General features: G+C 38.9%; 2 protein-coding genes across 2 annotated transcripts in view; one reads left to right on the top strand and one right to left on the bottom strand.

The window, feature by feature from the left end:
* Window positions 1–264, bottom strand: part of PRKACB (protein kinase cAMP-activated catalytic subunit beta) — a 73,870-nt gene extending 73,606 nt beyond the window's left edge. The window contains exon 1 of the mRNA XM_082311701.1: window positions 150–264. Coding sequence (XP_082167827.1) covers window positions 150–195 — 46 coding nt within the window. The 5' untranslated portion in view covers window positions 196–264. The remainder of the gene's footprint in view (window positions 1–149) is intronic.
* Window positions 265–41,248: 40,984 nt separating this feature from the next.
* Window positions 41,249–97,783, top strand: TTLL7 (tubulin tyrosine ligase like 7). The gene is made up of 21 exons (XM_082312112.1): window positions 41,249–41,314; window positions 41,469–41,597; window positions 42,545–42,666; window positions 43,369–43,436; window positions 52,101–52,259; window positions 53,898–54,114; window positions 56,703–56,867; window positions 57,689–57,847; window positions 68,884–68,978; window positions 69,518–69,665; window positions 69,747–69,820; window positions 72,412–72,547; window positions 73,358–73,444; window positions 77,419–77,614; window positions 78,673–78,947; window positions 80,278–80,334; window positions 81,886–82,020; window positions 83,764–83,844; window positions 89,278–89,438; window positions 93,813–93,986; window positions 97,461–97,783. Exons 1-21 carry the CDS (start codon window positions 41,290–41,292, stop codon window positions 97,579–97,581), a joined length of 2,784 nt encoding a protein of 927 aa, XP_082168238.1. The 5' UTR covers window positions 41,249–41,289; the 3' UTR covers window positions 97,582–97,783.
* The last annotated feature ends 46,396 nt before the right edge of the window (window positions 97,784–144,179 follow it).

The raw sequence follows: 144,179 nt of genomic DNA, 5'->3' as shown, positions 1-144,179 counted from the left end.
CGCGGGGCGGGGGGCTCGGCGCCTCAGCCGCTAGGCCGCGGGGCCTGCGGCGGCGGCGCGGGGCGGGCGCACCGGGCCCGGCCCGCCGGCCCCTCCTCGGGGAGCGGAGCCAGGCGGCGGGGCGGAGGCGGCGGATCCCCCTCACTCACCGCTCTCGATCTCGTTGCCCTTCTTGGCGGTGGCTGCGTTCCCCATGGCCGGGCCGGGGCGGCGCGGGGCGGGGGGGGGAGGGGGGCGGGAAGGATGCCGGGCGGCTGCGGCGGGCGGGGGCAGGGCAGGGCAGGGCAGGGCTCGGCGGGCCGGGCGGCGGCGGCGGCTGAGCTCCCCTCGCCCCGCGCTGGGTCTCTGTGTCTCCGGCCGCCGCGGAGGAGGAGGCGAGCGCTCTGCCCCCCTCCCCCACCCCGACACACGGCGGAAATGACGGCCGGGGCGGCGCCTCCTCCCTGCTACGCCGCCCGCCGGGGGCGCGCGGGGCGCGGGACGCCGCCGTCCGGGGCCCCGGCCGCCTCCGCCTGGGGCGGGGGGCGCCGCCCGGCCCGCGGGAGGGGGCTGCGGGAGCCCCGGGCGGCGCCCGCCCGCGCCAGCGGCGGCCGAGGGAGGGCAGGGGCGGGCGGGCCGCCTGCCCTCGGCCTCCGCGCCTCCGCTGTGGCCGCCTCCGCGCACCCCCGCCCCCCCGCCCGTCAGTGCCCGGCCCGGCCTGGCGGGGCGGCGGCGTGGGAGCGCCCCGGCTGCCCGCGGCGTGCCCGCTGTCCGCAGGGCCCTCCCGGCCCCTGAGGCGGGGGCGAGGCGCGCCGTGCCCAAGGTGACCCCGGGAGGCCGAGAGCGCCGCGGCCCTGCGGCTGCGCCCGCCCGGCGCCGGGGGCTCGGCCGCTTCCCCCGAGCATCCCCGGCAGCCCGGGGGCGCCCACCCCGCGGCTGCCCCCGCCGAGCCGCCGCCGCCCGCCGGGCCGGCCCGCCCGGGCCTGCGCCCCGGCAGCGTACACGGGGAAGCTCGCACTTGCCGCCTGCTCACAGACCGTATTTACATGGCTCAACAGACTATAGGAAAAAATATAGAAAGTAAGCGAGCTGCCAGGAAAGATTTTTTTTTTTCCTCCCCCCTTTTGCTGCCACTCATGTCATAAATAGCTACAGCTACGCGTTTTCAAACGGTATTGTGACTTTCAAGTTGATGATAGCTCTCTTTATATATTTACCACGTGAAATGCTTTGGGTGTTTTAGCTCTGGAAGGAAATGCTTATCAAAAAGAAGGCTCTGTTTTATGCGCCTTGAAGTGGTGAGAGTAGGGAGCAGAAGTGCTAATCTTACGGATCACAGACCGTATATATCCTGCCAGGACAATTTATCCGCTACCCAGCCTCTTGTGGCAGCATTCTTTCCCCAAGGCTGCAGGCTGCATGAGTTGTTCCAGCAGCAGCCGTCCTGGCTACCATCTTTCACAGGGGCTATCAAAATCCTCTCCTGACACCCTGGGCTGCCTGCCGGCGCAGAACACGCTGTCACAGCCTAATACTGAATTACCTTGCTCTCTGTAAGGCAGGAATTTATGCATACACGCTAATGCATGCTAAAGCAGATACCTCTGGGAAATTTCCACTCTCCTGAGACCGTGCGGTGGAGTACACTGCTTGTGAACGCTGGGCAGATGTAGCCAGCGTGTGGCTCTACCTTGACAGCGGTATAAGCTGCGTGGATTATCCAGCTGCAAAGTTTTGGGACACTTACCTGAATTACCTTGATGTTCTGTAGGTTGAAGTTCTACCAATGAACACTTCAGTTAAGGTACTTTCTCTTGATTTTCACCTTCTCACTTGCATTATCCTGATCTGTGTGATACTGCTTGCTTCAGAGGAGTACCTGTGTTTTTATGATTAAAGAAGCAGTCTCTGGGGAAGCCAGGTCTTTATTGCTTTGAAGATCAGAAACAAGACTTAGACAGTGAGGAAGTAACCTGCAAACCATTGTGGGCGGTGAAGCTGCTACTATTGAAGAAGGCTGTCTCATTTTGCCAAAGCTGGAGTCTGCATTTTTTATGCATTTACCCAGAGGTTCAGTGAGTTACCGGTAATTCACTCTGCCAGGGAAGGGCATGTAGATTGCAGTGGCCAGATCCACACCAGGAGGAGAAGTTAAGCTTGGGAAAAGAAGAGGGTACTTTCGCCATCGACCATCTTGATCACTCAGAAAATGACAAAACAATAGAAACCTGAGGTGCTGTAGTATTTAAATAAATGTCTGAAGATGCTATCACAGAGAGGTAAAGATGTTACCCCAGTTTAAAACATTTTCCCTGCTCCAGCCATCATCATTTTCATTTTGGCCAGATTGAATCTGAGTCAGCTGATTTTCATCCAGGTGCTGACAGACATTTTGATATCCTTGAGAAGACAGCAGCAGCATCACTAACAAATGAGATAGATACGCTGCAGCATCTTTAGCATATTCTTGGCATTACAGCTCATCCCTTCACTAGCAGATTATGCTGCATAGGCTCCATATGTGAGGATCCACCAAGGTCCAGTAGCCATTACTGCCCTTTGGGATTTGCTGGACAAGGATCGGCTGGGCGTTGCACGTACTCCAGCAAAATCCTATATATACACACACGGCACGGCATATGTATGTGCAGCAGTGCATGACACTGGTTCTCAAATAAGCACATGCTCTGAATAGACATGCAGCAGTGATGAATTTCCATAAATGCTTATACCCAAACACTCTCATAATCAAAAACATAACAAATATAAGTCAACAGTGCTGTGAAACATTAAATGAGCCGCTTCCACGATCCTAGTGTTACACGTCTAATTGAAGATAAGAGAAACAAGGACTTAGGGCTGGACGTTTGCATTCTTGTTCACACCACTTACACAACTTACGATATATTAACAAGCTAATAGTCACTAATTAATTGCAGAACATACCAATGTAGTACAGATTATATATATGTTATGTATACATATTTATTTAGCATTCAGAGCATCAACTCTTATTCTAGCTCTAATCTTCAGTTTGCCTTAATTTTCTTACATAAAATCCTTTGGTTTTCTTATGTAAAATCCTTTGATGCTGAAATGCCTCATATCACTGCTCATATAAAAGTAGTTTGTCTTCTTTCTTGCAACACAATTGGTTAAAAAATCAAATCATGCAAATATGAAAAACATTCTGTTTAGATATGTTAGAATATTTCAGTAATGGCGCAATCTAAAAAAATCAAATTTCATTTGTTTTGCTGATCTGTATAAGATTTCAAAAAATAGCTATACTCTAAGAAAGTCAGCTCAGCAGTTTTAGAACTATACACATTTAATGATGTAGTTTCAGTGACTCACAACGGGTTTTAATCCATTTTTCTACATATTTGTTGGGAACTATCGATTAGGAATATCCTAGCAAGACCAATCTTTTTCTCTGGTAAAGCCTAAAGCTTTGTAGCAGATGTATATTTCCCTGACGAAACTTGCGTATTCCACTCTACATAGACTCAGAACTGAAAATGAGAGGGTCATTTCAGGACGGAAAAGATAAATTTCTGTTAGATCAAAGGCTGTCACGTGCTTTTAATGGAAATCACTTTTTCATACGGTAATTACTTCTGGAGCCATATATCATTTCACTCCATAATCATTCCAATTCCTAGATGAGATAGCGGCATTTCCGTAGCAACTACAGCAGTTGTTTTCAATACACATTTGAAACAAGTCACTAAATTTAAATCATTAGGCATCTTCATTTTCTTCCCTCGCATTTGAGGTGTGCCTGCATTGCAAGGGATTGGCAAGGGTACTGACAATTCTTACCCTGAGGATGTAGGCTCTGCTCAGGTTATGCATATGTACCTGCCTTAGTTGTAGTTCTCTTTGTATGACCAGCCTGCCTTACCATTGCAGCAGTGTCTGTAAATTGCAGGGTTTGAATACCGGATTTGACTGCTGTTCCCCAAATCCCACATTCCTGCATATCTGAATACCCCTGGCAGCCTCCTTCTCTACTCCTAAACAGACTGATATATTTGGCATTTAACTCTTTGTTTTCCTTTCAGGTTGTTCCAGACTACTGGCACATTTCCTGCTCTCAGCTAACCCCTGCTCTGCCAGCGTGGGATGTTTTTCTAGCAGGTTGCTAATGTGCCAAGAAGCATATGTATCTCTTGGTGAATATGGAGGTTATTTTCCAAATTTTACAGCTTCTGACCTAGAAACAGGAATATTCATCACTGCAGCATAATTTCAGACCTGCCAAGAATATATCAATTATGTCATGTAGATGTGCTAAGGGAAAGGATGAAAGCTGGAGTACGGCAATTCCCCCTGCTCCCTGCACTAGCTATGCAGAGAGTGATGAAGTACATCCTTGTGCAGGTAAGACCAAATCCACTGATGTCCAATTCATTCCTGTTGAGGACCCATCCTCACAGAGAGGAGTGAAAGGTCTTACATCGTCTTTCCACAATATCTGAGATTGCCAGCCCCTGAATCCACAATGCAACTAGAGCAACTTGGCCAACAACTTGCTCTGCCAGATCTCCTGAAAAATGTTCTTTGATGCCCTCACTGTGAATCCAGAAGGAATCTGGAGCCCCAGGAAACTGGCACAGGCACGCTGTGACTGTTACAATTTTGAGGGACGTTTTGGTTCAAAGAAGGAGGGATTCTTAATTAAGGGTAACTCAGGCTTCCTTCAGTGTGACCAGGTACACTTAAAGCAAGAAGCTCCAAAAGAAGTTTACACCAGCAGCCAACACTTCACCACTGTCACCCTTCCCTTCTTGGCATTAGATGTTTCCCCACGATAGCCACTGGTCAAAAAACCCATGTAAACATAGAAGCAAAAGGTTTATATATTCCCTTATTGATTTTTAACTACACTTATTTCACCACAAACCCTCAAGAGCCATAAAGTTGCAAGGTGGGTTTTTTCCTGATGTTTAAACATAATTTAAAGAAACAGGTACGTTTGGGCTATGCTTTTGCTGTCGCTATTGCCCCTTGACAAGATAGCATTTGTCAAATTTTCTATGGATGGTGGCTATATATTCATTCATAGGAGGTGGCAGGTGTTGTCTTGTGATCAATGTCCTGCTGAGTAGACACGTTTTTTGTGGAGATAAACTACAGACTTCCTTAATGGCCAAGTCCAGCTGCTCAGCTCTTAGCCTTTATCTCCTATGATCATTCGGGAGAGGGGGTGTAGTCTCTTGCTATCAGCCAAGCAGCACTTTTTTCAGTTGCTTATAATGGTGCTGCAGATTATTCCATATTTGTAGAAGATACTGCCTGCAAATTTGTGATTCAGAAGAATTTGCTAATTACTGTTAAGGAAAATTCTTACTGACCTGCCTCTGTAACTGACTTTGTGATCCTTTTGTGGGTATCTGGCTGCCATCAGGCTCATTTTAAAAGTTTCCTTACGCACACCAAGAGAAGTCCTTTGCTTTTCTACAGAGGTGTTCCAAATGTTTTGAATCCATGATAGATTGCTCAGCCTAAGAAAAGCAAGATATTTTATATTATATTGATTTGCTGCACTTCTGAATGGTTGATTGTGTACAAAAATAGAGAAAAAAAACCAAAAAAAAATGAATTGCACATTTTGTTCTTGTATTTTTAGTAGTTCAGCACCGTATTTGGATTGCTGCACATGGACTATAGAGGGAATGAAACTTAAATCAAAATTGATGGTGTAGTTGTCTGACATTAGATTCTAGTCTAGTCACACAGATTTGAATATAAATACTACTTGTGTAGTCAAAGTTATTCAAATGCATAGCTGTTTAAAAAACTATATAGTAAAACACTTTCAGGGTAGTTGACTTCATTATCTGCGTCCTTACCATAATTGAGAGGTGAGCAATATTATACTGATGTTTGTTATTGCTGTATATTGAGACTCTGAATCACTTACCTTTTACAGAATAAAGAAGATGAAAAACAAAAATAGTGGTGTTTTTTAATTTCTCTTTTTAGGTCTTTTCTACAGAGATCTCCAAGTTAATTACAGCTGTTAATTTAAAGTAGACTAAGCTATATTAAATGCCTCAGTATGTATTTTTCTTCAGAATTAAAAATGACCTTAATTCAATTTAGCCTAACTCACTTTGGAAGTGAAATAGGCTATGTTAAATGAAGGTCACTTTAATTCTAACTAAGAGAGTTCACACAAAGAGTTCACCAGGCTTTTGCACATACTCTGCACCCAATAAATTAGGAATGATGAGGACTAGTAGTCACATACCTAAATCTAAGCTTCACTGTATTCTGCTTAAATGCATGTCCTGTAAATTGTGTCCCACTGTCACATATCACTGTATTGGGTAAAGAAGTCTAGCTAAAAATCTTTTTAATGCATAATCAGCTCTTCAGCTGTGGTATCTTTAGTAGTGCCATCTAAAAATAGAAAAACAGTCTAAGACGTTTTTCCTGGTTTATTATTTAGATCTAAAAGCATATTTTTTAAACAGAAACAAAATCACTTTCCTAAACCTGGAATTTTACCCACTTACCTTTCTACAACCTGTTGATTTTCTCTTAGGGTTACAGCACAGTTCCTAGAAATACTAGCAGTTGTGCAGATATGACTAATTGAAGGCAATACATGTCCCATTTGCTCTCATGGTTATTATTTCTTCTGCACACATCATCTTTTTCTGCAAGTATACTTTGTTCTTAAGAAAACAGTCATCCAAGGCAGAGGTGTCAGCAATATGCAGCATGTTGATGGTTCAGACCCCTGGCACTTGCAGTCAAATTAGTACAAGCTTATGCTTAACATTCAGCTTCTCCCATCTGCTTTATTTGTGTTGTTATTCCTTGCTTATGTTTTCAAGCTCTGCATGCTTTTCTGCCTCTAATATCTTTGTCTTATGCTATTTTGAGCGCTTGGTCATATCTAAGGTGTCAGAGCACTGTCCAGTCCAACACTTACTCAAGTACCAGTTTCTTGGCAGATTCTGAATTGCCTCATCTGGAGTCTGATTCTCCCGGGAGTCTATTTCTGTATTATTTGCTCCCCTTTCTGTTGAAAACCAGTGGCTTTTTAAAATTGGAAGGTGTTGTTTGGTTTTTTTTTAATCTACAAATCTTCATTAGATCTTACCCTAAGTCAGGCTAATTCCATGCTTCATCATAACACCTGTAACAGATAAAATTGTCTCACCAATCTTATAAACTACAAAACACTTTAAAACATTCAGGTTCAAAGCATATGACTTTCATATGCTTCATTTTTATTTAGAATGCAATATTCCTCAATATTTTGTAAGAGCTTCATGAATATCCTCCTTTGCTTGGATTGCTGAAAACTGTTAAATGCGCCAAATGCATCAGCACTTGCTATTTTCAGAAGGAAAATCTCCTTCTGGTTGACTTGCTTTTAAATAACACTTACTGCTTCCAGATGTACATTGAAGTGTTCTTGCCTTCTTTTCCAGTAGTTTCTGGTATTTCCAGAGTTTAAGCCTTTAAATGCTCCAATTTCTTCTCAGTGTCTTTCTTTTATTTCTTTTCATTGCTAGTGCCGTGAATGAGGAGTCGTTCCAGGCTCAGAGGATTACTGTAGATATTCTTTAATCATGCGTGTCTGCAGTGCCTTTTCCTCACACTTATAAGCCAGAAGCTAACCCTCTGAAGGAACATTTACACCAGTAACCTTTCATTATGAGAAATACTGAGCAAAGAAAATTATAGTATCATATTCATAGATGTGAATCTGTTGGAAAAAAAATCCATGCAAGAAACAAACAGTAAAAGGCACTTTGCATCTGAAAAGAAGAAGAGAAGAAGCCAAGAAACCAACTTAGAAAGTTTATTTAATATTTGTAGATCTATTTTTGATTTGCGTTTGACTGACAAAGCAAGAAGGAGAAATATCTATGGTGCTAGCCAAGAAGAACATATTAATCCTCAGCAACACAAAGAAGAAGTGGCTATTTCAAGTGGTTGTAATGCAAATGTCAATGTAAAAGCTTTTGCCTCTCAACTCCAGAATCTGAGAAGCCCTTGGCAGAATGTGCTTTGATATTAGTAGATGTTCTGTATATTTGATAGATGCATGACTGATCCACCAAGGGAGAGAAATTGAATGTTTTCAAGCGTTTGTTTTATCTCATGAAACAGAGATCTTTGACTTCTACTTGCATTTAGTCCAAGCCGGATTTTCTTTAAACTCAGTTTCACATCTGAAATGTTGAGCTCATTTTCTAATAATAGCTTAAATAAATATAGTGCTTCCAGTGAAACTTCTTTTTTTAATCTGTGTTAAAAGATGGTATCCATGTGAAATACATTTTTTTCCACAGGAATGTTGAAAACAGGGCTGTTTAATTGGTATTAGGTATTACTATTTTAATCATCACATTTATGTGAAAGAACTCCATTAAATTTTATGCAAAGGGCAGATCCATTCCCAAGTAATATATTAACCAATAAGCGTCCACATATAAAAATTACCCTTAAGCATTTCTAATTTCCAATGCTGTGATTCCTTTCAAATAATTTCTGGTAAAGACAATCAATCAAGGTCTCTAATAGAGGATGTATAGAAGTCTGACTGTGTTAGGGATAATGTCTGCACTTACTTATGTTATGTCCAGGTGCAACATTTTAAATCAGAGGTGATGGGATTTTATGTGTAGATTGCTTGAGACAGCTGCTTTTTTGTCCTTTGATATCTGTCCTCAGAAATATTCCCTTCTGTCTACTTTATTTTTATCACAATAAGGATTATTCTTTGATTTAAACATAATTTTCTTTTGTTCCCCCTAGTTTTACTTCTTTATATTGCTAAAATTAAAAAAAAAAAAGGAGTTCGCAAAGCTAATGAAATTCAGCAGCACACTTTGGTGGTGTTTAGCATCCCTTACTTCATCCAAATAATTGGGATGTTAGATCTGATTTTCATTAATAGGGTTGAACATAAAGACGCAGGCATGTCTAAATCAGCTGGGGCCCTACCTGGTGATTACTTGAAAAGACAAACCGCAGTTGAGGTTTCTAATTCCCTGAGCACACACACACACACAAAGGCAAAGGCCATAAAAGCCATTGCTGAGGAGAAAAGTATTTTTGTGAAGTTTTGAATGAAATCCTGCTTTCTTCGTACTCAATCGAAGTTTTGCCATCAGTGACATCAGGATGTTATCTGCAACCCTGGGCCTGGGTTGGTTTTCTGTTTTTGCAGCTGTTACTTCTCATAAACTATCTTAAAGAAAATACTTTGCTTACATGCTTTCTTTCATTTCTGCCATAACATTCCATCAATTTATTGCAGAGACAAGAGTATAATTAGCCATATCCATTCCCTCAAGGTTAGCATAGGACGGTATACCGAATGGGCACAAAAGACATGTTAGAAATGGTTCTCCTGGGTAAATAATTTATTCCTATAATTTCTTAGGAATGATAAATGCAGGTTACGTTGTTCTCCTTCAGTTAAAAGGACTTTCCCTATGGAAGACAGGGGAGGGATATTTCCTTGCTATCCTCTACCTCCTTGAAGGGGCAGCTAAGTGTTTTATATAATGATCCTTTAACGTGCAAATATTAATAATACAATCAATGCCAATACTTATCATTTATGCAGTGCTTTTTTATCCGTATGCCTCAGGGTGAGACAGACAGATGAAGTCAGAGGCTTCTGAAGGTTTCAGTGGTGTTGGAGAGTGGCAGTCCCATGGCAGCTGGGATTTCAAGGGAGGAGAGAGGAGAAAGGCTGGAGGAGGTATGGGGCGAGCAGCAGAACGCCTCAGGGAGGGCAGCTTCACCCGGCTGCGGAGAAGAGAGCATGGTAACTGGTAAAGGAATGGAATAGTGGAGAGGAGAGGAGAGGAGAGGAGAGGAGAGGAGAGGAGAGGAGAGGAGAGGAGAGGAGAGGAGAGGAGAGGAGAGGAGAGGAGAGGAGAGGAGAGGAGAGGAGAGGAGAGGAGGGTTTGAAAATGGTAGAGGGAGAGGAAAACAAAGCCAGAAGGATTGGAGCACGTATATGTGCAGAGAAAGGAAAACAGATAAAGTCATTATGGAAGAGAACTTGTAGAACTTGCCTCATTCAACAGGAAAATATGCAATATGGTCTTTTAAGACAGAAAATAGTAGGGGAGGTAACCTATTTCATCTGGAGAGAAAAAGTGCTGCTTATGACTAGGAGAATCTGTGATTTTGTTTCAATCTCGGCAATGCATGCGCGGTCCAGGTTCATCTGTGCCTGTGCGTCTGCTCCGTGTGTGGAGCTCTCTGCCCACTCCCTGATGGCTCTGAGTCGAATAATTTGCAGACCTCTGGTCTGGACACAGTCTTTTAAGAGATGTTTGGGCAGCTGCATCACAATGGGGTCCTAATTTTGAATGGGGTCTCTGTTTTCTACCATAATTGAAATAATAAATCATAGTCACTCAGTAACGTCGTCACTATTGCTTCTTGGACATAAAAATTCCATGAGATCATAAGGAAATGTAAATTATGTTAATATTATCTATTATATTCACAAAAATTACAATCCATAGTCTGAACCAAAACCAAAAATCATCACGTCTCTGTAAAGGATAATTGTAGCAGTCTTTTGTTTCTTTGCTACAAGAAGTAGTTGTGAAGAATTGGAAGGAATCCTCCTACCCCGGGCTGTGCATTTCTCCATAGGCAGGGCGCTCTGCAAAGTTCTTTTCCTTTTTGTGATTTTGGAGACTATAGCACAGTCAGGACAGGCCCCTTTAAATCTCTCCGGTTTATCTGGTTGCTTAGGACAACCCCTGTAAACATCAGTGGAACAACATGTGGTCTTCAAAAAGCTGGGGACCTTGAGGAAAAACTAGGTCATTTTGGAAGGGACAGATCCTGTGTATCCATACCTGTATGAGGAGACATGTGATTTTGCAGAGACTTGTTTTGCACATTTCTTTTGGAATGCTTCATGCTTTTATGGTCTGTTTTAATTTGTGATATATGGCAAAAATAAACGTTTTCTGGCAGCAGCTTTTTTTCTTGTTTTCTATATTGCTTTCTGTTGGGACATAAATATTTACTGATTAAATATTTATATATAATGAAAGAAGAATATGAGAAAGAAGACTTTGACTATAAAAAAGTGACATCTCTGCTTATCATTTTATTTTGATAGTGTGTTTTTATTGTGCCTTTTGAGGAGACAGCTTTAGAAAGGTGAAAAGCCTATTAGAAAGCTAATTAAAAAATACTGGGGAAATTCAAATGAGGGTGGAAATGTTACCCTTTGCAATATGAGTTGCCAATTAGACATGATAAATAGAGGGGTTAAATATTAGATAGCTGATAAATATTTCAAAGCTCGTTCTTACTGATATGAAACAGCAGGTTCTTTCTTATACACAATTCTGAAGAATTAAAAAAAACAACACTCTAGCAGATCTGTGTCCCTGATATTTCAGAACTCAAATTTTTTTCAGATAACGTGTTAGGAATAAGATTAAAAGTTTATCATCTAGTTTGTCTCCTTTCCTGGCAGTATTTCATTACAATGAGTTGCTTCAGAAAAATATTACTATTACTGCTATATATGTTATTACACTACTACTTTTCCAGCTTTAAAATGTGATATTCTTCCTATATATCCCTCCCTTTCATTGCTGTCTATAAAATAATTGCTATCTGTGGGAGATATATAGACAGGTGAACTTGGTCATACATGAACAACAAGTTAGCTTTGACCTGCATTTTATGTCTGTAATATTTAAGATTAAATTCTCCATTTACTTCTTATTATCATTGTAGCTCTATAACTTGCACTCGATACAAAAATACACCTCTTAAACTATAGCTATGAAAAACTCATGGCACAATGTCATATTATTTCATGTATGAAACCTGTAGTTTTGTGATTAAATGATGAAAAATGTCTGAAGGAATAACTTTACTAGACCAACTGAATCTCACAAATGAATACTATTTGGAACTTTTGTTTGAATACTGTGAATGTCACTCTTCTGTTCATTTTTCTGAGAGAGAAAAAGGAATTTAAAGCAACTCTTGTTTATGTAATCCAAATTCGTATCATCTTAAGTCTTATATAGTCTTTCAAATGAGAGCAAAGTAAGCAGAATATATAACTGAGTCAAAACAGGGAAAAATGCAGAACAATTAAATTGAATGTGAATTTAAATCTTATGTAACTGTGGATGGAACTTTGAATGGTAAAATCTCATCAAGTCTTCATGGGCCTGCTGATTCCTGTGCACTTTTTATAAAATGCAGAGTTGTACTGAGTCACCTCTCTTCTAGCAACTTAATTGCAATAGTTGGACTTTTGGTCCAACATAGGGATGGGATGGGACTTGGGAGAGTAGCAAACCCATGATCTGCCACTGTCTGCTCTGGATCATCAGCTGAAAAACTCTTATTTTTAAACAGAAGCACAGTGCTTTAAAGAAATGAGGGTTATTATCAGGCTATCCTTTCTACATTTGCATCCTACTCATTACCCTGAAGAGGTATAAAACAGCTTTCAAGACATGAGCTATTTTTTGCATTGGAAATCCACATAAACTCAGTGAGATCATTTCATAGTGTGCTATTCCACAAGTCCTCACTCCACACATTTCAGTTTATTTTATAATCTCTGTTAATAGTTCCTGTTGGTGAATGCTACACAATAAAGACAAATTTTTAATCTCTAAAAATAATAGGACAAAAGTGAATAGACATTATTCAGCCTGTAGAAAATATTACCTATGTTGAGGTATTCTTAGTTCTCCTGTGAGTTAACCCCTATATTGTTTATCTTTTCTAGAACCAGAAATTCCTGTTGTAAATAGCAAGCAAGATTTGATTGAAAGGGTTAAGTAAACAAGACGATTGCTGAACAGGGAAGTTCTTTCTACAGTCTGAATTAAATCTCGCATACCTATCCAGACAAATATTGATTAAGTTCATCTGAGATGCACAGTAAAAAAGTTCCTTGTGAAAGATAACACAAAATGAAAAATCCTACAATCTGTACTACAGAATTTCAAAGGAAAGATGCTCAAATTCCAAGCTCCTCTGCATCCTGACCAGCCTCACCTGCAGCCTCCCCCCACCCATGGGCTCAGGAGGTCTATTTAAGTTCAGCCTGGAGCCTTCAGTTCTTGATGGAGCTATGCTGGAGGAGTGCTGAGCTCCTACAGAGTCACAGCCTGGCCCTGACCCCTGTTGGTCCTCACCCCTGGCCCATGGGATGGCTTCCTGTCTTGGTGTCAGCCCTGCCTCATCACTATGGATCTGCCTGGCCATTGCTGGACCTTATCCTTACCTATGGACTGACTGCCTGGCCTGGCCTTGGACCTGCCTCATTACCACAATGCTGCCCTATGATAAGGGCTCTTGGTTGGGTCTGTCCACCATCTCCAGGTCTGTCTGGCTTACCTTGCTTGGGTACTGTGGGGCTGGGCCCTGTGGCTGAGGGAACTCTCTTGGCTCATGTTCTCTTAGTAAGCAGCCCTGCTCTTGTGGCCTCCTGACATGTTGCACCTCTGTAATAGAAATCTGAACTCTTAAAGGTTTATTTAACTTGCAGAAGACTCAGACTGCTGCCATAATCCAGATCCAGTGAGTACTTCTATTCAGTGCCTTCCTATGCTCTGTGTTTCTTGCATGCCGAGCTGTCGCATTAAAATAGATACTGATCCTGCATTGCTTCTTGCTGTATGGCACAAACTCAGATTTGGTTGGATTTACTACATGTTGCAAAAGAGGCTACTATAATTCTAGACTTAAGTACTCCTATAAATGCAAATGGCTAGTCCTTGTCCTTGTTACAATAACTTCCACTTTCTCTCTGCAGAAATATCTTGCCACTTTGACTACACTTAGTCCTCTGCTGCGACCTCCCAGTTTGAGTGGGTGAGAAGTGATGTGTGCTGACGTCGCGCTGCCCACCTTGCCAGGCTAACAGGCACTCCAGGAAACTGAATTGCAATGTAGAGGCACCTGAGCATCTGACTCTATGTACGAGCAAGTCTGCCCTGATGGATCAGAATTCAGTACCTGTAGTTAGATGTTTTTGCATTTTGCAGCCCAGTGCATCTTGCAGTACTGGTATTAGGAAGACTTTTTCACTGTTAATGAAATTTCTCTATCTCACTGCCCTGGAGAAGGCAGTATTGATTCTATTGTCATTTCACTATGTTGGTTTCTCTCAAGCACCTACCCAGTAATGAAATTACTATGAATATGGAAATATTTTATCAGTGTACCACATGGTACAGATACATCTAACATGCCTTCGTAAAGAGGCTATAAGTATTATTTCTATTTTATAGGTGAAAAAAATGAAGCATGTATACTAGAAAAAAAAAAATCTAAAAGGATTCTATAGTCCTGTCACTGTCATTAAAATGTGTTTGTCACTGTTGCAAAATTAATTTACAGTTGTAGGAAAAAAAAAAAGTTTTCCCCAACAACCCAAAACCTGTTATCCACGCAACTGGAAACTGCTTTGAGGTACAATGGTAGGCCCAAATAAAAAAGAGGTTCTTATATCACCTGGGATTTTTTGAGAAACTTGTGTGCAGGAACAGTGAGGAACTAATATATTTCAATGTTTTAATGGTGCATATTAATGAAATCCAAACTTCAGATTAATATTCTGCATAGTTTTAATCTATTTAAGTAAAGATCAACTTTCAGTAGTCCTTTTCATATGAAATACAATTTATTTCTGTAGTATGAAGTTCTCTGTAGTTTAGGTAATGTAAAGACTTCTATGTAAAACTAAGATTTCAGAAACAGATTTGCTAGTTAACTCTACTGTAGAAATACTCTGCAGAACACAAATTCTGATGATACTGTATGAAAAATAGTTTGATTTTAAACTGTATTTATTAAGAAACATCACAAGGCTATAAGTTAATACATCTTAAGTATGTTAAATTTTGTAAGACAGTCTATGACACCTAATCTATTGAGCACACGAATGGGATCTGGGAGGACTTGTGCACTTTGTTCTGCCAGGGACTCCAGAGGTCATGTTCCAAGCAGTGTACAAAGTGTGAAGTAAATTAGATGAGTGCTGAAAATAGATTTTCTCAACCTTGTACATATTTCAGATCATTATCTCCTGTGTGTCTTTCGACAGCGTACTTATCTGATAGGCACAAATTCATTGCTGACATGACATTGAACCAACAGCTTTGGAATAAATTTGAATCTGTATCCATTTCCTTAATGGAGACACATAATATTTACCTGGTAGGAATGTTGTAAAAGTAGTTATTGTACAGTATTGTGAACTGAATAAAAGTTTTGCTTATGACAAAGGTATACAATCCTATCAACACAAATTCTAATATTATATGCACAAGGATTTCATTCTTTTTCTCCCAGCCCAAATTTAAATTAACAAAGCATCAAGACACCCTAATAATGAAAATAAGTGCAGACTTTTCTCTGTCAATTGAATCAATACCCTCAAAAGATTTAGAGCTTTTTTTTTTTTTTTTTAGGTCATAAACCTTAGATACCAATTATCTCCCTTAAAAATTGTTATGGTGATAGTAATAAATATAACATGCAATAGCTGTCACATTGCAATACATCAAACTAATGAACTGATCATTTCAGACTTATTTCAATAAACCTGTATGAAAGAATTTTCAGTTATACCTGGTAAGGTGTGGATTGAACAGATGCTGAGAACTTTTATACTGTGAAAGAACACATTAACTACATGAGAAACAGCACAACTTTGCTGGGGCAGAAATCTCTCTTTTATTCCCATTTTTCTTCTCAGTGATTCCTGACCATGTTGCTTAAATAATGGCATAATTCCTATGTCTGAACTGCAAAGGAGGAGTTGCTCACACCCTGCTACTTGGGCCTGCAGGCCAGCAATAGCATAGGTAGCCTTTTGTAACACTGTATGATCTTACTCCAATTTGTGAATATTTATGAAAACTCTTTTTATTTCCTGGATGACCACATTAACTTAGTTGATCAGCAGATAAAAATTTCCACTTTCCTTCAACTTATGCCTCACTTGATCTTACAGCCTTGATACAGTGGCAATATTTTTTTTTTCTTTTTTTACTGGCTTGATGGCTGCTCAACAAAAAGAAATGCCTCTCCAAATTCTTAAAGTTCTAGGACTCCCTCTTTCTTAAACAGGGGCAGACAACAGATGGGAACTAGAAGAGATTATTTGAAAAATAACCTCCAAGCTTTGATTACCAAACAGATAAAGACACCCTGAAATGATATTTTTGTGTAGTTAAAAATAGAAGTGCTCATGTCTTAAAGCTGTTCAAAAACATGCCTGAACCAAAGGGGCCCCATTAAGCTTGAGTGTAATTGACTGTAGTCTATGGATACCCTTGGTGTTACGGTATCTGCTTACATCAGTACTGAATTTCACCCAGAGCGTGTTTGGAGTGATGAGGACTATAAAAAGTTATTGTATATGAAATGCTACCTTATGTCAATATCATACTGCTACAGCTTGTAAATTTGCATTGACCTGTATAATAAAAGATGTTTACAGCAGCAATGAACTCAATCAAGCACGTTTGCTGATATATAAAAAAAAAAATAACAAGCCATCTTGCTGGGCATTTGATTTCCAGGAGATAATCCCAGACGGTACTCTGAAGATTAGAGAGATAGGAGATAAGAAGCTGTGACAGGCTGGCAGGATCTGCCTGAAACACCATCCCCTATTAGCAGGTGTTGGTGCTGCTGGGAAGTTGTTGCATGGATTTTGCTAATGCACTGAGCAGATGGCTTATTATAAAAGAAATGGGTGTTGCTCTTTGAAGCAAAAAATATGGTTGAGCTGAGAAGTCTTGCAGCGAGAATCCTGAGGGAACATAAAGTATAGGGAGGGAACTTGAGCTGAACCTTCTTTCTTCATTGGTAATGTTTTCTAGTCAGCCGCTAGGAAATGGGTGATTTTTTGACTGCACAGACTATGTTTGGACATAGTTTTACAGCAAGTGGGAAAATACACCTGTTCAGAAAAGCACAATTAACTACTTTGTAAATATATTCCAAGATTAATGTCGTGCAAACAGAAGAAAACACACTTGGAATGTCTAAGTTTCATATTATACAGCTACATGCTGGTCCTGTTTCAAAGCTTTTGAACTTCATGATTGTTACTTTTAATGTTTTGAAACTCTGTCTTTTTGGCATTCCCCAGCACTAACAGTTGCATGAAGATACAGCCTGTTTCAAAAGCAGAGGCAAAATGCAACTTCAGGTTTTCTGGACCATATCGGACTGTGCATCCGCCTGTACGCTGTACTGTGCATCCTCTGTACGCTGATGGTTGAGTGGACAGGAGAAATAGGTTTGCATTTCAAAGCCTATTTTGTGACTTTGTTCAAAGACCAATATTCTTTAGAGAATTTAATTATCCTCTCTGTAATTTGAAGAAGTTATATTTACTGACTTTGAGATGGATTACATATATGCAGCATTACAGTGCTCATAATTATTCAGAGAGTATGTTACTAATAACAGGAAAGGTGAAATAGGAACTGTGCTCAAATAAATAATCAACCTTTCTCTGAAAGACAGGATTGATCTGATTGCCCCCACAGTTGTTCTACTATAACAATTAAAAGTCATAAAGGTACCCAGGGTCCCTGGATGGAAAAACAGGAAAAAAACTAAAAAAATTCATAGAAATATGTAGATTTCTGAGAAAGCATTCTTCCTGATCTCTGGTTTGCTGTTTTGCCTACATTTGTTTATTTGTGAAATTCATAAGGTGATCTTCATGCCATAAAAGGTATTTCTATTTCTATTTACAATAATCATCTAGGTACATCTGTTGTCTCAAGTGCATGAATGTTCAATATTTAAACTAGCTCAATATTAAAAATAAAACTCTCTTTAATGCTCCTAATCAAGCATCTGTGTATTTAATACCCTGTTTTGGTTTCTTACTAAATTTTGTTAGCTCTAACCTTTCAACATGGAGGTAGCGAGTACCATCTACTTTCAGAGTGATTCAGAATGCAGATCACATTTAAAAAAAGTAAATCTGATCTGCTTCTGGGAAACAACAACTAAAAGCACATTCTGGAAGAGATTAATGCCTCCCACCTCCCAGGAACGGAGATGAGAAAAAGCATTTGTGCTATCAGGCTCCGGTCTTTGCTGGGAGGCTGTGTCATAGGTTGTGATTCCCCAGCTGAGACCGGCATCCATTTGTACCAGCCCTCCTCTGGAAACGGGAATCGTTAGCTGCACGTTGGAAGTGAGGCTGTTAGAAAAAGCCTCCCAGGAGCAGAGCAGGGCACGGCACGGTCGTATTGCCAAGCTCCAGGTTTGCCTGCGAAGTGTAAAGCAACAGCTGGGTACAATCTCTCATCATAAACTCCAATTTGTGATTTGCTGCTCTTCCCACTATATAACATAACTCACTCAGCAGAGAGGCGCACCTCAGACTTTGGGGTGTAGAGACTTGATTTAGGGTAAAGAATGCGGACGTACAGCTAAAACAAAGCAGGCAGGATCTGCCGTAGGCCCAAAGCAAGCTTTGACCCAGAGATAACATGCAATGCATGTAAACCTTGTAAACGGTTTCATCTGCAGTCCGTGGCAGCATTCCAAATGACTAACGGGAAGAAAATCAAACCTTTCCCTACGAGCATCTTGTAACACAGCTTTCTCACAGCTGTGAGAAAAATAAAGAATGCTTACATGGGGACAAGCTTAGATCCCATTGCCTCTGCTTTAGCATGGGCTTTCTTTCACTAAAATTTAGGTCTGTTCCTATAGACACTTACCTACACAAACAAGCATGTGAATTGCAATGAGATTACATGTTTGTGGGCAGAACTTATACCTCTGCTTCTTTTTTTGACAAGCCTAACAAAGGTTTGAGTGGTAAATAAATGATAATTTCTGCGTATCAGTAAAAAACACAATGCAAGCTGTAATCAAACCCAGTGAAAAATAACACGTCTGTAAAAAGTAACAAATTCTTCAACTTTACAAGCTACAAATCCATACCACACATGAGAAAACAGTCTAACATCTCTCTAGGCTTCCCTAAAGGATTTTTCATGTGGCTTTCTGTCCTTAACAAACATTCTAGTATTTGCATGAAGCCCACAATCTGTTCTTATTAAAATATCAGCTTACCTTACAAGATGTTGAAGTAGAACAAAAACCATAATGCTGATCAGGTCACCATTAAATTTTCAACCAACTTGCTTCATATCATTTAACATTGTCAACTTTCTCCATTCCAGTTCTTTCTGACCAAGAAAAAGAAAACATTAAACTAAGCCTACTGAATATGTTTATTTCTAACTACCTCAGAAAGGTAGTTGTAGGTATTCTCACGGAAGACCTATTTTACCCAAGAGATTGTGCAGAAAAGGTTAGACTGAAATTGATTTTAAAGGTATGTAGTAATGAGGAATGCTTGATGTAATAATGTAATAGTATGAATAAAGTAAGTTAATTAATTGATAAAACAGAAGGAAACCCAAACATTACCAACGCAAATAAGTCAATAGAAGATTACAGCTAGTTCCACGGCAAACATAAATCAGCCTAAATCCAATGCCATGGTGATTTCCACTGCTTGTGAATCTGGCTCCTAACCTTGATAAACAGACAAGGAGGATACTACGTAATCTATTGAGATAATGGATTAAATTTCAGTTGGGCTTTTATTTATTCTTTTTAAAAAAGATGGGTTTTTTTGAATTTTTTTTATTCTTTTGATAACATTCTTTAAAACCTTTATTTGACAAATGTTTCTCCATTTTGTAAATCTTTAAAGCACCTATCTGATTAGGTCACGTGCCCTATGCTAGGATGCAAAGTATTTCAGCAAAAGACTGAAATGGCCCTGTCAGCGTGGCAAACAGCAGTGATGCACAGAGGAGGAAACACACTGGTCATGAGACCGAAGGGGAAGGGGGAAAAATGATTTGAAAACGCGTATAAATCAGCGCAGACCCACGGATTTCAGCCCGCGGCGGCAGGAGCCACCAAGGCGGCAGCCTGCCCGCCAACAACCGCTGGCGGCTGCGGGGCCGCGCTCCCGCAGTGCCGCAGGCCCTTCCACCGGCCCGGGCGCGACCCGCCGCCGCGGCCCGCCCAGGCAGGAGCTCCCCGCCGCCGCCACCGGGTCCTGCGGGCGGGCGGGGAGGCTGCCCGCACCTCACGGCGGTGCCCGCCCGCTGCCCCCGGGCCGGGGGGGGAGCGCCCGAGCCGCGCTGCCCCGGCCCGCGCCCCGCCCCGCCCGCGGCCGTCCTCCGCAGCGGTCCCGAGGTGCTTCCCCGACAGCCGGGAGCCAGGCCCCGGAGTCGCCTCGCCCCGCGGCGGCCGGGAGGCGCGGCTCTGAGGGGCCGAAGGGGAGCGTTCCCGCGGCTCAGGGCGGCCGCCGGCCGGCCCGGGCTGGGGAGGCGCTGCCCGGGCGGTTGCTAGGTCCTCTGCTCGCGTCCTCGGGCAGGGAGACAGCGCCGGCCGCTCCCACCCCGGGAGGGGGGAGACCGGCGGCTCGGCGGGGCTGGCCCCCGCCCCGGCGCCGCCCGCCCCGCTCCGCGGACACCGCCCGCCTCTCCTCAGGCGCGCTGCTCGCACGTACCTGTGTGGGAGGGCCCGTCCTCCTCGCCCCGCCTGGCCGGCCACCGGCCGTGCCCCCTCGCCGGGAATGGTTTCTCCCAGCTCCCCGCCGTAACCTCCCGCTCCTCCTCCCGCTAGTGCCCGGCTCGGCAGGCGCCGGCTCGGATGCTGCTGCCCGGGAGGCGCAGCGCGCTCCGCCCGGCCTGGCCCCGCGGCACCGCCGCGCCGCCCGGGAGGACCGGAGAGCTCGGGGGCCTCCCGCCCCTCGCCCCGACAGGTAACGGTGAGGGAGCGGCCGGTCGCTCGCCCTCTCCGCCCGCGCTTCGCCTCACCGGCCCGCTGCCTCCCGCGCCTGAGGGCGACGGGCTGCCGTCCGCGGGGAGAGGCGGCGGAGCGGCCGCCCGTGGTGATTCAGCATCGCCGCCCGCCAAGGAGGGGCGGCGGGGAAGGGCAGCCCTGCCCAGCCCTGCGGGCTGCGAGTGCCGGGGAGCGGGCAGGGGTGCTGGGGGTCGGGTCCCGCCTGGAGCCGTGCCGGAGCGGGGTCTGTCGCCGCCTCGGGGCGACGCTCCGGGGCGGGAGCGCGGGGAAGGGCCGCCAGCCCCCGCCGCTTCTCGGGTGCGCGGTCCGAGGGCGTGCGGGCTGCGGAGAAGTGCTGTCCGCAGAGCCAGCCCCGGCCCCGCAGCCCTCGCCGGGGGCGGCGGCGGCGGCGGGGCTGCGGCGCGGGTGCGGGCGGGACGGCGCGGTGCCGGCGGGCAGCGGCCCCGCGGGAAGTTTCCTGAAGGCAGCGGGCAGCCCGTGTGTTGGGAGGGGAGGATAACTGCCTGCGCGTCGCTGTGTGAGGAGTGAGGGACAAGGAGGCGTTTCAGGGTTAAAGATGCTCATTTTCTCTCCCCCTGCCCCCCGCAAATCTTGCATGCGAAGTCCATCGCGTGTGCGGGTCGCATCGCGTGTAGGGCCAGGTCTCTTCGGAGCCAGTTAAGGTTAAAATGGGATCGTCTGTTGGCACTGGTACCCAGTGGAGGCTAAAATGGAGAACAAGTTAAATCTCCAGAGATGCAAGTCAAATATCTTCCTGTGCTTTTTGTGCTTAGTTGAAAGTCCATAATCCGTGGGATCTTTTTGAATTTCTGCTATTGAAACCACACATAATGTAAGCAAAAGGGAAAAGCAATTGATGCTGGAATTTGAACATCTTGCTGAACTCTGTGAAACTGGCTTAAGGTCTCGATATTGATTGCTTTTGTGCCTTTCTTATGTATTTGCAGTTTGAGTACCAAAATTAGATATTATTCCTTCTCAAAAAAAACCCTAAGCCGACCAAGCAACTCCCCCCTGGTTCAGTATACTTTTCTGCCTAAATCCTTTGTTAATTTTATGTACCAGGGTGTTAGTACCTGTCTAAATAATACTCAGAGAAATCCTGCTGGTTGTTTTCACAATTGAAAGACTGGAAGCACTCTTCTGTATGGGAATTGGTTGTCCCCCAAATTCTACAGACTATCCCAAAATACACAGTAACTTGGCATCAGTAGAAGCTTTTGCCCCTGTTTTAAGTACTAGGCTGTAGTTTTTAAGAGAAACAGGATATGTGTCAATGCTACTTTGAACAAAAAATGACAGAAGCAGTTATTATGCCAGGGGTTTTCCTACATGGTGAGTAAGTATAATGTCTACACTGACATATGGAAGTATTATTTTTGAAGCCAGATTCTCTGAAGACAAATGTTACAAAGTTTCAGAAAATTACATGAGCTATTTCATGCGGAATACGGAATTTCTTTCATAAGGAAAGAATGTGTTTTTACCTGTAGGTATTGGCAGTATTATGCAAGAAAGACTAGAACAATGGTTGTCTTTTTTTTTTTTTTTTTTTTTTTTAGAGAAACACCCCCTTTCTATATTTCTGATGGTTTGGATACATTCCACATACTTCCGAAGGGATCTGCCCAGCAGTTTGGGAGTGTTAGAAGAGGCCAGGAGATCAAGCTTGTCAGCAGTTTTTAGGTAATTATTCCAGTAATCTAGCAATCATTTTAGTAATCTGAGGCTCAGGTTGGCAATCAAATAAGGGTTTGTTCCCACGCTCTTCCAAAGCTGACAGTGTTAAACTGGCAATGTAGATTGAGTTGTAGATGAGTCTGAAGAACTAGGAGATGAACTGGTCAACAAGCAGTTAGACACTGAACAATCTTGCAATCTTTTATATAGTTAGGATTTTTTCTAAGATCTTTGTAATACTGTGTGTTGATAATGAAAGCCATAAATATATTTTTGAAGGTGAAATGTGTCAGACTAATGCTGACTGCTGAATGTGCTTGCTCTGAATTGTCAGCATCAAGAAAGGCTGAAATATGATTTCTTGATTTGAATCTCCATCTGTGGATATTTATTATAAGTTTTAAAGATCTCTGTAGGATACATATGGCAAATGAGTCATTTCTTGAACTTTCACATTTTCTAATGTTTTGTTTTTTTTTTTTCTTTTTTTTCTTCCCTATGTTTTAATGATGTATTAAGGAGTATTTTTGCATTTAATAGATACTTGCAGATGTCTCATACAAATTGAGAACACACTGTTAATTTAAGGATGGAGATCCTTAGAAAACCAAGAAAATTGAAATAAAATCTTAACCTCTGAAACAGAGAAATTGATAATGTTTCCCAGGCTACCTTGCATCTACTTTTATAAAGCTTCTATCTTGTCTTAAAAAATGAGCATGACAACATGTTGCAAGATAATTTTTTGATATGTGAGTCACTAATGTTTTTTGAGTTTGTGCTATAATTTTATCAGTGTAAAAACACCTTATTGAAATCAACCATGCTTATTACTCGCATCTGTAAATTTCTGCAAGCCTTCAGAAAATTTTGAGTGTCACTGCTGGCTTGAAGTATTGTGACTTTTGGGCCAATCCTAAATCATAAAGACATTGAATTGTATCAGTAGGCTTTGTGTCAGTCCCTGAAGAAAAAGATGAATGCTTGTCAGTTTTCTACCTTTTTGATGAAGTATTTCCATCATCCAGAGTTGACACAGTGGCTCTATTATGATCTGGGGGAGGGGGGGGGGGGGGGGGGATAGTTGTATTTTCCTAAAAGAAGGCTAGAGTCTAAATGAAGATAGTGGGAGTTCATTTTATTTGGAAAGATGCGTGCAAACTGTCAAAGTTAAGAAAATTCATTGCGTGTACCACAGCATGTGTATTGGGGGATATTAGCTGGATTTTGGTTTTCCCTTGTGAACTTTAGAATATATAGCCTCAGATTCACTTTTATTTTCTGCACGCCTAGGAGGTTAATTGGGGCCCTTTGACTTCCGGCAGTAGGATTCAAATGGCCCTTATTAAGCATGAGGAAGCTCTTTAGAGCTCCATTAATGCTTGCCTAAAACCCTGCCAGAATGGTACTTTGCAACTACTCCTTTTGCAGACATTACGAACTTCCTTTAAAGTTTACTGGAACCAATAAGCCTTTTTAACATTAATATTTAAAATACTAATGTATTTTAAATTTAGAGTGGAATTTGCTGATGTCTACTACACTGATGGGTAAAAGAATAATCTGTAATTGAGAATAGATACAGGAGAAAAAACGTCATGACATACTGAAGCAGTCAACCTTTGATTCTGTTGGGTATTAGAGCAAATCTTCCTGTTCCACAGTAGCACCCCTCTTGGAGCCAGAAGCTTTTTCAGCCCCGGAGGTTCTGTAGTGCCTTGATCTACTGGATACTCTTCTTTGTGGTGGTGGATGCAGGAACTTACAGGTTCTGTAGGGGTTAAGGTCTTAGCTTTTTGCTTGTTCCCAGTGTTCTTCTTTGCCTTCTGTCTTAAATGTTAATACAGCTGTACGAAATGGTTTTAAAATACTGCCACATTAATTTATACTCATTTATGGACATTTTTTCTCTTGCCTTGCATTCCATGCACCAGGAAACAAGCTCTAACATAACAGAATAAATTTTTGGTTTTGTGTTTTAAAGGACTAAATAAAGCAGGCATAATGGTTCTTGCCTTCAGTATCAGTTTTAATCCAAATACGGGGTCTCCAAAATGAAGACTGATGTATATAGTTGTAATATTTCTTTTCCCAATGTTAAAAATATAAGTTCAAATGGTTTAAAATGTTAAAAATACAGGTATTCATTTAAAAAAAATCTTTGCTTCAAAGGCAATATTTAAGAATATAATCACATGGGTTTTGATGAGCATTTATCTTTGGGGACACAGAAACAGTACTGCTTTATGAAGAGCCCAAATTAACAATAATAATGAAAGAAATACAAAAGAAAACAACATTCTGATTTAGGACTCACTTTTCACTTTCTTTACGCTTGTATTTGGTTTTGGGAGGATATCAGTTTGAAGCCTAATATGCACCACTGCTCAGCTGCACCTTAGATGGCTGCGTTACTGTTAACTGATAGAAAAACCGACTGTCTAAAAGGATGGTAGTGTTTTACGCTGCATTTCAGAAGCCCTTTCTGGCCAGCAGTAGTAACAGACTACTAACAGTCACTCTTAAGAAGAAATAAAGGCTAAATCCACTTTTCATATATAATAAATGCTACAGAAAGAATTGAGTGGGGCGTGGGCTTCACAGTTAGACACAGCGATGTGTTGACAAGTTTATTTTCATCCTTGCTTAGTAGCAAAATGCTAAATATATTCTTCTTTGGTTACATTAAAGTATGTTTCCTTCCAACTTTGTCCTTGGGTTGACATGTGTTTGTTTTATTTTTAGCGCTTGAAAACCAGCACAGTAATATACCTATAGGGTCCAGTGGAAGCATTGGAGTATAGCATGAGAAAATGAAATCAGATGCTTGATACTGAATTCATGCAGGTGAAGAGGCAAAGATCTAGATGCTGTTTATGAACACAAAAAAGAGTGGACTGACAGGGCAGAAGACTGAGATTTGATGGGGAAATTGCTCTTATTTGCTTGCTCATAATAGACTTTTCCTGAAAAGTATAGAATAGAGCTATGTGATGAAAGTCTGCATTTTCTTTGCTTTTGTGGGTGGTTGTCGTGTTTAGTGTTCATTGAACATTAAATTTCTGTGAATTTGTTATATTGTTTTGCCCTTCCAAGCTTATCTTGGTGGGGTGAGGGGTGGGAGAAATGTGCTAAAAGACTTTATATGAATTATTGATGGAAGAGATCTGAAAGATGTGCAATTTATTCACCCAGGAAAAAACACTCTTTTTTATTGCATTTTATTTCATGCGGCTTTTTAGAGGGATATAATATTATCCTAACTTTTTATCATTATGTCAGCCTGAAGTCTGTGAAAGACTATAAATTACTAGTGAGCATTAACAATTAGGCATTAATTTGAATAAAAGATTTTTTGCTTAAAAATGAACAAGGGCGATGCGAGAACGTGACTTTGGTACATTTTGTACCATTTTAAAAATGGAAGCATTTTCTGAAAAGAATGCTTGTGAGGATGGAGAGGATATATTCAGTAAGTAAAATAAAGCGTTACTGCATGACGAGACAGGAATTGGTGCTGTTTTGGACTGTTGCAAGATCTTCAGTAGAGTTGGGAATCTTGTAGGATATTGACCCAGAGCAGTGTCCACAAGTGAAGAAATAGAAGAAAAGTGAGGGAATAATACAGAGTTAGATTTGAAATTCTGGACACCAGTTGAGAGATGATGCAGTTAATGACCCCAAGCAGTCGCTTAAAAAAGCCTATATATTACTTTCCTCTGTTGCCTCTAGGTATGAAGAGAAAATGAAAGGGCATTGTGGCCTTTCTGCCAAAAGCAACGCTCAGGAATACAAACACATATAGGAAGCAAGTAATTAATATTTTCTGAGAAAATTAAATAAAATTTATGAGAAATGAAAATAAAAAAGAAGATATATTCTTGTAAGTAGGTGTTTGGGAATGTCTGATGCAGATAGTCAGCACACCATCAGTTTCACTGATAAAGAAGAAATACCTCTCAGGCAGTTGTGGGACATGCATGCATAATGCTGTTTCAGCTGTTTAAGGATAACAGATTAATGGTCCAGTTGAGGCTGATTCTCTGCAACAGCTGGATGTAAGAGAACTGGAACCAAGACAGTATGAGGAGCCACGGGGAAAAGTCATCTGTGGGAGAAGACTTCAGGAGAGGTGTCCAGATTTCACTACCAATTCTGTGCTTCTGCAGGAAAAGGTGTCTCAATTGGTTGCACTGCATTTCCTCCTATAGTTTCCCACTGTTTCAAAGTCCTTGAATTCATCTCTTCTTCAGTATTGGAAGATGTACCTGTCCAATCATGGCCCAAGTAGAGGCCTTAATCCTTGGTGCATTGGGGTTTTTTTTGGTTGGTTGGTTGTTTTTTGTTTATTTTATGTAGAGTGAGATTTTCATGCTGAGCACCTTGGATGGGCTTCAGCTCACCAGTGTTTATACGTCTACAGTCCAGATGCCTGCAGCTGCCTACACTGACTATATGTAGGCTGTCTGTGAAGGCACCCCAGAGAAACCAGCTCAAAATCTACATTGTAGGAGTCTACATTTATACAGATGAAGCCACTGTTGTGTCTTTATATTTGAGGAGTAAATGTGCTTTCAATGTCATCTGTGGGATTTCGTGGTAGTGTTTTCTCCCTACTGATTTGTATGAAAGGAAGAACCATACTTCTTATGAACTGGGGAAAATGGCAACAAACTGTGGTAGAACTATTGAATTTTCAGAGCCTTATTTCTTTGTACTCATGGTGCAAATACGCACATTTGTTTGATTTTCTATTTCACTTGAATGGGCAAGCAAGAGAGACATTCTCTGTGGTTCAGAGAGAAAGTTTAATCTTACAATTAGTAAACTAAGGGGAGAGGAAATAAGAGGCAATGTCATTTACGTATATTGTAGCCTTTGCGCATTCTGTTCCCAGCTTTGTTCTACCTGTATGTGATCCTGGAAGGATGGCTTTACAGCTAGTAGGACAACAACCACTTCATGTGAATATATCCTTCTCCATCTCACTAGGATCTGGCTCTCCACAATACTTCATCTTTGTAGGACAGGTGTGACAGTAGAGGTGCAGTTGGTCTCCTCTGGTACGTGCAATGGGCCTGACTGCTGTAAAACTGACACAAAAGAATGGAGTGCAGTTGATTTCTCCAGAATTTTCTCCATTTTTTTTTTCCTGTGAGGAGAAATAACCCATTTGAACAAAAGAATTTTCCAAACCTTTTATTGTCAGATGGCCTCCGTGGCCCACAGTCCACCCTTATTAAAATGTACTGAGCTGTCAGATCAGACCAATCTTTTCTTGATGAAAAAGAAAAATAATATGACAAAGAAAAGTCATCTTGTGAAATGATGTCAGAAAACAATTGCTCATTGATATAAATTGACATTGTAAAAGAAAACAACCAAATTTAAGAAATATGAATGGTTTCAGAATACTACAGAAAGAGTTATCCCAGGAAAGGAAGTAACATTTCTCTATCCATGAATTCACTTAAGATTTCACTTGGTTTAAAAATTGCTCTATAAGGTTGCAATCGTGGCCTCACTGAAACCAAATAGGTTTGATTTCAAAACCTGAATCTCATTGGTCCAAGGCTGGAAGAGAATCATAACCATTTTTCTTATAGCAATTTATGAACTATTCATCATCTTTAGCTTACTTCTCTGCTACTATTTTATGTTATTGTGGTCTTGACCTCTTAATTCTACGTTTGGAGAAACCATTGTTCTGGTTACAGTACCTCATGTCTCTGGTATAACTCCTTCCCAGTCACTGAGTCATTTTCTGTTTTTAGATTTTACTTCTCTTTAGCTTATTGTTATGACTAAATCCTGCTGCCTTTCTTCCCACGGCTCTTGTCACTCCCACACTCTAAGTAAAGTGGGAAATAGTGCATTCTTTTCTTATAACATGTATCATGCCTTTCTCTTTTCACCCAAAACACAGGGAGAAAATACCTAGAAAGGGTTAAGAAAGAGATCTAAAAAGTGCTAGGGATAGGCTAAATGGGAAGGAGCTGCTGCTGCAGCATGTCTTTCCCTGGTGTACCAGCGCTGCTTGAAACTGTATCAGCTGTCAATTATTGATAGAAAAAACTGTTTCCAGAGGGCTGATTCTTCAGGTAGTTTCAGCAATGCAACACTAACGGTAAGTGATTTAATTTTGCTACTTCTACTGCAGAATTATTTTAAATCTGTTTCCGTATCAGTGGGAGGTCCTGGTATGACTGTTTATTCTGCAGTATGTAATCTTGTCAGTTAAATCCATGATAAATAAACAGTTTGCACTCTTATCAGTAATTTGTATGCAGAATAATTTGGTATATCATCCTGCCACATGCTGCTGCTAAGTTGTTTTTGGTTTGCTTTTTTTTTTTTCCCCCCCCACTATTGCTCTCTATTGCAAACTATGTTAATTGAAATACATTACCTTCAGTTTGAATGCTTATGCGTTCTGTCCACCACATATATTTTGGAGTGAGTTCTTTTTCCAGGATTCTTGCACCTTTTCTCTGTTTTTATCTTCTTTCTCATCCATCCTTGAGCTCACAGTTTATCTTTTCTTATAATAGAAAGAACTAGATTTGGGAGCATCTTCTGAAATCTTGATCCATTAGCTAGACAAAATATGCTTCTGGAGAACAGCATGAAGCTTTTTCTGTGGCGATATATCTATATCTATCCATCTATATCTATACAGTAATCTATATCTATCTATAGCTATACAGTAATCTCTGTTTCTGACCCTGTGCATCCTACTTTAGCTATGAAGTATGAAGCACTGCCTCTAGACAGCCAAGCAGTTCTGAAAGTGATACTTGAAGATTATAATCTTGTCAAGAAAGAGAGAAATTCAGAGGCAACTCAGTTATTTTTAGCTGTAATCTACTGTGCTGACGGTTTGGTTTAAATGGACTGTAGTTTTGATGTGGATGAGACATGGGTTGGTCTTGTTACCAAATGAGTCTGTGCCTTAATTATATTCCTGAATTGTGCCACCAGCAGGGCTGTTCTGGAACTGAAACACTATGATGTAAAAGTCAATAGAAATGTCTATATGTGCTTCACTGGGCTACAGAGAAGATCCTGTTACATATGGCTTGATCTCATTTACACTATAGACTTGAGACAAATTCTGTACTTTGTGTACATTTCTTCCAAATGATGCAACTGGGAAACTTCCTGGAGAAAAGCTCTTTCTTCCTTTGAGCAATCAAAGGAGCATAAAAAATTGGGAAGAAGCTTCATATTTGTGAAATAATATTCAGCGTCCTGGATCAATAACCAACCATGAATCCCAGTTTATTCTCCATTTCTTTCTGTTTGGATTAGCAATGGTCTTCTCCTTGATTCTCATTGGTACTAACACTTCGCATTAAACATTTATTGAAAGATTTATTCTTCTGGTTAATGGGTGTGTTGTAACTTTTCCATACCTTTGTATTTATAAGTGCATTTGGCTCAGTTGGTGCATTTCTTTTTTCCTTATATGTGGTCATCAGGTAAATATAATGTTCCCTGGCTACAAAAAATTATTCTATAATATGAAGGGTGTGATATGTCTGAGAGAGTCAGAAGCACAAAATGATAAACATTGTAATTTTCAGCCTAAGATGATATGATGATTAAAAAACAGAGTGTGTGGATCCGTTCTCAGTCATATTTTATTTTGGGTAGTGGTGGTGTGTGTTGCTATACCATAATGAGAAATTAATGTGTTTGGGTTTTTTTGAATATTTGGAAACTAATTAACTTTGCAGCCAGCATGTATTTGACTGTATAAGTTTATGCCTTTCTGCTTCATTAAGAATCCACCTTTAAAAAATATAAGGTTAAAGCAATGAAAAACCAAATTGAGCCCTGCTAAATGAATTGAATATCCCACTGCTCTAGGCTCTGTCTGAGGACTTTTATTTCAGTATATTTCTCAAGTGTAGCTCTTAACCAACACACAATGACTTTAAAAAAAAAAAAAAACCAAACCAACAAAACAAACACGCACTCCAGAGCCAATTACTTTTAAGTGTTGCTTTTTGGGAGCTGACCAAGATGGATGAGGACAGGGCTAACTGTGATATTGTACCAAATTTGGAACTGGGCTGCTGCTGTGATTAAAGTCATGAAGGCAAATAGGCGTGCTTAGGGCACTTATCTCCTCAGATTTTGGAGTTATTTTAAACTGCATTAAAAGCTATGATGCCATTGTCAGTGTGGTCTCTGTACCTCAGAGGCAATGTATGATTACTCAATAAATAAACTGTTCAATACTACAGGGTTGCATCAGTAATGCTGTACTTGTCATTCAGAAGGTACGTTATTCTGATCCCCTAAGTTCAAGCATATCCTGGAAAATTACTTTTTGGTAGTCTGTTCTCGGGTTTTGTTCTTTTAAGCAAAAATTAAAGCTAGTGTGTATAAATTCTGATGCACTTCATTTTTCTTTCTTGTTTTGGGTATTCAAAGTATTCAATTTAGGATCAATATTTAAGGCATGTTATTTTTCTAGGCTTTCTGACTACATGCTGTATTTCTCTACAGATGACCAGTATATACACAAAATATTCCTATAGTTGCATACTGGAGTCTTACCTCATTACTGATGAGGATAGTGACTCTATTTAGATCCCCTACAATGGATAAAAATAGCGTGACACAGAGGGTTTGGATCCAATCCAGCCTTTTAAAGGAATTTTTATAAATTGGGTCAATTCTAGTTAGAGAAGCTTCTGAGGACTAGCATCCTTTTGAAACTGCTGATTTTCTCCTGTTTTCATTTGCAGAAATATTTTCAAATCAGTGGTACCCCACTGAGCCCCAAATACTAAGCTGTGGGGAGGAAAGCATGTTTTTGCTGAAATGTTTTGTAGCTGCTGGAGATTCTGGCTGGCTTTATCAGCTGTTTGTAAAATATTACTAGCACTAAGTGTTGGTTGCAGTAGTCAGTGATACTGTAGGCCAACTGCGAGTATTTCTGACTGTCATTTATTCTTTACAGAGTAGAAGTATATGGCACAGTCATTAAAATATTAGAGGTCTACCAACCCTCATACAAACATATGAGTGTTCCCCGTGGAGCTGAGCAAATTGATTGGAAGTGTCCGTACAATATGATAAACAATTTGGTGATCATGTATGAGCAACTTTCTTGTACTTTCATGGTCAAGAAGACTTTGAATAGATGTTTCTTGTGAGTGCACTTGATAGCTTATTCAGGGCCTGATTTTTGTTTAATGTTTTCACATCAGGTGCTGAAACTGCAGGCTAATGTCTGCCAATTTATATTTCAGGCTGCTGTGGGAGTGTCATCCTTGTTGCTAAACTAGAAAACATTGTTATGTGGCAGCATGGGAATTAGGATGATGTAATCCTCAATCGGAGTCATCGTGGGCTGTGTGTAGTGAAAACAGATCTGAAATAGATCTATGAATGGTAGACCTGTAAAATATGTAATGGGGCATACTTCATGTGGGGCTAAGGTGTGGCTCTTGCAATACATGGACGTCTGTGGAAATGATTTTAACCATATTTGTGTTCTTGTGTCCCTGAACTTGAGGCTGTTTTCACACCAAGGCAATGCCACCAACTTGAAGCAAGGGAGGGAGAATTTGGTGTGTGAGGGGGAACCTTCTAAAGATTACCTTCTTTTTTTTTTTTCTTTTTTTTTTTTTTTTTCCTCCCGTTCCCCAAGATCCTTAGTAAATCTTCCCCCAAGGGCTATTTATAATATAAGGAATCATTGCAAATATATCAGCTTCATTAAACAATTAGTGCTTTTTCTAGTCTACTAAGACAACTACGCTGATATATGTAAAACGTAAATTGTCCTATCTTGTAGATCCCTAAGATCTCTAGCTCTTGCTAGAGAAATAAATCTTTTGAGAAGTGCATGATAGAAGAATAAAGGAATAGTTTAATTCCAGCAGTGATTAGTGTGGTGTACTCAAAACACCCTGTGATACATGTTGGTGTATGTTTACATGCTGTAATGAAGAGCATGGATGGCACACTGCAAAGTCAAAAGCACAGCAGAGATGTTCCCACAGGTGCCATGACTCAATTCCTCTCCTAACTCTCTCTTGTTTACCCTTTCCCCTACCAAAACGACACCGTTAATGTCAGACTTCGATATTACCGTTACACAAAATCATTATTGCACATTATCATCTCTGTTTCTCTCATTAGTGGCCATGGCTGTCTCACCACAAAGAGCATTGGCCCTTAGTGTGCGGCGATCTGGCAGTCAGCATGGCTTCCTGCACTTGTGGTCCCCAAGACAACTCAAACGAGGGTCCTTCAGCTGTTTGTTTTAAAGGGAATGCTTCATTTGAGGCGACAGGGGTGCAGCCCTCCTGTGGGTGGTAGGTGTCATGCCACTCAGCTGTCGCTTGCAGAGCTGATGTGGCCAATGCGCTCTAACATAGTCTATGTTTCTAGGCTGAAAATGCCTAGATCGCTCCAACACTATTTTAAATGAAGGTGGAATGATTGTTGGTGTGGCTGAGGTAGGTAGTTACAATAAATAGAGATGGGTTTCCATTCAGCTGTGTTCAGTGGAACCTACTGTGATCAAGGGCTAGGAATACTTTCTGTTCGAGAGTTAGTGAAATGCTGTCTTGCTGACAGATTTATGGTGTTATCAACATCTACCAAAGTGGTGAACAGTAGTACAAGACCTATGCAGTGTCTATGCTTTTTGCTGACAGAGAGTAGAACATTAAAGCTGATATTTTTTTAGCAGTGAGTGATGCAGATATACATTTTCTGAAATTAAGATTTTACTGTATAAAAACATGGTTGCACTTTGGGTTGTTTGGGCTATTCTGTCAATATTTTTCCTTGCTCTTAGGAATGCTAAATGATGCTTATTAAAAGTTCCCTGCATTTTATTTATGAATTATTGATTTATAAGTCATACAGGTTCTTTTCACTTGCCTTGTCAATTAATATATTTCCTATGCTTACTGAACAAGAAAAAGGTTCAAGCATTTTCCCTTTTATTGTAGTCTTCTAATTCTGTCTCGCTTTTTGATGGCCCTCTCTTTCAATATTCAGAACATAACTATGAAACTCTATATTACTCAATTTGCTAACAGCCTGAAATATGTTATCACATTAGAAAGGGCTTTTGAAGGGTGAGAATGAGCCAACAGATAGTCACATTGTGTGCTCTACTATGAAAGACACTTTGGAGGTCATTTTTTAAAGAGAAAATTGATCTTCAGCTTTGAAAGCTTTGACATTGATTTAAATTTGGCCAAGGATTTGAAGTTTCCTTTTGGAAAATGGATGAACTCAAAAAGAAGCAATATTGGTTCAAGACAACACTGAAAAGAAAAAAATTGCTTCTGTGCCCAATTCTGATCTCTGTATATTGTGAGTAGGAAGTGATTAATTCCTGGGAAACACTTCTGTTGTGACACTTCCACCAACTTAACAGCCTCTAATACGTTTCCTGTTTTCTGAATCAGGGATATATACTTATCATTTCATAGACCTTTTGTGATAATAAACAATGAAAAACCCCAACCCAAAGCTGTGAAGTGCAAAGTCAGGAAAGACCAAAAGAAAATCTCCCATGAGCTGAGACTGTAAAGTTCCTGAGGCTCTGTGCCAGCGCGCGTGCCTGAGCCTCGGAGCTGGCACTGAAAGGTTGTCTTCTGACCAGACTCCAACCATTTAAGATAACACACCTTTTACGTTCTCCAGCAAAATGTACAAGTTCACAACTGTGATGCAGACTCTGTTTTGCATTGTGTTTTGAAGGTAGACTGGAAGGGTCAGGATAGTTTATGCTTTCAGTAATAGGCATTGTAAAATTATGTTTATTATATAAACGGTGTTGCAGAAGGCTAAGGCTGGTTCTAGGGCCTTTACCGATTGGGGTCTCGAATGGGAAGTGGCAGTTGTAAGGTTAAACTCACACTAAAGTAACTGTAACTTATGGATTCAGAGGTAGAGTGCTGTTGCCATAGCCTGGTTTAGTTGTTTTGGTAGTTTGTGTGGTAGCTCAGAGAAATTTTGGAAGTTTTAGAAATGCTGTCCATTTGGATAAACTACTTCAGATAATTGTTTTACAGAACCGCATGATTCAAAAAAGTTTTAAATTTTGTAAATGATGCTGTTTGTATTCTTGTGCAGCTTGTAGCTGTCCATTTAGCAAATCAAACACCCGAGAACTCTGTACAGTCACTTTATCTGAAAGAACTGCTGACATCTCATCTCATTTGATGGTGAGAGCGAAGGCTGTTGAAATTAATGGATTTCCTTTGACTTCAGAATATTTTGAACCTAATGTGTATGCATTTTTAAGCCAGCTGACAGATAGCCTTTTAAAAACAAGCTTATCACTTTGATACATTGAGCCTCAAAATGAGGATTGCTTTTTGCATCTAGAATTTCTGTGTAGGAGTGAGAACTTGCCACCAAATTTTTTTTTTTTTTTTTTTTTTTTTAGCATGTTACAATAAAACTGCTCGGCTATGCTTGGTTGTAGCACGAACACTTCAACATACATTTTGTCAAGACACATATTAAAAAAAATTGTGAAAGGGTATGACGCTTTTAATTCTGCAGTTTTAATTACTGCAAATTATTACCTTGCTATTTGAGGGTGGTAGTGAAGAAGGCATTTTTCTTTATTATAATTTCTGTTAATGTCTTAATCTTGTTTTGAATCTGCATTTTATAGCTTAATTTCGGATCAACAGTAGATTATAGTTTTGTATAACTAATAAATAGCAGACGACTCACTACGGTGTGTCCAGACTTTCACACTCGTAAGATCTAAGGGAGCAAAAAGCTTAATTATTTAGGTCAGACTGAAAAAAAACAGAACTCAGATGTTTGCTAGGTCAATGCTCTGAAGGCTATTTTCACTTCTTTCTTTTATCATGTTTCTGTGAAATTTTTGTTATTTTAATTTTCCAGCTAATTGGGGAGTGGGGATTGCAGTGCTGTGATGTTGTCCTTCCATCCCTATGGTCATCTGCCAAGTTCTGTAACTATATCTTCAGTTTGTCTCCATTTCAGAGTGAAAGCTCCTTATGTCAGAAGCTTTGTGGATTTCTTCCCAGCTACTGTGCGTTTCCAGACGCTTTTGACAGCACTGAATAAATTGCACTAATAGGCTCAGAGGAAAGCAGTCTGCTAGTTTTAAAATCTATTCTAAAATATTCCACTGTTGGTGAGTGATTACCTGTCTGTACAGAAAGAATGCAGGCAATGAAAATAAAACTGACAATCTAGTTTTTGTAGCATTTCACCTAGGTAAATATGAAGACACTTAAGAAACGTTAGTTGTCTTTGAGAGGTCTTGTCGTATGTGCAATGGCTTAAGCTCTGAAGTCACGTTTTCAGTTTATACGTGTAAAGTTAAGCACATGTGTAGCCCATGGAGCTTTTCAACCTGGACACCAGTAGTGTCACAATAGCTAGAAGAAAGAGGTTCACATTGAAAACAGCACATTGAGTGATACAGTGTTGTCTCTGCTTTGGAACATGGAGTATTTTGGTAGTAAATGATTCTATCATTCTTAATGCTTAAATCTATTAGATTAAATCTATTTTAAATGTGTGTATGCAATCTAGTCTCCTTTTGTTAGGGTACACAGTAGTGGTTTCATAGTTACTGGTGTGATCCAAGTTAGTTTGAAGAATCTCATTGACTTGAGTGTTCTTTGGCATAGGTTCTCAAGTTGCACCACTTTATTTTAAGTTTGAATTTGACTCCCCCTTCTCTATTTTGATCTGATTAATTCAACCTTTTTCTGGGATGCTTACTCTTTGGGGAAAAAAAAGGGTCTGATGGCATGCAATTCCTATTTAGAGATTAAAAATAGCCTTTTCAGCTCCACGCTGCATCAGGATGGATCATGAAAGGCAGAGGTCACTTGCGAGCAGTATGGTGCAAATAGCTTAGGAAATGAGAAGAATTTGTTCAGAAATACTTCTATATGATCTAGGCCAGAAGAATATTTTTCAGGCAATTTACTGACTTCTTATGAAACACTTAATTTGTGTAACAGCAAAATATACTCTTAATTTTTTCTTTTCTACAACATACTACAACTTGTTATCAAGGAAACACGGATCATTCAATTAACTATGAAACCACTTCTTCCCACTGTTCCCTGCTCTTCACCTAGGCACCCTCGCACCTTCCTCAAGCTGTTCCCTTAGGTGGACTCAAGCACCTGCTTTGGTCCCTGTCTGTGTGCAACACTTCCCTCTCCAGCAAGAGTACCCTACCTCTGCTGCCCCTGGAGGAAAAAAAGCTCCTTTTTCTCTCCCCCCGCCCCCTTTTTTCTTCTGTCTCTTTCTAGGACAGTGTGCAGTGTATCTCTCTTGCCGGCTCTCTCACACCTTTGCCAGGCAACAGTAAAGATAACATCTCATCTCTTTTTTCCCCTGTAGAACACTTTTATTCAAAGTGCTTGTTTGTGTAAGAATGTGCTAACCTGATGAAGATGCATTCATTTCTTCTTCACAAGTCTTTCTCCATGTATAGGTTAACCACTTTTGTTCAGCCACCCTTGAATCAATATGGGTGAGCAACAAACCTTCACCAATTTGTGAGTATCAAAATTTCAGGAGGGAAATGGTATATACAGCAGGAACTGCAATCCTTTTCTGTCTGAGTGTGAATTCAGAGATTCCTGATAGCTGACTTGCCAAGGTTAAGCAAGCTCTGTCAGTCCAAGTTTGGAAACAGAAAACTTTCTCCCATGTTGTTAAAAGCAATCTCTTAGAAACAGGTCTTTCAGATAGGTTGCTAGAGCGATATGCCTTTACGTTGTAGCTGAACGCAGGTTATAGGTTATGCTTATAACTGACAAGTTTTTACTTATACAGTAAGAACTGACTCAGAATTTGATGTATTCATAACCCAACAATGCTGCTGCCATTACTGTTGCATGATCCGGTGGGCCCTGCAATAAGCTGTAATTGCCCTGTAACTGGCAATTCTGTCGGGGTGGCAGAGGCTGCTCGCAAAGTGGTCTGTGCTGCAAGTCTCTCCTTCAGCATGCCTGAGACAAGTGTGCTCTGACCGGGAGTATGGCTGGGCAATAATAACAAATCAAGGGATGTGAGCTAGAAAAAGGTGTCTGGGGAGGACCTGGGTCAGAGAATGAAGTAACTCTAGGGTGATTTCTGCTGTATAGAAGTCAAAAAGAGGAGAGACCCGTGGGAGCTCATGGCTGCCAGGGCCTGTGGCATTGCAGTGTTGCATCTCAGTGCTCTGTCAGTGTGTGTCCCTCTCCTTCCAGCTCCCTCCCCCCAGCAACAGACCTTCATTTATTGCTCTCGGAGATGTATTCCTGTCTCTCCCAGGTGACCCATTCCCCCAGTTAGAGAACTGCTCATCTGAAGTGTAGTCTGAGGAGCTGTTGCAGTTTACTTGGGAGGATTGCAGCTTCCTCAGTAGCCTGGTCGTAGGTTTTCTTGCTGCAGAATTGGAACTTCTCGTGGCACTGCACTGGGGACATACAAAGCATGGAAGTCTAAGCAGGAGCAAGTCTACTGCTCCCATGGCTTACCCTACAACTCACAGCTAGTGCTCTGGGTAATGTATTCCCCCAGATGAGATGCTGTACCTCTCATCTGTCACTTGACACGGTGGGAAGAAAAGCTGAGAATGTCCAAGTTCATTGGACCTGTATTTGCCCTTTGGAAAGGATATGGTTCCAGAAGGAACAAAGGGAAGGACTGCATCCTATGTAAAATATTTTGGAAAACTACTTCTAATTTAGAACTGCTGGTGTTTTGGTATTCAGTGAAATGGTTATTTGGAGATAGGTGACTTAAGAGAAGTGAAGCAATTGTAAAATGATTTTGAATTATATACAAGCTTAAGGCATACTACAGTTTAACTTCATTGACATAGGACAGTGCTTGTGAAAAGTCAAAATCCTAGAGTAAGTTTGAATACAGGGTACAGTAATGATCCCTTTTGTCTTTGAGGAATTCAGTTTAAATCAGGATTTGACAAATAGACTGCATGTGTCTTTGTAACAAGATTTGACATCATTAGAGGAGTGTATGCTTCAGCTGTGATGATGAAAATTGTGTCATCCGTAATCTTGTCAAGAAAAGAGTTACTTCAATGATCAGTTTGCAGAGATTTTTGTGAGAGTTAGTCAGTTCAATTACATTGTTTTCCATATGGCCAAACTACTGATTGTCCATAGAATACTCTAAAGCTGACCATGAATTTTTACCATCAGCTCATGTATGTGTGTTAAAAATTTGACTGGTTGAAAGTTACAGACCTTGAGTGTTGGTGCTTTCTATTTAAACCTGGAAGAGTATTCCTCTCAAAAGAGTAGAAGAGTTTATATATAAAGAAAAACAGTAATTCAACAACGTAGTGCAGTTTGGAGCTTTAAGGTCCACCTTCAGAAACAATGTGTTATAATAACTTTGGGCAGATATTTTTCTGTGGTTATAAGCTGAACGTAAGCTCTGTGAGCTGCTTGGTTTTTATTACTGTATCATAGCTTGTAAATCATGCTGTATTAGTAAGGGCTGGCATTTCTCACAGGGAAGTATTAGTCGTCTTGACATTCTTCCAAATTTGTTAAAAGCTTTTAGCCAGTACAGTGGAGGAACAACTGCTAGGCATTTGTGTATGTGCATAGAAGTCCTTAATTGGCGAACAGACATACTTCAGTATTATTCCCAGGAACTAAACATGTCTTGTGCTCTGGTGGTATTCTTAGCCTGAGAAACAGATAACAGGCAATATTCAGTGAGTCATTGTGCCCGGCACTGCTTTTCCTTCACAGTGGTTTTAAGGAGGATGATTGCTTTGCTTTCCCATCTCTGTGTCTAATTTTAGTAGGCTGTCGGGCAGGAGGACTTTCAGGCCATCTTCTCAGATGATGGCACCCAAAACATTAAAACTTCAAAATGACCTGCCAGTTTTAGTTCAATTTGGGGGGATTTTCTTAGCAAGTTCTGGTTCAGCAAAGTATGTTGCAAGTAGGCGTGGCTGGGAGTTAGTACTATGCTGTCAAACATTGTATCTGTGCATAAAACATCTCCTGTTCTTATTTTCTGGATAAATACACAGGGTCACCTCACGTTTTAGTGTTAATTTGTGGCACTCCATTAAATGGACATGAGGGAGATTTGGTTGTCTTATTACAAAGCAGAATTTGGCCCCTAGTACATTGGCAACAGTCATAAAAGAACCATAATCTGTTCTTTTTATCCTTTTGTGTTAATGGACTGTTAAGATTAAATTTCTGTCTTGAAAGGAGATAAGATCTTGCAGCTCAAGGTATCTGCTTTTATATTTTCTTATCAAGAGGGTAATTTGTCCAGAATATAATTGTATCTCTCTCTCTCTGACATGTGTATGTGCGCGCGCACACACACACATACAAATAAAAAATTGAGGATTTATATACTGGTAATATTCTGGTTTTTTATATATATATGTGTGTGTGTGATATATACCACAATAGTATATAATGGTGATATAAAGTAATATTCTGGTAGTTTTGCTAATGCACATCTTGTCCAGTCTCATGACCAAAGATGTTTCACGTCATAAGTCATGGCTGAATTTGACTTTACTGTAATTTTCTGCTATTTGAAATAAGTTTTGCAATCACCACTAGTGGCAATATAGTCTAATGTAAAGCTAGTGTAAGGAAGTTTAGCCACACATATAATTGCAGAAAAGAAATTGAAACATTTAAAAATCAGTAACTTATATTGTATATGATTCAAAAACTCATAGATTTGTTTGAGGCAGCCTGCCAAAGACAGCATTTGTTTCCTTGCAGACTTTGTTAAAACAGTGCTGCACGCCTGAAGTCATGTAGCAGTGTATTTAGAAGCATTTTATTCCTGAGCTTTTTTTCCTAATATTTTAGCCCATTGTTCTTATGTGCTTAAGCTGGACCTAAAAACTTCTTAATATGTTGGATTTTCACGTGTGGTGGTGTATTCATAGAGGAAAAAAAATTGAAATTTTGCATCAGTGTAGACATGAAAAATAGCATTTTATGCAAATCATTACTCATTTTAGAAACTGACAATTTAGATACTTGCCAACCCAAAGTGTCTTTGAAATTATGTCCATTGTGTCATGAAGTGGTCAGGAAACTGCAGCCATGTGTTATCAAGTGATTATTGGACAACTGCTTTAAAAAATGTTGAAAAATGAAAACGTGGAAAAAGATTATTAAGGTGATTTCAGTTAGTTCCCATTTGGTACCAGAAAACACATAATACGATGTGTCTGATTTTAAATTCTTAATTAAAATATGGTTTAAAATTGCTATAAATTCAGAGAGCTTTGTGAAGATAAAAGTTTGCAGTATTGATTGAATTTATTGTTACATATTTTCATGCCCCAAATCCCCCATACACAAATGAAAATAAGAAAATGAGGTAATATAATCTCATTTTGAAAATCAATATTGCAAAATTATTTTTCCCAGAAACAAAACAATTGAATTGTAATGAACAAAGTTTTGTATTTACAATAACTCGATCAATCTTTTAAAATAAGCATTACTTTTGACTTGTTATTAAAAGCATTTCCGTATTTAGTTTTCTGCTGTTTATATTTCTTCAGGATTTCTCTATAACAAAGTTTCTCTTGTATTTTTTTAACACAGATATCTATCCATTCCAGAACTAATATTTGCTACAGCCAGACACTGAAATGGTATGACTGGAGCTTTAAATAACTTGGCTTTGACAGCTCCATCGTTTTCTGAGAACTTGGAACGGAATTTGGGCTCTGCTTCTCCACTATCCTAGGTTATAATGCCATCCTTGCCTAATGAGGGAGGTATGCTAGTCTTGGATTTTTAATACAGCCTATTAATTATTCAGTATGCTTGTACCACTAAGTTGCAACGAAGTAAATGTTTGTATTTTTAGTTCATTTGTATACGTTATTTGAGATATAAAGATGTTGATAGTTACAACATTATTTTTTAAAGATAACCACGGAACTGCTCCTCTGACTTTGAGTTCGGAACTACCCTATCAAAGCACAATTAAAAGAAAAGTCAGAAAGAAGAAGAATGGAGTCATCACTGCAAATGTCGCTGGCACAAAATATGAAATTGGTAGGAAGCTACATATTTTGTTTTCATCTTAATAGCCATTGACGTGAGTGAATTACTAACTTAAAGGGTGAATTAATGGACTTTGCATCAAGCTGACAGTGAGACATTTCCAAAGGATTTTCTTTTGTAAGAAACCTTTGGTTTTGTTTTTTTTTGTTTTTTTTTGTTTTTTTTTTGTGTAACATTGAGTTGATAGCTTTGAACACTGCATCTGTTACTGCCCATTTGTTACGCAGGGAATGGCCTTGAAATTCAAAAACTTAAGTGATCAAGAAGGCTGTGGAGAAACCTTCTAATTATGAATTACGTATGCGTTTGAAGTTTACTTAAAGCCTTGAAAGATGAACAGTGTAAATTTAATGTTAAATACTCTAATTATTATACAGAGGTTTCTCAATACAATCTCCTAATGTTTTGTATTTTGATGCTTGGGACTACTTCGGAAAAATCTTTTATCCTAGAACCTGAGTTATGCCTGGCAGATAATCAGTCTTTTCTCTTTTTTTGTCTTAAAATAATGTAGGCATTTGCTTTAGTAACTACTGTACCTTGACTAAGGAGGCATTTTTGTCCCCTGTCTGCAGTGACACTTGCAGTCATCACTGTTTTAAAATTAACATATGTGATAGCCAACATTAAGTCTAAAAGCCGTGCAAGTGGACTTTTACTAGATGATTGTCAAATGCCCTGAAGCTCTTTACAGTTCCTGTCAGTGGTTGTGCTCTGATTCCAGCCTCAGTACAAGGTGCTGTAATGTTGTAATGGCAGGTTTGCAATAGACTCATGGAAATATTGCAAGATAAATAATAGCTTGCATGCTAACATTGTTCTCAGACAAAAGGTTGAATATTGGAAGTGCTTAAAATCTTAATTGTTTTTTTTTAATTTTGAAAATGAATCTATTTTAGAGATTCAAAATATTCCTTAAGTATGTGATTTTTCTGTAGTACGTGTAGTAATACGAGAGATGGGATTTGTGAAAACACGTGATGAAGATGAAACAGCTAATCTTATATGGAGTGATTCTGCTGTGCAACAAGAAAAGATTGCTGAACTTCGGAACTATCAGGTAGAGTGGTAGTTAGGATTTCTGGCATGTTTCAGTAAGCTGCTTCACTCTGAAGCATTCAATAACGTGTCACTTTTGGTCAGTTACATTTGTACGGAGAGAAAAAAACCAAACAACCCACAAAACACCACCAACCAGACTGCAATAAGGCTATATCACTGCATACTTTAAAATCCTATTCTCTTTTCCAGAGTTATTTGTTCATACCACTTGGAATCTGGTGTTTAATTATTTGGGGCTGTTCTTTCATGCTTTTGTCTGCCAGTTGGGTGTTGTGAATGATCAGAGTTTGAAAGAAGATGCAAAACATCATTTATAAGTTGCTCATAAGCTTTTAAGCAGTAAGTTAACAAGCAGAGCTCTCTCCAGTTTCTGTGAATAAGTAATTCCTTTTTTTTAACCATTACTTTGTGATAGCATTCTTTGTTCCTAGATAGCTTTGTGAATAAGAGTATGATAGTCTCCTTTCATGTCTGAAATGAAATCAATGGGCATACTCATGTTGGTGGAGGAGAATATAACTTACAGTATCTTTAGTATTGCTAAGGATACATAGTATAATGTAAGATATTATCTTAAATAATTTATATGCAACACTATGTTTGCCTGAGCATGCAGTTGAACATTTGAAATGATTGTATTAGGTATGCCAGGAAAGCTAAAAAGTACCAACTCACTTTCTTTTTTTTTCTCCTTCCTCAGAGAATCAACCATTTTCCAGGAATGGGAGAGATCTGCAGAAAGGATTTTCTGGCAAGAAACATGACTAAGTAATCTTTCTTTTAATATTAAGAGGTTTTTCAGCCATAGTATTTAATGCAGTACAATACTGAATTATTGCTTGTAAGGTTTTTTATTTTTACTAAGAGGCTATGAGAGGACCGAGAATAATGTCCGAAGTTCCTTAATAAGTTTGGCCTTGGTTGTGGATCTGTAGCACTGAAGTGGGCTACTGTTTCTCTCTGATTGACTTCAGTGGAAAAAGATGTGGGTTCAGTTTTCTGTCTACACATTGAAAAATGTAGGAGAGCCTTAAAATATTGTATAATACACAAAATACATAATAAACCCGGGCATATATCCTGCAACGGTAGAACAGAAAAAATAACTAGTATGTGGATGGATATTATTTCTTTAAAATAATTAATGACTACATTTTTGTATATATCAAATTTAAAAAATGTGAAGTATCTTACTATTTATATAAGAAATAAGTCAGAGATGCTCATTCATCTAATTATAAATTCTCCTCACTCTAGTGGAATAACTGGGTTCTGAGGAATTATCCTAGCTGAGAATCTGTGAGTAAGACCTGTAAGAAAACAATGCTGAATCAATAATGATTCAACAGCCTGGTAATAAGGAAAAGTTTAGGGATAAATCATAGAATCATAGAATACCAGGTTGGAAGGGACCTCAAGGATCACCTGGTCCAACCTTTCTAGCACAATCTAGACGAGATGGCCCAGCACCATGTCCAGCTGGGTCTTAAACGTGTTCAGCGTAGCGGAGTCAACCACTTCCCTGGGGAGATTATTCCAATGATTGACTGTTCTCATTGTGAAAAATTTACCTCTCGTGTCCAATTGGAATCTCCGTGGGAGTAACTTGTACCCGTTACCCCTTGTCCTCACCATGGGACTCCTTGTAAAATGGGAGTCTCCATCTTCTTTGTAGCTCTCCTTTAAGTACTGGTACATGGTGATGAGATCACCTCTAAGCCTCCTTTTCTCAAGGCTGAACAAACCCAGCTCTCTCAGCCTGTCGCCATACGGCAGGCTTCCCAGACCCTTGCTCGTCTTGGTGGCCCTTCTCTGGACCCCCTCCAGCCTGTCCACATCTTTTTTGTATAACGGGGACCAGAACTGTATGCAGTATTCCAGGTGTGGCCTGACAAGCGCTGAGTAGAGTGGGATAATGACTTCTTTATCTCTGCTGGTGATGCCCTTTTTGATGCAACCCGGCATCTTACTGGCCTTCTTGGCCACAGCAGCAGACTGTTCACTCATGTTGAGCTTCCTGTCCACCAGGACCCCCAGGTCCCTTTCCACAAAGCTGCTCTCTAGCCAGGTGGATCCCAGTCTGAGCTGCACTCCTGGATTATGTTTTCCCAGGTGCAAGACCTTACACTTGTCTTTGTTAAACTTCATAAGGTCCTTGTTAGCCCACTCTTCCAGCCTATCCAGATCTTCCTGCAGGGTGGCTCTCCCTTCAGAGTGTCTACTTCCCCACTCAATTTGGTGTCATTTGCGAACTTTATCAGGCTACACTTGATCCCGTTATGCAGATCACTTACGAAGATATTGAATAGTGTTGGGCCCAATATTGATCTCTGGGGGACCCCACTTGTGACAGGTTGCCAGTTTGTAAAAGAGCCATTTACCACCAGCCTTTGGGTGCGGCCTGCCAGCCAGTTCCTCACCCACTGCACAGACCACTTGTCCAGGCCATAATGTATCAGTTTCTCCAGGAGGAGGCCGTGGGGAACCATATTGAAGGCCTTGGAGAAGTCTAAGCAGACAATGTCGACTGCTCGCCCCATGTCAACCAAGCAGGTCACTTTATCATAGAAGGCCACCAGATTTGTCAGGCACAACCTGCCTTTTGTGAAGCCGTGTTGGCTTTTCCCAATCACGTGCTTCATTTGACTCGTGATGGCCCCCAGGAGGGTCTGTTCCATGACTTTCCCGGAGATTGAAGTAAGACTGATGGGCCTATAATTACCCGGATCCTCCCTTAAGCCCTTCTTGTAGATAGGGGTAACATTTGCCTTCCTCCAGTCCTCTGGGACATCCCCCGATCTCCATGACTTCTCGAAGATTATAGAGAGTGGCCCCACAATGACATCAGCCAGCTCTCTCAACACCCTTGGGTGGATGGCGTCAGGGCCCATTGATTTGCAGGGGTCAAGCTCCTGTAATAATTCACATACTAACTCCTTCATCACTGATGGTGGGTCTATGGTTGGATCCTCCTGGATTTTTGTCCCCAACGCCTGGGATCCAACAGTGTTGGTAAAGACAGAGGTGAAGAAGTTGTTGAGAACCTCTGCCTTTTCAGCATTGTTGGTGACTGATTCACCTCTGCTCTTTAACAGTGGGCCTATGTTTTCCTTCTGTTTCTGCTTGCAACTTACATACCGGAAGAACCCTTTCTTGTTATTTTTGATGTCTCTGGCCAGTTCCAATTCAAGTTGAGCTTTTGCCTTTCTAACTGCATCTCTGCACTCTGGCAATGCCCTTGTAGTTCTCAGTGGACAATCTTCCACTTCTCCATCTCTGGTACGCATCTCTTTTGGTTTTAAGCAGACCCAGGAGCTCGTGGTTGAGCCAAGGAGGCCCCTTGCTCTGCTTACTTCCTTTTCTTTTATAGGGGATAAACTGGTTTTTTGCTTCCAAGAGAGCATTCTTGAAGATTTCCCAGAACTCACTGGCTCCTTTATCCTCCATGGAAGCTTCCCATGGAATCCCTTCCAACTGAGCTCTGAGCGAGCTGAAGTTTGCTCTTCTAAAATCTAGAACCCTTGTCTTGGTGCTAACCTTCAGCATGCTCAGCTGGATCCTGAACTCCACAATATTGTGATCACTGCAGCCAAGGTTGTTACTGACCGAGATATTGCAAAGCAGGTTTTCTTGGTTTGTGAACAGCAGGTCCAGTAGCGCCTCCTTCCTGGTTGGCACATCTAACATTTGTAAGAGGAAACAGTCCTCTGTGCATTCCAGGAACTTGATGGATGACATGCGAGCTGCTGTATTGTTCTTCCAGCAAATGTCTGGGTAGTTGAAGTCACCCCTGAGAACCAGATTCTGTTGACCAGAAGCTTGCCTTAGTGTCCCAAATATTGCTTCATCAGCTTTATCGTTGTGGTTTGGGGGTCAGTAGCAGATGCCCACTGTAAAGTCCTGCTTGGAGACGACCCCTCTGATTTTAACCCAGAGGCATTCAATAGAGCACTCACAATCACCGTAGTTGACTTCGATACATTTGAGGTTTTCCTTAATATAGAGTGCGACTCCTCCACCTCTTTTTCCCTGCCTGTCTTTGCGAAACAGCCTGTAACCATCCATCGCGATTCCCCAGTCATGTGAGTTGTCCCACTATGTCTCAGTTACTCCTATGATATCATAACCGTCTGTTAATAAATGTGTGTGAATATTTTGATTCTTCTAATCTAAATTAGTTTAAAGAGCAATAATAATAGAGCTAATCTTTTGGCGCCCAATGTTACCTACACCGCATTTCCTGTTACCAGAACAGAATTTGTTTTGATATATTAATGTAATTAATGTGATATCGCCTCTCTCTCTCTCTCTTTCTCCGTTTCCTTTTCTGTTTTGTAACTACAACACATAGCATATAGAATGTATGCAACTATTATGATGCAAATATTACATGCATTGCTATGGTGTCTACATGTCCTACGTGTGGGCTGGAACTCCCTTGTGTCAATACATGCTACACAAGCACTTTTCACTGCCCCTTCCAGACTTAAACCCTAAGTAAAAACATAGACGTAGCACATGGAGGCAAACAGCTATTTGGAGAGGTCCTGAAAACAGTGGAACAACATTGGTCAGCTTGGTAGGCAGTGGTCTCCCTGTGTGTTGCTACAGTTCTGTGATTAAAAAAAAATGTGCACAATGAACAAAAGGCTCTTGTTATCATGCACACATTGTTTTCAAACACAGTCTGGTTATACCTCTCTCAACCTACTGAATTCTGAGTCTGAGATACAGTTGAAAGGTACTCAATGTGCAGATTGCACATATTATAGATAAGATGGGAATAATTTCTCTGATATGATAACTCTGGGTCAAACATATCTATGTTGTGACTTCACTTAATATCAGTAGATAGAGCAGGGTTTTAATCAGTCTGTTTTTTGCAACACTAACCTCACAATTCAATACTTAGTATTCATAATTTATAAAAATTAAAATGATATGCTTTGAGACTGCTTGTGAAACAGACATATGTATGTGAAATCACGTCAGTTGCGATACATGGTTGGGCATGGATTTTGTTCCATACAGCTGCTATTCTGTCTTAAAATTTATTTGAACAGGATAGTGCAGAAACACTAATTCTGTTCTCTTGCTTTTCTGCTGCATGCAGTCTTTTCTGTTCCTGATACTGACTCGTGCAGAATAGCTGTGGATTTTGTACCGTTGAGAGTTCCTGAAACAACTGCTGAGAATTGGTAGAGAGTAGACTCTTCTTTTTCTTTTACTTCTACCTTTTGTTGTTATACTGATCTCACCCTTCCATTTTATGCAAGCAGTTGGGAATGGAGCAAAAGAACAAATCCACCAGATTCTGAGAGGCAAATGGTCTTCAGGAGGAATTGCACTTCAGGAATTCCTCTTACAGCAAATATCCAGGCACTCTGGATCACAGGACAATGGGGTTTTCACATGCAGAAGGGTGGAAGGGACCAGTGTAATATGTAGCAGGTGTAATATGAAAGACAACAACCCAGCACAGAAAGTGTAGGGACATAGAGTAAGGGACAGATAGAAGCAGGCGTGTAATTGAGAACAAAAGGAAGTGCGAGCATTGTTTTCAGGGGGAATAATCAGAACACAGAAAAGAAAAAAAAAAATAGGGGTGCCATTGTAGGGCCAACTGGATCTTAATTTCTGAAAATGGTCTCTTAGATGAGATCTCCTCATGTGAAGGATAAGTGTTGCTACAGAACTAATACAATAAGTGGGGGACAAGGTGTACAGGATGAATGGGAAGGGGAACAGACCCATGTATGAGATGGTCTTTTTTGCAACACCTTTGTTGTTTACATTTAAAAGGTTTGTGAACTGGTCATAGAATCATAGAATCATTTAGGTTGGAAAAGACCTTTAAGGTCATCAAGTCCAACCATTACCCTAGCACTGCCAAGTCTGCCACTAAACTGTGTCCTTAAGCACTACATCTACCTGTCTTTTAAATACCTCCAGGGATGGGGACTCAACCACTTCCCTGGGCAGCCTGTTCCAGGGCCTGACTACCCTTTTGGTGAAGAAGTTTTTCCTAATATCCAACCTAAACATGCCCTGGCTCAACTTGAGGCTGTTTCCTCTTGTTCTATCACTTGTTACTTGGGAGAAAAGACTGACCCCCACCTCACTACAACCTCCTTTCAGGTAGTTGTAGAGAGCGATAAGGTCTCCCCTCAGCCTCCTCTTCTCCAGGCTAAACAGCCGCAGTTCCCTCAGCTGCTCCTCATAAGACTTGTGCTCTAGACCCTTCACCAACTTCGTTGCCCTTCTTTGGACATGCTCCAGCACCTCAATGTCCTTCTTGGAGTGAGGGGCCCAAAACTGAACACAGTACTCGAGGTGCGGCCTCACCAGTGCCGAGTACAGGGGCACGATCACCTCCCTGGTCCTGCTGGCCACACTATTCCTGATACAAGCCAGGATGCCGTTGGCCCTCTTGGCCACCTGAGCACGCTGCTGGCTCATGTTCAGGCGGCTGTCAACCAGCACCCCCAGGTCCTTTTCTGCTGGGCAGCTCTCCAGCCACTCTTCCCCCAGCCTGTAGCGTTGCATGGGGTTGTTGTGACCCAAGTGCAGGACCCGACACTGAGCCTTGTTGAACCTCATACATTCTTGGTCATGGGCCAAGAATCATTCTCATCCATACCTACCCGCTAACCTTCTTTCATACTTGAAAAGTCAGAGGATCTTGAAACCCAGGCAGTGGAACCTGTGTTATTAGACTGACAAGTCCCGTCTTTAGTAACCTACATTTTGTTCAACACCTTTGATTCTTTTGCACAGAAAGTACTCTGAGAAACAAGAGCACAGTCTGACCACATCCGTAAGCTAAAATAGCACTCAGAAGAACAATAACTAGCTGTTTAATTCTCAGACCTCTTGGTAAGGACTCCAAAGGCTAAAGTATTGAGCAGCACAGTGAAGAAGTGGTTACCCACAGTAGCGGATAGCAGATGTGCTGGAAAATAGGGCTATTGTAATGGATTAGGTCTCGATTCCGCAAGCTACTTGATGATGTTCCTAAGCTGTTTCTGAATAGGGCCAAGCAGGGAAAGAACAGAGCTGAATTCTTTTGTTGAAAGTTTTAGTGAGCACTGGAACTTGTAAACAATGGTTAAGTATTCCGCTTCATATTATTAAGTGTTTGTAGTCTACCCAGTTATGCATAAGATAGAAAAAGGCATATAGAACTGATGTACTTGCAGTCACAAAATAATATATCTAGAATACCATGAAGCTATATTCACTGAGTAGGGAGTAAGGGTATTGAAACCTGTAAGTTAAATGGCAAGTCTCTATCATGTAGCGCTTCAGGATGCATATGATAAATAATTTGGAGAGGGATGGAAACTAACACAGAAGTTGTTTCTTGCCTAAAAATAGGATAATTTCTGCCTAGATAAGCTATTCAGTTAGCAAGGTAATAACATTTGTAAATGTCTAGCAGATGGAGAGTGGTTTAAAAATATGCATGAATCATGAATTATAACATCTATTTATGTTTTTTTAAAAACTTTTTTGGTGAATATTTGGAGGCTTTCATCAACCCAGATTTGTAAAAATAATAGTTACAATGAAGCTGCAGAAGCACGGAACCTCAGGCAGTACTTCAAGACTACTATAGCTATTGTGGTTTCTGCAGAGTGTTTGTTGGGTAGTTGGCTAAACAGTTTGGTGACAGTGTATCTATTATACCAGTAGGACTTGGCTACAGTCCTAGCCTTACAGATGTGGTTGGCAGCTCTGTTTTTTCCATTAGTATTTAAGCCACTTAAAGAAAAAGTGTCTTATGCTGTATCAGGATTATTATGTAGGCTCATAGTAGAAATGAAAAATTGAAATGATATTCTAAGTCTCTTTTACATTTGAGTTATCCTGATACTATTAGTTTCCGTTATAAAAGTAGAAGTATATGTAAATCTGTAATTAATTAAAAAGTATTAAAATTCATCATAGTGCCATTTTTTTTTTAAATCTAAATTGGGTAACTTCCTATATCAGTTAATTTCTTTTTAAACAACCAGTCACTTTCTGTGGTCTGTGGATATTTGTATTTTAGATGTGTCCACCCTATGTTACAGAGTAGTTTTGAGTTATCCAAACTAATTTCATATGAAGTTATGTGTGAAGTTTCAAGTATTCTGAGTACCTGAAACAAGCTAGCTGCACCAGTATTTAACTCAGCAAAGACTAAATTTCTTCTGCTGGGAACTATGGTATACTAGTTTGCATAGTACTACCAAGTCCACATTGCTCTTAAAACTTGGCTGTTAACCAGTATTAAAACTACTTTGTTTAAAGCTAACCCATATGTGTAGCCCGTACTGCCAGTCTGGTGTGGGTATATGCTTCCTGTCTGCCAGATACACAGCTTTGGGTGACAGAAACTTCTACTAACTGAATTCTCTACCATTTTTCCTCTTCTATTTGTCTTTTCTGCATTCAGACAACAGAGCTATAAAATGAGATACGCTCCCTATCCCAGCTGCCACAGCTATTAAAGCAGGGAGATCAGGACCTTGCTGCGTCCTTTAAGCGGGTTCAGTTTCAGAGATTGTTTGCTATGATGTCTTAACCTTATTTTTGTTTTAGTTCTTCTATTTTTTTCCCCTTGTCTTGCTTTGCATTTCTTTGCTTTATTTTGACTATATAAGGTGCTCAGGGAATCTCAATCACAATATGCTGGTACCAAACACAAATCCAAGCTTCTGTGTTTTGCCCTATATTGGAGGTTCATGAGCAGTTCCTTGGCCTGTGTCAAAGTATATTTACTACAATTCCTTACTTTTAAAATTCCATCAAAAGACTAGAAAGAAACAAAAAATTCTTCTTAAATTGCTTCCATTTTAATTTTAAATTCAATCCTTGTTATTAGTATTTTTTGCACCCATGAAGAAACTCCAAATATCGTTTTTTTGTGTGTGTTGATCCTCATACATCCCCAAATACATAACAATATGAAACTTGCCAAATATCCCCACTCCTCCCAAGGAAAAAAAAAAATCGTAAAAGAGGAATACAGGAATCCAGGAGGCTATTAGGTAGGAAAAGATCTATAATCACATGATCTATTGTAAGTTTAATATGTCTAAGAATAGGAATAGCATTAAATCAACTGAGTAACTGAACAAAAACTCTAACAGGAGCGAGATGGATGCCAAGAAATGAGATGGATGCCAGTAACATAATAAGCAAATATGATATGATAATAAGCAAAAATGCACCAGATAATCTGCTTTTGTTGTTCTGAAAGTATGCATATGAATATGCTATAGAGCTCTAACTATTCTTAAACAACTGCAGAAGTTTGCTTTCATATTACAGCATTTTGCTAAAAAAGCTTCCCTGTCAAATTATTGTAAATGCTTTTTAATCCTGAGGATTGATACGTCAAAGTAGTTAAAAGATTTCAACTCAGTTAGTTACACTTTTTTGCAGAATGATCAAGAGTCAGCCTCAGGAGTATAGTTTTATTCCTCGAACATGGATCTTCCCTGCAGAATACACACAGTTTCAGAACTATGTAAAAGAACTGAAGAAGAAACGCAGACAGAAAACTTTCATAGTCAAACCAGCTAACGGTGCAATGGGACATGGGTAAGTTGCATGTTTAACTTCAGTCTTCTTACCCATTGGAGGTGAAATCCAGTGCTATTTACAACATTAACAGAAGCTGTATATTAGTAAGTAGTTAAAGTTATACAATCAGTATAAGAAAGTTTGTGTATTGGACGAAGGCTTAACAAGCAGAAACAGCTAAAATATAAAGCTAAATGGAAGTGGTATTTTAATGTTGTTCTGAATGTGGCATAATTAAAGAATGCATTTTCTGATGAGGCTCAAATAATTCTTAAGATCAAGATTATTTTTATTGTGAATTTATCTAAAGAATATATTTATCAATCTGTTGTGCTTAGACTTACGGGGTGAGATTGTATTGGGCATAAATGGCAGGGTTTTGGTGGCTGGGGGCTGTGGGGGTGTCATGTGTGGGAGAAGGTCAGGATCTTCCACAGATCTGAAACCTGCCCAGCCACCCCATTTTGTGCCAAAACTGCAGCCAGTCAGAGAAGCACAAACCTATTTAAGAGTAGGAGCCATGAGGTGTAGGAGAAACAGAGGAGACACTGTTGGGGATGTGGCTGGAGGTGCGCTCTTGGAAGGAGGTGACACCCATGCCCAGAGGAGGGACAGCCCTGCAGATTGTGCAACCTGCAGTTGACTTGGAACAGCTTTGCCTGTGACAGGGCTGGACAGTAAAAAACAATGAGATAAATATTGCAATTTCATTCTCAACTCTGTTCTTGTTTTTAGATATTTCAGTTTTAGCTTTTATTGCTTTTAATATCAATTTGGATTATACAGTATAGTAAAGTGCTTAGTTATTAAAAATATATCAGAATTACTGTAAAAATAAAGCCCCCAAACTTTTCAATCTCCTTATTTTTCAGTCCTTTTGATAAGGACAAAGATAAACTGAAGGGAAAGGTAGCAGCATATTTCAGAGAAATGCCTGGAAAGTACTTCAGTATATGAGGAGTATTCAGCACCAGAACACTGAAATGCATCATAAATAATAGAGGGTAAGATTAAGGCAACAAAGCTATGGCAATTCAGGGTTAATAACGATACACTGAAAAATATTAGCTATTACAGTCTGTATAGTTAGGGACTGCCAGTTTAGGGTCTGTATATAAACCATTTTTCATTCAGATGTGGGGAAATCGGAATACAGAAATACTGAGCTTAGTCTATGCCATCCTTAGTTGTACCGATCAGTGTCCTGCTTTGCAAACATCATCACTGAGACAGGTTAGCACTGAAAGTTCTTTGCAATCTGTACCTCGGGCAGAAGTTGTGACAAAGAAAGACTGGAAGCCTATTTTTAGAGCTGCTTGGGGAAGAATAATCACAAAAGCTGGAGACTGGTAGTTCTGCCAAACAATTTCTAAGTGTAGAGGGAACCCATTATTACAAATTGTTGAATCAAAGGAAGCAGAAAGTTGTTTTGAAATGGCTCATTGCCTTTTTTCATCCAGTAAAGCACCATAAAGGGCAGGAAACCACAAGCCATGTAAGCGAATGACACTTTTTCTCTACTCAACAAATCAGATATGTAAGTCTCTTCCTCCAGATAGACTTTAGCCTGACTACCTGCCTGGGTGACCATGCAAATCTGTTTTGAAGAGTAAGGTCAAAGTTCCATGTTTTTAAAATAACTTTTGTTTTTACCAGGATCTCTTTAATAAGAAATGGAGAAAAGTTACAAGCTCAGGATCACTTGATTGTTCAGGAATATCTTGACAAACCATTTCTTATGGAAGGCTACAAGTTTGATTTACGTGTGTATATACTTGTAACCTCTTGTGATCCATTAAAAGTATTTTTATATCATGACGGACTGGTGAGAATGGGCACGGAAAAGTATCATCCCCCCAGTGACTCAAATTTGGTAAGTTGGAGTTCATTCCAATTTATCTTATTCATGTAGAATTTTACCTGTGTAGTGTTTGGAGGAGGTAAAATAAAATAAATTGTGACATGAGATTTCATTTGGTATTTATCTGGCTGAATTTTTGTATTGTCATTGAAGAGAAAAAATTTAAATGAAAGATATTTAACTCATACTTTTCTATCAAAATCACAACTATAGCCGTATTATTGCTTATGTATAAAAATTTTATATGACTTTGCATGTATGTATGCTAAAGAGTTTAAATATTTCCTAAAAGAAAGCAGATGATGTCAATTATTGACATTCAACCCAGAAAAAATGAAGTAAAGAAAATCACTTCAAGAACAGTTACATGCTTTTATATTTATCTGAGACTCAGTTTGGGGTGGGGCAGGGGCGAGGATAAGGTTTATGTCCTGCTAGATCATTGTTTAATATCCCTGAAGTTTTGAGCTTCTGCTGAGGATCCTGCAACGTTTCAGCCATTGTGTTGGGAACCTATGCAGAAAACAGAAAAACAGCGGTATAAAAACCTGTACACGAGAGCGGTCACTGCAGTCCCTGAACGTGAGGGAATCTGCTGCTGGTGCTCTTTGTCAGTGACTGCTTCAGCAGGGAAAGGAGTATGTACCTGACAACTTTAGGATGATGCAGCAGGGCTGCCTATAAACTTGCAGAGAACCAAGAAATGGTAAGGGACATGCTAAAGTTTTTGGACACTTTAATCCTCCTGTTCACTGTATAGCATCTTCTCCTGTTGAGAGGTGTAACGCCTCTCTTCTGGCACAGACCAAAATGCAGATGTCTGTTAAGAAAGAAGTAGATTTGAAGCATTGGGAGGCATCAGTAAATCCGAGTTTCTTACACCTCACTCTGTACCCTGTTGCCACTGTATCTTTCCTTTTCCATACCATGTACTTTTAGAGCTGCTTCAGTGTAATTATCCAATAGACAACACATGGAGAGCCTTTTTCCCTACTTGTCACTTAAAATTGTGGCTGTCTCTTAGTGCTCCTTTGAAGAATGCAGGTATAATTTGGAGCCCAGTACAAATGCTATATTTGGAAGAATTCCAGTATTATATTTGGAATAGTTTGCTTTTAATATTTTTTTATTGTTACTAATCTCAGCATTAGCAGCACTGAAATATGCTCTGAGCGGATAAACAGAACAGGCAGTTGTTTCTGTGTTCTCACAACTGTTCATGTTGTGGTTTGTCTATAGTATGAAATGACCTGGCTTATCACTAACGACATTGTTCTTTGGATGACATTGTTCCACAGTGACATTGTTCCAGATAACTTCAGACTAAAGATTAGTTCAGATGTTTAACAAATGTTCTAAAAACACTTCAATTTTTTTTGTAGTCTGAAAAGTAATTGCTTTTGTTTGAAATAATTTGAATTTCATGGAAAGATGATATTTATAATGACTCAAAAACAATAGGTTTCAGAATGATTCTCAAAGCAGTAATTGGAAGCCATGGGAGAAATTCATTACTTGTAGTGTAACAATATATTGTTAACTAGCCTGCAGTTAATTTGATTTTTTTAAATTTAATTAAGTTTTTTTAAACATAAGTAAGTGCAGTGAGATAAATGACAGCAGAAGGCTTATGTTACCTGTTGGCTATCTTATCAAAAAGGAATTGGAACAGAAGGCTTATGGTCAGCTTAGAACATCAACTACACTCAAGTAAGGAATCAAACATGACAGAGAACTGTCACTGTGATGAAGATGGTCATCATGGTAGTGTAGGTGGAAAGCTGAATTGACATCTGTACTGGGAGATAATGTAAACATGTAAAAGGTGATTTATAAATTGGCCTTGGAAAGGTAATTTTTTTTTTTTTTTAATGCAACTGATAACATGAATCTATTGCTGGTGACATTTTGCTCCCTAAAGGAACTATGGCAGTCACTCATTTATGTCATGCATATCTTGAAATTTACCTCCCTCTGATGTATGGCTACCAGCCAGTCAAAAATGAGCAATTTTGGCAGATATCAACATGGCAGATGAGTTTATATGTAAAAGATATTTTAAAGTATCACTATCATGAGAACATTTCTCATAAATAAACTACAGTGAAAACTGAAATGTGGGATTGTCTATGAAACAGATGCCAGAGTGTTTTTTAGCACTTTTAAAGTAGCACTTCAAAATACCATCTTTATTGTTTGCTTCTTGTGGAATGTAATCATTCTGTAAGTTATGATAATTGCTTTTCACTTTTTTAGGTAGTTGTTTACATACAGACCTGTAAAAATGGCAGATATATTGCCTAACCAGATGTTGAGTGGTAGATCGGTTGACTGCAACTGGCTTAAATACGAGCACAGGTTTTGTTACAAGAAGGCTAGAACATGCAGCAGATGAAATCTCCAAGAATCAGAAACATAGTGCTGATTTCTATGCTGATGCATAGAAACAAAATCTGCACATAGCATTATTTGCAAATATGAACTGTTTCACTGTGTCATTATTGATTTAACCTATTTTTTTTTCTTTTACTTATTTTGAATTGACCATTCTAGAATTGTATTTAAGGTTTTTTGATGTCTTTTCTCCCTTTTTTTTTTAGAGTCAATTGTATATGCATCTGACGAACTACTCTGTCAATAAACATAATGAACACTTTGAACGGGATGAAACAGAAGACAAAGGAAGCAAACGCTCCATAAAATGGTTTACTGAGTTTCTAGAAACAAATAATCTTGATGTCTCCAAATTCTGGAGTGATATTTCAGTAAGATAAAACTAATACACTTTTCTTTATTTTGTGTATGTATATTCTTAGAAATTTAATTGCTTCTGCAATCCGCTTTACTGGAATCCAGAATGATTTTTGAAAGTTTATTAATCCAAATTCTCAGCAGTGCATGCCACAAAGGACATACTACAAATGATGATTATGGTTTTTAAAAGGCTAAATTCAGAGTTTGATTATAAATTTAATGTTAAACTTTTTCTGAGGGACAAAAGCCCTTTCAAACAGTTACATAAGTAATACGATACAAAGGAACCATCCTATTTAAATTCTTGGAGACTTTTCTTGAGTGTAAAGTGAATTTTATGTGTGAATATTTACAAAATTGTAGTCAGCATCGCATATGTCTGTGGACTGGAACCTACGCCATTGAAGTCAATGGTTATGCTACAAGCATCTTTAGGTGAGGAATAGGCCTAAGATTGTTAGAGCTTAGGCATCATCTGTATGTATGATTCTGAGAATATTTATTGAAGATTATATTGCAAAATGAAATGGGTGAAGATTTGCTGTACTATACTTTGTTCCCAATATACCTTTAATATTTAAGATACTACATATCTAAAAATACGTATGTACTATGGCAAGTATAACAATATACTCTAGAGCTATATAAAAAAAATATATCTGTTACTCCACAGGAATAGTTTATTTATTATAGACCATGTATTTGGTATTTTAAATCTTTTTTTTTAGTAGATACTTTAATGAAATTTAAATTATTACAGTATGAACACATTAGTTCAATACTTACTGGTGTCTTCTCTCCTGATGAATTTTTCTGAAAAAAATCCCTACAGGAGTTAGTAGTGAAGACTCTCATAGTTGCAGAACCACATGTTCTTCATGCTTATCGCATGTGCAGGCCAGGCCAAGCACCAGGAAGTGACAGTGTCTGCTTTGAAGTCCTGGGATTTGATATTCTGCTGGACAGAAAGCTAAAACCATGGCTCCTAGAGGTAAACCTCTTTAAACAAATGTAAAGTAAATTTTTAAGAGTAAAGTTAACTAAGCCCCAGCTGAATTCATATCTATGTAAGAAAACTTCCCAAAAAAATCTGTGCATTGCAGGAGGTACTGTTGTTGAGTACATAGATGGTGCTTTTTCTGCAGCATCCATATGGAAACACTGCCTTGCAGTGATTTTTGGGACTCAGATAAAGGTAATTGTCTTCCTAGAGGAATGTTGCTTTTCAGATGTTTTTGAAAGTTTTGATGAGAAATGTGACATTAATCCAGTTGTTATTGTAGCTGAAGGACCTTGTTTATAGCAATTGGGTGCTATGTAATTTCCTTCATGAGTATGGCTCTGGCAACTTTTGTGAATGAATGGTCTTAATTTTCTTTTTTTGGGGAATATGTGTTCTTTTCCTCTCCTGTGGCTTTAAAAAGCACCCACATAAACAGAGAAAACTAATTCAATATAGCTGAAATGCTGTCAAACAATTGGCGTGAATGGACTGGAAGAAACATTTCTCCTCTGACATGCTACCGGTACAGTTAAGCTTAAGTGGTGCTTGAATACATTTTCAACCAGGAATGTTTAAGGTTTGCCTGTTGTGTCTCTTTAATTACACTATTAATAACATATACATGGAGTTCACTTGTCTTTTTTCAGATTGTCTTATATCATTATGTTAACTGGTTGGGAGGCTGTACAGCTGGAAGAAAAAAGCAAAATGTATTAAAAATCTGTCTATTGACAATAAATCATGAATATGATTTGGCTACTGATGAGCAAAATGTACACAATTAATTTACTGAATTATAACCTTGTTCTCAGGCAATTAATGCTGTCAACAGTTGTTTTGTTGTGCTTATTTCTCTCAGAGGTTCGGTATAATTTTAATTAGAAAAATACAAATTCCTTCACTGTTGCCATGCAGACATAGGTATATTTGCTGGCTTTGAAGTGCTAGCCAAAAGCAGCACATGCCATGAACTTAGTCTGTACTGCATTGACATCTTCTCTTTTTGTTGAGCAAAGCCTACTGTCCCTTTAATTTAGCTCTACACTTCCAGATTATCATCTATAGGTTGCCTGTAGCTTGCATATAAGTGTATGTAGTTGTTTAAGTACAGACTGAAGTTGGCCCGTGTATGCATTTCATCCAGCCTTGTAGCAAATGGTGACAGACCTCTTCTATGAGAGATGGTGAATCAACCTGTGTAGTGAATCCGTTCTGAAGGACACCCCTCTTATCTCCATGGATGTTTACATGCAGTGTAAAGATTTTAGGGGCGTTGATTCACCGTTTATGATAACGGGTCTCAGAGGAGAATCAAACTATCCCAGATGCCTTGTTTGTGAGGGGGGGATCTCATAAAGTAGTAAATGCTGCTCTGGTATTTTGGGTTGCTGGAGAATACTTCAGGACTTAGAGTTGTGTACCTGGTTGTTATTTTTTTAAATACAGAAGTCTAATTATTTCCTTTTCTGCTTTTGATGATACAGGTATCCTTCAACTTATTTTGCCAGACATTAAACTAACCTAACAGAAATTTCAAACTTTAAAACTTAGTAATTCAGTTTCTATACTCATCCACTAATTTTTACTGTGCTTGTTCATGTTTTTTGCAGCACTCTTAGAACAAACACACAATATGTACATGTATGTACGCTGTATGTATACTATATGTAGTGTAGTAAAGATCAAATATGCAGTGTGTATATATATACACACTATACATAATGTATATACAGTGTGTGTATGTATTTATGTATATCTATATATAATTTTTTTTTTCCTAAACCAGTTCTGGCTTCTTCCCCAGCTTTCCACTCTTATCTTTTTCCACTATTTCCCTCTTGCCAAACCTCCCTTAGGGGAGTGAATCATTCTCTCTAACAATGGTAACAAGTACTAATCACAAGGCTCCGAATGTTCCCAATGTTATGGGAAAATTGCCAAAATAAGATTAGCATGGTAAATCTAGGTTCATGTTTCCATAGCTCATGTAGCCTTTCTGTTGTAAAGATAGCTTAATAAACTATTATAAGAAATAAATTGTGCGACATGATAATGACTCTGCTTTCCTGAGATGACTTTTGTTTATATTGCCCTAATGTGATGTAGCTCTCCTGCTCCTTGATGCTACTGAACTTCCGGAACCTTCTACCGAAGTGAGGGCTGTGGGAAATGCGTGATTGCCATCTTGTGGCACAAAATGTTTCTGGCAAGCATCTGTGCAGTCCCAGCAGCCTCCATCCTTTCTGAGTAGCAACAACTACCTAGAGCTCCCTTTGGTTCCCAGAAAATCCAGTTTTACTCGTTTTGACCCAAATTTCCAAGCTAGGTTATTTTATGTACATAGGAAAATCATACAGTTGAAGTTCTTGGATGGACTCCAGCCTTGTTCAACCTCATTATATCCAGTTGGGATCACAAAGTTGTGATCCTCGGAGAAAAAGATCACATTTTAATAACTGCCTCAAGTGCAGGGTACCCAGCTTCCCTTGTGATTTATGTGGGTGAGAGAAACTCACCTTATATACAGATCCACAAATTTATTATTTAATGTAACTGAACTAGCAAAATCTATTCAAAACTTTGTTATCCGTCCAGTTAAAAGGACTTTGGACATCTTAGGTCAAGGTATCCAATTATTGCTAATTCCTATTAATAAAGTAGTTAAAGCTCATATACACAAGCTTTCTGGTATCTAGTCCTATCTCTTGTATTATGCTTACCCTGCCTGTGCCCTGGGAGATCCAAAGGCCAACAAGGGGCAGGAGAGGTCTACTTCTCCAAAAAAAGATGGGTAGGTGCTTATAGAAAGTTGTCAGTGTCTTGTGTTCTTCACCAGGAAGAACACACTGTTGATGGTGACAGTTTCTTCCTCTTTGCTCTTAGCTTCACTTAGGGTTGTTTTTATTCATTTGCTGCCACCGTCTACTTACTGACTGTTCATTCACTGGGCAGCAATTTTGCACTGTCTCCAAGTTTTACCATAAGCGGTTTGTTTTACATTTCCTGGATTCTGCTCTGTGTTCTCTTTGTTATCCCTAAAGCCACTGCTACCTAGTTCACAAGGCTGCATTCCTGTAGTGAACACTCCGTGGCTGCTGTGATTGGTGTATATCTCAGTCTCTGGATTTTCAAGGCCTTCGCTGTCATCATTTGCTTGTACTTTTGGGGCCCCTCATACAATCCTCTTTCTGCCAACAATCTTCAAGATGTGCCTTCCTGATAAAATTACTGATGTTATATTAACACAACCCAGTCATGTGTATGTCCCAGTTTTCAGGTCACTGAACTCTAAATAATCATCTCTCAGCAGACAGATATATATCTTTTTTGTTTGAGATCAAGTTCGGCATCTCAGTCAGCAACATGGCTTGCAGAAAACGACCAACCTTCAGCAAAATTAACCAGATTCAGTCACACCTTATCTCTCTCAAAGTGTTGAGCATGAGTCAACAATGTGTACTTACAGTGATGTTGGCTAACTGGACCCGCAGGTTGATGGCAATGATCTATTTGGCACCTGCGAGGCCACATCTGGAATATTCTGTCCAATTTTATCCTCCAGAGTAAGGGAGAGACATTGGCAAACTGGGGTGAGTTTAGCAGAAAGGTGCTACGGTGCTTCGGGGCTGGAGCACATGCTGTATGAGGAGGAGCTGGGTGAACTGGGTTTGCTTCACCTGGAAAGGGAGGGCTTTGTGGGATCTAACTGCGGACCTGAAGTGGGCTTTGAGAGAAGACAAAGTCAGTCTCTCCTCAGAGGTGCACAGTGAAATGGCTGGAAAAATTCAGGAATAGTGCATAGGGGCATGATGTGGAAAGGTTCCCTGAATGAAGAGAAACAGAATAAGAGAAACAAATACCTAGAAAAACTTTCTGCATGATCTTTTGGGATTTCTGTCATTGTTTCGAAATAGTGAAATCTGTCTCTTGCTGATGCTCTGATAAATGCACATAGATGACTATACAAAGCAAATGTGCTGCAAATTACTTGTTAAGGGGGAAAAAGCTTAAACTTTTCTTCATCCAAAGAACTTAAGGTGAGATTCTTATCGGAAAAGTAACTGAGCTGGCATTGTGGGCACCCAAATTTGTTATGCCCTTGTGGTTTCAGATATAAACCCATTTGGGTTTTACTGTGAGGCTGGCAGTTGTTCCTTTATAACTTAGAACTGTAAAAAAACCCACTCTGCCAGCTGCATATTGTGTCAGCTTTCCAGAGAGCACATGAATTATATTCAAATGGTGGATGGAGAACATTTTGAGTAGTTTTGTCAGGTACAGAAAATCCCCTGCAATATTCAGATTGATCTTAACAGTCACAAAAGTTAAGAGGATTTAAAGGCATTCTGTTTGAAGGAAGTGCTCACCTTACATGTTCAGGAACAGCTCTTGGACTTCAGTTTCAAGAGTATGTGTATTTATTATATGAATATCTACTGGAGAGACCATGATGCTTTCTTTGCTCTGAACAGAACAGAAACTCAAAGTATTCTATTTTCTGGCATGTTTCAAAATACGTAAAAATGTTGTAAATCGAATTTCAGGTTATTTAATATACATAGAGAACCTGAGAGTTCACATTGTTTCTTACTGAATCACAGTCCAGCAACATCTGATGTCAGGGTGAGCAGCCTGCACTGTTACTCTGTTGAGAAGAAAGGCTCACTTCTCACTTCAGTGTCTTAAGTTATATGAAGTCCAAATAAGAATAGTATGAAAAGTAATATTACAGTAGTTACATTATTGTGTAAAGTAGAATTGTTAACATTATGCCCAGAAATGAGCAGTTAATAACTTTAACAAAGGAATTCTGAGCTTTGTAAATACAAATTTTACGTGTGGGAAATGCCCATTCTTCTACTCCCAGGAGTCTGTAAAAACATAATGAAACCTGAAAATGCATCTCTATAAAAGCATCAGATTTTTCAAATATTCATTGATGTAACTAACATTTTCTTAAAACTTCTATTGCAGCTTATTGTAAATTTGAAAAGGAACAATTTATTTTCTTTGTAGGTTTGCAACAGAGAGCACCTGTTTTAGTCATATTCTTCAGTAAAAACTGTATGTGTTTCACAAAGCACTTCTATATCAGTCAATGAGGCAGTGTTAACAAAGGAGCGGTGCACGGGCATTAATGATCAGTTAGGTGAGCACAGAGCGCCATTAATGCTGCCCTCCCATGGTCTTCAGCAAGGTCAGCATTTCAATTGTGTGATGAGCATATATATACATATGTATAAAAGAAAAGCTGTATAAGCTCAGTTGCCCCTTGACCCAAGAGTTTAGCAATATTTAGAACCTTTCCAGTTACCGTTAGGAAGAGCAACTGATGAGACTACTCATCTAGCTCTTTGGTTCAATCCTTTCCTTCTTTTTAATTGTATTTATTTATAACAAAGATGACTTCCTTTCAGTGACTTTCGTGCCCAGGCAGCCTCTCCCTCTGTTGCCTTGGAGAGCCATTTTTGGGGCTCTTTCTCCTGCTGTCAGCTGGCTTTTTACTCTCTCTGATGCTTGTACATGGGTTTTCTCTGCTCTCAAACAGTAGCAGTGAATCCACTAAGCACACACGGCTTTAATTGGCTTAATATTTGCCTTCTGTAGTGCCTCCTACTCTTCCCACTTTTCCAGGTAATAAAGAGTGAAAAAGACTGCAGTTTGATATAACATATAATATGGTGTTACTGTGGGCAGTTGCCCAAAGAGCTGGTCTAGCAACTTGCCTCTATCTGGTGGTCATGTCTGTTGGATGAGATGTTTCTGGTTGCTGTTTAGATGAACATCTCATTTATCCTTCCAAGCAAGCTGTAATTTTACACTAAATCAGCCTGAAGGACTTCCTCACACAGGGACTTCACAGCACTTGGTCTGGTGCAGGGCAGAGGGAAGTGACATGAAGGCAGGACTAAGAGAGGGGCAGCACCAGGCCTTTGGGCAGCCTGCAGTTGCACTGGACTGGGTTAAATGTGAAACTGCACAGAACTGAGGCAGTTCGGTGGTGCTTAAACTGAACAATGTACTGGCTGCAAGATCTCTGCCTTCCTCCTGTCCTTTGCTGAAGGCATGCTCCCTGCTCCCTTCCCTGTGATGGCACTGGTGCTTGTAGGATTCCTTCCTGAGATGATCAAGGACCAATGAAAAATAATTTTTGGTGAGGTTAATCGTCATGTGGATCATTGGGGTCAGCTTCCTCGCCCTCTGTGAACCCCAGTGCCAAGACAATGAAGTAGGCAGAGTATGACAGCTTAGATTTCTATTAGTTTAAACTGCCACGCAAAAACAGCCTTCTGCTTAAGCTAAGAAAAAGGGGGTTAGCACTCTCATAATTTGTGAGGTTTATAAATGAGGGATTAGAATGAACTTCATAATTGTCTCTAATCAAAGATCTGCTCAATGATAGCCACTAACAGCATTCGGTGTAATAGGATTTTTATGGCTTATAAATTTCTTTTGCTTTTTGAATTTTATTGTTAGCGATCTCAATCACTTTATTAAAGAATGAGATCCCTTCCAAAACATTCATGCTGTCCTACAGATTGAACAGAGACTAAATCACTGTTATTGAAAGGATGTAATATTTTATTCAATTATTTTAGGTTTATAAAGTCATTCATGTAATCTCTCTTTATATTTGAAAGGTCTTTTCAATAGGTATGTGTGACAGATAGTGGAAAATGTCTTTCCTACTCCATACTAATAGGCTGCAGCAGTGGGAGGTGAGAATATGCTCTTTAACTGTTTTGGTAAAGAGGTGAAATGCCAGGCTGAAATTTGTGCCATGTCTTGGTGAAGAAGTAAGTTTAATTTTGTAAAATCAGAATCCTTTGCAAATGTAACTGTGGATGGGAGCCTTCACAGGAGGTACTTCAACTTATGCTGCTTAATTTAAGCATTACAGATATAAGGTTCTCTACTGACAAGTATGTAATTATGAAATACACTGAGCTACACAACTGCTGTGCTTACAAGCAGTTTGATTAATTGTTTGTGTGCTATAGTCAGTGAAATTTTAATTATGAAACCAACATTGAAGATTTCAATTGGAGGAATTAAAAACTTCTAAAAAAGTTCTTTAGCTATTGAAAAGTTATAGAAAGTGAAGAAGCTAACGTATCATCACTAGCAAAGCAGATATTTGGGAGATAAAACTATGATATTGTAAAAATAATACATGTGAGAAACATTATGTTCAGGAGTCTATATAGAAAAATACTGTATTTTTTTATTAAGCCGTTTTACTTTTCTGTGCATTGCTGTCTACAACAGATTAGAAAATTTGAAGTTTTGAAGATAGTTTGTCCAAAGAAACCTAATGCACGACACTGCCATATCTCCAGAATGAGTGTTATAAAATCCATCACGAGTAGATTCAACCAGATAGCTGCTAGTTTAAGAGTAGTGCTGATCATGGAAGGTATTCAGCTAGATCAAGCACGCAGGTATTTTGTTCCTTCAAGTGAGGTCCCAGGTAATCTATAATATGAAGACACTGTTAAGGAAAAAGGCATTAGTTACCTCTGAGAACAAGTGAGTGGAGCCTTGAAAAGGTATTGTGTGGTGAGACTGTAAAATGTTGTGGTAGCCAGTTTAGTTAGTTATGCTCTTTGCAGGGAGCATATTATCTGTATGCTCTGGAGATTAGATTATCTGCTGCTTGTTTTTGTGTTTTTTTTTTGTTTTGTTTTGGTTTGTTTGTTTGTTTGTTTTTTTTCTTTGTTTTTTTTTTTTCTTCTTCTTCCTGGCATTGAAGAGGGTTTTTCTGCTCTAAAAATGTTATTTGTGGATTAAACCCTTTGTTTTGTGTCTTAATTATGATTTCTTGCAGATTTATGTCAAGAGTGTGGGTGGTTGTGCACATCAGAGGTTTATGCAGTGGGTTCAGATTATGAAGTTTTGGATAGCAATGCTGGATGAAGATATTCCCCATTTTTATACCTCCCACAACTCCAGCTACACTTAGTAATAAGTAAACTTTTTAGCTGACATTTAAGGTCCACTGTTAGGACTGCCTGTTGAAATTTCCGTTTGAGAAGGGAGATGCATGGAATGGATGAAGAGGGTTCAAGAGAAAAGTTTATTAGTGAAGCATCCTTGCACATAGTTGTACTTAATCAAGAGGCAATTGAAGTATACACATAGACAGTATGGAATAGCTAATGAACTTTAAATTCACACGTGCTTTCTATGTATTAACTTTCTGATGTACCCAGTTGCTTGGATTTTATTTGTACTGGACCTGCATCTACTGCTACCTGAGACATATTGCACCAAGCCACGTTTGCAATAGCTATCCAGAACTGGATTGGTGTTTTTACTGCCCCTCTGGTTACTCTTCACGATTGAGGTCACAGTAGGCTTGGGATCTCAAACGCTAGTCATGAATGGTATGTCAAAAAAATTGAGGATGCAGGTGATACAGCAGTGCTCCACTTTTAACTCTGAATGCTGTAGCTTTTCAGCCTCTTAAATGACTGCATTACAGTGACAGAAACCTCATTGTGGAGTGATTGTCTGATGTCTCATAATAGCATTTTGCTTCATAATAGCATTTCAAATGCCTTCTTACAGCTTTCCTACCCCCACTTTAATTTTCTGCTTAATAAACACAGTCACTATGGTTTTGTTTCTTCAGAAGTGCCAGATGTAGATTTTTGGCAAAATTCACTCTGTAGGAGAGAAACTGTTATTTAAATTATTTTACACTTTTCATAGTGTTAATTCTCACTGGTGCTTACATAAGTAACACATTTATAGCATCTTTATTAATGCAGAATTTATGCCCAATATTATACTTCAAATTGTTGTAAATCTAGGAAGTACCTAAACCAAATATAAATACAACAGTGTGCACTTTTGTATGCTCTCAAGTTGGATGCTTCAATGCTGTGTAAGCACATGTCTGTGCATCGCTAGGAATTCAGTACTGGACCACCACAGCATTTTACATGTTCCAAATAAGTCCTCGTATCTAACTGCAGCCGCACTGGATTTAAGGACCTGGTGCACATAAAAAATTAGAAATTAATTTGTTGGAAGTTTTAATAAATATATTTCTGTCTCTTCACCTGGTTTTAATGCATGCAAAAACATTATTTCAAAGTAGAATATTGTTAGTTGCTACACGTTCATATGGAGTAAAAAAATTTAATACATGGTACAGAATATAGTTTTCTTCAATACCTAACATTTCTCCTGAATAAGGAGTTGGGGCTTGATTTTATGTCTCTGTTTTCAGTTCAGTGAGCTTCTTGTGTACTTAGGTATTTGCTGGACTGAAGCATAAGGCTGTGTATTGGATCTTCATGAGTATGTGTTTAAACATACATAAATCCTTCCTGGATTAGACAATATGATATCTCAGAATCAGAATATTTCCAACTTATTTCAGTTATCAGCTGTATTTAACCAATGCAGCTCTAGTTAAAGTGTTTTGTTTAAACTTCATGTTGAAAATGAGATGCAATGTGTCTGTGGTCTTGTCAATTGCCAGTATTCTCTAATGAAATGTTGGAGAACTGTGTTTTAATCCTTGTGTTTGTTTCTCTGAATGTTTACATGTTTGCTTAGCTGAAAGTGGAACATTTTTAAAAAAATTAATGTCAATAAATGTACTATCACAGTAGAGAAAAAAAATCAGCCTTTGTGATGTGATAGGAGATGAACAGGTCAGTCTAAGGAGGTTGGTCAATTAAATATTTGGATGAAAGTCTTGCAAAAAAGAATATGTGTACACTTTTTCATCATTTTTGCTGAATTTTCATGCTTTTTCTTTCAACATCAGATCTTATTGCTCACTTTGCCAGGCTGTCTGCAAAACCAGCAAACAAGCTGATTCTCAAAGCCAAGATACCCTTCAGCTATAAGCATAAGTGGTGGGGCAGCTGGGATTCAGCAACAGGACAGTTGGTGGCTCACCAGCCAGAATAGTTCTTTGTCCCACAACTGTAGAGGCTCTATGATGCTCTAATGTATCAAAAGTGTTAAAAGACAATTTTAATGAACTGGTTTTGCCCTCTGCTTTGAACATACTGTCTCTGTATCCCACTTCTTATTTGCATGGGGCACAAGGTAATAGTTTTCACTTCTGAAGCTCTTTAGTGTCTGTCCCTTCTGTAACCAGCACTGCTCATTCACTATCAAGGTGAGATTCCTGCCTCTCATTAGCACCCATTGCTCCTGTATAAGCTTTTCTACCAGCCTGGAAGGTGTTCCTAGAAATGTTGATGCAGCTACTTCATTATCCCTCCTCAAAGCTTTCCAAAAGCTGATGTTCTTCTGCAGGGGCTCCAAAGCTTGGCAGGGGTTATATGGATGTTGATAAAAACTCCTGGTTTTTAAGTGTGTGATTTAGTCTCAGTGATTCCCAGTTGTATTTCCCTTGTTCCTCTATATTTATGGTAACATTTTTAATCTCTTATCTTGTACTTAGCTTATAAGCTTTTTGTTACTGAGACTGTTAATTACTTCATGTTTTCACACATGTACTGATTTAATAACTTAGATCTCTAGGTGTTGCTGTAAAGTGTATCTGAATAGTTATTTAAATATACTTGAGAAGACCTTGAATTAGAGCCTCTTTCTGTCCTTATATAGTTGTTACTTTTTAGAGAAGTAGTCAAAGTTGCTTTCAGATTGGGAATGAGTTTAACTCTTCCTGTGCTGGACTACTACAGCATGGCACATAGTCTGTTCTAATGTGTTTAACAGCACTTTGGATGGTAAATTTTCTGGTTGCAGCAACCGAGAATAGATTAGACTGGATTTACTGTGCCAGTACTTGAATGGCGTTCATTGTAAGTGTCTGGATAACTTGGTGGCTGAACGGTACATCTCCTGGCTCCCAGTATCTGTGATACTGAGAGCTCTATTTATTTAAAAATACAAATAGAAATGAGCTTCTCAACATGTATTCTCTTAATCTCTGCTATATTTGAAAGAATGGTTTCTCTGAAGCCTGCTACAATAGATGTGTTCCCAGTGAAGATGAACATTCCTGAGTCTTCTGTATCTCATTTTTTCAGATTAATCGTGCCCCAAGCTTTGGAACTGATCAAAAAATAGACTATGATGTAAAAAAAGGTGTTCTGCTAAATGCATTAAAGCTTCTCAACATACGGTAAACTTGTCCTCTTTTCTTCAGCCTGGCTCTCTTTCTGTTGCTTTGATTTTTCTTTTTTTTTAATTTAATGTGCTTGCAAAAAATGAGTGGTAATAGTAACTTTTGTACTTTTTTTTTTTTTTAATGATTTTTCAAACAGGTCTCACAGTGGAGATGTGAGTGCAGTCATGGGCATGTGGGCACACAGGAAATTTGCTTTGGTGATAGTTTAACATACAGTCAAAAGCCATACCCTCTACAGAAAATGTTGTAGTTGGGATATGTTGGAGAAAATCGACACTTCAGGAAAATAGATACAACCATGTTTGTACATTAAATTATAGTACACAGTCATTACAGTACACCTTAAAGTGTGAAAATTTTGTAACCATAAAAGTTAATATTTAAAAAAAATTCTCAATGAGTGTTTCAATTCTAATTTTATATCCTAAGCTGCACATCACTGACTGAAAAATACAGATGATATACTTGAGATGAAAGTGCATCTCATCTCAGCTGTATTGGATTGACATATCTTAATATCATCTGTGTTTCAGGACAAGTGATAAAAGGAGAAATTTAGCTCAACAGAAGGCTGAGGCTCAAAAAAGACTGTATGGTCAAGGTTCAATGAAAAAACTGTTGCCAGGTTCCTCAGACTGGGAGAAGCAGCGCCACACACTGGAAAGGAGAAAAGAAGAACTGGTAGGAAGGAAAAAATTTGCTGTTTCTTGCCCATGCCTTATGCTCTCTTTGTTTTAATTGTCTTATTTTCTTGATTTGTAGAAGGAAAGACTTGCACAAGTACGTAAACAGATTTCCAAAGAGGAGCATGAAAATAGACACATGGGGAACTACAGGTAACTATTTTTGACTGCATTAGTAGGAAGTATTCAATGCATTCTTTAGGAATAATAGAAACAAGTATTTATGGTAGATTATAATTTTATGCCAAAAATGTGTAGGCATTTATAGAAAATACATACATGTACACCAGGTAGTGAATTTTTTTTCAGATCGTTCTTTTTTTGATTCCAAATTTTTGCTTGCACTTAGGAATTTATATGACATCAATCACTCTAGTGTTTGTGCAAGACATTTGCTTGAAAGACATGATTGTTCACATTCAGTGTACAAAGAACCATGACTGTCATTATGGACCTGTTCTGTAATCACATATGATGATTCTTATCTCTAGGGGGGGCGATATAGGGGTGCGAGTATTCCCCTATAAAAAAATAAAATCTGAGTATTCCCCTATAAAAAATCAAATCTGAATGTTATCTACGATGAGGCTTGCCAAAAGTTCGGAAACTTTGTTGGTGCTTCCATCATTTTTGGTAGAATGGCATTTGAAATACTATATGCATATTTCTGTACTTTGGTTTTGGATCTTAGTAGGCTTAAACGTAAGTATCTTCAGATTTCTTGGTAAAATAAGTTCAAAGGAAGTTTTAACTTGTTGGTTATAATAGGCATTGGCCAGAAAACAAGAATTTTGTTTTATGATATTTTTAGTATTATTATTCTTTCCTGATATTTCCTTCAATGAGAAGTGAAAGCAAGGCCTATGAATATTTGGTGAAAGGGAGCAGAGTACGGCTAGGAAGAGATGATGGGAGCATTTGGCTATTCTTTATAACATTCATCCAGGATGTGGGAGGTCTGGGTTCACATTTTTTATTCTGAATTAGTCAGAATGCCTTTATTGCTGTTCTTCATCTCTGCTTTTTTGAGCAGATGTTCTATAATTCCCAATAAAGTTCTCATTTAAACAGATAGATGTTTCTGTGAAATTTTCATTTTTGATGAATTAACATTTTGCTTACAAAAAGCCTTTCTTTATAACATTCCTAGTTTTAATTATATCCTTTCTTGACATATGTGGAGCTGAACTAGTACATCAGAAAAAAACTAACCACCCCACAATGAAGCAGTTATTTTCAAGCTACTTAGACTATAAGAAAGAGAAACATCATGATGCTGTAACATGTTTTGCTTTTTCCATAACTTTCAAGTCTAACTTTTTAACTGATCACATTTTAGGTTGCTTATTCACTTCTTGACTGAAAATGAGCCAAATGTTCTCTTTATTTAGCTTTTTGGTTAATGTAAATCAATAAAAATACAAAAATATTTTTTTCTCAGGAAAAAGTGAAGAGTCATTTCATGAGGAATGTGCACATGCAAAAGGGCAGAACAGTTTTGTGTTTTCTTATTACCATGTGTTTGCAAAAAGGCTGAAGAATCAGCAGAGCCTGAGAAGTAAAGGAATCTTGGCTAGAGATGCAGAGAAATTTTGTCTGAGCATTATGCAGTATTTCTCTTTGTGATGTTCTCCTGCAGAGCAGGACTAGCTTCTGTCAGGCATTGCCATAGAATTATGGAAATTTTGGGTGCTAGTATTGCTGCATGGATTAATATTGCTTTCTGAATGAAAATCCAGAGAAACCTCCATCAACCTCAGCAGGCTTTCATTTAATCTATGGATGTCAAGTTCAGCAGTTGGCTTAGTCAAGTGTCTGTCTGCAAGCACAACTAGCCCACTGATTCCAGTAGGAGTCCTGGGGTGGTAAGCATTTGTGAATTCATGAGGAACTGAAAAGGATGTATATGACTTTGAAATGGCCTTTAGCTGCCGTGTAGTTCTACATATATTAAAATGAATATCCTTTCTTTAAAGTGGTGTTCTATGGCACTTTTTCAGCAGTAGAATCAACACCATTAAGAAGTGTTGAATGCAACTAGATTAGAGCTCCTACAGGTATTTTATGCAAACTGGAACCATCTTCAGTTTGCTGTAGAACTGCCTGGAGTCTAATGGGATCATAACCATCCTTTTCTCATTGCAACAAAATCATCATGAAAGATACCTTTGCAAGGAGTCACCCTGTACAGCTGTGTACCAGAAATTTTTTTTTCTTATAGTATTTATTTCTTCCTGTTCATTATTTTGGAGGATTTAGCATTCAAGTGCAGTACATATTAAGTCTTTAATTTACATCGTGCCCATTAACTCAAAGCAATTGTTCAGATTTTCAGGTTTGTGTCCTTTTATTGCTAATACAAATTATTTTGTGGCTCTGAATTTTACATGCAATATTTTGTTAATATTTCATGAATCATTCACACCTGCATGCATCATTCACACCCACTGAAATTGCAGAGTACTGGAAAACTGAGTTTTGGTATATCTCTGGAATGACCTGCATAGTATTTCTTTTGACTGGCTAATTGCTGGTTTAAACACAAACGTGTTCACTGAGTTAAAATTAGATTTAGAGACCAATGTTCAGAGTATATGTTTTATGATATGATATTATACAATTATTATAGATGGGATGCATATGCATTATAGAAGAGACTGTGAATTATCTGCGTTATTTTTGTTCCTAGTGTGGTAAGTAGCTCAGCTTCTATCTTAAACTCAATTTTTTTTCCCCTATTTTAGGCGAATTTACCCTCCTGATGATAAGACGTTACTTGAAAAGTATGAGAGTTTGCTAGCCACTGCTTTCCAAACGTTTCTCGCTGGGAGAGCAGCTTCACTACAGCGGGAAATGAATAACCCTTTAAAAAGAATGAAGGTACTGAAGCACAAGATGTATTGGCTGTAGAAGTTTTTAATCTTGGAATTCATGACCTTGTGGATTAGTTTCACGATAATCATGTGTGATGGCTAATAAATAGCATTTGATAATGTTTCCATCATTTTATTATTATTCTTTGTGCAGCTTGTGGGCCAGATCCTTGAATCTGGATGAACTGCAGTGGACCCAGGGTGGAGACAGGCTAGATGGCTTTAAGCTACTTTACCATTTCCCTGATCCTCAGCCTTACCCCTGGCCAAACCAGAGGTTGGCAGAAACTGCTTTTGAGCTGGTAATTGCCTCCTTCTTCCTCCAGTAATGTCCCCGGCCTATTCATCCACTTGTATGGACTGGAATGAGAGATATCATAAAACCAGCTCCACTACTTTAAGACATCCAAAAACTCTGCCTGATTGCTTACTTATCTAGTCAGATATAAACAGTAGGAAAATGGCTACATTTAAAATAACCAACAAATGTGACTTAATTTGAAATCTGAGAAATAATTTTCCATCTTTCTAGTTGGCATCATTCAGCAGTTTTACAGGAATCTTTGTTCAACCCTTTCTTCAGACTTTTATGTTTAATAAATGTTAATGATTTTAACTTTCAATTTCATGTTGATTGCAAGCAGAGATGCATGCATCAGAAGAAATACTTTTATATCCTCCTATGGAGAGGTTCATAGTCTTATTTCAGGAATTAGTAATCAAAGTAATTTCAAATTCCTAGCAGTTGGTGCTTGAACTTTGGAAGGATAGGATCTGTCCTGCTTTGAATTAATTGTAGCGAAATTCCCATTTCTAGGAGGAGGACATTTTGGATCTTCTGGAGCAGTGTGAAATAGATGATGAAAAACTAATGGGAAAATGCACCAGGCAGCGAGGACCTAAGGTATTTGACTTTTAGATAACAATTTTTTATTTCACTCTGTAGAGAAGTATTCTGAGAATTTTAAGTGGGGAATTTAGTTAGCTGATCCTGGTGGAAGTTTTCTTCCTCAGACTGGCATTAGCTTTTTTTTTATTTTTTTAAGTATGAAGAGAAGCATAACTACCATTTGTCCAACTAAATACCATTAAAATTTTACTGGATATGAGACCCTTCTTTTCTTCTCTAAGCTATTTTGAGCAATTGTCGTGCATGGCAACAACTGTTGTACAAGAGATTGCTTGATTTCAGTGTGTGAAATGATTTTTATATCCGTAGCCTATCTCGAAAGAATGCTTTCATCTTTAATCGATTAGTGCCACTAAGGAATTTTGAGATCATGGGATAAGAGGCACTACGGAAGCTCAAAGGATTAATTATGATCATGATGTATCTGTAGCTTGCTTACTTGCTAAAAGGGTTGTACAGTAAATCTTGGAGCCTGTTTCGTATCCAAAATCTGCTTTTGAAGTCAATGTATATTATTTTTAGCTTAATGCTTTCTGGTTGTGTGCATAGTTCATGCAAGTCTTTGCCTTAAATACACTGCATGTCTCCGTAAGCCAGTAAAGATAAATAGTTTGGGCGTGGCTAAGATAAGTATGTTTCTTATATCCTGCAAACATTTTAGGTCAAGTCTGCTTAGAATAGCCTACATTTATGTTCCTGAGCTCTGATGGATTTGTTTATGGATGCATGTAAATTTTTTTACAGCATTTTATGTTTCTGAGAGCATGGTGTACAAATCTGGGAATTTCTGTACAAAATGAATGCTCACAATTGTCCTGAGCTTGCAGGGGTACTTTATATATGTGCAAGAATCCAAAGAGCTACATCTTATTACAGGCGTGCATACTGGAAAGAGGATCTGCATACCCAATCTGGTATTAAGCTAGCTTTGCAGGAACCTCATTACAAATATGGGGATTTTGTGAGCCAGTGCTTTAACAGTGGTGGATTCCTTTAAAGAAGAGGAAAAAAAAAAAATCCAGTCTGCCCCAGCAACACACTCAGCCCACATTCTTCGGGGACTCTTTTCCCTGAGGTTTTGTTTTCAGTTCTTTAACATAGGGTCACTTAATTCAAGTTCAACATCTCAGTCACATTTTTCCTTTTTCCAGAAGCCTGTCTTTTCCCAGCAGCCCTCAGAGAGCATCTATCTGGTTGACTGTATGAACACAGACTTGATCTATACTATCTCTACACTGGTTGCACACAAGCCATTCTGAAGCTGGAGGCCATAAACATTTACTAGGGTACTGAGACCAAATTGAGAAACCTCTCTTAATTAGTTTTAGTATGAAGTTTGATCAATTTATGAGTCAGACTATATAACATGGTCTTCTTTTATAGCAGGCAAATGGATTCCATAGCTTACAAGCTGCTCTACCAGTACCAGTTGTTTGCACTTACAGGAGAAAGAAAAAACTGTGTATATGACTAAATTCCTACTTTTTTTTTTTTTTTGGTCATAAAATTGATGAAATAAAAAGGAAAAGTGGTAAAAGTCATCTTCCTGTAATCATAAAATCCTACAAATAAAGATCCATTAGTGTATCAAAAAAGTAACATATGCAAGATCTGATAACAAAATAAACCTGAAGGAACAGTACTTTTCACGTCATGTTACCCAACATGAAAGGTTCAGAAGGTCATAAAGTCCTGGCCTCCCTTAAAAGGCAGTGGCTGGCCTGCTGACAGAAGCTACTGTTAGGAAGTCAGGTGCTCTGGCTTGGGCGCACTCTCTTCCTTGGAAAAAGGAACAATCAGGACTCAGAAAACTATACAGAACAGCTGGAATAGTTAGGAGAGAGAGGTGTTTTCCTCCTCATCCTCCTCCATACATAGAAACATATATATACATACATAAATATATGTGAAGGGTAGAGGGGGGTGTGTGAGTATAAATGAGCTTTTCATGCAGCAACTATTCCATACTTGCTAGGAATTTCAGCCTTATTTTTATTTGAATGTGATTAGGAGCTCAGAGTATAAAACAAGGGAAGAATTTCCCAGAATGAAGGCATTTTTGCCTGCAATTAAAATATTAATGAATTCTACTTAGATTGAAAAATACATTCTGGAAATGTCTGGTTTATTTGTAGCCTCTAGAGGGCACCTTATCCTTACACACTGTAAGGTTTACTCACATTTATTGCATTGCACCTGTTCGTGCAGGAAAAAGAAAAAGCTAAAGAAATAAAACAACAGATATTTTAGAGGAAATGAGCAATTACTTTTATTTTTATTCTTCTGATATAAAATCAGGTGAATTTAATCAAAGAAAGATGAGGTTAGCATAAGGGGAAATCGAGGTGATTAGAATTGCTAAGCAATCAGATATGTCTTAAGAGGTCAGTTTAAACCCAGATCTAGCTATTATTTCTCATTATTGCTTTTTGTAATTTCTTTGACCTTTCTTTTTATTCTTCTTTGTTAATTGATGTGAAGTCTTGGTCAGGATGTTCTTACTGTTTAGTGTAGAATGTGTGAGGAACATGCATATGATAAGTGGGAATGAGATTTACCTTAAAGCCCCTGTGAGTTTTGATTGAAAAATGTTTATTATACCTTGTATAACTCATCAGGAATGTCTGGTCAATATATCTCCATGATACACAGCATTTCATGATTAGGACAGCTATTTTTGAGAAAGCAGTGAGTGTTGAGACACCTTAATTTGTCCTTTTGTCAGGTAGATGATAGATATCAAAATATTCTTTGTGTAATCTGAACAATTGTCAGGGCTGTCCTCAATGGAATATACTTCTTCAGCTCTTCCTTATCTGGTCTAACAGCTTAGGCTTGCATAAACATATTGTCGCTTTTAAGTCAGTGGCAGAAATCTCTTTCTTTAGTTTAGGTAGAATATGTTTAGTTATAAAGTGTATCTTGCAGGAACAGTATATTTGGGGCTTTGGTCTATTGCCCTTCACAATAAAACTTGGTGCTTGCATTATGCTAAGATAATAGGGCAATTTAAATTCATCGTGAGAGTTCTGTTTCACTCTGACCCAAACTATGTTCAGAAATTATGACATTAATTTTTTAAAATCTGAGTTTTAATTGCAGTCTGTTAGATGACTAGGAAGATGAGGCCATCACCATAGCTTCTTATAGCTGAGAGTTACTGGAAAGAAAGAAAATGTGTAGGAAAAAAAAGTGACCACATGAGCCTCCTTAGGATAGTAGGTATAATGGAGGATATTGCATTTTTCTTGTCTGCCTGATGGTAGGTGGAAGAAGAAGAATTTTCATTTGTAGTTTATGTTCTTGCATCAGTTTCTCCGTCTCCTGCTTTTTGCTTTTTGTCTTGCAGTATCCTTGGTAATAGCACAAGATTAATTACCTAATGACACTGAATCCCATGTGCATATGGGACACCAAATACACCTAGCATAGCTTGCTATATTCTGCCAGTTTCTGCTTTCTGCAGGATGTGGATTAATCACTTTCTCTTTCAGAAGAGTACCAGCCAAAGTTCCCTGATGTATTTCTTTACTTCACATTGATCATTGTTAAACTATAGCTTCAGTTATTGCAAATATCAGTGAGGGACTGAAACTGATTGTAAATGGTATTCTGTATCACTTGATTTATGATTTCAAACTGTAATTCAATCAATGTGTCTGGTAGTGTAAGTCATACTTGAAATAAAATTATTTTTTCCCCCTTACTATGTTATGCTCCTCTTCATGTGAGAAAGATTAGGATTACTGTGTAGTGAATTTAATGAAACATTTAAGCATTTATTTCAAAATTAAGGACAAACTTCCAGTCTAATTTGGGAGGGTTTAAATATCTACAAATGAACCTGCCTGAATCAGGGACCTAGTGTCATAGTAAAGTGTTCTTTTGGGATGAAGGAATTTAATTTCTTGGGTGTTCTCTCTCTCTCCCCACCTCTTTTTTTTTTTTTTTTTTTTTTTTTACTTTAGCCCTTGTGTTCAATGCCAGAAAGTGCACAGCCCTTAAGAAAACTTAAGAACTACAATAGTGATAGTAGCTGTGATAGCGGTAGCAGTATGTCAGAATCGGGAGAAGAAACTGAAAAGGAAGATCATAATGAAAAAAAAGAGAAAAAAGTTTCATATGATCTTGAAGAAAATAAATACAAATCTTTGGAACGATCAGGTAAGTTAAATGATCACTTTTCCAAGTAAGTCTGGCATTCACAATGAATTCTATAAAATGCTTCAGTATTTCAGAATGTATCAACATTGGTAACTCAGGGTTAAACACTGGTTTGCTTGTTTTGTCATCCTTAAAATCTTTTCTAAATTAATGAAAATGAATTTAAAAAAAAAAGGAAAACATGAATGTTCTTTTGCAAGAGTGCTACACAGAAAAATACAACTGGGCTACACTTGGAAATGGTGTGAAAGTTCCTCTTTGCTCTTAGAGTTTTTTTTTTGAGCAGATTGTTATTTTTTTTCCCTGTAAAAGGTAGTCTTATTGAGCTTGACTTTGCTGGAATATAGAAAGGATAAAGAAATGTATCTGGAGACATATAGAAGGTAATATATTCCAGATGAGATCCCTGCACAGATTTGTTTTGTGATTGTTTTCTTGCTTGCTGCAGAGCATTAGTGTGAGCGTGTTCTGTTGAACATGGTAGATAGAGCATGTTATTTTTTGTTTTAGTGGTGTATTATCTCAAAGAATTTAATCATGTAATTGCACACATATAATGCTGCTTCTAAAATTTTATTTTTCATAGCAGCATTCTTTATTTAGCAGGAGACTGAATTAAAAAACTGTATAGCTATGCAGGAGCAGATGAGGGAGACTTGATCTGCAAATACGGGATCCATCAACCAAATTTTCTCTCCTGCTTCCATATTCCTACAGTCAGGAAGCCACTCATAGAGCCACATATTTTTGGACCTATAGGGCATATGCACTCTGTCATAAATCTGATGCATGTTATAGAGGACTGAAGTCTACCTGCTTAAAGCTGACTATGAGGAAGAAATAAATGTTCTTATAGAGTATGTAAGGAGGATCTGACATGACTGACTGCTACATATATAGTTGTTAGTCAACATACATTATAGTACAATGTATGTGCTCACATGTTGGTCATATATGTTGTTAGTTACAAAGACTGAAAAATTGGTGTTAAATGAATGATGCAATTACTTATTGTTCTTTTGTACTTATTACTTATTGTTCTTTTAATTTGTCTACAGGTAGAATGAACTGGAAACCTTCAAATAAAAATATAAAATCTCCATCATATTCATCCCCCACATCATCCACAGGTCCAATAAGGCGTTCTGTAAGCTGCCCTCGTTCAATATCGACTATGCAGTCACAAGCAGCTGAGCAACGTCCCTTTTCAGCCAAAGCATCTCTGCAAATACAGCGTGCATCCTCAGTGAATAGGTCTCATTCTTTAAATCGCAGCCCATCTTCAGCCAGAGTCTCTCAGACAGCCAGCTTGGGACCTATGAACTCTTCGGGGGTGAGTTAACACAGCAGTTGCATTCAAAACGTGTTCCATTTCTCTAAAACTCAATAAATACATTGCTAATTTTTACAATGTCAGAAAACCTGAGGTACTATAGTCAATGCTGTTTTGACACAAACTCAGGAATACAAGATATCTAGACCTGCATATGACTTAGAGTGAGCGCTAGCTGTGCTGTTTCAGTGTTTCTGGTGCAGCAATACAGATGTCACATTTTGTGAGAATGGAAATTTTAGAGTTTTTGTGACTGGGAAACCTGCTCTCCTAAACAGTGTTTTGGAGATGATAGAAAGAATTTTTCTTTCTCCGAAAAACTTTCTGTGATTTGTTTGGAGACTGCTGGTTCTGAAATAAGCATGTACCTACCTTCAAAGTCTTTACAGTAACAAAAGTACATCAATATTTCAAAACCAGTGTATACTCCAAGGGTAAATACATTGTACCAGAATAAAACATTAGTAAGACTTTGTATGGGTGTCTATTGTAGAAGAAGGTGTAATTAATTTCTAATCTACTGTACTTAATTCACATATACTATATCACTGCAGTAGAGCTCTACTTCCAAAGTGAACAATTTAAAATTTATAGATAGGTCTTGTCATCTTTAGGATTTGCCACTGCAATAACTGCCTCAGAAGCCATCTATTTTTTTTGAAGTGAAGATAAAACTTATTTCATTTTGAAGCCTATCTCTGAGGCAGACAAGCATTTAGACTCAGGTGGTCTAACTAAATAATTAATAGAATAAATAGATCAGCTTAAACACTTTCAGCTGTTTAGAGTTTGTGTGGTTAGTTGTAATTTCACAATGTACTTCTGAACCATACACTTTTTCCTTTTGTCACCAGATTGCCATCCTCTTTGGTATCTCCTTCACAACCCAGGCATTTCTACTTTTGTGTTTGCATGGTGGACCACATATCCACTTATCCCTAGGCAGCGTTTGCAGCGATCGGTCGCCAACCTCATTCAGTATTGTACTGGGTGTTGGTGCCAGTGCATTTCCATTCATGCTTTGGTGCCTGACATATACGTTTCATCACCCAAATAATTCATCTGGAGATGGGGCAAAACAAACTGGCACTTTGCACCCATATTTGCAGCCTTTCTCTATTGTGGTGAGCTTTGATTGTGAGAAATCCTTTGTAACGCTAATTACTTGTTTCATAGGATTTACTATCTCTAATCATCATTTTTATCTGGTAGAATGCTCATTGTCTGTTTTGCCTGTGAGGCTTTGTCTAAATGATGAAAAAGGATCCTTTTAAAATTGTGTGCTGACATCTTGTGAAATACTTCTTAACATGGTTTTCTATCTTTAAAGTCAGCTAATAGAATTGGAAAGACATTAAGATTGTGTCTTCACCACAACGTGTTAAAGGTATTTTTTATCACATTAGCTATCTCAAGTTTAAAAAGTACCCTTTTATCATCAAGATGTACTCTGAGAGTTTAATGAGACAGGGCTAATATAGATTTTTCTATTCACATTAACTCTATATCAAATACAAATTACTGAAAGATTAAAAACAGTCTCTTACCATCTGACATTAAAAATGGGCTACTCACTTAAATTAACATTAGCAAGAAACCATACTCTCTTTTTCACTGAGAAGGCTCTACCACAGAAATGATCTTGATATGCAGAACAATTATGTTGGGTGATAGAGATTAGGTCACACTTCTTAAAATAATGCGAATAAAATTACTTACAGAATGGATAAGAACTACTCATAATTTAGCACTGCATTGTGAATGGAACTCTGTTCATAATTATTTTTGCAACTAAGAATAATATACTATATATTACTGCTAGAATAAAATTGAAATTGATAAGCTGTAACTTACTAAGAAGAAACCATTTATATGTGATAAAGTATTAGTTTATCTATCCTTTGGGCAAGAAAAGAGCAATATATTGCCATTATTGGAGGCTGCTGAGATCCAAACGTACTAAAGGTATGGAAACTAAGTTTAGAATAAGCCATTTACAGTTGGGATTTACAGACACATTATTATAGCTGTTATAAACAAAAGTGGATTTGGAAATATTTTCTATCTTATTTCAGCCACATTATGTATCATGTAGCAGAATATTTTGTTATGCTTGAAAATATTTATCACTTACTTAAGCAAAAATATTCTTAAGTAAGTATTATAGTTCTTACAAAATACAAAGATTTAGAAATGCCTACAAATTTTGCATTTCAGTCTTGAAAAAACATAAAATTAAGCCCACTTAATCTTGCAAATGCAAAAGTATGCAAAAGTAAAGAAAAAGGATCAGAAATACTTCTAACTAGTGTCTAAGATTTAAAGAAAACCCCAAACCCCTCCAGAGATGGTCTTATGCAGACACTGTAGGGGTTCAAGGTGGTGTTGGTATAAAAAGCACTGATATTTTAAGCAAAATCCTGGACAATCGAAGATGCTCTCAGAACCCCCACTGACCAGAGTGGGACCAAAGTGTCCTTACTTTTTAATGCTTCCTGAATTCTTGCCACAATGACATATAATTGGCAGTTTCTGTTAAATTGTTGCAGTAAAGAACTGAAAGGAAGTTTTTTATGACTAACAATTTCTTTACATTATGTTGAATTCAAATTCAAAGTTTGTTATCTAGATTTCAAATTTATATTTTAAATGGTGGGCATCATAAATATCGAATATGTATTTGTTTATTCTATTTCAAACAAACTTACATTTGAACTGTTTTTCTTCAATTACTTGACAACTGTAAGTAATGGTGATGCATTAGTGTACATGAGGCATATGTGTGCGTATTAGTTACGTATTAGATATTACGTCTATCCACTTTAATAATATATTTTATGTCAGCCTATGTAGAATTTATTTTTGTCAAGGAAACATCTTTGTAATGTGATCTAATGACATGCCTGAAATTTTTCATCTGCTTCATATTGGTTTTTAGAGTGAATCTTTGCTGCAACAGAAAACAAAAGAGCAAGAAGTTGCTTTGACAAAAGAGACTCTTCTCATTATTAATGACATGAGAATGAAGTTCCCAGGTAAAACAGATGAAGAATCAGAACTAATTATAGAAGATGTAAGTATCTATAAATAAGAAAGAGTTACAGGCTAGACACTATTTAGGCCACTAAAATGAAGGAAAGTAGAAAGCTCACTTTACGATTCATGAGCTCCTGTGGCCTTAAAACTTCCATAGCTCAGGGTAATTCAAAAGATTTCAAAGCTTGGAGCTTTGCATACTTTCTGACCTTAAAAGAGCAGCACTGAAAACATTCCTATGTCTCTATAAAATATATGAGAAGCAATCAGGAAGGTTAGGAAAATTCAGTTTTTCATTGTGGCGAAAGTTCAAACTTTTAAGTAAGCTAAGAAGAATGTTACAATTCATTAACAGTTTATATTTCATCTGGTATTGTTAGTACAGATCCTGACATGTTTAACTTGCTCTTGAATAGGCATACCGGAGAACTCAGAATGGTATGCTGCAAGGCAAACTGGAAGTTTGCTAGTCATAAAGACCACCGGTCACACTCTGTGGCTCTTCTAGTTTGCCAGCTTACCCGTTCTTACATCCAACATTGTCCTCATCGTTTGGTATCAAAAACTTATGAAACAATGCCCAATCTAAAGGGCAATTAAAAAGCAACACCTAATATTCAGAAATATGAGCAGAAAATACATGGTATCTAAATCCCTTTTAAATATCTGGCACAAAGAAACTAGCATCAGCTTGCAAAAGAAAAAAAGTGAAGATAGAAGTTCTTTTCTCAGTCTAGTAGAGATATCGAGGGATGTAGTAATTTAAATTAACACCTGTATTCTGATGTAGTAAGCGCCATCCACAGTGTGTTAAAATTCATCTAATTCATTATCCGGTTGGAAATGTCCTTTGTTCTATGAGCTTTCAAAATGTTGATTATGTCTCGAGTAATCTGTGCAGCTACATCACAGTGGGAAGGAATTCTCCTGTAATGATGGTTGATTTGGGTGATTCTGGAAGATAGCATTCAGAACTAGCATACTTAATTTCTCATCTTAGAATTGAAAATAAAATGCTTCATTAAATTTTTTTTTTCAGACGTGAGAGTGTGTGTGCATTTAGGTACATATGGGAATGTGTGTGTGTGTATGCACTCCATCTAGTGGTGCTTTCTCATACAACGTTAGCATGGTTTTAAATGCAGTTTCTTATTGCAGAATTCTCTCATAAATTTGTCTGGCCTTAAGCAGTTTCTGATGGGAAACAATATTCGATCACGGAACGAAACAAGTAATGGTATATTAGTTGTCAGTGAGACAGAACTTGTTGTAGGTTTAGAATAGAAGAGAAAGATAAAATAACAAAATGAAAATAAAAATCGTATGTTCACAGCTTGAACTATTTTGGTAGCACTTACACATCATAAAAGGAGAGTTCATATATGATCATTTATAGGAAGGATGTTTTCAAGGTATGTCTTATGTCCTTTATGCAGCAAAAACCCCTCACTATTTAAATAGATTATTGAACTTATTGCTGCGTTCAAGGAATCTGATCTGGGTCAGTCAAGACAAGTTTCTACCTGCTTTGTAGTGTACGACTGTCAGAATCAGGTGGAAAAGAGGGTGGGATTAAACTGAAAGATTGCACATGTCTTTGCAAACGTTCCCCCATGTAAATTTGCAAATATTTTTCTACTTCTTTTAGGGAAAACTTCTTTTCACAGACGTCTTTTAGATGCTCACACTTTTTAACATTAGGAATACTTATGAATGAAATGCCAGATTTCAGTTGGTTTTATGTGTATTTGCTTTATCTTGTGTTTTGCAATGACTACAGATTATGGATAATTGGAAGTACCATAAAACAAAAGTGGCATCCTATTGGTTGGTAAAACTGGATTCTGTAAAGCAACGAAAAGTAAGTGACATATATTTCATTTTCTGAAGATCATCTGAAGTAGACACATAGCAGTGTTTCTACTGGTGTTTAGCAGTAGCTGAGAGTGACCTGAGATGCTAAAATACTGGCTATTAATACTAACATATATATGAATTAACAAGCATAGTTATCCTGGACAATAATTTCAAAAACAATTTCTAAAAAATTAGTCTGCTGAAAGAAAAGCAAGCAAATAAATGATTAATACTTACATACCTAATTTTTAGCAAACATTCTTAAAGTGTATTGAGTCAGCAGATTTGATTGATAAGGGATAAACCAGTCAGCAGTTTCAGACCAGGCATATTAAAACTGCATTAGAGTTAGTGATATTGCACTTGGTTATTTGAGTCTTTGACCCACAGTATTACAACAGATCATGTTGATAAAAAATAGACCTGCCAAGCAAAGATTATTGACTTTGTTATAGTGTTCAACTAACTGGTTTAGTCTTGCAAAGGACTAATTATATTTCTTCATCATTCTGTCTTCACTCATCTGCTGTCTAGGAGCTACTGTTGTGCATAGCATCTAAAGACTTTTTCATCTGTTTAAAACCTGACATACAATAGTATGTCAGTCATATCTATATGTCATATGTCAGTCAAAATCATCTTCCCAGTGTAATATTTTCCTCAATGTAGCAGAAATTATATCTATTATTAATACTTTGGTGCCCCTAAAGCAATATTTTGGGTCTTTCTCCGCCTCAGTCACTGACACATTATGTGGATTAGCATATCAGTTCCAGGCATTTAATCTCTTGTTTGTCTTAGTTTCACAATCTTTTTTTATAGACCATAAAAGAAAGTAACTTAATCAAAATGCTGCATACATGATAAATATTATAATTGGAAAAGGTTGGTAGATTGTTATAGAAGAATGGAAGAACAATTTCAGATCCTCATCTCAAATTACTTTTTATAAAATCAGCAGTATGATCCTCAGTCTTTCAAATTGTATTTTATTGAATATTGCATTAAATGCTTGTATTTTCATACTGGACAGAGAAAACATGTCCATTTAATGTGATCTCATATAATAGAAATGTATTTGACTATTCAAGTTAAGTTCAGATTTTAAATGGAATATGTGTCCACACAGCTTTCTAAAACTAAATTAGTCATGAGAAACTGAAGAAGAACTTGGAAATGTAGGAGGCTATAATTTAATCAAAATTCTTCTCAAACCATGTGAAATGGCAGCACAGATCTATAATTTAGCAGAATTATTTCTTGTGCCATTGACAGGAATCAGTAGAGCAACCAACTTCATTGGCTGAAATTGTGTCATTTTTTGTTTGATATCTACAGCTGTTCTGCTGAATAGTCCTTTGCTTAAAATCATCTCTCATTTCTTTTTAATTACAGGAGAGGGTGCTGTAATCCCGATATACATGCACACAGGTCTTTTCTATTGTGTGCATATGGCAGTTGTAGCTTTTTGCCCAAAACCAGAGAGAGTCTTAGTGGGGCCTTGTAGAGAATGGTGATATGGAGGAAGAGCTGCCAGGAGGGCAGGAGGGAGGGCTAGGTACATACATGCATACATAACAGGGCCCAAAATTCACACTGCTACTGCAATGGAGATGTCATCTTTGGGACAGCTGGAACTGGTGGGGGATGTGTTGCGAGAATGTGTTGCGAGAATTACTTTCTTTGGTCTATGATGCCACAAGTGTGGAAAGAAGTCACCAGACTGGGCCCCTTGTTCCAACTGAGATACAGGGCTTTCACACAAGACTGGTTAAGGCATCTCTTTCAACTCTTCCCCACAGGTCATTCCCCAAAACTATGGGAAGGAATTGCCAAGGGAGAGTGATACATCTACTCTTTGAGGGGCTGAGGCTGTTCACTATGCATTCTTCAATTGCCCTTCCTAAGCTCCTTTTGGCCATCTGGCTTAATTTACTTGTGCCTGTCTGTTTGTTTTGTTTTGTTTTGTTTTATTTTTTTTTCTTTCTTTTCAATCTAGTCAGAAATTTCTCCTTAAAGCGCTATTTCAGAAAGCCTACAATAAAGGGTGGTTCTGTCCTTTATTTGACTGACAGTCATGTAAAACCAAGGGCACGTGTACAAAGTCAGGATGATACGGGTTGATATGCCAGGTCGTTATTAGCAAAAACTGCACAATCAGAAATGTGGATTTCCTTGGTCTTCTTGTGAGGACATCTTTTACAACTTAGGAGACTTATAATTCCTGAAGCACTCGTGGGCCCTTCATCTTTGCTTGCACTGGAAATGATTTGCCTTTTTTTTTTTTAAACTGCTTTTAACCTCAATCCCTTCAAGCAATCAGATAGTTATTCTTAGAAGGGTAGTTTATAAAAACGGATTAACTTTGACAATGACATTGCAGCTGAGGACTGCCAAATGTATAAGCTTTTGTTGATTTGAAAGAAGTATGTTTTATATTCCAATGAGGTGGGTAAAGGAGAAGCGAGCTCAAGGTGGAGAATATTTATGCAAGTAAGGAATCTGTCTCAAAGGTACCTTCTGCAACTTTGTGAAATACAAACCAGAAACTCAGTCCCCTTCACTATACTTACTGGGAAGTTCTGAAACACGAGAAGAAAATACCTGGGCAATGTACTAGATTTCACAATGTTAATCTCTGACAGGTATATTTTCTTAGGAATTATTCAATACGATGTAGAAAAATTAAACTCCTGCTCATATTCTTAGTGTCTAATATTCCGGCATTACAGCAGAGGTACAGGGGGCATTTAGAAGCAAGTTGAGAGTAAACTGATGAAATCGATACATGCTAAAATGAAATTTAGTCTCCCAAGACTTTTAGGAAAAACAGACTTTTCTATGGGAGGAGTTGTGACTGCTTTGTGTTACATCACTTTATGTAATTTCTTTAAAAGTGTTTTGATGGTTACCAGAGGGTCTGTACATCTTCTTTTGAATATGCTCTTTCATAACATCTTGTTCTGTTACACCTAGATAATTGGTTATGTTAAAGTAAATGATGTAAATTAAAGTAAACAGAAAGATGAAGGCAAACTAGGGAAATTAACTTAGAAAAATGGGGATGTAGGTTTCATGAAGTTCCAGCTCTTGTGCAATGCCTTGTCTCTTTTCTTAAATGGATGATTGAGGCCATGTTTGCAAATTAAGAACAATTAACTGGGACGTTTTCCCCTCTGGCTTATTGGCAATATCAACACAGTAAAAACAGCAAGAAAGTTTTTTTCCAGAGTACCTGGCAGTCTGCAGCTTGCTCTAAGATGCCAGGTTCAGTCCTTAGTTTTCTTCAGCTCCAGGTGCTAAAGTAAAAGAAAATGCTGCACATTGGCATCATAGTTCTTAGTACACGTCTTTTGGACTAGTGAGAGAATCTATACGGAGTGGAATTGTTCTGTTTTACACAGGGAGATAAATTGCTATTAGTTAGTGTAACATTGCAAAGAAATGTATGGTCGATCCTTTATGCAATTTAGGGACTTAATTGGTTCAAACGGAGGTATACAATCACAGCTAATGGCCATTTGTGTGGGAAAGCCTTAATCAGGTGAGACACAAGGCAAAGGCTGCTTGAGAAGCATTAAGACAGTAGGCTAATGCTGCTAAGGGAATGTCTGAAAATCTGGACCCATTCCACAAGTGTGGGGCAGTCCAAAACCTGGATTTAGCTCCTGTAGTCGGTAAACAAGATCACCATCCTTGGGTTATAATTTACTATTCTTTTTATCTCTCTCTTTGGGTGGAAGAGACCACAGGTGTGGTTTTCGTGGGTTAGACACCTGCATTCATAAAGATTCCCAGCAGAGAGGACAGCATTGTATTCACATTGGGTGCATATGTGCATGGAATTAGCGCAAGACCTATGCATGCAGACTAATCCTAGGTCTTCAAAAAAGAGCTTAAATAACACATAAATGACATATTTCATCGAGGTTTTCGTTATTAGGCGTCTATAGATTTTCTGCCCCTGAAGCATTTCTCTTTACTGCACAGCTCCATTGTGTTATTGCAAACATTTTGTTTGTTTATGCTTTGTTTCCTTCATCATGTCTATTCAGACTATTTACAAACAACAGTTTGTTATGCGGGACCAAAAAATCGAAGTTCTACACCATGCTTCCATACTTTACTGTTTTACTAAATCCCCTTCACCTTTTGAAAGTCAGATGTTTAACCATATGAAATCAGTTTGTTATGCACACCTGAAAGTTTCCTGGGCAAGTATTATACCTTCTAAATCTTAGAATTCGCAACATCTTATACCAAATAAATGAATACCTCCATCGGTTCACCACCTGCTTGAGTCTGACTGTTTTTTTGGAAGATGTTTTGCGAAAAGAGACGGTACGTGTGTCTCCTTTACAGAAATCATGCTGCCTTTTTTGTTAATAGGCTACATGCACCGTAGACTTTTTTTTTAGGACAGATTTTACACTGTTCAGCATGCCAGTGTGGGGCCTAAATACTACTTCAGTCACAAAACTATTCCCTGTTGTACTGATAGTATCTAAATAGACAGAAGCCAAGACACTAGAGCCTGTTTCAGTCCAGTGATTATGGAGGGAACCTAGAGGCCTGACTTAAGAGAACGTACAGATGTTTAAAAGAATGCAAGATGAATCCCACCTTCCACGCCCCAATTCAGTGGGATGTGCAAAGGCACATCAAAGAGGACTCTGATGAGTTGGATGAGCGACTGCCTGTAAGTGTGTGTGTGTGTGCACTGAGTAGCTAAGATTTACTGGGTAAAACTCTCAGTGCTATACTGAATGCAGCTTAGTGTTTTGTTCTTTACACATCTTTACACACTTGCATTTAAATGTAGTCTGCATATAATAAATCCGTTGTATTTCTATAAACATTGCTATTTTAAATATCTTGCTGGTTATTTTGTTACTTATTGATTTCACTACACTGTTTCCCATGTGAAAGGTAAACTAAAATGGTTTGATCTAGGGTAACACTGAGATTCAACAGACATTAACCCAAAAGCAGCTTATAGCTTTTTGCGATTCTTTATAAAATAGATGGTATTTTAAATGGGAAGGGGAAAAGAAGAGATAATCTTCAAGTATATAATATTTAGGTTGTTAATTATGTTGCTTCTAGTCTGTAATTGTGTCCATTTTGTTTCTTTTCAAAGTCTTTTTGTCATTTAAATGAGCTAGTATTGAACAGACTGACAAAAGTAGAAATGAACTTTTCTGTAATAAAAATAAAATATTTTTATTTGGTTTTGCAAAATGTTATTGACAGAAAAAGCGTACCATAAAAGTTTGCTGATGAATGCACAGAAATGAAACATAGACATCTGTGGGAATTTATAGCTATGCAGTCATCTGTGTGTGTGTTTGTGTGTGTATGTGTGCAGTGAATCAGCAAACAGTTGGTTTTAGGCAATATGCCTTTGCTTTGATTTGCTTGGAATACTCTTTCCTAGGTTTTGGACATAGTCAAGACAAGTGTTCGTGCAGTTCTACAGCGTGTCTGGAAGGCTCCAGACATTGAAAATTTACATCTGTACCGCCTCTTTAACCGTGTATTTAATCGCTTGCTTTGGAGCCATGGTCAAGGTCTATGGAACTGTTTCTGTAATTCAGGGTAAGCCTATTTTTCTTATCTTAGTCTTCTTCATAACTTGACAATTATGATCAATGCTGGCATACTTTGTTTCTCATTTTCATTCAAGAGAATTCTGTAATACATCGAACTTGTTTGAAAACCATCTAAAGACAGAGTGTAATTAGAAATCTAATATAATCTAGGCCAACTATTTCAGTAATGGAATCAGACATTTAGTAATCTATTTACAAATATAATAACCTAAGGAAAAAAATCTAATTTTCAAAATATCTGAGCTTTAGGTCAAGTCTTTTGTTGGATGGTGCACAATTTTGAGGCCAGACCGCTGTAAGTGTCAACTGTGGACTTACCATCAACATAAATCACTGTCATGTCTATTTGAGCTCAAGACTTAGAAGCGAAGAATTCAGTCACAAGTGCAACTGACATCTCATGCCAAATGCAATGTCAGTTCTGTGATTTACAAATAAAGAGTTTGAATTTTTGTGCTTGATTACATTCACTGTTTCCTACACTGGTGGGAATTTAAGTATATGCAGAATGGCAAATGTCCACACTGAGGTAAGCAGATGTTTTCGTTTTGGGTAGCAAATACAAGTTTTCTATGCGGGGAGCAAAGATCAGGCCATATATTAAAAGTTCAATATCCCACACTTCAAAATCTACATTCCTGAAATCAAAGGCATTCATGTAAGGATAGGTTTGGAGAATCAGATCATAGGTATAAAATAATCTTCCCCACCCGCAAAATTTGTTCATAAAATAAGAATACAAGTGTGTAAATATGAAATATATTGCATACAAAAAGACATTTTCTCTGTAAGTATATGCAATGTATAAAGAATAGGAGGAGTTTTGATTAGCTTGCATAAGGTGGTCTAAGAGATTTATTGAAAAGGAACTGCAACACACACACATAGTATGCTGATGGATATTGTATGTACAAAGGAATCAGGTCAATATGTTCTTCACATATAGTCATTTGTCATATGTAGAGAACGCACGTAACGCACTTGTTAATTGTTTCCCAACAAAATGGGTAACAAGAAGAAGAGGGATCTGAGAGTATCCAAAAGGTCATAATTTTTTGGGGCTTTTTCACCATTATGTTCTCACTGATGAAAGCTTGTTGTTGTTGTGCAAGCTGTTAGGAGTCTCCACATTTCTTTCACTGAGGCAGGCCGTGGGAACATGCAGATGTCAGCCTTAAGATTTGCTAGATACAGGTATTGGGAGTGCAGCACACTCCAAAAGTTAAAGTAGGGTGAGATAAGGTTTCTGTGTCTCCAATCTGAAACATTTTCTTTGTATAATCCTCAGCAGCTGCAGGGTCTCTTCTTCATGCCAGCAGAGGTGTGTGAAGTCTTGAGTCCATGGTCAATTTTTATTGTCATAAAATATAATAATTACCTTCCTTTTTAATAATCCTGTTATTATTTTGAATTTTACTTTTAGTGTGCAAATCTTCTAATATACATGAAAATTTTCATTTTGGATTTTTTTTCTCTACGAAGAATAGTTTTTGTTCAAAACCTTTGAACAACTCTGCTGCTCTCTTGGCCTGGGAGAAGAGTGTCTGAGCCAGCAGAAGAGTTCAATGAAGAGTAGGATTTCTTATCTAGCAATAATTTTATTCATGCAGAACAAGACTCCGCTGACTCCAAAGCGGAGCTCAGTTCTTTGACAAAGAACCAATTCCTTGTAAGAGGAGTTGCTATGTAAAAGATTCTAAAAATACTGTAAAAGTAATATACAAGTATCCAGTATGTGCAGAGGTCACTCTGCACGTAATATACTTAATACAGAATTCACAGAAGAAAACAGAAAGGCTGTTTGTACCTTCCCAGTATGTTGTTTATTCAGTTACAAGCATCCTTCTTGCCATGTAATACACAACAGACAACTCATGACAGCACCTCTGTAACAGAGAGGCCAACTTCTCATCACTCTTCCTTAGAGTTCATTGTGGCATTTTAAAGAACAGATTGGAATAAACATAGGGCATGTGTAGAATTTGGGAAGGGCTATTAATGTGGTAATTCAGAAACAACATGCGTATACGAAAATAGACTGAGTATAGTGCTTTGATTATTCGTAAGATTATGTCTTGGGAAAAGAACAGAGCTAATAGCCTTACGGTTTCCTCTTGCTGGTTAGATCTCTGCCAGACATATGCTATTTTAGCAAAAAGAATGACCAAAGAAACAAAGAAAACCTCAGTGAAATTACCGTGATGTAGATGGTTTCATAAAGCTACATTTGTTTTACAGTATAATAAACAGAATTAATAAGAGAAAACTGGTAGAACCAGTTGACTTCAGATGGTTATAAAAAGAATAACACATAATTGACAATATTGCACAATCAAGCATAATACTCTTTTTTGGATCTGGTGAGGAGTCCATGATTTCTTACTAATGTATGGAAACTAAAGCTACAGCATAACAAATTAAGCTTCCTTAGGTACCAGTACTCTGATCCCTGTTGACTGCAGTATAATGGAGTATGAACTGAAGCTGTGTAGCACATGGAGGAGGGTGCACAGGCATATTTATAGGAAAGCTCATTAACATTCACATATATATTTCCAAATCTCAATCTTTGTTATTAGGGTAACTGTATACCACTGTGTTCATAGTCGGCTATAGTTACAGCAGGCCACATATTATTCTTCACTGATAAAATCCCTCATAAGTGGAAAGTGATCACAGACCTCAAAGCCCAGAACTTAAGGAATTTCTCAGGAGAGTTTCTTCTACAAGATTTTGGAGATTTATGGATTGAATTAGAATATAATTATGTGTAGCACTGTGAATCTGTTGAACGAATGTATTACTTAGAACTTCATCTTTCTGCTTTCTACCGACCATCACATGACTTCATGGGGAAAGAATGAAGACAATAGATTAATTTCCATCTAAAAGTACATGTTGAAAGTTCCCAGACAGGAAACAATATTGAGAAAAAGATATTAAAGAAAATAGTAGCTCTTCAAGTAGTAGAATTATTCTGTTTATGAAATGAAACAGTTTTGATGTCTTATAAACAATATTTCTTAAACAATTCATTATATGGATAATAATTAACGAGAAATGCTTGCATCACTTGAAAATTACGTGTGCAGTGGAAACTGTGTAGGACTGAACAGTTTCAGCTGGAACATATTATCTAGACTAAGGAACCAGGCTGAAAAATCCATTAGCTGTACATAGAGCTTATCTTTTAGTCATTAATGTTCATAATTCCATCCTAATACAGCATAATTTTGAAAATCTCACTAGGCAGAAGTAAGCTTGCTGGTTCTTTGATGTTGTTTTAAGGACAAACTTCCTACACTAGGGATGTGAAATCTACTGCTGATCTCAGCGGACAAGGCTAAATCATCCTGGATGTTATGTTGAAGCCAGATGCAGCAAATTTTCCTCACTCTGTGAAGTGCTTCTTTCATAAACAAACAAAAAACCTCAAGCTCACAAACCATCTGTGCTACTGGATAATGTTTTGACCAAAAAAAAGTCTTCACAGGGGCCATGTTGCCTTTAAAACAGATGTAATGATCTGTAATCTGGTCAGAATTTTGCACAAACAGAAGTGTTGAAGTATATGCAAAGGACTATTGTCATCTTCTGTGGTAAAAACATACCTGGTTTAAATTGGTATGGTAGGGTTTGGGTTTTTTTTGAAACAGAAATGGCTTTTTAAGAAAACAAAAGCATGATGGTCTGCATTTCAAAAAGGAATGCTTCTATAGATACATTTTGCAAGTTGTACTTAATTGTAGACCACCAACCCCATATGACCAGATGGAGTAATAAGTAGTATTTGAATGACTAAACTGAGAAAGTCTGCTCATATGAGCATTTGGATAAGGAAGCAGAACACATACTAATCTCCTGTAAATTAATTTCATATTTGTTTCTTAGTATCATGTACTTAAATTAGAAGAAGAGTATTATTATGCTTTGTAGACATTTAGAAATAATTTATTATTTTTATTAATTCCTTTAATATCACATCACCTTCACATTCAGGTGGTAGCCTGTTAAAAATAATAAGTATTTTTTGTTATTGCTGTTGTAAGACACATAATCAATTATGTGACAGTAAATCTTTATGTGCTAAACCTAAGTAATGGCCCTCTAAATGCTGCAGGGAACAAACCAAGTGAAAAATGGCTGTGGACATTTCACATATGAAGATTAACTTCTTAATTTGTGTTTTGGACTCAGCATCTGCCAGCATTTGTGTTAAATAGTATAGACCTTTCCTGTAAACAGGCAAGGTCGTGCTTTTTTTCTCGTTCCTCTATTGTTAATTCTGATATAAAGCAGTAAAGCTCTCACATTGCAATTTGTGACAGAAAACATGAAGTCATGTCTTTTTCCATAACAGGAGCTCTTGGGAAACCATATTCAGTAAAAGCACAGAGGTGGTGACTCCTGAGCAACTCCAGTGTTGCCAACGAATAGTACAGCTTTGTAAACACTGCCTGCTGGTGGTTTACAAATATTCATCAGATTCAAGAGGATCCCCAACTGGAATTAGCCCCCACTGGGATGATACAAGGTATACATTTCAAAATTCTCTTCCTAAATTATAAGTACAAAGGATAATATTGGAACAGGTTTCAGTCTATGTTGCTACTACTACAGTTCTCTTTAGGCCTAGTTCACTATATATTTAAAAAAAAAAAGGCAAAGCTCCCAACATTTCCCTTGATCCTGAGTTTCCATTGTTCTAATCTCTCTAGCCCACTCATGAAGTGCTGCTAAAAGACAACTAGATATACACATTTTGTGTGAAACTACACTTATTAAAGTCTTGGTTGCCTACTGCCCGAGTAGCTGCAGCAAAGGCTTTCCATAAAGTGAACTGAAAATTTCCTTTCTTCCCCTTCTCAGATCCCTCAAAGTCACTGATTCCAGATTTGCATTCCTAGAGGTATCCTAACATGTATGATACTTCTGGCTTCACATTCGCAGTGGGATGCTATAGGGGCACAGCTCCAGCCAAGAGTCAGGTAAGTGCCATCTGATTTACTGTATTGCACAGTTTTGCAAAGTTGATTTCCAAAACCTACAGATTGAAAGTTTCATTATTTCATCTTGCAGAGCATAAATATGTTTTCAAACCTTGCAAAACAGCATCATATAGTAAAAAAATTATTTGGCACTTACCCGATTCTCCATGGGCTGGTTTATTTCTCCAACTGGATACAATAGGGACTATAATATTGTCAGTATAGGGATTACTGAAAATGCTCCAACTGTGGGAGTCAACGATCTGCAATTTAACAGTCGTAGGTGGAGAATTAAATGTAAGTTTCAAATTACTTGGGTTCCAAATTCTATCCATAATGGCAATTTGAATTATTACGTATATAAACTTACAAATGCTTTGTTTATATAAAATATCTTACAGACATTATTTCATAGAGGGGCTTTATGAGTTAAACATTACGTGAAAAGTAAACCTTTGATATATTATCTGTTAAGCTTATTTTATGACTTAATTGCTTACTTGCTATATCTCAGACTAGTTATTTGATACACTGAACCCATTTGTTATTGTCATATGGATCTTAAGGCACTCTGACATAATTTAAAACCAACCAGAAACTGAATTTGTTTGGTCATAGCAAAAGTAGGTTAGCCACAAAACAAATCATATTCAATATTAACATCTACTGAGCTATAGCAGGACTATGGTAAAGTCATCTGGATTAGCTAAGACAAGAAAATCTTCAACCTTGAAGTTTTTATTGCTTTTACTGTTAATACTGCAGAAAATTTTTCACTGTGTCCAACCACAAACTATTGAAACTGATTGGATTACTCTAGTGTACTGCAGCTAACAGGCTTGCATTTGGAAAGCAGTGAAAGGGATGGTCCAATAGAACTTTCTCATCTCCAGTTTCTGTGTTTCTTTGGATGCTGAATGGAAGTTTATTCATAAATTTCACAGGCTAGAGGAATCTAAGCCCTCTATATCCTGAATATCAGTATGTCTTCAGCAATGGAGAGTCATGACAACTCTGATGGATTAAAGTTACAGTTTTTATATTAATCTCCACAAATGTTACCTCTATACTGTGGAGACAGCAATATGCTAGTTAACCACGATATTCTGAATTTGTGAAATGAAAGATACATATGGAAATAAATGCTCTTGCCCATTATGCCCCACAATTTTAAGGTAACAAACTATTTTTCTAGAAATGGGAGAACCACAATACTTTTACTTTTCATCTACATTTCTGTTTTTAAATGATACAAGACTCTGCACTACTAATAATAGTTTTCTTGAGTCTCTGTAAAATTGTGTGAAGTGCAAGAAGAGATCAGAGTATAATTTAATAAATGTAAAAGACGTAAATTTTTTCAAGACTTTATAAAACTAATTTGAAGAACTTTGTTTTTTCTGAGCACAAACCAATTTTTTGTTTTATTTGTGTTTATGAAACAAATGTTTGTGAAACTAAAGCTTTCAAAGATTACAAATAGGTACCTCTTTAGCTGGGAAAATTTATTTGTACAGGGAGAGAGAAAAAGATAATGAAAGCAGCCACAGAGTTCTTTTTTCACTTTTCACATTTTTTCTCAATCCCATCTCCTAGCTGTAAATTCACTGTATGTCATGAAGAGAATGAATAGGAGTATTAATGTAAATGTGTATTATTGTCATTTTTTTCCCCTCACAAAATTAAAAGTGTAAAGTGTAAAGAAAACAATAGGAGAGCTCAAAAACTATACCAAAATCTCTTTAAAATAATAGCTAAAATCAAACTGTGTAAAAAGTCAGACTTTTCATATTTTGATAAATTCACCTGTGTTACAGAATTAAAAAAAACAAAAACATCTGCTGCTAGATCCTTACAGCTTGCTAAGTGATCTTATCTATTACATGGCATGTTCTCTGGGAAGCATTAGAGTTTTTTACTGTATTGTCAAGCACAGGTAGGACTCAGTCTGGTGATGTAGTGAACTGTCAAGCTCACCACCAACCCGTACCAATCTGACTTTATTTTTTTTTGTAAATTGTTTAAAAAATATTTTGGTGATAATATTTTTATAACAGCTTTTCTCAAAGCTTAAACAAACCAAATGTGTACACTTTCTTAAATAGATTGTCTCCCATTGACAGTTTGATGCTGTTTCTATCCATGTGATTAGTAGGATCAGTCTTTTAACTTATTAATCATTAATCAATATGATTCACTAGAATAGTGCAACAATTTTTAAGCAATAATTTGTACAAAGTGTTGTGTTAATCCATCCTAACATTGACATAATTCATGATGAAATTCTGATTTAGTCTGGATGTTATTTTTGCACACTTACTGTGCTCATCTAATGACTTCTGCAATTAACTATTAGGAAATGATAACATGAAAAGATTTAAGAGTGAATATTAGGCATTTGACAAATTATTGTTTGTAGTATTACATAAAATACAGGCTATATAGTTGCCTGAATTTAGAAGGTAAATAGTCACTGATGTGACTTACTAGGTTGTAGCATCATTTTTTCTTGCTTTACTAGAGTAGTGATGATAGCATGTCTATTTTTAGAGAATTAGAGCTGGAAACCAAAGCTGAAAATTTCTGTTTTTTCCCTAATCAACTTTTTTTACAACTTAACTTTTTATAAGCTGGTTAACATCAATTAAAGTTTTAACCCAGTTTAAATTGAATAAATAGTACTATAATAACAGAGAACAATGGGTGAAGTATTAATTTTTGGTAGCAGTGTTACACAGGATGCCGTTGTTTTATTTACCCACTCGCTTTAAACATAAAGGACTGGAAAGACGTTGATTCTCGTGCAACATCTTGAAATTTTGCTAAGAGTTTCTCTGAGTTTAGGTCTGTTTCCTGAGTTAGCTAGTGCCTAATGCCCTGTATGTTTTGCAAAGAGAATTTATTGTACACAATTTCTTGCATAAAATGATTTTAAGGTATGGCGTATGAACAACTAGTTCTTTTGCTCTTGAATGTCACTTTGCCTGTAAACTCTGTTACGTTTTTCATATCCTTTCTAGGTATTTATTGCCAGGACCTTCACTGTTCATCATGAAATCATCCTCGTCTAACCTTAGCTGCAGTTCGTCTGGAATGCCTCGCCCTAACATTTTGTTCACACACAGATACAGTCACTTGTGAAGCAAAAGGAAAGTTACTGTTCTTTGTAAATAATGGCACTCCATTTTTTTTCAAATTAAAATTTGTGATGGAGCTGAATATAAGCACTGTTATACATTTACTACCATATTATGACAACATTTAGCTGAAAACCTACTGTAAAAGCATAGCTTTTCTGGAAATGTAATAAACCTTGTTAAGTTGTTTACACACACATGTGAATGTGTAGATCTTGCTAGGTTTATAAGTAATTCCTTCCTACTAGAAATGTTATTTTTGCTGCAGAATATATAAAATGGAATTGATCTTGAAGATCCTATTACAGTGTTACATTATTTTGTAAGTACAATAGTTTGACTTGAATATTATTTATTGTAAAGTATACTATTTATTGTCTCAAATGTAATTGATCCTTTAACAAGGAAGATGATTAAAAAACTGTAGAACAGTAAAACCGCAACAGTCATCAAAAATAATCTGATCATTTCTTGGAAATGTTTAAAATAATACCCAAAACTCTGTAAGCCAAACCTAAAGCAGACATCTTTTATTTCTCCTCTGAAATTACAAGATCTATTTAATGCTGCTATTTTTCTTAAAGGAACATGTTATAGTATCTTTTAGTCAAAGTGAAGGCATATAGCACACAAACAGTAAAAATATCAGTTTAGGCATTCCGTTTCTAATTGGATCCTTGTAATAAGACAGAAGCCAATGTTTATTACCAGATTTTCATTCACATTACCTATGTCCTGTGCCTTTAGGTTTCCTTTGGGAGCAAGCAGTCATCTCCAACTCGCACAAGCATGCATAGTGCATAGATTTTCTGTTTTACTGCCCAAGTGGTAAAGCAGACATTTTTAGGAAATACTGCAGCTATAATGTATTATTTCAACCTTAAACTAATTGGTTTGTTGTAGTATTTAGCATACAATCCAGCACCTACTGTAGAATGTATCCTTGCAATGGACAGTATTTTCTAGATCGCTGACACCTTTAAATGTTGGAAATCTAATTCATTAGAAAGCTCTCATTCAGATTCAACTTCCTGGGCCTGGCTGAAGGGCACAAAAAGAAAATGAGCCAGAGCAGGAGCCTACTATTAACAGGACTTGTAACCTGAAAACATCATTCAGGTTTTGCTACATACACACATTCACCCCACTCAGCATTGCGCCATATGAGCCTTATTCATTATAGAAATAATTATTAAAAAAATCAGTTAATCTAGATTTTAAAATGAATTAAGTTTTTTAACTGAGTAAAGAACAGAGTAGTTATTATTTACCAAAGACTTGTTTACTTACCAATCATGTAACCCTGAAACGTGTTTGTAAAGTATCAATATATTTCAGGTATACTTACTTAAAAAAATAATTTGGGGGCTAATTATCCTCAGGAGCAAGTATGTTAGAGGTTTTTGATATCCAGGTATTTAAGACAGATTTAAGAGACTTTAAGAGATTTGAGACTGAAGTTGTCTGGAAATGATTTTTTAAAATTTTAGTCATAGCATGTATAAAACTAGGAATTTGGATGAGATTTTTGATGCCTGTGCTGTAGTGCCTCAGCTCTAGAACCGCAGGATATATGATAATGAGACTATTTGTAAACAATTTAAAACACCTCTTGAGAACAACCAGATATAAGCAGTCTTCTGGTCTGGAAAAGTCCTTTTCATTTTTGTGGTAATACTAGTTTAGTAATAGAATATGTTCACATTAATTGTATATCTCTTTTGGCCCACACCGTGACTACTGATAAAGCATACTATGGTTATCTGTAAGACCTAATAAAAGCTGTAAATTCTCTCTTCTTGGGGGAGGCTTCCATTGTATTCTGCTTTTGGCCATAAGGATAAAACCAGCTTCCAGCTTAGCTTGCCAGACTCTAACAGAGCCTTAGGATAGTAGGTTCACATGCCCTTTTTTCCCCCTTTTTTTCTTCATTTAAACTACATTATGATCTCTGTTCTCAGAAGCCAGTGCTGGGACAGGTCAAGCTGTATAGAATACTATGCCGGCAGAACGAGGGCTACTAACCATACCTGTGTGGTATGGACAGATCTAGAAAAAAAAATGAATTTAGCATGTACAAAAGTGGACCAGGTGGTTGGTTTACGTCTGACGTTACTTAATATATTCCTATTTCTGAGAACCTTTCCTGAAGTGGTACTGTGCTCCTAATAGTGTGTGAATCAATACTTTCAATAAATGTAATGCTGCACTTTCCTGCCAGCTCCTCAGAACAAGTGTTATGGTCTATGGGGGAATTATGGGCTGCACCTACAGTCCGACTCCAGACAGTGCCATACGTGGAAGCATTTACCCCTTTTCTTCTGCAAAACAGCAGCATTTCCTTCGTGATCAGGTAAGTAAGTGGTCCTAGTAAATGAGCCTCTAAATAGTAATTAGTTCTGGCCTTGGGCTCTTACAAGCACCACTGCGGCTGAACCTTCAGCCTGACGACCAGCGCATCTGCTCACCCCTCATCTTAGCCCCACCATCAAACCTTTAGGGACAGGGTTTAGTGGCGGGCTTGGCAGCGCTAGGGTAACGGTTGGACTTGATGATCTTAAAGGTCTTTTCCAACCTAAACGATTCTATGAAGCAGCTAATTAATCAAACATGCAGGTGAGACCAAACTCCTAAATGCCTTTCATGGTGCAACAGGATCTCAAGTGTCTTTCCAAGCTGTATGAGAGTTGTAATTAGAAGGAAAAGAACACAGATGATTTCTTTTCTATAGGCTGATTTTTACCCATTTAAGACATGAATAAAATAAGGCAATGCGTTTCGTAATGGTGTACGGTAATCTTAGTAACTTAAAGGGAATCGCTCTAATACAGAAACAAGGCGCTCAGCAGCTTTAGCGTGGGAGCCGTGGGGTCCCGGGCTGACAGCAGCCCCCGCGTGCCCCCGCGGCCGCCCCGCCGAAACGGGGCGCGAGCAGCCCGCGCGCCCCTGAGGCGGAGGCCCCGCCCCCGGCGCCCGGCGGGAAGCGCGGCGGCGCGTGCCGCCGAGGTGTGAGGACAGCCCGGGGCGGCTGGGTTCCCCCGCCAAGTTGCGTCAGTAACGGGCTCTCCAGAAACCCACTGACGTTTAGGCAAAAATGTCGTCCTTTGCTGGAGACTTTTATTTTCAGTTACATTCGTAGAGCAGCCCGGAAGCGCGGGCGGTGGGGTCGCGCCGGCCTGGCGCCGCCCGGCCTTCCTGCCGCCCGGCGGCGGGAGCGGGGCTCGGCAGCCGCGCTCGGGCGCTCCCCTCCGTGAGGAGACGGCAGCAGGTAAGGCTCCGGGGTGCCTCGGTCCCGGCGCTTCCTCGGCGCGGGGGCAACTTCGTACCGCAGCTCCTCGGGTAGCACGAAGGCGCCAGGCTGCGGGTAACCATAGCGGCCACCGAAGATGCCTGTTCCCCGTGTCCGCTGTCTTGAAATAAGCGCGCGTCGATAACGGTGCAGTTGTGGCAAGCTCGCGTGTTGAGTAGGGGTTTGGAAGGAGCCTGCTCGGGAGCGACCGTCGCAACGTGGATGCTGGTTTGCTGCTTTGCGCCCTGGTTCTCGCACGATGCTAGTGCGAGGGCAGGGTGAGCAGCTGTAGGGATGGGCCCAGAAATGCCGGTTATGAAACCCTGCAAAGACTTATTTGTGGTGTGAAACAGCTCTTATCCTGTGAGAGCATGGCCTGATGGCATCTGCTCTTCTAGGCTTTACTGGAGAAAAATACCTGCTGAAGTCTGCAGGCGTTGCATTCATTAGGGCCGTGAAACAGGCTCCCAGGGCTGACCAGAAAGGTCCAGGGCTTTCTGCAGCAGGATGCTGCAGGTCCAAATCTGTACCTTGCCTGGGTAAATCTGTACCTTGCTGTGTTATCAATGTGGCCAGACCTGTTCAGTGCCTGAGGATGTGGAGTTTTCTGCTAAAAAAAAAAAAAAAAAGTGCTTCTCTGGGTCTTGGTAACAAGCTTGGGAGTCCAAATACAAAGGCCAAAGAGCAAGGAAAATACTTTTTCAAAAGTATGGCTTGCTGAAGTAATGTTAAAGGAAACGTTACTTAAAATACCTTGTAAGAATACCGGTTTGGTATATCTCAGCCTTGGGTTAATGTCTTGTCTAGAAAGCAATGTCTTGTCCTTGTTATGGGAAAATTAGTCTCTAATTGTTGATTGTCTGTACAGGAAAGTAAACAAATTAATCAGGTTTTAAAACTACATCTGCATCGTTCCTTAGCTGGGCTAGGATTTCTAGAACAAATTCAGTTTTTTAAATATAAGCCTATACGTTTACAGGTTTTGACTTTTCCTGTATATTCAAGTGAAAAGACTGAATTGCATTGCCAGTTATAACATCTAATTTAGGTGTTAGCAAATGTGAATATTTGCAAGTTAGGTTTGCATGCAGTGTTAAAACAGTTAATTCGAAGCTGTTGCATTTGTTCCCATTTTCAGGAGAAAATAATTTGCTGTTAAATGGAAAATCTTATTGGAAAATCTTTCATTCCAGCATTTGCTAAAAACATTTGTAATTTTTTCTGTATGTGGTAAAATTCCCACGCATTAGTTGTTATTCTGCATCTGTATTCTTTGTTCTCTGCCAGCCCCCTCTGTGCAGTTCCCTACGTTGTTGAAATTGCTTGTTATTGTAGGAGAGTCTTTGTTGGTATGTAAATACCTGTAGCACTTTAGGACTCTTAAGGAAATCAGGGATAATTTTACCATTTACGTATATGGAACAGGAGAAGATTTTGCTTGTTGGGGAGCAAGACAGATACATTCTTGGTGGTTTTTTTTTTTTTTTTTAATATATCCTCATTTCTTCTTTTAAAACAAAAGGCAACATTTACTTAGTAAGGAGAACTGAACTTAGAACTGCCTTCCTTTCACTACAGATGTTACTACTCATACGATAATATAATACAGTTAAAACTGCTGTATATGGCCTGTAAATGCCCCTTGAACAGGCCTGCCTGCTCTTAGTGCCACAGAGCCGAGGGGAGCCTGGACCCGGCTGAAATGGTGGCTGACATGGATGCCCGGAATCTGCTTGGTATGCCATGCTGGCTCTGGTGGCTGCAGAGCGGTCGGTCACCCTCTGCGCCTGCCCCTGTCAGGAGTTATTAGCAGCAGTACGAAGGGTTGGAGAGCGTAGGGAAGTGACCCATACCTGCCCTTCCTGCTGCGCCCTCATCAAACCACTGCTCACGGCTACTGTCACACAGTTTTGCTCAGCATCGTCACACAGCGCGCTGGTGCAGTGGGGTTTGGCAGCATAGGCAGTTCACTTGCTGCAAAGCACTGGCTTTGAAGGCTGAGGGTGGCAGTCATGAAGTAGAGCAGAGCCCAAAAAGGCTATGAGAAGTCGAGACATCTGGTGAGAAAATGCGTTATCCTGGAGTAGGTTTCACATTAAAGGTTTTCCTTGTGCCCATCTTTGTGCAAATTATTTGCTCTGTCACAGCAGAACAAAAGACCGTTTCATTTAATGCTATGTATGATTTTTAACTGAGTGGCATAGTGTCATCTGATCGTCTATAGCATTATCCCTACTCAGTTATTCCTGCCACAATTCCCCACAATCCACTATCTCTCTTAGAAGCTTCTCAGAAGGACATAGAGGACCCTATTTTCTAAATAGAAGCTTTCCATTTCAAGATTAAAAAAAAAGTCAGGCAGTACCTGTATTGCAAAATTCTACGTAGTGCACAGGTTTCTTGATCTGACTCGGGTATCAGAAGCACTCTGGTTGTCATTGCACAAGAGAGATGGGACTAATTTACTTTTTGCAAAGAGAAATGTAGCTCTGAGTGACGCACAAGTGGACACGGCAATACTCAGCAATGGTGCATCTGGCACAAGAAGAGGCAGAGGTGAGAACTCAGTATGTGTTTCCAGGAGCGTGTACCTGCGCCCCAAGCAGCCCTTGCGCGTAGGCATCTCTCTGCTGAGTGCCGAGTGCTCTCAGCTCTCGCTGAAGTTCCCTCCTTGCAGCTCTGACCTCGCTTGCTCTGCCAGAGGCTTGGGGGCCACATAAAGCTGCAGGTTTCATTAGTACAGGTGTTTGTTTGGTAAAATAGCCGATATGCAATGTCTCTTACAAAGGCAGTAAATTAGTCAGACAACTAAACGTTGCTAAGGAGAAGTAAATTGTCCTGTGCAGAGATCTGTACTTTCTCTGGTACCTAATGAGTTAGGGGGCATTGTGCAGTGTAGAAGTATTTCTTGTAACTGACCATGTGGATAAATAGTCGGCAATCTCAGGGATACCTCAGGCTTGGAAGAGTTGGACTTTCTTCCAGCCCAGCTACCCTTTTCCATTCAGCCCTCTTAGATGATTGCAGGCGTTCTGCTGAGTAAGGTCACTGGGCACACAGCCTCTTCTCTCCCCGTGCAGCGTTTGTGCTGTTCATGGGAGGGAGCTTTCTTTTTCACAATTGTGTAGGATTCAAGCCATCTGATTTCTTTTATTCTGATTCAGAGAATGAATAAAGTAGCTGCATCAAAATGACACAGTACTAGACAAATATGCTATAGGGCGGTTTAAGTTTAGTCACATTGTTCTTGGTTGCTTGGATGTTTAATACATTATGCAACCAGAAGCAATTGAGAAAGCTTACTGGCGTAGTGAAAAATAAGTTCCTCTGGCACTTAAAATAATTTCTTCCAGCATTGGTAAGCTGGACCTGACATCATCTTTCCAATCTTTAATTTACTTAATATGTGGGATGATTTGCCAGATTAATCAGCATGATTGCCTACAGCTGTGTGGTTGGGTTATACTCAGGGTGCACTAAACCTCACTATGCCACATGCCAAGTATAGAGTTTGTGCATACCTTTATTTCTGTCTGTAGTTGTTTCAGACTGTGCGTTCCTCTCCTGTCACCCCATCCTCTGGTTTTGTTTTGAAACAGGGGATGTGAACCAGACCCAGCTCCTTAAATTCCTTCAGCCATGACATGCCTTTCGACATACTGAGAAGCTAAACGCTTTGCTCAACAGGTGTGGCACTGTGTATGACAGTACTGGTCACAACTGGTGAATAATGGGAACATAGGTAGCAAGAGAATTTTTTTTTGAAAAGCAGTGTACAGTGCAGTAGTTTTATACTTACCGGCTTACAAGCCACTGGTACCTGGCTTGCACACATCGTTAGAGCTGCCAGAGTAGTGTGGCTGTTCGCTCGGTAGAGAAAGGTGCCGCTAGCGCAGACCGTTCTTTCTGAACTGTGAAAGTCTGCAGTTTTTCTTCCCTTCCTTTCCCCTGCCCCCCCCCCCTCCCCCCCCCGCCTGCTCAGGTGAAGGAAACAGTAAGCACTGTATGTCTTAGAACTTCCAAATGTTAACAAATCTGGGTTTGAGGAAAAAGCTTTAATAGCGATATGAATGATCATCTAATGTGAATCAGTGTTCAAACTATCCCAGTATATGTTCTTAACTGTGTTCGAATACAAATATTTTTATAGAAAATATGTTTGATTTGCCCAAACACTATCAATTAATATATAGCAGGCAGAGATGTTACGAAGTATATCTTCTTTCAAGTACATAAACACATGTATTATTAGTGGTAATAGAAAACCTACTTAGGATTAGAAAGCTGAAGTAATTGGACGGCTACTCTTATTTGAGAAACACCCACGTTTGGAAGAAGCTTGGCTCTCAGATGAGCTTTTGGAATGATGGGATCTATTTCACAGTAATTTTTTTTCTCCTGTACAGACTGCAACAACACGGTGGGGATAGCTTTACTGGCTATTACAGTCAAGTCAAGTAAGTGAAATTGGTATACACTTTTGTTTTAGTTGGCTGCCGTATAGCATGTTCTACAATTCTAGGAGGACAATTGTATATCTTTTTTTGTATCAACAATGATAACAACATCCAGTAATGCTAATATGCATATTGTCGTGTCAGCATTTTTGTTATTTAGGAATTTGTATCTCACCTGAGTTGCAGTTTAGCTTGCAGAGCCTCAGCAGGAAGTATAGCACTGTACTGTAATCACTTAATCAACAATAAATTGTACTTTACTGTGTTATGCCCTTGTGCTTTACTCTTTTTAAAGAAAACATTCTATCTTTCAGAAGCAACTTTGCTTTCATTGCATATCTACTGATGAACCATCACTCTTCAATATAGTGTAGTAATTGGAGTCTAGTAATGCTCCCTTCTTGTGTCCGTACCGTATAAAATTTAATATCAAGTTTTGCTGTTCTGTGGGGCGGAATGGTTTCACAGGTTGGTTTTGTTGGTCTTAAACTACTGAGTGTCAAGATTATTTCTAGTTCTGGGAACTGTATGTGGAAATCTGAAAGCAACTGAGCCATACAACAAAGCACCAATGCAGACTGCAGACTGCGCGCTGTCGTGCTGCCTGTGCAGCGTTCTGTCTCGCCTCCGGTCCTCCACAGATGTCAGTAAGGTCACCAGTTACGCTGCACGCGGTAGCCCGCGTTTCCGATAGCAAAGACGCTGATAGCAGGGCCTGTGTCAGGGAGAGTTTGTGATCTGCAGGAAGTCCCCTTCCTCCAGTCCCTCTAATGCTGGGTTTTGTTTGTATTTTGGTTCTGTAAGTCTGTGTGGGCAAGCTTATAAAAAATAATTCTCCTTTCTGAGAAAGGAGGGCTGTCTCAGGCTGCAGGGTATGCTTGTTCAAAACACCAGTGAAATAATCCATTTCCAACCTCAAGCCCTTCAGCACAGAGGACTAAGGTTTTGTGGTGCCATGGCAATAAAGGAATTACTTCAGCGCTACTGATGATGATTTTTCTTAACTATTATTATTATTATTACTGTTTTCTGCAAAATCGCTGGGGAAGGGAGGGAGATTTTTCCCAACTTAACTTTTTCTTGTTGCCAAGGTCAAGTGAGAAAGCAATCTAGAAATAATTACACCAGCCTTTTTGTACTGGTATTTATTGGTTACTAGGAAAAATTTCTTCTGGAAGCTTTAATTCCTGTGGACACTCTTTCTTTTTAATCAAATGGTGCAAACAACCCTACCCCTACTTAACTGAGGAGCAATTCTTAGGATAACAATATTTTTCTACAAATTAATATCAAGTAAGTACCTAGATATATTTTTTTTTTTAAAACCTTGTGTTATTTTAGCAGGTGGAATATAAGGGCCAGCAGCATTTGTGCAGTCAGATATTGTCAGACAGTAGTTTGAGAAGCGTTCATCTACAGGAACTACGAGACAGCTAGGCATGCACCAAGCCCTTCAGGGTTGGTGTCTCTGCCCTCACAGGTAACCAAAGGCAAACCCAGCCCTGCTCTGCAGCTGCCCGGCTGTCCCTTCCCGGGAGCAACGGGAGGCTGTGAGAGCTGTGGTCAGCCAAGCTGCTGAGGAGACAGGCCTGGGCAGCAGGAGCGAATGGGTATAAGCTATCAGTAGTAGGCTGGCAGGTTGCAAGGAAATCTGTTGTGATGGTTTCTGGAAAACACTATGCTTTGAATCAAGTTCAGTCAGGCTCCACTGGGTTCTAATGTTTCTCAGGCTGAGTAGTTGCTAATATGAGGGCTTCTTTTTGAAGCATGGTGAGTGGCACTTAGTAAAAAATACTTTCAGGATCAAGCCTGTAATTGTCACATACAAAAATACAAATCAAAGGTGGCATCCTTAAGTTTATCCATTTTTAAAAGCAGTTTGCTTTTCCTACATATTTTGAGTTGTGTAGTATCACATGAAAATTACATTTTTAGCATCTTTTTATAATGCAACATAAAATAGGAGTGTTACTGAAGAGTCCAAAGCATCGTATAACTTGTATGAACTAAGTATGTCACAGATAATTTGGGGATTAACTTGCAAACCTAATTCATGTAATCTTAGTGATATGGGGAACTTGCAATTGTTTGGAATAGAAAAAGGCAGATTATCAGAGGAATAGAAAAGCCAAGTTTTTTCTAATTACTGCTCTAGCTAAGGAAGAAAAACCCAAACTCTTCTCAGGCTCCCCCCAAAGGAGTTCTCTAGTTTAAACTAGTAATTGCAATTAAGAACATCAAGAAAAAGAATTATATAATGCTGCTCCATTTTGCTATTAAAAGCTTAAACTTTTTCTCCGTTAAAATTGAAAGAGGAAAAAAAGAAATCCAAAAAGGATTTAATTAACTAGTAAACTTGAGTGTTTATCAACTGTAAAAACGATTTGATTTCCATAGCAATAAGGTATAAGTCAACTTGCAGATTTTAAAGATCAAAGTTAAAATAATTACAAAAACAGTGATTGGCTATTTATTTATTTATATTTTTAATTGAATTTTTAAAGCTCGGTATTTCAGGATATTTTTTCCCCACTTACTATGGGTTACTGGGATTTGGTATTTAACCTTGCATTTATTCTGTAAGCTGTAAATTAAAAAGCTAAATAATCTGTGTGACCCTTAATAAAACCTCAGTGGTAGAAAGTTGCTCTCAGATATATCAGTTGTGTCGAGGGACTGTAACCAGCAAATTTCTGCCTTCTGTTCACATTTGGGCTCAACTGTAACTGAAATTGTTTCAGTTAAGGTGTAGTTCAGATCAGAAACAGTGTATTAACCGGTCTGAACTGTGAAGGGTCATGGAGGTAACAGGCTGCATCCTGCCAGCTGCAGAGAGCTCCAACCTGGAAGAGTGAACGGAGCCTTAATTTTCCCTTCCTCTTGGTTTCCAGGCTGCGGCAGCTTCTTTCCCGCTCTCTGGAGCTGTCTTGCAGGGTAGCAGAAATGGAAGAGGAGTGGGATGCTGAGCTGTAGGGGCTGGTCCTTCCAGGGGATCAGGAGACAATTTATAGTGTCAAGTAGAAAATTGAAAATTGCCTTGCAGTTTGTCGGGGTTGGTTTCCAGAGAGATGCAGAAGTATTCCGTGGAACAAGTGATTTTCCAAAGTTGGGGCGGGATGCATAGACATCACTGTGACTCTTCCCATGTTGGCAAGCATTAGACCTAAACTTGTGTCAAGTATTTGAAAGACTGAGCCCTTACACGTTGCAGTGCAGTTTTAAAATGTCCTTGCCTGTGTTGTAGTTGATCTCACAAGTGACAAGTCTGTATCTGAGGGTAGCAGAAAGCTAAAAATGTTTGTTCTGCGATTAGTTTGTGGGAATTCATATACTTTTCCTTTAGAGCAGCACTGTCTTCTGCCTGACACAAAGAGATTGCACAACCCTCGTTAAGGCGCTGGCAGGCAGTATTCAAGTGAGGAACAAAGAATTACGGCTGTATAGCAAATTGCAAGAGTACCCAGTGAAAGCATTTGAGCAGTGAGCGTAGATACCAAACACTTCAGCTGTGATCCACAAGGTTTGTTCTTGCACTAAGCCCACGTATCTCCTCCTTGGTTTTTGTCCTGAGGTACTGTGAAGTAGTATTGATCTGATACTAGGGTTGAGTCGAATGTTTCCTAGGTTCATTTTGCTATCCAAGGCGTGGTCCTACAGCTGCATCCTTGCGGCCAGAGTTCTGAAGCTGCTTGCAGGAGGAGGGGGCCGAGAAGTGCTGCAGCAGACTGTTTCTCGAGGTCCTCCCATAACTCTTCACATCTGTTGATTTGGGGCCAGTTTTAAGTTTCATGTTAGATGTGCTTGTTTGACATCTGATTCAAATTTGAATTATCAGTAATTGATTTTGTTATTTTTATTTAATGCAGATAATATTTTAAATAGGCAATAGTTAGATCTTATTTTAAAATTGTTCTTTCCACTGTGATAATTTGTCTTTGTGTTACTAATGACCATCTTTTGTCTTCTATAATGTTATAACCTTAGTTTTTCATACCCTCAGATTTTCATAGTGGTGCTCTTGATATCAAACAGTTTCCATTATTGCAGCTTATCTGATATACTTTCCCTGAAATACACTATTGTTTTGATTTTGTTGCATGTTGCAAAGGTAGACATAGTGCAGTTAGTTAAAACAGTTAAATTTCTGCTCCAGAGGTGTGGGGCTGCTTATGAATTACTCAGTTTGTTTTCACCATTCATGACTTCGGCAGAATTGTTTGAAGTATGGCTCCATTAATCTCTCGTCACTATTTATATGTAACAATTAGTTTAAAATTTCACTCATCAGGATAGCTGCATTAACTATAACATCTTCTAGTTACTCCTGGGGCAGCAGCTGTACTGGGAATACTAATCAAATGGCATGGTCACAACAATTCTCCTGCTATTACTCTGTTCTGTGTATGAACGCAGAATTTAGCTACACAATTTCCCTCACGGATTTTTAGGGAAGTTTTAAAGATGCTAAGAAACTCTCATCTGATTTAACTCTCTCATCTCCTGGTGTGATATCCATTGATTTAGAGATTAGGTGGTTACATCTGGATCATGCAGGATAAAGAGCTTTTTGAAAGACAGTAGAAGATGAGATTTTTCTAAATATCCGTAATTTTTTTCAGTAGCTACTTTTTTGTATGATTATGCAAAATCTATGTTTTTCTTTATTTGTTGTTCACAGAAAAAGGAGGACAAAGCTTTCAAACTGTAGTGGCTAAAATTATATGCCAAAAACATATTAATATGTCTCAGTAAAAGAGAAAGGATTTAAAGGTGTTAAGCATTTCATTTTGCACCACTGAAATCCGAGAGAGCTGTAAGTGTTCTCCTATGTTAATAATGAATAACTCTCATCTACTTTTACACATGTAGGTTTGAATGCTTTATTTTAGGTGCTTATTTTGAGAAGATTGTCCTTTTGTTGATTGGACTTATTCACAAAAATAAATGGAGAAAAAGTATTTGCCCTCCTTTAGTACTGGTAAGCCCATGTGTACCCTAAGGATTAATCTCTTTAATTTAGATTATTTGCCCCGAATGAGAAATAGCCTGAAGGTTACTTGGCCCTGTATAACTACCACATGGAACTGGTTATAAACATTATTACTGCAGTTCTGTGCAGCCCAGGTGGAAAGGACAGGGATTATTATTAAACACTTTTATAGCACAACAGATGTACACGCAAACAGTCTAGCACAGAGGAGACAAAATAGGACAACAGCTGAGGAAAACAAGGATATAGAGATATCACTGGGGAGAAGGTGTCAGGTAAGGAAGAATTTAAACCAGGTGGTTTGTGAGGGTGTAGGAAGACCCACTGAGGGCCAGATGCAAGAGAGTATACAAAGCGGGGAGGGCTGTGTTAGGATGCCGTGCTAGTTCTCTTCTGTACGAACAGTGATGGGGTTCTCTCAATGAACTAGAGCATGAAGTGAATGGATCAGTTTGTTTTAATTGTCATATCCTGTTTATTCTGCCCCTATGCGCAAATAATGGTATTTACACTGAAATTTTCAGTGAATGCTTTACTGCTTGCTGGTCTTTGCTGTTCCTGCATTAACCTCAAGAGTAGTAAAGTACAGCTGCCATTGCCATATGAAAGAACCAAAACAACTTTATCATCTTTTTTCCAAGATTATTCTTCCCTTGCAACATTCATATTATGGATTAATATTTTTGTGCATGTAGATATGGTACTGATCACTTTGGTAAAGTACCCTGTAGCCTGTAAGACTTAAGCCTGATAAAAGAGCTAGAACAAAATCAGCTAACGTTTTGCATCATTAGCAATTTCTTAGCTGAAATAATGATGAAAAAATAATCAGCTTTTTAAAAGTATTTAAAATCAGAAGCTAAGGGTTAAGATCAGTTTTGGAACTGAAGTTGAATAAATATTTTTTAAGGGCTGGAATTTTTGTGCAGAGAAATTTGTGTCAGTACTGCGCATTCACCAAAAGAGAGCAACATAGGCACGCTGTACGTGATTAAGGCAAGTGGCCATTTTACACTGTAAGCAGGAGCATATTGTCCTCTGTTTTAGAGTCTATATTTTACCTGCCTCTGAATGTGATGGATGTGGTGCAATTATTAGTTAGGTTTATGGCTATTGATGATGTATGTTTTATGGATCATATTTTTGTCTTTCAGATGTTTATGTACAATATGTTTCCTCATTCATTATGATTGCATTTAGGATACATGTTTATACATTTGCTGAAACATTGCTGCTTTTTTTCCTGTTAGAAACTTTGTTCAACGGCAGGCTTTGCATTCATGAATTTTCTTTGGCTAAAGTCATTAAAATGTACTTAACATTTTTACTTTCCTTAAATGCTTTGGGATGATATCAGCTATATCTTTGACTTGAAAAAAAAAAAAATCTTGTAAGCCTAGAAATGTGCATTTTTTAGTATTAATGATTGTCACCATCCTGAGTGTGTAGAGACTGTTTTATTTTACATTCAGTTTCATTCTGCTGAATAATCCTTTTAGCCCAAAAGCTAATAAATGCAGTCAGAGATGTAAAGATACTTATTTAGGTAGGGCATGTGGAGGTTCCTTGAAGTCTCTTTCCTAAAATATATGTCCATCTTAAGTTAGTAACTGTGATTTTTTTTTTTTTTTTTTTTTAAAGCAAGACTTGAGATAAGCAATCCTCAAAATAAAAGAACAAGGGATTTGTAATGCACACGGTTGTTTTCAGACAACAAATACTTACCTGCAGTGTCCAAAGCCTACCCGCCTCATTTCTTGTAACTTGGTTATTAGCAAGTTGGTTGTTTACATTCTCTATATATTACTATACATTGTGGTCCTTAGCTGGCATAAAGGTATCTGGGGCGTGGTCCTGTGACCTCATTTAGAGCAGTGCTAGATCCTGTCCTAGGATCTATGTAGGCCGAAACAAGGGTAGCTCTTACTGCAGTCGGCAAGGGGAAGGGGGAGATGAGCAACAGTCTGTCCCATGCCAGGCTGAAAAGGGCAGTTTTCTCCTCCCTCTTGTACGCAGGAGAGAACGAATGGTTTGACTCCTTTCTCCTTGTTTTATTTCCTGTGTCGTCCAGAGATTGAAATAAAACAGATCCAAGTTTGTTGCAGCTATTTTTCTGCTCAGCCAGTAGAAACAAAGTGCTGTAAACTTTCCAGTCGCTTCCAATGTCCCAATAATAGATGTTTCTTCAGTACAGTAACACTGACTGCACACAGTAGACCTGGGTTTGGGAGGACGTACTGTGAACTGGGGCCCTCGGGCGGTTCGATGCGCAGCTTGTGCCAGTGGCTGTGCACGGCTCAACAGCACGGATGCCCTCAGGCGGGTCCCAAAGTCTGCAAAGACTCTTGAAAAGATCCCATAGTCCACATGGGCTTTACCAGGATTCTCTTAAGGGGCTCCAACAAAATGTCAGCTGAATGACATCTTCAGGCCCATGGAAGGATGGAGGGGGTCAGAGAGCAGGAAAACAGGAAAAATGGAGATGCTGAAGAATTGCTGTAGCAAAAGCAGCATCCTGTCATGTTTATTAGGAATGTGGATGATGCATAGTAACAGAAATGAAACATGAGATGTAAAATAGGAGTGAGTTTGAATGTAAATATGGCCAGAGGCAACTCAAATGATAGTACGTTTTTAATAGTTAGAAACCTCACATGAAAGGCTTGCTGGAGCAGGAAGTGCTAGGTGTGTGGGTCGCTGGAAAGAAAATGATGTTCTTCTATAGCCTGTATTTTTGAATGTATGTGTCCCTATTTACTTCTATTTAAAAATAAAAAATAGTTAATTTCAGAGTTCAGTATTCTGTGAAAGTTCCCTGCAAAGAACAAAAGGGTAGCTCCGATAGATGCTCGATGTGGGAGTGAGAGTATGTTGGGCTCTGGAGAGCTAAGCAAAGATACAGCAAGATTTGGCTGTGCCTGAGGCTTTGAGCCTGTGTTTGTTTGTTGTGGTGTGTCTGTTGGAATAAGGAGCTCTTAATCTGAGCCCTCCGTGCACAGAGAGTGACCCTGTGTGTGCCAGGCAGACTCTGCCCCTGAAGAGCCACTCTCACATCTCTTTGCCAACTGCGCATAAGCATTGGATTGAACCTGTTTCTCGCTCCCACTAGAAGAGATGTCTGCATAAGCTGCCTTAAGTCTAAATGTAGGGACTGCATGTAAATAAGATGAAATGCGTATATATTTACATGCATGTACACATGTGAATTTTGCTCAAAATATTTAAATCCAGAATTCTGGAAGAATAGATTGTTCAATAAAAAATGTGTTTTTCTGATTACTAGCCAAGACATCATCCTTTTTCCAAATATTTTCAGACTAAATAAACATTTGAAAGAAGCATAGACTAATAATTCTGAGGCTGCTGAAGCGTTCAAGACTTAGGACTCCGGACGCTTCACGTTGAGATTGGAACAGAGAATTTCTGAAACTCCTTTTCAGAAGTATGGGCTCTTGTAAAATAATCTTGGCTAGTTTCATGCAGAGTGAGGGTACACTGATTCTGTCCAAATGAGAGGTGTTTAGCATAGTTTAAAAAGCTGAATTCAGAAAGGCTGCTGGAGGACCTTATGGATCACTTAGTTTTATAGACTGAACTTGCTTTCCTAATGCTGACTCCCAATATGTGACAAGTATTCCCTCTTTCTGAATTAGATTCATCATGGGTTATACAGCCAGGCTAGGGAACCCAGCTGAGGAAGGAGCATTTGCACAAGAGGCATCTAAACGAGAGACCCTCGTGGATTTCTGAATCTACATTTTTGTATGTAGTTCTAGGAAAAAAAAAAAAAAAAAAGGATATTTCCTGGAAATTATTTTTTGTGAAGTGTTGCATTATTGAACTGACTGTTCTTTTGACTCACTATAGCAGTTGTCTGTGTATGTACACAATCAATCAGGAGTGATATTTTAACTGTTAAATTGTGGAAACTTATCAATGTGAATTAAATCACTTCAGTGTGAATGCCAGTGGTATACACAGAGACAAAGTATGACTCAAGGTTTCCAGACAAAGTTTGTACAATTCCTGTGAACAAAAGGTGCTTATCCTTTACTAACAAGTTATGTATTGGTCAATATAATCTGCAATGTTGTTATTGAACCATTTTTATTTAGAGCAAGGTCTGTAATTTTCACGACTGTTGCTGCTCTGTTCTTTTATCAGTAGAAACCTTCCGCTCATGATGCTCTGGTTTGTGGGAATGGAAACAGTGAAACTACCAGTCCTAGGCCAAAAGTTCTGGGAAGTTTTGGTGAAATGAGTTTGTGTGGCTGAGAACATGCTGTCTTTAGGTTCCCACCCACTGAAAGCAGGGGAAACTTTAAAAAATGAGGGCTACTGTGTAGGTGGGATGATGTTTCTGAAGTGGTAAGCAAATGAGTGCATCTATGCTGGGAGCTTCACGTGCTCTGGGAGTGCCCTAATACGCACTGCAGCTGCACAGAAGTTTCTTGCTTTAGCCTGCGCCCTTTGAGAGAAATGGGCTAGTGCTCAAGACTGGAGCCCTGTTGCTTTAAACTGTGATAATGTCAGTGTAAAAAAAAACGGTTAGGGTTGATCCCTGAGCAGGGAATATTTTTCATGGTCATACTGTGCTCCTGGGAGAAATTGTATGTGTGTACATACACGCGTGTGTGTGTATTAAAAAAAAAAAAAATCTGCCATCTGTTCCCTGGTATTGTGGCCATATTTATTAGTGATCCAAAGCTATAGTGGTGTTCCAGATCTTTGCTGATTTTTAGTCTGTCTGCCTCTTTCTAGTTTCCATCTATTGACAAGTATTTTCTGCTCATCTGTCTATGCAAAGCAGAGTCTAAAATGTTTTGTGCAGTTGGTAATGGAATTTCTGGCAAAGGTTGATTTCAGCTGCTAAGAGAGAGAAATTATTAGAATGGGTGAAACTTCGAATTCAACTCTTGCTATGTTTGCTTCTGTGATTTGTTTGTGTAACACAGTACTGTAGCTCTTACCGCCTAAACAGCCCTGCATCATCTGGTCCCCTGCTGTAAGGGTGAGATGTCTAAAAGAGCACAGCAGGGGTGTGAGAATTGCAGAACTTGAAGATCAGAATTGACCAATACAGAACTTACAATAATTGTTTAAACCTGTAGTATCCAACTGGTGGTGGATGATGGCTTCAGACTTCTGCTTCTCATCATAATTTTAATGAAGCTGCAGCTTTCCAGCCATGTATGATGTGAATTTGGAGACTGGTTGTTGTTCTGCAGTGTCCTCAGCAGCAGGATGTGGACACTGCTGCCACACCACTGCAAGATGAACCTGTGTTACCGAAACAAAGCATGTGAGCAGTAGGATGATATTAGGTATTTTTCATTAAATTATTTTGGCTTTTGTTTTATACAGGAAAGCTTCCTAAGATCAGCAGTCATTTAAAATGCTTTTAAGCATATAACTGCAATGTAACATGAATTACCATTTCATATTTCATTGCTGTTCTTTGCATGCTGTTGGTGGTTCCTGGGTCCGTAAATTATAGCTAAGTTAGGCCAACCTACAAATCCTGATATTTTTGCATAATCTCTGTTGTGAACAGTAAAAGCATGTGTATATTCTGTTAATCCATATTCAGATACAAGCCTGCAGTCAGAGCACTAAATATAACCTGGTTTTAGGCCAGGAAAAATAAGTTATCATTTTTTCCCATGAAAACACACTTTGAAGCAACTGAAATATTGCCTATTTTGTGTGTTTTTGTTTTAAAAGCTATTTTTAAATATTCCACAGCAGGCATTTTACCCACAGAAAACAGCAGGAGAGTTTTCTTACATAATAATCTGACAGATGTGTCATGGTATCTAATCCCTTAAACCTCCAAAGCCCTCTGATAGTGGATGTTTTAAAAGGCCAGATTGAAAAGCATGCTGCTCTTTTATTGAGTCTTTGCCTTCAGTGCCCATTCCACACTCGATCGCTTTATTTTGCTAAAGTAGAGTACATGATAACTTGAAGTCAAGAGGAAAAAAAATTATATCTTAGAAAACAGAATTAAAAGTACCATTAAAATAATTAATGCCAAGTGAAAACACCATTTAAGATCTGCATTTACATCTGGATCTTCTCATTCAAATCTTTTTTCTGTGCTTTCTCTGAGATTCTATCAAGAAGTAAATCGATAATAATTACACCCACAAAATGACCAGCACACTTGCAACTGAACCATCAAGATTTTCACATTCCTTAGCTATGCAACCGTGTAATCACATTACTGTAACTCTTGTACTCTTTCGTCTCAGGCCTTTCTGTGCCTTCGAGCATCGTGTCTGAGTACACCGTAGACCATTCAAAGTGGGGGACTCTGTCTTCTACTTGCCTGGGTAAGCACCTGGCATTCTTTTTAAAATAACAAAGTCATTAGAATAGTCTTTGCCTCTTAGCTCATTTTAGCCTTTTCTTTTTCAGAGCAGTTATAGCTTTAATAATCCAAATGTCAGAGGGAAAATGAATTCAGAGGATCAGGGTTTCAGTTAATCACGTTAAATAAGTTCCCTTGATAGTTAGATACAGCAGCATACAACCTTATTTCAGCTAGCAGGAATTTTGGATAACTGAGGTTCGGGTAATCAACACTGCAATACATGTGACTACTGTGTCGTTTGCCATAAATCTGTGTTCTACATAATTTAAAAGATCGTATCATGTACTGTTATGTGGGAGTTGGGTCTGAGCTTGTATCCAAACTTCAAGGAAGCAAAGGTTTAGAATGAAAAGCTGACTTATTTGGGATTTTTGACATTTGCCAAAGTGCAATGCTGTGTTAAATGTGTAGATGAAAAATGGTGCTTTAAAATACATAAGAACACCTAGAATTTCTTTCAAAAATGTTGTTAATGTTTGTTTTGATAAAATCATAGCTTTCTAGTTTTTATAATTCTTATTACTTTTAGTAAGGCAATTATTTAGTGCTTTCTCTTTTGAAATGTGAACTGACTTGAGATATCTCACCTGATGAGGTTATCAAAGGTTTGTGAAATGACACTCTGGGACTGAGAAACTAATAATCTCTGATGGCACAAACTGGTCTGTCTTTTTCATGAATGCAGCAGCTAACCTTGACTTTACACATGGTCAGTTTCTACGTTTTTTGCAGCTTTAAAAAAAAGTGTTTTTCCACAGACTAATCCTATAATGCAGTGATTTCTTTTTCAGTGAGGATTTCTCAGTGATTTTTAGTTCTGTTCAGCCTAAGGTTCTTTATATACCAGCTGTATACACATAAAATGTAAGATAAAAACAAAAGAGGACAGACAAGAAATGAAGATTATACACAAAGACTTCTAGGTTAAAGTGGTTCTGCCAGTCTAGCAAATGTGAAATACAAGGTTAAAAAAAAAAAGGTCTTTGTTATTTAAGTGGCACATGTTGCACTATGGACAAGAGCTTTTCTTCATGTAGATTACAGTCTTGTCTAAGCATGGCCTCCATTCATTGTACATCCCTTCCTACGGGGTCAGGCTTCCTCTCTACTTCCTCTGTTTTTCTTGTGGAGAATTGATGATTTTCAATATACCACCACTCTATTTTTTTTTTTTATTTTTCAATTTTTTTATTTTATTACTGTCTGTATATTGAGGGCACCTTGATGCCTCAAATTAACATTTTAACATCTGGGTTAATAGTACAGTATCCTACAGTGCGTGTATTCCTCCTATAGTGATGATATGGGGTAGTGGATTTCAGATCCTCGTCCCAGCACTCACAGACACTGTTTCGGAATGGAAAGCAGTTTGGGAGTACATGATTGTAATTTTTGAGTACATGTAGTCATGTAGTTGACACTAAATGATGGAGGTAAGGTCTTATGTGTTACATAAACCATGTCAAAATGTACATCAAAATGGTGTAATTTTTTACTGTACTGCGTATTTGCAGTCCAGGCAAATCTGAGAGCACCTTGCTTGATGTGACACTTCAAGGCTATAAAAGACAGGAGAATGTGGAAGAAGAAGAAAAAGTTATTCTCTTCCTTTCGGGCTGGCTGAAGCAAGGGAAGCCTCTGTTGGTTGGTTTGATGTTAATTTTACTGTCTGTTGAATAATAAGGGTTTTCAGAAGCAAGGGTTTATCTCTTCACGGAACCATTTCATTCCAGAATTAGTGGTTTATTCTGTACGCCTGCCCTTTTGGTACTGTCCTAATCCCTCTGAAAGAAAATAGCTGTTACTGGGGAGTGCCTGCATGGAGAACTGTTACAAAACCTCTATTGTATGTTCTTCGGCAGCTCTTTTGGTCAGTTTAACTTGGTTGATGTGCCCTCAAGCCTAATACTTTTTCTTTTTCCATTGCTGGGAACACTCTACCAGTTAAGTTAACCAGTTAAGGGAACACTGTAGGCTTCAGCCCTGCAGTACATAACAAGGTGAGGGGTCTGCTCAATTCTGCTGTCTTTCTAAAATTACAGATACACCTTTTGCTCATGTATACAATATGCTAAAGGAAAGGAAGAGGATGTGATTCAAGTGCTTTGTTTTTTGGAAGCTCAGACTTTCTTTGTGACTTTTGAATGATAACTTGGGCTCAGATTCTCAAATGTACTTTAACAACCATGTAAGCCCTTAGGCATTTGATTTGCCTTTTAAGTGGCAATGACGTTTTTGAAATCATCCAGCCCTTGCTACCTTCATCAGTTATGAATACCTTGTAGCCAACCATTTGTTTGAAGCCAGAGCTCTGCCAGATGATCGGTGAAGCTGAATTGCAGAGGCACTTGTGGAGCTGACAGCAGCTGAACGCTGCTCATGCACAAAGCAGCTGAAACCAAGAGCAGAGAAGCTATGGTGTGCTGAGATGTTCTGATCAGAATGCTTGCCCGGAGCGAGAAAAATTCTGGTTTTTTTTTTTTTTTTTTTTTTGCTTTGGAGTACGAATTTAAATTTGGGTCTCTGGTATCTTAGGATAATATGCTAGATACTGAGCAGTAGATAAAGTGTCTTTCCTTATTATGAATATTACTTACATCAAGCAGAGGAGTTTCAACAGGAGAGAAACACCTCATACTGACCAATATTTTGGTGGAGTGGGATTTTGATTTGTGCTTCACCTTGATGGTTTGAATGCTCATTCAAGGTTGTGAGTTATTTAGATTTTTGTTTGTTTGTTTTAGGAGTAAGTGTTTTATGTTTATAAAAATAGTTGGCAGGCTTTTGCAGGTGGAAGAATGGAGCTTAGCTCTATGTTTTTAGCAGGTGGTTAACAAGTAACTGTCTGTGGACTGGATCAGTCACTTGGGCACCGGGGCCTGGCCTCTTTCCCTTGTGTCTCACGTTGAGCTCCTGGGAGCTTCCTACCAGTGCTGGCGTTGCACGGAGCGCCCAGTGCCTAGTGGGTGGGAGATGCAGAGCCCAGCATTAGCTATGCAAGCTGCTCTTGTGGATCAAGCCCTTCGTTTCTCTGCTGCTCTCCTCTCCACTTGTAAAACAGAGAGTACCAACGGCCTTCGTCATGTCACTGTTGCACGGTGAAGATTAGAAGGTGTTTAAATACTGCGTTGTGCTGGTAGGGACCATGCAGACGTTTCAGCCGAGTGTGAAATGGCGTCACTAAGCCAGCTTCAGAGGTGCACTAAACTGGCAAATTGCCACATAACTTAGTTTTGGTTTACTACTGTTTCTATTTGGATCTTTATTCAAAACCGGCTGTTTTCGCTTGATGAATGCCCAGCTTTTGCAACTGGCCTGCACTTCATGAAACATGACTGTGAAAGACCTTCACTGTTCAACATCTGCTGTCATATTGTTTCTGTCTAAATACATAGTTGCCTGGGAAAGATGTTATTAAATGAAAAACTGTATTTTTGCCTGTGTAATTATCACGTGACAATTTCTTATATTCCTCTCTTAATTTTGATGTACATTTTGACATGGTTTATGTAACACACGAGACCTTACCTCCATGATTGAGTGTCAATTATGAAAAAAAAAAAAATCAAGGCTTGATTTTTTCTAATTTTTTTTTTTAATTTTTTTTAGGTGTCCTGATTTTTTCACTCTGCTAGTGATATTTACATCAAATGTATTCAGCCTGCAAATAAGAAAAAGAGAGAGATTGTAATTGAGTACTGTTTATATTTTTGTGAACCGTTTGCTACATTGTTGAAGCTCTACATCATTGAAAAAGAATACCCAAACAATAAACCAGTTCCCTGATTCTAGAATCCTGTTACAACACTTCCAGATGTTACCACATGAAATATTTTACAACAAAGCTAAGCCTTGTCTTTTGTTGCTTTGGATACTGAAGGTGCCTTCAAGAAGGAAACATAAACCAAAGATTTCTAGAATAGATAAAAGCTGAAGGACATGAGGATGTGCAGGCAGTGCCTTCAGATGATGATGTATCATCCTGTGCCCCTGAAAATGGGGCAAGAAACACACTGTTCCTACCTGAACACTTAGGGAAATTACAGGCAAGAGGTACATAGGCTGCTCCTCTACCTTAACTCTATATTCCACTGGATTTATAACCACTTCTATTTTAAAGAATCTTCACAGGTTTACTGCATTTATTTATTAGCAGAAAGGTTACAGTCACTGAGAAACTGTTGAAATGTGCCATGGCCCATCTGTCCCCAGTTAGGTTCACTGTTATCTTTCTACGTCCAAAATTTAGATGCCTGGAAATCATGCAGTCAGCTGGCTGGCTATAAAATGTTGTGGGAGAGCATACATACAATTTCTTACATTGAAACTCTTTATTTTTTTTACAAATTAACTAATTGTTCCTATGGCCAAAAAGGGACAATTGAGACCAGACATTGGAGCAGCTATCTAGAAGTGGAAGAGATATGGTCCTGTTCTAATAAATAGTTATTTAAAAGAGATATTTTAATCTAACTTGATTTAAAAAAATAAATAGTGTTCCTAATCTAGGGCTGTGGATTCCTCCAGGTACCTAGAGTTAGGTGGCCTGTTGGTAGGGAGGGCGTGCAGCAGGAAAAGCCTGGCTCTAAGGGAGAAAAGATGCGACAGCCAGGCATACCCTTCTGAACTGGCAATTCTGCACAATTTCTGTGGGATGTTCTTGGTGTGCCATCACCAGCAGTAAATATTCATCAGGCCAAATTCTGATATTGCTTGCATCTATGAAGAGCCCATGGGCTTGCACAGGTGTAATGGGTTGGAAATTAGTGAAATTAGTCAACAATTCTGCTGGCAGTTCAGAAGGAGGAGTAAAATTCACAATCCTGTGCAGTTGGCCAGAGTGATTACCTGCGCAGGGCTTAGCAGGAGTAGGAAAAATATCTGTCTGAATAGACGCTTTTGCAAATGAAACTATTGGTTAAAACTAGTATTATCTCAAGACCATTTCTAGTGAACTATTAATCAGGAAAACTGGAGGTACTAGGCTTAGTTTTGCTATGTGACTCTTTGTTACCTAATTGTCATGTAATTAGCCTGCTGTTCACTGGGAAGGCACACTGTGACAGCTGTCAGTGGTATCTACTTCTGGTTTAAAAAAAAAAAAAAAAAAATTGAAAAACCCATCACATCTTCTGTTGAATGTGGGACTTGCATTATGATACTTTGGGGGGGCTGTTTGAAGATGTGTTGCGGCTTGAAATCAGAAGGGATCAGAAGTATCAGAAGCCGGGTACTATGGAAACGTCCATACTGCGGATGAGTTACAGAGGTTTCTGGTGTTGTGGAGAGGGGGTTTTGTGTTACTGTTGTTCTGCTTGGTGACTGAGGCATGCTCACAGAGACAGAAGCAGTGGTTGCCACTATTTTAACCGTGTTTTAACTCTGTTTCTGTTGTTGCAGAATCACAGAGAAGTTGGGGTAGGCAGGGACCGCTGGAGATCACCTAGTGCAACCCTCCTGCTCAGAGCAGGGTCAGCTAGAGCAGGCTGTTTGAAGCTGTGTCCAGCTGGGTTTTGAACGTCTCCAAGGATGGAGACACTGCAGTCTTTCTGGGCAATGTGTTCCAGTGTTCAATTGCCCTTACAGGAAAAAAAGGTTGCTCTTATGCTTAAATGAAATTTCTTGTATTTGTTATGGCCAGATTGTGTAAAGTCTCGGTAAATAAACCCCATGGTTACAACACTGACAGTCTTTAACAACCTTCCCTCCCTCCCCCACTCTCCCAGCACTCCTCCATAGCAATGATTGCAAGTAGTACAGCACAGGAAGATTTAAAGAGAGTGTTTTGTTGTGAAAAAGGCCTCACTAAGAAGAACTGGACTTGATTTTAATACTGAAAACCAATATTGACAAGTGTGTACTGTTCAAGCCTGACTACTGCTGCAGCTCTTTGCTGGCAGTCTCCTGTGCAGTGAAGGTCAGAAAGAACATGGGTTCCTAACCAGGCAGAGCTGAAGCTCAAGACTGGCATTAATTTAATTATGTAAGGATAAAGTGGCTCTGGTCCCCATCTTGGGATCTTTAATGTGATAGATGTAGATTGCTTCAGCACAATAACTCCGTTGGAATGAATGGAGCAGCCATAGCGTGTAATGTTGGATGGTTTCCTGTCCTATCATTAGCAGTCAGAGTTGTTTTCAAATTTCAGATTATAGTAAAGTTGCTTCCAGTATTTGGATGCTCAAATGCTAGTAGTTTCTGAAGGTGGCTATGGATGTCTCCACATACATTTTCCACTGTGCTTCAGCTGGCATACTATTGCAGCTGCTGCTTGACAGTATATTCCAAGAGTTGTCATTTTTTTTCCTTCTGAAGCTCAGTTCTGACAATGCTCCCTCTCTCACAGTTCACATGGAGAAAACTTGTTGCAGAATCAGGATCTGAATTGAGACCAGTGGTCTGTGCTTATTAACAAAAATGCTTAGGGAGTGCAGATAGGTTAATTGAAGTTAGTTGTGTGTGACCAGGTTGGTTTGTCTTTAATCTCTTATGTTTGAATTTTATATGCATGAAGACAATTAATCCTCTTAACTGCTGTAGACTTTGAATGCTTAGTAAATAAGTGGCCTCTTTAATTCATGCTATGGTGTTTGCCTGTTTAAGCCAAAATAAAAGTAAAGAGCTACACTGGGCCTTGAGGGAATCTTCCTCAGTGTAGTGAGAGGTTCTATTATGTAAAAGGCTTAAGAGTCTTCCCAGCTCATTATTTTTATAGTACTGTCTGCTTTGCTCTAAGACAATGCTCTTTTTTTAGCATCAACAATTTTGAGATCAGAGAGCACTTCCTGAGTCAAGGCAAATTGAGCAAGATATTTCAGCACTTGACAATCAAAGATGCACTTCTCATGCATGCAGGTTAACACCGCTTTCTTTTTCTTTTTTTTTTTTTTTTTTTTTCTTCATTTTCCAGAAACCCAAAAAGGTATTCCTCTCAAGTGAAGGGCTTGTTATCTTCGCGGTGTGTACAGTAAAACAATAGTCCAGAGCTTATTTCTTCAGAGGGAATGATGAAGTGCTTTACAGAGCGTATATCTAGGGATTACTCACTGGCCAACCCACCAAAATACCAATATTCTGTACCAATAAATCTGTATACCAGTTTTAATGAGATGTGAAGAATATCTTCTTCGCTTTTAATTGTGTCTTGAGTTTTGTTCAGGTAGCATGTTAACATTTATTCCACTGAATGGCATGTTAGTGACAGTTAACTAACACATCCTTGTTTATACTAGGTTTCAGATCATATCCATGTTTCTTAAATCACTGTTCAAGTGCTGTTTTACTTTGGCCTGTGTGGTGAATAGATTAGGAGTAGTAAGATGGAGGGGATGAAACTGACATTTAGAGATAATTTTTCATACATGAGGTATGATGGAGAAAGGAGTTGTTGTCTCATTTATAATGAAATCTAAATTCAGATGAGTTTCACAATAAATATTTTGCCAGGCTGCAAATGTCCTCGGTATGATGCCAGACAGCAGCTGAGCGCAGATGAGAGTTGTTAGTGCCTCAGCTAGGCTTTTTCTGTAGGTGTCACGCTCACTCACTGCCTCAGCTTGATGCTGCATAGCTGTGCTCTGAAGTTCTCAGATCTGATCACATTTCCTTATACACGTTAATTGTGTTCATACGTAATTTGTTAATAAATTCAGTCATATTTAACAATTTTGGGGAACTAATAGTCTATTTTAAGTACAGTCTGTATTTTTGAATAACTTTTCTTTGAGGTTCTTAATTTTTTAACACAACTTTTAAGGTCAGTGGTCCGACTGCATAAATTATTAAATACTTTTGAATTTTTTATAACTTTCCCCAGCAATGCAGACTGAATTTTCCCTTCTCTTCACAATTCCTGGATGTGCAGTATGGAAGGTGATACTGTACATACTTTGCTTTTTGTTTCAGATCACAGTTGTTAATGTGAAATCCAGGCTCTCATTTTACTAATTGTAGTAGTAACATAGAGAATATTTTGCTCCCTCCCAATAGAATTGACCTGCTTCTTTAACCTGTGTGAGATTGAACAGCAAGTATCACGTTCATCCCTCGGTTTGGGCTTCCCCTGTAGTGGAGCGGAGGTACAGCTGTGGATCAGTTCTGAAGGAACGGGCCGGCGCTACCCCGGAACAGCACTGCTCTAGCAGAATCTGACGGTCTGCATTTCTGCCGACTCTGAACCTGAAGGTCCTGTCCTAGGACAGACTTTGCTCCTCTGAAATCGTGGAGCAACACGATGCTGCTTGTTTTAGCAGGGTAATGGTACAGGGAAAAATTTTGAAAGGCGAGGAGAAGTCAAATTGAGATCCATTTGAACTAATTGGTGAATTAATCCAAAGAAATATGGAGCTATGGAGATTTTGCTGCTAGCAAGTAGAGACACACACTTGTAGAGTACCTCTCAGATTGCTTTGCATTTCTGTAGTGGTCACGTTTGTTTTTGTCTGTTGGAGATTCCTGGTTGGAGATCCTTATCTTCTGTATATGACCTTGACTGTTTTAGTTCAGCATTTGTGTGACTGAATCTATGGCTGTGCTGTGGCAACCCTGTGGAATGGGTGCCTTCTCTGTACTCTTGCTCTCTAAGCAAGGATCAACCTTTAACAAACACTTGGCAACCCATCAGAAAAACCCTTATGATTGGTTAGGCATGTTTATAAAGTATCTATGTAATGTGGGGAATGAGAAGCCGCCAGATGCCTCCGGGCTGTGAAAAGTCATCCCTCTCATCCTGACCCTCCTCCCCAAGAATCCCGTAAAGGCTGTTAACAAGTCACACCGCGGCCACACGAGTGACATGGACTGCCACTGAACTGAGCTTCCTGGGCTGGCTGCACAATTTACAGTCTATATTACTTTCCTCTTCATAATTCTTGAGTGGAAGAGATTAACAACTGTGGGTGCTGGCAGCTTCCTTTTTTTTATTTTTTGGAGAGTGCAGTACTTCTTATCCTTCCTTTACCACTTACACGGAGAGTAAATGGGTTTACCTGGTAACAGCATATTGCGATGGGCATACAGGATATTGATTATTTGTGGACGGTATAAACACAGTGCCAGTCACTTGCTGTAGCAATGAAACTTGTGAGTCACAATGAGCTAAAATTTCCCCCGTGCAAAATTTTCAACTAGACTAGTTTATGCTCACGGGAATTGAGAACTATCCCTTCTGGTACTTTAGTGTCCATTTTCTTGCATGGATTGGAAATGTTTGTCTTTAAAGCAGTAACTCTGGTAGATAAACTACAGCTTTAGTAACAGTTGTCTAAATTCAGCGGCTTGTTTCACTTTCCCACGAGCACATGTCTGGAACAGTTCAAATAGTTCTCAGTTGGAGACCACCATTAGAGGGTTTGGCGTCTGCTTCCCCCCCAGTGTGTCTATTTTAACATTGTGCCTACATCACCCCATAGCCGAAAAGTAAAAATGCAGTTGTAATTGCAAGCATTTAAATTCAAATGTGAATTCAAATCTTTGCAACCATGGCATCATTTTTGTTTGGGTCAACCTTTGGCTGCTTGCTGCCCTTATTAATAAAAATCAGTGCAATGTCTTCCTATCAATGACAGTCACATCAGCTGCATAACCAGCAGCTCTAAAAGAAGCTGTAAAGCGAAAATACCATTCACTAGATTTTTCCAAAAACAAAAATTACCCCCTCACCAGGAGAAAGTTGCCACGCTCTCTAGACCAAGCACTTTCTTCCCTGACTTGTCTAAATGTAGAAGTTTTGGTGATATACATATTCTATCTATCCTGTGGCACTCTGAGTAAAGGGAGTGTGACCATTTTTGTTCTGTGATCCATTTTAGCTGTCTTAACACCTTGTTTGCTCTTTTCCTGACAAAAAAGGAAAGAAAGAATATCTGTTTCTTTTACTTCAAAGTGCTGGAGGCATAGAGGATTCTCTTCCCATATCCTTTTAATTCTAGCATTATTGAGGCACTTGGTAAACTTACCTAAATTTCTTGAGTTTCATTCTTGCTGTAAAGAATACTTTCAAGTAGTGCCTGGATGTACCTTATGATTGCAAAATCACAATTCTATATGTAAAGAATCTTAGGGAAAGAAACAGAAATTAAGAACAACGTAAAACGTAGAGAATACATACCAAGATAAATGAGTCTGTGCATGGGATGCTGCTCATGCTTAACTCTACAACAGATACATACCAACAGATGCCACAATCTTTAAAACAGCAATTCAAATACAAAACAGAGATTTCCTTTTCATTTTGCTTGTCTGTTAACAAGAAGCTTGATTTTATGCTGATGGAATCGGGCAACGTGTAACGTTTTCTGATGCCGCTGGTATGCCTGCAGACTGAAGTGACCATCCATTATGTCTTGCAGTGCCTGGTCTTTTGAAGCATCTCTGCCTTTTCAGGCTGAGCTACCTTGTACTGTTGCTGATCCAATGCAAGCTATGAATGTTCAGCATTTCTGGAAATCAGACGCAGATTGTCTCAAGTTGGGTGCCCCAAATCTTCAGAAAATGCTGCTAATTAGGCATTTTGCTGGAGGGCGCTCTCTGAAACCACCATGAGATAGGGTTTCTGTGATTGAAGTCCCTTCTACTTTGGCATCTAATTTCAAAATGAGTGACAATAAACACAGTGCCTGATCAAAAGACGTGCAAAGCATGGGGTCCCCTCCTGCTGCATATTTATATGTTGCAATGTGTTATAAATACATTTAACTCAGTAGAAACCATTGTAGTTTATATAAATCAGCTGTTATTGAAGAGCTAGCCAGTTCATTAGTGTGTGTGCTTCTGCATATGTGCTGGGCTGCTGGAGGCAGAGAGTTTCTGGAGTGTCAGATCTGTGATGGTCCTCTTGCATCCTTTTCCATTCAAAGGCATCAGCAGTTAATTACTGAAAGCTATGCAATAGGTTTTGCAAATAAAATACCTGAATCTTTGTCTTTTAAAAATACTTTTAAATCAGTTATAACACAGGCAGAGAAATAGGTATGAAACATGGGTGGCCTGGGGAAAACGTCTCTATGTTTCAGAAATAGATGGTCCCTCCTTTTAATGTCTTTTTGGAACATTTTGTGTCAATGTTGAAGAAGGAAGCTTTGTCTCTGTGGCTTTATCTAAATCAACATGCCTATGTCAGGAGAAAATAGCACCTAGTGATTTGTATTTGGTTTTAACTCGTAGATAAATATTATTGCATTGTGGGAGGAGGACCATGAGGCTTTATTTGCCCTCCTTGGCATTGGGACCACTGCCACAATGTGGAACAGAGAAAGTTCTCCACAGACTGAGTAAAATATCTGTATATGACACAGTTTTATTTGAGCTGTGTAAGAGGCATAATTGTACTGTTGGAACTAGCTATGCATTTTAATTCTCTTGCATTCCTGTATGTCTGTGAGAACAAAATTGGGAAAGTCTAGAACATACATAAGCCAAGTCTATATATAAAAGATAATTTCATCTGTCATCTACTGTATAGCAATATGTTATAGTCCAGTGGAAGCATTGACCAAATATGCCTCTTAACATTAGTAGGCTTTCTGGAAAGGAAAAAAAAAAAAAAAAAGAGGCAAGAATACATATGTAATTTTCCAAATACAGAAATATCCCTTTTCTTTTGAATGTGTTAGTTTCTCCTATGTATAGCTATTTATTTGTCCAAGACACATCAATGCTTTTTTCTTTTTGTGAAGTTAAATGTTAATGTTGGGAAAATACCTGTCAAAATGGAGAAGTAACTTCTTTGGGGGGATGGTGGTAAGGGGAAGGAATGCTCTTTCTCACCATCTGTTTTCCCTAGGAGGTGGCCCATGTGGAAAATTGCATGTATAACTGTAAAGTCAACTGCTAATGAGCCACTGGGGGCGGTCTTGGAGTAGGAATAGTAAGTCTTATCAGTCTCCTGCTCGTTGTGCTTTATGGACATTAATGTTTGCAATATTCCGTGAGCTGGTGAAATGTTATGCAAGTATTAGTCCCTTTTATGTATCGGCAACAGAGCCTAGAAACAAAATGATTTTCTCACAGTCATAGGGAAAATCACTGCTGGAACTTGGCATAAGTCTTAGGGAAACCTGTTTGCCTGTCCTGCATTCAGAGATGCATCCAGATGATCCTTCTGAGTGTTTTCTCAGCCTACCTGCGTAGTGTGACACCAGCTTACTGCATGTGCAACACACTGCACCTCTGCAGCAAGCTGCTCTGGCAGCCGTCTGGAGAACTGTGAAAAGAAGCAACCACTGAGCAAGGCTCTCAAGCGCATGGTTAACTTCAAGGCCATTAGACCTTTGTTTTCGGTGGGACTGTTGTCCTGTGTAAAATAGCTTACAGATCTAAGCACCTTGTTGAAGCAAGGGATAGTCGTAGGCAAGAAACTCTAAAAATCCAGCTTTAACAAAGCTGCCATAAAGAGGTTTGCACCTCTGCAGAAGTACAGAGCCAGAGGGCAGCTGCTACCTCTGTGCCTCATTATCAAGAGTTGTGTGTTGGCTCGGGAGGTAGCACGGATCCGCTAAACCAGAGAATCTGTAGACATACATAATTATCAGCTTCCACTGAGCCCTGATTTGGACACCTGGTTCCCTTTCTAACTGGAGAACTAGCATGTTGATAATAGCTGCTCGTTTTACAGAAGAGAAGTGAAGCCTGGAGGAGCAAAAATAGTTCCTAATGGTAATATTTGTGAAAGTCTGGTGGAATGCGGCCGAGAGTTGTTGTGGTCACAGACAACATGGTGGGATATTATTTGTGGGGAAAATGTGAGCAGCTCACATTTTTTTTTCTTGTTTACTGACTCAGATAAATTAGATTAGTCTGATGGAATAGATAAAATTAGTGCAGCTTAAAGTATTTTAAGTTTACTCCCTGCTCGTTTTGTTTAGTTACACTTGCTAGGAGATAACCAGATTGACCTAAACTGCATATATCTAGTAATTTTCAACTGGTTTGGTCTGTGGGCCTTGTTTATTTAATGTCCCGGCTGCACTGTTCTTTATAATTTTATATATGCCATGATCTCAAGAAAAGATTAGTGGACTCTTTATTGGGTATGATAAAGAGAATATTTTTGTTCAGAAGTATGTGATTGAGATGCATTGTGTAGAGAATATTTTCTCACGTTAGGCAGCTGCCTAGTGGATTAAATTCTGTTGCAGAGCCTTGATCAGATGTTTTTGGTGTCAAGCTGAAGGGTTGGTAGCACCACTGCTCACTAAATAAGTAACTCCTAAAGTGTTGAACGCAACCCTGAAATAACAGTTTGGGACAGTGGTAGTTTAAATGTAGGTAGGATGGGGAAAAGGACCCTGAGCAGGAGGAAGTTTTGACAGCAAAGACTGTGCCAAGGAGCAGTGTGCTTTGTTTATATATTCCCTTTTTGTTATAGATTTCTCATCTTCAGCAGATGAAAGGAGGTTGTGTTTTCTCTCTGTTTTAAACCTAGTGATACTATGTGAAGAAACTTCTTCCCCACACACTGATTTAATGAATCTGTAATTTTAGGCTTGTCTACTTGGAGAGAAGGGATTTTCCAACGTTTCCTGAGGAGAGTTTCTGAAAAGCAATAACTATAATATTAAAAACCTCTAAGTCACCTTTTTCTCCTCACAGGAAATAACACAGCTTTCCTTGCATCTCTAGCCGTATTTAATTATACCCAAATTCTTACAGAATGACAAATGGCAGGTTGCCTCAGTGGTAGAAGATTCGAATTTTTCGATGTGAAATGCAGATTATGTGGGTCCTGGATTATCTGGGCTTTGCCTGTGTATTGGAGCTCTGTCAGATTTTTCCACTCTCTTTTGTACTGTAGAAGACACTAAAAGAAATGCTGCAAAGAGATGTGAAGTTAGCAGCGTGTCTGTAACGTCTGTTACGTGCTCCTGACCATGAGATCTCGGCCCGATTTATTATCTGACAGAGGACATCTCCAGTCCTGCATGGGGGGAGCATGCTGGGTGGAAAGTGGTGGTAGATGCAGATTTATTTGCAGAAAGCTTCCTTATTCCTTCTGTTCTTTTTCCTGCCTCGGTGACTGCATGCAGAACCTTCTTTGTGATGGAAAGATCTTTGTGTCTCGTTGGTCTGGGTTTCTTTTTGGACATCCCACAGTCAAGAGTCCTTTTTGCAAATAGCTGCTAAAGAAAGGAGGGTTTGCTGACCGGAGCATTCTTTGGCAGCAGGGTTAGAGGCAGGTTGTTGCCACGATAGAAACTTGTTTTGCAGCTTAGGTCCCCAATTCTGAGCTTTGCAGGTATTGTCTCAGCATGGCACCAAAAAAATTTCAAGGCATCACCTCTTTGGAGAGTTAATGGTTTGGATCTGACAGTCTATTTTAACCCCACAGCAGGCCCTTGAGAGCAGTGCCGGAGCTCCAGCTCATGCTTTCTGTGCAGCAACCCACAAGTCCTGGTGGCTCGTCACAGGATTGACCCGTCCTGCCTAGCAAGGCGAAGTAAACTGCTTGGGGCCATTGCGCAGCAGAGAACGCCGCCTGCATTAGTTTGAGAGGTTTGGTTGGTTTGTGCTGAGGGACTGCATGTCTTGGGTGAAGCCTAGACGTGCAGCAGGGGCTCGGCATCAGCTGGTAGCTTGTGCCCCCCAGTTTCGGCTGGGGAGGGAAGGGAGGCCGGGCTGGGCAGACCCGCCGTCCCCCTGGCTTCTGTTACCCGCCACCTCCTCGCCAGAGCAACGCACCTTTGCAGTGCTGCTGCCAGTGGGCGCCCCTCCCCCCCCCCCCCCCCCCCCAAATTGCGGCTTGAAAAGAAGCGATTTTAGGTTAAAGCGAGGGGTGTTTTCCCCTGGAAGTCAACCGGCGCCTTGGCCCGGTGGGGCGGGCGGCCCGGGGCGCTGCGCCGGCGGCGGGGGGGGCTGGCGGCGACAGGTGGCGCTACGGAACCGCGCAAATTTCTCCCGGTTCGGGTTTTTCTCTTTCTTTTTTCTTTTTTTTTTTTTTTTTTTTTTAAACCCGGTTTGATTATCAGTTTCACTTAGCGAATTCAACCACCCTGCTTAGAAATGGAAGCATTTAATGACCGTCTAACCTCCCCTCAGCTGAAACTGGTAGTGCCTCACTGCTTGGCAAGCACCAGGACCAGCTCTGCGGGTGCTTTTTATAGTCATCATTTGGGAAAAAAAAAGGGGGGGGGGAATCACCACCCCATTAAAGCACTTCTTTTTGTTGTAACTGCTAGTAAATGGGAATGCTTGCACAGATTGGGGCTGACTGAAACTCTAATCATTATTCTGCAAGAATATTTTTGGTGGATTTTCAACAGCTCCAGAGTTCCTGTCAGTATCACTGTGCGGCTTTTTAAAGTTCTTTCCTTTAATGGGTCCCAGGACCCATGAAAACATTCAGGTCAGTTTAGTACCTGAGTCTTCCCAAGTAATTAGCAGGTAGAATTACCTGGTAGCAGTCAGTGTTTTCTGCTGTAATCCGTCCACAGAAGCTGCAGCAGAGTAATTGCTATCTCTGGCGGCCCTGCAAACATGTCTAATTCAATGTGTCAATAGGGATTTTTCTCTCTGTTTTTTCATTCCCGATGCCAGGCTGTGAGTTTTCCTTTTGGAAAGCCAGACTCCAAGTGAGGTGGATATATTGAACACATGGATTTCAAGGAAATGTTTTTTCCCAGCAACTGTAAATGTGTAAAAGCATTCAGAGCTCATTCTCCTCTCGACATGACTTTTCAACAGGTTAAATAAATGTATGTAGCAGACAGATACTCATCTATGTGATCCACAGTTACTGGAGCAGATAAACGCTAAGCTGACTGTGGTGTCTCCTCGCCAGCAGTGCAGTGTTTCAGTCCTCCTGGCTTCTTTGGGGATGTTCTGGTGTTCTCTGATGCTGACTCGATGATATCAACTACTGGTGAGACACATGTAGCTTTTTAGTCTCCCCTCAGTAAACATTTGCCAGTAGTGAAGAAACAGATGGGCTCGGATCTGCTCTGAGATCAGATGTGGAGTGAGGGTATTTACAGGGTACTCCACAGGCGAGTTTTCCACCACAGGCTCTCTGTCGTGGCTGGCTCCCTGGGTACTTCTGCGGTTGTGTTCGGAAGCAATGCTGGGTCAGAGGGCTGCAGTTTTCTTAACTGCTTCATTTGTCTAAATACCACTTTCTTACATTGTGGGGGCTGTGAGTTTTTGTTCTGTATCGAAAAAAATGAGGTCCTATTCTGCATGAGGGAAAGCATATATTCTAATGATAAAAGGGGTCATTCCCAAAAGGCAGATAGAGAGATATACGCATTATATATTCTCTACAGATCTATAAACAGTCCTTTGAGTCCGTTCACATCATGCTGTGAGTCACTGATGTTTCCTATTTAGTTTTCAGTGAAGACCCCAGCATCTCAGTTGTAAAGGAAAAATAAAAATAAAATAAACTCATCGTGAACAAACCCATTGGGCATGTTTCTGAACAGTCCTGGATACACAACACACAATATTCTTAGTTATTAAAGGAGAGGATCCCTGAGAATCAGAGTCGCATTGTGTCAGGGATTGTAAGCATACAGAATAAAACTATCCTTCCTGAGAGCACGAGCAAGACCTGATCCTTGGGTGACCTAACTGGCATTGCTAAGCTGGAGGCAGCAGACCTATATTACATTAGTCACTTGATAGTATGATCTTCTCTTCCTTTATGTTTAAAAAATTCCCTTTTGAAAGAGTAATAAGCGTAGATTTGAAATGTTAGAGGACTGTGGTGTACTACTCAAGGTCTTGTTGTTTTCCTTTCCTTTATTTGAATTTCCCAACTTTAAAATGGAACCCTTGAAATTTAAAATACTGGTTCCAGTGGCTAGCACTCATGTATGTAAATACCGCAATTATGGCGTAAAGGGATATCGAGATTAAATAGCTGTGGCACTGTAGTAAACATGAGCAGCACAATTTTATTAATGAATTAAGACTGTAATTTCATACAAAACTAGATCTTTATGTCAATTGAAAGATTCTGTTGCTTTAAATAAAAATAAAATTGCTTGTCACCAATAGCTACATCTTTAATATAAAAAATTATTTGTATTTTGGGGCCTTAAATCTATGCAATATAGCAGTGCTTCAGTGTGGGTCTTTTCAGAAGGAAGACCTAGAAGTTTTATAGAGAACTCACTCCAAACTGCCTCTCTATTCAGCAGATTAAAAATTGAGGTCCTTTGCTAGTTTAAATGGCAGTCAGAAAATCCACAGGTAATCCCTGTAACTTTTCATATAAATTTGATAACAAAAGAAAGTGTGCTACCAGTATCTCTATAACATAACTAAGCTTCATTGCATAACTCAAACCATGATGGAGATTTTGACATGCTTCATGGCAACCTGACAGATGTGTCATAGCGTCTAATCCCCCAAAGCCCCAAAGCTCTTTGAAAATGGGTGTTTTTGAAAGACCGGATTGGAAAACATGCTGCTTTTTTATTAAGCTTTTTCTCTCAGTGCCTCTATTACTTACAGCGTCATCTTGTTGCCAGGCTGACTGTACAGGTATGCACTAACTAGGCTGGTAATTCTGCTTTGTTAGCAAAGAGGTAAAATATATATAATTATGTATATTTAAGCTATATATATTTTATATAAATTATGTAAAAATGTAATTGTTTTTGCTTACAGTTTGAAAATACTGAAGTTGGGAATTTATGGCTATTTTATCCTACATTTTCCTGTTCTGTACAGATGTACCTCTAGTGTGTCCCAGCCTCAATATTTCTGGTATTTTAAAAAAAACAGATAACATTAATATGGATTTGTGAGAAGTTTAGAAAGTATTCTGGAGCACTATTTGAAATGCTAGTTGTAGGGAGGAAAATAAACTATGTGCTTGAAAGTGATTTTGACAAAATGCCCCCCAAATTTAAATGCAGACAGCGTCTCTAGTCCTGGGATTTGCCAGCATATCTGTAGGCCAGACTCATGGGAGACTGAAAGGAGGTTTCATTGCAACATCACCATGTCCTATAGATTGTGCTCAGTGGCATCTCCGTTATTTGGATGACATCCACAGTTGGTAAAAAAAGAAAATTGGGCCAGTTTACATTCTGTTACAGAGCAGCTTCCTGGATGACAGAATAATTTCCAATCAAAGTGCCCTGGATTACTCCCTGCTGTGAGCTAATAGGGTGCTAATTAGCATATTTCATTTATTTACTTAACTGGGATAAAAACAATTGGGCACAGGTCCCATTTACAATGGTTTCCTGGGGAAGCTGCAAACTGCTGTAAGTGTAACCGTGCTGCATTAAAAAGATGAAAGCTCACATAAACATAACGTGCAGACTGAACACAAACTGGCATGGCTGTCCAATCGCCTCATATGCTGAGAGCGGTTTAGAACATTAAATGAAGCTGTTTCTGTTTCCTTCAAGTCTTTAAGTGGGCTAAATGAAATTAGAGCAGCATTTTTCCAATCTTTGCAGGTCCACTGGTGACAGTACTGAACAAGTGCTGCGCTATGGACAGCATCATGCTTTGCCTTGTGGTCTCTCTTGTGTTCACTATTGCCTTAATATCTCATGACTATTAACAGTACTGAAGGCTTTTGCAAGTACTGGATTACCCATGAAACATGGGTTGGGAATTGTCCCACAGCTTTTTTCCAACGTTCTGTGCACTCCCAGGGTGGGGCACGCCTGCCCAGCACATTGTGCCATTCTTGAAAATCTTATTAGTTGCAGAAATGTTGAAAGTGCCCATTTGCGTATTCCTCACCCCCAGCCTCCCCATGCTCCCAGTTTCTTGCATATTGTAAAACAGAAAATTTCAAGCACCCAACTTAGTAGGTCATCTGGGAAAATTTTGAATGTATTTTCTATGAGTTTGTAGAGGATGAGGCAGGAATGAAGACTCTTCTGCTTTGTTGAACAAAGGTCTCTTTCCAAACTGTTTGACATTTTAAAACACATCTTTGCATTTTTATATCTTAAGCAAGAGTTTTACTTAGGATGAAATTCCTTATCCATTTTGATTCACATTCTGCTTAGTTATGAAAATCTGGATTTGCCCTAAGGCACTATAATATCTCTCTGCATCTGGGAGGCAAGTTCATTAAATGAAATGGAGAGATTTTGAGATCAAGAGACCTGGGGTCTGTTTCTGCCCTTTTTACATCTTATTGTGTGACATTGAGTAATGCGCCTTTCCATTCTTCAGTTTCCCTATCCGTAAACTGGAGAGAATAACATTTTATCCTGCCCATCTTAACATGCTTTAATATTCTCAATTGGAAGATGCTTTTTGGCAAAGATGCGCTAACCCCCAGCTCGCTCCCCCCATCCCAACCCTGGCTCACCATTTCAGTACACAGTAACCTCCTACCTGAGTATTTGTGTCATGATCTACTTTTTGTCATTTGTCTTGTTTCCGAATTCAACCGGTACTAGGGTTATCAGTCTTGTTACAATCGTTGTTCTGGTTTGTACGATCTGCCTTCCCTCCTCTCCAGCTAGCCTGGGAGGCCCCTCTCGTTCTTTTCTGTGGGAGAATTTTGCTCTTATTTTTCTGTGACTCAAAAAGCCCCTGAGCTGCAGAAGTGCAATTCTAGAGTATGTTTCCTGTACTGTATTGAATGAAAGGCCACCGTGGAAGAATATTGCCCTTCTGCATTTTCTGTGCTTGTAAAACACATTTAGAGCATCCAATGATAATAACTTATAAACCAATTAGAATAGAGATCTTGGCATTGGAGGAGACAGTACCTTATTTCAGCCTCATAAGACCTGTTCCCCAGGAGATGTGTTTTTTGTGTTGCTCTTGTTAAAGTTAACATATATCTCATAAAAGCATCCCGTTCACCATTCAGTACCTGTCCTCTCTTTGGGTATCGAAATACTAGTGATCTCATTTGATGCGTCACTGTTTGATGCAGTGATACGTCCTGCAGAAATAAATATGGTTCCATTCTGGTGTTCTGTGAGTAGACCTAATTGTTATCAGTTATGTGCTGAAGGGAATTTAAACATGAAATGAAACATTTCCCCCCCCCCCCCCCCCCCCCCCCCAGACCCACCTGACTGTCGTGAAAAAGCGGATGGAGGCACCCATTGAGGATTAGCCTCGCAATTTGAGAATATTCACTAGCCAGTTTCATTGCTACAGTATACTGGCACAAATTCAGGAAAAAGTAAAACTAAAAAAAAAAAAATTCCCCAAGGCTTGTGAATTCATGACCACAGGTCCAGAAATGTGACTGTTGATCTGTGTGCAGAAGAAACTACTGGTCATGTTTCCAGGGCCATTTGAATTCCATCAAGGGCCAAAAATCTGGATGATAGTTCTGTATAATTTTAGTGTGTACCGTGTTGGAGAGCTCATCATTGGTGAGTGAACCAATTTTTCAGTAATCTTCGTCACAGCAGGCAAGATAGAGATTGATCTGTAATTTGTAATCATTACTTCTTTGCTTGAGATTAATCCTGGATCACCCACAGTGAAAAAAGATGCCTCCTAACCTTGGGAAGGACCATTCTCCATTCAGAAGGCCACTAAGGCTTGCTGTTCACAAAGCACATTTTGTCTTGACCATCCTTCTTTTTTATGTCAGGTGAACTTTTATCTATGTTCTGCTTTTCTCTACAAGACTGAATACTCCAGATATTTTACATAAAGCGATTTTCTCAATTCCTAGCACTGTGAAAGAGATTGGAGGAGGAGGGGGGAGAGCTTTGGAGTTTTCCTATTGATATATTTTTCAGAAGGGACAAAAAAAGTGCTATAACGCACACAAGTAGATGTGGGCAGTGAATAGAAATAACCTTTATTAAAATAGAAGGGCTCTGTTTACTACAGGGTAGTTAACATGAGGAATTTGGGCTAAAGGATACTGTGATTCTCAAGATCTGAGTTGGCCTCTGAAAGCAAAGCATTGACAAAGCAACCCAGCTAGTCCGGCACTGTACTATACATAGTGAAACCTGTGCATTGGAAAGCCTCTGATACTCAAAATGATTTCTTAACTGACCTCTTTAAGGTAGTACCAAGATTTCTTATACAATATTGTTCTTTTTTTTTTTTTTTTTTTTTTTTTTCTTCTTCAGTTAAAAGCCACCTTCATTTGGTCATTGATTCCCCTCCTTCTTCCTCCACTCCTGGCTTTCCTTACACGGACTAAAGACAGTCCTGGCCTAGAGTTTGGTGTTCTGATGTAAAATGCTCTTCAGTTGAAATCAGATTGTTTGCTTTGATATTGAAGGGCTTTAAAATAAGAGAGAACACAAAAAGAAAAAAAAAAAAAGATAGGTATGTGAATAGGTTGCAGGAATGGCTGTGGGATACCAACACTGAAAACAATAAATGGGGTCATAGTATTCATCAGGCATTGCATTTCCAGTAAGGACAGGTAAGTATTAAAACCATTGTGCATTCTTGATCACCCCTATTCCAGAATGATAAATTCAGTGTGGGATGGGTGAGAGAAGTCTTCTGGAGTGCTTAGGGCATTGGAGAGCCTATTTTATGACAAACAAAACAAAGGAAAAAGTTATGGAAGCTGAAGGACAATGTTCAAATACCAACAAATAGATATGAATGGCTTGCAATTAAATCGGAAATGAAAGGTGTCTTACCATCAGGTACTGTCATTGGTATATGCATGTATCCATATGGCGATATAAAACATATGGTGCTATAACCATCACTGAATAACCTAGGAGGTCCTTTCCAGTGTATTTCCTATACCAATGTGTTCCTAAATGGCTGTGTTCATGTAATTTTCTTGGATTGGGATAAAATGTCAGAATAATGTTTTGAGATCTCAGTTTTCAAAGAGTGAGCACGTGAATTGAAATACATATGTAACTTAAAACAAGCTTTAGGATTAGAAATCTTTGAATAGCTTGTTTTGGTTAACTTTTCTCTTGATCTGTAAACACCGGAGTTACTGAGCCTACTATAAAGAGAGCAGCATGAAATACTGGAAAAAATATTGTATGTAAATTACCAGTCATGTCTTACTGACTACTTCTTTTATTTAATTGAGAAGTTAGAAGCATCTGTCTTGTACTTCAGATTTAAGATAATTCCAGAAAGGGGGCACTGGCAAATTTTGATTTTTCTAATGTATCCACTGAACCCATTAATTTTAAGTGAATTGTTGGAGTGTCACTGGAGGGCTGTAGCTTGATTTAAATTTTCATTGGTGTTTGTGTTTGATGTGGAATGTGTATACTTAAGTGAGCTGAGCTCCATACAGAAGCTGGGGGAAACTTGGCATTTTTTTTTACATGTGTTAGAGACATTCTTCTTTGTCTAACTGGGATGTCTCTGGTTTGGAGACCTTCCAAGATGACCTTCATTTATCATTTGTGGTATGGTGCTCTGTTCTGGGTTACTCACAGTCCTTCCTGATAGATCTGTTTTATTTGATTATGCACCAAGACAAGAGAGAGGAGAAAGGTTTGGATATTTAGGAAGAAGGTCTGTGGTGCTGACGAGAGCCAGGCGTTGGCCTTCTCTTTGTCCTGCTCCTAGCTGTGAATGAAGGGGTGCCCCTCATCAGGGACAGGGTAGGAGTGTGCTGAGTGAACTAATGCTGGCAGATACTGGGAGCATGGATGGAATGTGTGAGTACCCTCTGTCTCTGCTTCTTCTCTCTTTATGCTCCAGCAACACAACAGGGGTCCAGCAAAAACGAAAAGAAATTGAGCAGAGAGTGTCTATTTCTGTCCCATTTCTCCAAATATTTCTGAAGTGCAGTGGTTTTGTATGCCAGTCCTTGCTGCCCTTTATGTCTGCACATCCTTACTCAGGGATGTGTAGTTGAGAGAAACAGAAAAGGTCCTCCTGGCTCTAGGTAATTTATAATGTGAATATTTATATAGAAAAATTGGGGGGGGGGGGGGGCATTGTGGCAGCAGGATGGCTGCTCAGAGGAGACAACTGGACATTCACGAACTAATGAAGTTGGTCTGTTTCTGCTTCCGTGCACACAAGGGATGTACTCAGATATATTTACTTAATTAATTTTTTGCTATTGTCTCATTTTCTGTGTTCCTTTGTTGCCTGATCAATCTCCTTGTTATTTGAGCTAGCTCTTTTTCTTTTGCTGAAACTGATATGTGCATAAGCTGTAGCAAAGATAGCTGAATATTTGAGATTTTGCATCTGTGACTCATTCTACTGTGAACTGAATATATTATTTTCTTAGCCTCTTTACCCTTTAGAAAGGCATTGAGATATATATATATATATTTTCCCTTAACTGAACAAACCCCGCCTCTGGTTAAAGAGTGTTTGGGAAAAAGAAAAAATCCTGTGGCTTATTTTTTATATTTCAAAATTTGGTAATTTCAGTGAATTAGTGGTGGATAGTTTTCTGCATACATCCTCCTAAAAATCAAATTCAGAACCCCACTTGATCTACTCCATAGCAACTTAATGCCTTTAAATTTCAAAAGAGAAAGAACAACAAAAGAAAAAACAGTATAGATATAAAATAAATCAGCCAAATTTAAGTTTTGGTTTTGAAAAAGTGTTCTCAATCTGTCTAGGTTTGTATTTTGCATTGTCTGCAGGGCTACGTTTCTTTTTCTCCATTGGATAAGTCCTGTGTTACCTTTTGGGAACTCAAGAAGAGGCTGTGTGACCTACTGGGGAGTCAGGAACTCCCTTCCCTGTCACTGAGCTTGGGCAAATCCATGTTGTTCTGCTTTCCATTCCTTGCTCTCTCCTCCTAATTCCATGCCGAAGTGTTCAAAACAAAACACAAGACGGACTGTCCCTTACCCTGGAGAGGTCTGGAGAGGGCCTCTCCCAGTGCAGTCCTGTTCTCTGTCAAAACTCCAGGTTGCTGCTGCCGAACAAACTGTAACTTTTTTGTTTTCCTTGTGGATATTATTAACTAGGAATGCTTCAGGAATAAAATGTAATGTCAGTATTGACAGCATGTGAAATGTGTAGTAGGTGCTGCTTGTAAGCAGTTCACGCCAGAGACTCATTCAGCTTTGTGGATACCAGCTTTTACTTTCGCATTGTTAGTTGGAGAGCTAAATGCTTGCTTTCTTAATGCAGAATGAGGTTTGTGTTTTTCCTTAGTGCAGTAAATGACCATGACTTATAAAATGCTCGCAGCTGACATTGTCGTGACTTTGATATGCAGAGACATTATTATAACTCATACCTTCTATTAATACTGTTTTCCTCATAATGTGATGATTCTCAATTGTATACAAGGGTGTATAGTAATGGCTATTTTTTTATGCTTTGTCAGAAGTCTTCATGCATCTACCCTTTTGTAAATATATGAAGCTGTAGAGAGAAAAGCAAAGCCACAAAGAGAATTGTTAAATCAGACTTGATGTGCTTTGCCAAACAAAGGAACAGTTCAAACTGCATTGTAGATACAGTGCAAATGAATTTCTTTGCAGCCATAGACACTCATCCATGGTCTAATAAAGACCATTGTAATTCTGTCCTTTCTTCAAGACTTTACAGCCCTGTCTGTCTGTCTGGGAATCCTTATCAGAATCATAGCAGAAGGGGTGAGAACCTGGATCACCCTGGGAAGCTGGTCAGGATCTAAACGGCGCCCAAAACCAGCACTGATCACAGGCCATTTCAAATAGCTCACCAAAAAACTGTACCGGATTAAAAAATAATATTTTAAATAAGAACTGAAACGTTCCTCTTTATGTGAACTCTTCTTTTGAAAATCACAAAAAAAATTAAGACAGATACAATATGTTTGAAAGTGCTGGGGGAGGAAGAAAAAAGATAGTGTTCACGAAGACTAATTGAAGCATAGAGATAGGTATCTTCCTGTATGTTCCATTTATTATTTTTCACCACTTGTTTTATTAACATGCATCTAGTGTTACATGTTTCTTTAATCTCCTTGATTAAGACTTGCTGAAAGGGTCTGTCATTATTTATTGTCTGAGTGCCTCAGGTCCCACTTTTTGTTTTACATTAGCTGTGCCAACTACCTCTGACTTGAAAAAGAAATACTGTAGTTTTAGTAAAGTTTAGTAGGACTGCGTCTCTTTTTTTAAAAACAAACAAACAAACAAAACCCCCCAAAACAACAAAAACCAAAATCAGTTGCACAAGTAAATATTGAGACAGAAGACACCACTTTCCTACAACTGATACACAGTAAAAATACTTTGGAACAGCTTTGCAGAGCTGTTTTCCATATTCTTTTCTTACCACAGGTTTTCTATGAGTATTACTTTGCTGGTGAAGTGCCTGTTTTTCTCTCCTCTAGTAAATACATGTCTTCAAAGCTGAGATACGTTGTCTCTTTAGCCAGAAAGAGTTAACTCAGCTTGCCAGCGCTTTGCTGCTGAGCCACATTTAAGTAGTTCATTGGGGCATTGTGACTGTAAATGAGATATAGCATCCTGACAACTGTTCACGATTTTTTTTTGTAAATAAAACTGCATCAGAAGACGTTCTGCTTCTAAGGAATAGACAGTTCAAGATAGTGCTCCCCCCACCAAGTCCCTAGAAACAAATTCACAGGTGTTTACTATGATTCCAGCCCAAGACGGGAAAATGTTTTTAATGTGGGATTTTTTTTTTTCCCTGTCAGTGAGTTCAGGAAGATACTTAACAGGAGAACGAAATAAAGGTCCATTGTAAAGGTACCTAACTTGTCATTACCACATGCATGCTGCTCACAAAACACATGCTACTATTTCTGCTGTACTGTTATCTTTGATATTATAAACTTGATTTTGATTTTTGATTTTTTTTCCTAAATTGGCTTTTATATTCAGGAGTATATCTGGAACGATATAATTTAAAGAATATTTCTAACATACAGTAGAAGTATTTGTATGCATGCAAATACCACCCTGGATCCCAAATCTAGCCATTAGATACCATATTTTGATTTTTTTTCTTGTTTCTTTGTGTGCGTGTATCAGAGAGAGATTCCAGTTATAACGCCTATTGGTTAGGAAACATGAGATCTGCTTGGAGAATTGGTAGCTAAAAATGCCAGTTAAATATTCTGCTCTGTTAATGCTTCAGGTTAATCAAATCTGCTGTAAGAAAATATTTTAGGATATAGATATTTAGAGCAGTTGGATTACTTTTGACAACAGTGCAAGGAATCCATTCAAAGCTGATATCCCCCTTTTGTTCACTGAGGACCTGCAGAATCTAAGATAAAAATGGCAGTTGTCCTCAGGGCACCCTGAGGCATGTCATTAAAATTGGAATTTGATCCTCTTTTCATGGTTACTTGGGACAATCAACCAGAGCAAACCTGAAAACTCATCAGTTTTCAAAAATATGACATGCCCTTGACTTTGTCAGTTTGGATTCAGTGTGCAAGATTTGAGTGTTTCAAAATCCCTTTAGATGTCACTCTGTCTTCAAGGATACAAACATTGTGCCTTGTACTATATAAAAGATGCAGTACTTCTAAATATTTCCAAGCGCTTACCCTATTTATGACAAGGGATAAACTAAATTATAGTCATCAAAGTAAAATACTTTATTAACTGAGAATTTTGAACACTGCTAATTGTAATAAATAGAAATGTGTGGAGTCCAGTTCTTTTTAACTATTAAAACAATTTTTAATAATGGAAAATTAGACTGTATGAAGTAATCTGGAGCTTTCTAAAGCTGGGTGAAACTATCCATTCTACCGGGCTGTGTATTTCTATTTGATAACTGCAACTTTAAAAAATAACTGGAAAATGGATGCAGCACAACATTTTGCTGTTTATTCCTCTGTACCTGGCCTCTTACTTCTTTGAAGCACCTTTATTTCACCCTTCCAGGCTCCCAGATTTTAAGAATTTACACACATTTTCATATGTAGGTTTTTTTTTTTTACCAATAGCAGAATAATCCAGGCTGCCAGAAAATTGCGTTTTGTCTCCATGGCAGAGAAACCATGAGCTGGCCATTTTGCCATCGCTGCAGCTTGCCATCGGGAGCTCAGTGATGCTCGATGTGCTGGAAACCATATGGCCTCCTCTCTCTGCGCTTCCTCTTGCTGCTCCCCTGAAAGTTGCAAGTGGAGAAGGACCAGCTGTTGACACCAAGGACAAACAGGTATTTTGCTCAAGAGAGGAGCAATGATGGTGAGAGACCTTCGGCTGTACCGCGGCTTCCCCCCAAGACATTTTCCTTCCAGCTACCTCCTTAGACTTTGTAATATGCATATGCTCCTTCCTTCTGTTTTTTTTGTATATCTCATTTTACTTAGTGTGTAAACTAAAGTTCCTAGTTAATATGCAGATTATTTGTAACTGCAAATCAGTTCATTTAATAATTGGCATAAAAGTGTTACACATGGAGCAGCACAAAACTTGGCAGCACGAGGCAGGAGGAGGTTTCGGTGCCTAATCCCCACCAGGCACACGGGTTAAGGTGTTCACTTGCGCCATTTGTGTGGGAAGGAGAAACCTTGCCTGTTCATGTGGAAATTCCTAATTGCTTTCTTCATTTTGACAGATTTATGGGTTACAGTGAAACATAATTGCAAGTAACATAACAAAGTAACACTCTCATGAGCACCTGTAGTGTTGCTGTTATAAATAGG

This window comes from Platalea leucorodia (genome assembly GCF_965183815.1).
Source record: "Platalea leucorodia genome assembly, chromosome: 5".
NCBI lineage: Eukaryota > Metazoa > Chordata > Aves > Pelecaniformes > Threskiornithidae > Platalea > Platalea leucorodia.
The sequence above is the reverse complement of the archived record's forward strand: the minus strand, read 5'-3'. Positions and strand labels throughout refer to the sequence as shown.

What these genes read in the sequence shown, in the direction of transcription:
- TTLL7 (XM_082312112.1), top strand. Translation starts at nt 41,290, where the DNA reads ATGCCATCCTTGCCTAATGAGGGAG. An exon ending in AATTCTGGAGTGATATTTCA is followed by an intron (nt 56,868 to 57,688) that starts GTAAGATAAAAC and finishes AAATCCCTACAG; the next exon opens with GAGTTAGTAGTGAAGACTCT. An exon ending in GACCTATGAACTCTTCGGGG is followed by an intron (nt 78,948 to 80,277) that starts GTGAGTTAACAC and finishes CTATCTTTAAAG; the next exon opens with TCAGCTAATAGAATTGGAAA.